Source organism: Chaetodon trifascialis, chromosome 16 (genome assembly GCF_039877785.1).
Source record: "Chaetodon trifascialis isolate fChaTrf1 chromosome 16, fChaTrf1.hap1, whole genome shotgun sequence".
NCBI lineage: Eukaryota > Metazoa > Chordata > Actinopteri > Chaetodontiformes > Chaetodontidae > Chaetodon > Chaetodon trifascialis.
The window spans coordinates 20,314,014-20,426,977 of record NC_092071.1 but is presented as its reverse complement, the minus strand read 5'-3'; the positions used below and the strand labels follow the sequence as shown (position 1 = coordinate 20,426,977).

Here is a 112,964-nt window from a genome sequence, read left to right as displayed (position 1 = left end):
TCCAGATTTCCCTTCCATCACTTTATCCTCAGTGTAAGGTTACTGCAGCACGATCTCCCCACAGTATGCAGACACTGAAATGGGTCCACTGTTGGAGATCACAGGCACTGGACTGGGACCTCGTTGGGCACAAAGTATAAAAGGAACAAGGTGCTCCAATTCTGTCCTCACTCACAGCTGGCCTCTTCTCTCACAGCGAAAAAAGTGTATTTATATCTGGAGCTTACGTAACTTCCAGAACTGCTGTCTGGAGGATGGTAGCAGGCTACATGAAGTTCTTGGATGCTAAGTGCCTACAAGTGCTCTCTCACTAGCTTTGGAGGTTCTGTCTTTGCCTCTGTGTCAATATTCAGATCCAAAGATTTCTATTTTCAAAACCAGACCTCACTACAGCTCTCCACAGATCCCCAGAAGACACACTGGCTACAACCACAGGCTCTATACTCTGCTCACTGCCCACTCACACGCAGTCAGTGAGATTAGTGTTAGTCATCATCAGTATTGACATCTGGTTTGAAGTTTTAACGTGTGTGCTTCTACTGTACGTACCTTTAAGTCAGCCCTCAAGGTGACATAAATGTGGAGAGAACCCCTTCAATGCCAGAGCTCTCATGAAAAGGAAATCCCCACCCCGGACCCCCTCTATGGCTCACTCCCTCTTTCCCTTCAGTGGCACACACTGGGGGACTGTGCTAGCCTCAGCACCAGTCACACAACATTTTCCACACAGCACTGTCAGCCTTCCAATAGCATTTGCCTTCCCCTGTTGCTTGCAGCTTTCATTTGCATGAGGGAAATGAGCTGTGCCCTCCCGAGCATATATAAAAAAAAAGATATTTCCCTCCACCTTGCACGTGATGCATCACAAATCTACTGTGCCTCCATCTAATACAAGGCAAGACATTCTCTGTGAACCTCTGGTTTTTGGATTTAATATGACAACAAGATTATTTTCAATTTGACTCTGAAACAGTTTTCCTTAGAGCTCAGTGCATTCGAAACCTCTCCACAGCCTGCACAAAAGGCCGGAGTGTTGGGGACAAACAGCTGCTCCTGCCATTGACTTTGAATCAAGGAGAGGTGATTCAAGTAACAAAAAAAAAACAGTCTGGAGCAGCTGTACCTGACAAGCAGCCCAAGTGGCAAGTCAAACCCACACAGCCCCCTCGCCATTAATAACCCTCTCCCTTCTTTTCTCCTCTCTCCCTCCCCTCTTCACCATTCAGGGGCTCTGCACATCTGTGAGAAAGTCATCATTTCACAGTCTGGCGCAGCAGGATGCCACACAGCCTGTCAGCCCCAGGAAGAGAAGGGAAATGTTTAATGTCAGGGGAGATCTGTCTGCTTTTATGCTGCCTTAATACCAACTCAATATTTTAAATACAGCTCTTGAGTGATGTTTGAAATAGCACTACAAACCATCAATATTCAACATTTAAGAGGCCGTCGGGTACCTTTTTGAGCATCAGAAGTAATTTGTGATATCCGATAAAGCTGTGTAATTTTCCCATTCGAGATAGATGGATCAGACTAGCCTGTTATTTGTTCTTCATACTATCTGCCCTTGCAGGAAACTGGAGAAATAGCACCCATCTCCTGTTTTGTGTTGTAAAGAAATCAAACATGTCTCCCAGAATCTGACCTTGTGACCATCAGTGTGCTGTAGAGGCTGACAAAGGGAGGCCGAGGAGTTGCTTTAATCCTCTTAATGTCACAGAGAAGCAAAGGTTTCGATGTGAAGGATTTTGATGCAATTTAACACCTTTAATTAGACGTAATTTAAAGAGACAAGTTTTCCTATTACTTCCAGTGGCGTCATTTTTGAAAAGAAATGTCAATAGCAGACAGAGGCTTTGGTCTTTTAGAAGTTCTAAAATACAGAGTTACAGTTTCTAACTTTTCCATTTTCTTTTGTGGGTGTCAGTTTTCCACTGTTATGAGTGCCAGTCAATAATTTTAAGGCTCCATTTTGAGGTTGGTTTCCTGTAGGGGTGGGTGCTTCCTATTTGCACTTTGTGTTGAAGATACTACAGCGTTACTGCTCCAGTCTTGACTTTGTGGTCTCCTACAACAAGAGTGGCAGGTAATGATTTTTCTATCTGGCTGGAACTAAAGTTTGTTTAAAGGGCAACTTCACTGATCTTCCACCTCAAATCTGTACCTCTGCATCTGTAAAAAAAAAGGTTACATAAAGCCTCTGTGGCTTTTAAGCAGCTAACAAGCTGTCCCAACTGTTGGTGGTCGAGTTGTATTGTGGGTAATTTAGGCACCATTAAACAAAGAAGAATGAAATGAATGAATGAATGAAAATCTCTAGTTCTGCTGCAACAATTTTGATCTGTCCATCGGGAGTCTGAAGTGTTACAGGTTGATATGAATTCATATCAAATCAAATCAAATCAAATCAAATCAAATCAAATCAAATCAAATCAAATCAAATCAAATCAAATCAAATCATTTCTCTTCATATCACAAGAAATGATTGTATGAGATTGTTTTGTACAAAGTCTCCCAGTATGCGATGGATCTAAACAGGCTTATTTTGCAAGTCAAACCAAAAGAAATCCAAAATTAAGATGTTGAAGTAGTTCAGAGGTTGCATCATTAAAGCCAGCTTTGCATTTTTCTGCTGGACAGTGGCCACTGTGGCTACAAGGGACAAATGACTAACACACAGTATCATAGCATCACACAATATGCATCTAAAGTTTGCAAGCAATAGCTAAGATTAGCCACCACCAATAAGACCAAGTGAGGCTGCAGCAGCACAACCCCTGATTGTGTGAACATACAGGATCGCGGGTGAGTTTTATTGCTTAAGCATTTCTTTTTGATAGATGTGTTATTTCTTATCTTTTAAAAGTACGCTATTCTTCCTGTAACTGCCCCTGCAATGGTAATGTGGACAACATCCCTCTTACAAACAGTTATATTATATCTTATATACAGCATATACTCTATATGTATTCCATTTGTTGGTGTAGGAAAACCAATGCAGTAACAGAGCGTTCAAGTCAACTAACGTCAGGGATTTAAAGAGAGCTGTTCAGACTGTTTAAGTGAACCTTTGATTAGTGTGTCTGTCATTCCTGCTCCCTCCAACACTGCTCACATAAACCATTTGAATTAATCAGAGCTATTCTATTGGTCTTGATTCATGTTGATATTTGTGTGTGATGTGATTAAACTGCACAACTTTTGACAGCCCACTTTTTACACTTGTCACTGTTAATTATCCATTATCCCCACAGACAACGTTTTCATTCTGAACACACATACATACACACACACAGTCATCTTTCCATCATATGTGTGGACATTGCATAGACTTACGTTCATTTCCAAAAAAAACCTAAAATGTAATAATTCACATCATTTTGTCCCCATAAGAAAGATGAGACCCCACAATGTGACCCCCCACACATACACACATTGTCATCATCACCACATCCAGGCACTCTGTTTGCCACTCAATCATTTTAGACAGGATGAGTCACTGTGCAATGACGCGGCTCACCCTGTCAATCAGTCTGTCTGTAATGGAATCAAACGCTGCGTATGAAGCAATTACCCAAGTCACTGATGATGTGTGTTTAATAGGCAGCACACACACACACACACACACACACACACACACACACACACACACACACACACACACACACACACACACACACACACACACATATAACCAGATCACATCCTGGAGGGAAAGGACAAGATGGAAGCTATGCTCATGACTTCTCATCAGTATCAATAGAACAGATTACATGTTTGTCCCACCTGGTGCCGGAAGACATTGTTGATTATTAAACAGCAGGTATTAGCTTCTCAAATGAGGTTTTGCTCATTTTGCGTTTGATATCATTGTTCATTGAAAATGTCTCAGTCCACTGACCACTTTCTTCATGAGTGGTTCTTTATTTATGATGAATCAGCCTCAGAGCAGCACAAAAGTGTGTTGAGTATTCATGTATTTACAAAACATCTCAATGTCTAGCAAGAGAATAGACTAAAAATAAAGTGGAATTTGTAGAGAAACTAAAAAAAAAAATCAAACGAAATAGTTATTAAATGAAAGGACAGACTGAAGGTTGTTATATTGGATTTTATCTTCACTGACACAATAACAACAATTCTCCTAATAGTTTTGAGCTGGGCAGCGAAGGCCACAACAGTTGGCTGGAGTCCAACCACAGCAGGAGAAATAGACAGAAAAAAGGCAAACCAGTGAGACCAGCAGAAATACAGCTTCATCCCATCACTGCATTAGCACTGCTGAACAGATAATCATGACAGTTAGCATTATTCTTAATTAGCAGAGCCTGGCGTGTGTTAGTGTTAGTGATATGTTATGTTAGTGATTCATTTGATCATTTGTAGGTTAATGCATCATTATTTTTAAAACATACAGCATACGCGTATTCACAGTCTTCTTTCATACCTGATAAAGCATGCTTTGCCTTTGCAGGCGTTTCAAAAATGCTTTAATGCCTTGGCAGCATTTTCATTTCTTATACCACTCCAAGTCGTGGGACAGACATCTATATCACATTGTCATAATTCCTGTATCTGTGCCTCAGATCTCAACCTACAGTCCAGTGAGCCCACAATCAAATCAGTGGTCTCTGAAGCACCCATGCTAAATCACTGGCAGCATTGTATCTTCTCACCTTAGTGGAAACCCTCACTGAGTACTTAAGACATTACAGAAATGATTAACTTGGACCAAACAGTTCAATCAATAACTATAAATCCAAGAAGTTTTTGCCCTTAGTAAGAAGCCCAAAATCACAAAAATCTGATTTTCATATGTCACAAAGACATAAAGCTTTGTACTGATCCTGATAGTGACAAATGGGAGAATGACTTTGTGCATGCAAAGTACATTAACATTGAAATGCACTTGATTTTTATGGCAATAATTACCTGTCTGGAACAGAAAGATATGTACCCATACTGTATCACCGCAAAATCTCCAAGTCACCCTTTCAGTCAGTTTTAATTCCTTGTCAGAATTATAGAGAGAGCTGTAAATCAACATTAGATGAAGAAGCAGGACAAATGGACTGCTGAAGACATGGTTCACAAATACAAAATGCTGTACTGTCCGAGGGCAAAGGAAAGACAACGCTGAATAATAAATGCTGGTGTTATTCCCCTGTCCAGGTGACGGATTGAATTTTGCTTTCAGAATTTGCTTTTCTAGCTTGTCTTAGGCTCCAGCCCGCTAATGCTATTAATAGCAGTGATGATCAACCTCTGAAGGCTCCTTCTATCTGCTCCTGTGCTCCTCAGTGCTGGTTTGACAGGTCATCCACACCAATTAACTCCAGCATGAAATGTACAAGAGCAGAGGTTTCAGAACTTTGGGCTCTGACATGACATTACAGCTGCTGGTATAGATACTCCGACAGAGCAGAGATGAACACGTTCACAAGTTGGCCTTTGTGCTTTAAAGGGTGTCATCATTTCTATATCAGGAATATTCAAAGACAAAAATGGAGAGGATTCCCACCTCTGATTTTGGCCATAAAAAGAGAGAAAGATTGCACTACAAATTGAAGAGGGGGTGGTCTAAAGTATTACACCCCTCTTCATGCAATAATAATTGTTTCTCAAATCACTCTCAATCTCAATCTCAGTCACTTCTCCTCTGGTGTGTGTCCCCCCCGCCCCTCCTAATCATGTCTCCACACTGATCATCACCAAGGACAGACTGGGCCACTAAAGAGGATCGAGTGCCGGGTCGCCCATTCCCCAAGGGCTTTTATGTAAATTACCATTGAACATGTTTCTCCACATCACAACAGACAGAGCACAACAACAACGGAGGCTGTCACTTTCTGTCAGACAGCTCCAATTACCAATCAGTGACCTGGGAAATAGACAGTGTGGCTGAGGGCGGGGGGAGACAGAGAGGAGCAGGTGATGAACAAAGCAATAACATTAGATCCAAATGAAGGAGAGGGCTGGGAGCTGCAGACAATATCTTCACATCAGATCCTCTGAAGGTGGGTAAGAAGAGTTTGGGTTGGTTTTGCTGTCCCCTTTGTGACACCCTGCACCCGAGTTAACCTTCTCCCACTGGTTAACTGTCATTCGTAATATTAGCTTCAACTGGCACTCACATTCAAGGTAATTGCGGCTAAAGCCTCCACCAGCTGGTTGCTAACATTTGTTGATTGGTGCTGAACAGGTGGCATGCAATGAGTTTCTTGAGCTCTCTTGCTGAAAATGATGTTACAAGAGCGGAGAGTGAATCAAAACGGTAAAGTTGAGGGCTAAAAAAGTAAAGTGATATGTCTCTGCAATCACATTAGACATAGTCTTTTGATCTATTTTATAGAAAATGTCATCAATAGGTGCTTTAAATACAGAAAAAATATTGCTTGATTTACTGTATCTGGCTGAGTTACTTTTAACCCCAGAATGTACAATAAAAGCAACTGGCATTAAAAAAGCCAGTCCAGATTCACCATACAGGTGATTTAATAAGGCTCAGACAAAGCCTGTAGCCAATGCAGAAAGCAAATCACACATACCCAATCTCACACTCCTGTAAGACAGAACGCAGGGCCTTTTCACACACTGCCTCACATGCACTATTCAAGCTCCTAACAAGGAGGCATCTCTTATTAGTCCTTGCGATCTCAAAGTTGCCATGGTAGACAGGGAAACATCCTTGAGCCGGCATCCCAGGGGAGATCTGTCTCTCATAGTCTGTGTGTGTGTGTGTGTGTGTGTGTGTGTGTGTGTGTGTGTGTGTGTGTGTGTGTGTGTGTGTGTGTGTGTGTGTGTGTGTGTGTGTGTGTGTGTGTGTGTGTGTGTGTGTGTGTGCCTGCATTTACGCCTGTCTGAATTAGGACTGCTGTGTCCAGCGGTGGCCTGGCTCTCCCTCCCTCCGATCGTTTTTAATGAGGGACAGATGGCTCCTCACTGTCAGCACGTCTGCTGCTCATCATCCCCTCATCAGTCTACAGTATAACAATGCAAAGCGGAGCCATGACGAAAGCTGCAAAGTACATGGCCATTCATATAGGGTCCCCTGTGAAAGTCCAGGGGTGTTGTTCAGTTTGCTGTCAGAGATGAGTCAGGCTTACAACATGACAAACACTGGAACAGATGGGCGAGGATAGTAACTGTTCAGTTTGAATATCAACACTTCCCCTTTTAGAATAAATGTGTGACCTTATTCAAACGAGCTGAGAGAGACACACTTCCTCTCTGTCAACAGAGTGGGGCTGCCGAAGCAGTGCCACTGTGGGACAGGTTTCATTCCAGTCGAACACCAGCAACACCACATTTCATGACTGAGTTCCCCTGGTCTGATTACATTTGTAACAGTGAGTTTCTCCTGTCAGTTTACCCCACTGACCTCCATGAAATGCCACACAGAGCATGTGCTGTGCACACACAGAGGAGGGAAAGTGAACATTTAGTTATTTCTTTAAAACCTTTGAAATTTGACTAATGACGTTAACTAATGGAGAAGTGAAGAGTATTCATTTGTTAGCAAAAAAAGGACTAATCATTGTATGGTTCAAAATTCTGAGGAAAAATCATGATGTACTATTGATAACAGATCATTTGATTTCAGTGATATAAAAAGATTAAAACAAATGGACAAAGACATAAATCATTAACCAACATCTTTTCTATTTGAGCCACACCTTTCAGCATGTCCTTTCCATTCTTCATTGTAAATAATAATTTATGTCACCCATTTAAAAATTCTTGAAATGACATCCATTCCTTTTCCCTCATTGAAAAATCCTAGACTCTATGAATGTGCAAAGGTTTTAACTATGACTTCAGTCAGTCCCCTCTCAGTGTATAACTAGTTGTGGTGTCACAAACTGATGCTTGCTCTTGCTCGTGTTAATTTGAGGGTGAGCACAGGGAAACTTTACTCCTCCAGCAGATGAACATGGCCTTTTACAGTCAGACTCTGCACATGTATCATTCTGCTGAATGTGGAACATCCAGGTCAAGTAACAATAAGCAAAAACATTTTTGAGTGAAGGGGGACTTAAAACCTGCAATAACTCATCAGTGGAAGGAAACTGTGAGAGCAACACTGACACAACCTTTTATGTTGATAAGACAAACCTGTTCACAAATCCAACAGGCTCGGAGCAACATTAGAATTCATCTGACGTCATGTGTTTGGCCTCCTGATGACTCGAAATCCTCTTTAGCTCTGTTTGTGCTCTCTACCAACTCCTGAGGGAGTCTGTCCATTTGGTGTGGAGCAGGTAGTGTACAGAGTTTTAGAGCTTTTTTGTTGAAAAGAGCTGCCTGCTGAGCAATTAGAGTGAACCAGAACAGTGAAGTTGTGGTCTGCAAAACTAAAACACTTCATAGAGGTGAGGGGAAGTGCAGATTCAGATGATCATTCTCCGTGGGTTCATCACCACAAGCTTCCCCTGTCACATCACAGTGTTATGCACAACAAAGACGGGAGGTCCTCACTAACAATTTAAGTAAACTGTGTAAAGTAATTTATTCAGGTAATCTATTAGCTCAATATAGCAAACTATGATGTGTGAGGTCAGCAGAATGTGTCTCCACATGCATCTCGAGTGACCGCTTGTGACTGGATCTCATTTCCCTGCTTCATATGCAAATAATCACGTACATCATTTCAGCTTGCAAAGACACTGAACTGACTCTTGACCCAAATGGAAATCAGACCATGTGCTCCATGTGTGCTCCATCCATGAGAATCCATTTTGCCTGTTGTTGTTCTTCGTGTTATTTTCACACTTTGGTGCACAAAAGAGTATGTAACCTACATAGCCAACCCTTCTACAGATGACATCAGTTAGACACAGTCAGCCCTCACAAAACCAAGCTGGGTGCCAGTCTATAAAAATATTGATTATGGGCACTTTAAATACAGACAAAGATACTCGTGTTAGTGTAAACTGTCGAGCTATCATTCAGCTCAGAATGTATTAAAAAGGAACACATGCAGACAAATCTGATATATACAGCAAATACGAGTGAATGCCCAAACTTCTCTAATGGACTGCGAGCAAATACAGCGATGCAAAGACACTGTTTAGGCCACTGCATTAACAACAGTTGTGAGTCTGAATCACATGCAAGGTTTGTGTGCTGCCAGTCAAGGCTGGAGAGTTTTACAGCAAAGGAAAGAATAACAGGAAGGGGAGGAGCGAGACTAGAAGGCAGGAGGGTCCACGATGCTGTCGAAACCTGTTGGTGCTCCTCTCACACAATGCAGATGAAAATAGCTCCACTGTGGACAGCACAGAGCAGTCTACTGTGCACAGGCACAGTATCTGGACTGTGGAGAAATGCTGTGAACTGAGGGCCCCCTCAGAACAGTCAGGAAAAAAAACAACTTATGACAAATTCAAAATACGATTTAGGCAACCAATACCAAGTTTAAATGGTGCCATATGTAAATGTAGTGTGCCTTTAATGCACATAAAGCAACCACATAAGCAAAAATAAGCCTTCCAATATGGATACTGGACAACCATGCAAATCAGACAGGCAACAGGCAGCACAACAACAACAACAACAACAACAACAACAACAACAACAACAACAACAACAACAACAGAGCACAAGTGAGATGAAATGATTTTTAACAAAACAGTAATATGAAGAGAGAAGTCTGAAGGTGTATATATGAGAGAACATTTTAATTAAATGTGATAGAGCTGAACCATAAGGGACATTGCAACCTTGAGACTGCTTATGAATAAATGCAAATTAACAGACTACAAGACAATATAATGGATTGCTGAAAAAAAAAAAAAAAACCTCCTTAATACTGAAAGTGTTCCTAAAAGTGTCATATTTTATCTAAGAACCCCAGTTTCCACTCGCCTCGGGGTGGAAAATGTTTTTTCTGCTTGTCATAGATACAGCTACTTACGAAAATCACTATGAGGATATTGATGGCGAAGCTCCACTGAATGATTGACAGACAGGAAACCTTGTTACTTAAGGCAAGTGTAAGCCGTGAGCCATTCATGCTGAAAATGATAGAATATGGAAAATGGATTTTAGGAGACATTCATATTTCAGTTAATATCCAGAGTGAATCACTTTGAGAATCGGCTGCTTCATGAAACTACGTGCTCCTTCCATTGTTGACACAAATTAAGTTTTGTCTCATTTCTTAAGCAGCATCTTGAATGCATTGTTCCTGCTTGCCTCAAACTTGTTTGGATGCTATTTTGCTCTCATTTGGATAATTTGTGCTCTTGTCCGTCTATCTAGTATAAATAAATGGCTTCCTCTGCAGATGTTTTTCTTTCCTATTAAGCTGCTTCTCTCATTGTTTCTTCTCTGAAACGGCAGTTTACTTCATCTGCAAAGTTCACGGTCCAAGCTCTTCTGTGGAAAGAAAGTTTTCATCACATTGATATGTCCCTTTGTTGCTGTTGTATATTACACACTGGTGTAGCACACTCTGGAGCTGCTCCATTCACAATGACAAAGTCATTAACTTTATAAACACTTTGCCAGAATAATTCAGCTGTAAATCAAAAAGTCATTATCTTACAGCTAAGTGAAATCACAGCTCAGTGGTGGAAAAAGCCTCCCTCTCTTGCCTTGCTTTGGCTATAGAGCCACCAGTGCATGCTCAGTCTTGAATGTGCGTTTGTACCTGCTCCACTTCTTGATGGTGCGTGTCTGGTCATGCTCGGCTCATCATGGCAGGGATGTTTCCCCTCATCAGAGGCCTCGCTACACAGTCTGAATTTCAACAGAGAAAAGGGGGACAGAGCAGATTATGCACCCTTGTAATGCTTTAATGAGCTGCCATGCCGTCAGACTCAGACAGATAATTAACCTTGATCATTTGTCATGTCATGATATCATTGGGAGGTTCTTTTGTGGGCCTCGCTGTGGGCTGTGGAGTAGTTGAGCTGCTCATGTGCCTCTCTCCAGCTGACATCCTCATGTAACCTGCATGTCTCCTGGCTGCAGGTACGAGGAGATGGAGGGGAGGAAAAAGAGGAAGAGAGGAGTGATTGTGATCGAGGTCAGAGATTAGGCCGGCGGATGTTGATTCCTCAGGGAGTAGTGCTGGTCCTCTGGGAAGTCTCATTCTTTTTATAGTCTCAGTGGTCAGGCTGGAGGAGCCACTGGGATCCCATGCAATCCAGCTGACACCTCATTTCTCTTATCATTTCATTTCTCTCTATCTGTCTTTCTCCATCTAAACAAAGGCCATAATTCATACTGTTTGTACTTGAAGGACTACACTTTCCCCATGATTTTGCCTTCTAGCAGCAGGACGGTTGCTCAAATAAACAATACACATGTACTGGCTCTCACTCACTGTTTGACTCCCTGGAGGAGGTAGCTTGGGAGAGTCACTGTTTATTTTACTGTTATCAGACATAAATGGCATTCATGACGCACCACTTGAGATTCATGCGGCAGAATATATCAAGAGAAAGTCTACAAGGGGAGGAAGACGCAGTCACTGGTTATGTAAAGAAATTCACAAAAGGAATGTGAGAAAAAGCAGCGAGCACACACAGAAGCACCCATGTGAACTGTGTGTGTGTGTGTGTGTGTGTGTGTGTGTGTGTGTGTGTGTGTGTGTGTGTGTGTGTGTGTGTGTGTGTGTCTGTGTGTCTGTGTGTGTGTGTGTGCATACTGTACAAACACACACAAGCATAGCACTGCACAAGCTACGAGAACAGTGAGAGGCTGCATCTTGTCTGTGGGTGGGACAAGATGAGCAGACAGTCCAGCTTAACAAGCTGTGAGCTGAGCTGGAGCTTCTAAACTCCGGACAGGCTCCGAGGAGGAGGAAGAGGAGGAGGAGGACAGCACAGAGACACACACAGCTCACCTCGTACCTCTCTATCTATCTCATTCTCTGTCACACACAAACATATCTATAAACACTGTAGTTTTCCATCAAATCCAATGACATCTTCCACTTATTTGTCCCAACACTTTGTTTAGCTACACCTCCCAAATTGGCAGTCCCAAGAGGCATGTACAGTATGAACTGCACAGACAACTGTTGGCAGCCTGTCATTCTTCTTTAGTTTCATGTCCTCCATTCTATGAGCTCCTCTAGTCTGCTCCTCCTGTCAGTGGTGGAAAGTAACTGAATACATTTCTAATATGTTTATCTGACAGCTATGTTACAAGCTAATTTTGCAGAAAAACCTGCGATGATCGTCTGAAATATGATGCACTGCTACATCAAACCACCCAAAAGTCAGGGCCCATTAACCCATTAGGGGCCTCTGGGAAAAAATTAACTGTGGGCTCCTAATGCAGCATGTATCATAGTATCAGCTGAAATATGATTAAAACTAGATCTAGACTCTTCAAGGTGGCCCTCAGTATTAAGCAATATACCAGAGCAACTTAAAAGCCCTTATTTTAGTTTCGATGCATTCGTGGTGTAGCGAGATGTAGAGCTGGTAGTCAGAACTAACAGCCTTAGGGGCTCAATGTATAATATAAGACTACATTGTGGTTTTGCTACTTTTAGTAATTAAAGGCTCTGAATAGGTCTTCCACCAGCTCTCCCTATTAAAGCCTTATTGGCTAGAGTAAGTGTCCACTGTGGATCGTATGACCACAATCTCTTTGGCCACCAAAGGTCACTCGACATCATCTGGTCATAAAATTGGTGGATGATGTTGACAAACTGGGTTAAGCAGCAGAATTTCAAAAAGATTCAATAAACACGTGATGCTTTCTGTGTGTTAACAGTGCTGACAGACAAAGGTCAGGAGGAGGACACCTCTGAACATTTCACACAGCTGGCCTTGAGTGTATTGTTCCTGTTAAATGTAAATTCTTTGTTTGTTAGTTTCCCAAAGATCCTCTTCAGACACTTTAATATAAAACGACTCATATGGCTTGTGCACTGGAGGTTCCATATTTCCACATCACGCCAGGTGTTAAACTCAGATTTGAAGAGAACACAGAGAAACTTTACTCCTTCAGTAGGAAAATGTGAAAACAGCCGTGTAATGTCAAACTGCACGGAGAAGCTCAAACATGTAAGTGAAGTAAGAACAAGCAAAACACTTTTTGGACTGGAGGGGAGACTTAAAATGGGAGACAACGTTTCCGGTCGTCTTTACTGGGGGAACTGAAGTTCTTGAGGCTCTGATACCAAGATAAAGCTTCTTGAGACTTGGCACACACACACACACACACACACACACACACACACACACACACACACACACACACACACACACACACACACACACACACACACACACACACACAGATGCACACTTGGAAAAGGTCTCCTGTGAGAAAAATGTAAGCGCTGTATTTTTGTTGATCTCCACTGGAACAATCCGACTGGACAGACAGAAAGAAAATAAGGAAATTGTCCAGATCAGCTTTCCTTAATGTGGTGCCTCCTTGCTTCAGTCGGTGATTTACCCGAGCACCCAGAAGTTTTGCATTTGTTTTTGTACCTTTTCTCTGTGAAGCAAGGTTTAAAGCAAAATGACTGCAGTGAAGGGGGAAATGTGCAAAACAAGGAAAGTTCAAGGAAGGTTCAGTTTACCAAACGTGAAAAGAAATGGCACCGAGGACGTCATGGAAAGAAATAAAGGCTTAATAGGCATGCTAATGATAAACTAACTAAAACCATGTCCAGCAGCACAAACAGGCAATCAAAATGGGAAGTGCACATTTCCTTCTATTGCTTTGTGGTGCACAGATGCATCAACAGCCCACTGAAGTCAAACCTTTTACAGTCATCAGAGGAGCCCAGCAACAAGAAAGGATCTCACAAATAAAACCGGACTGCAGAGGACTCTGATAATTGAAGTAATGATTATTGCCATGGGATCATTATTATATTTATTATCATCAACAGGTGAAGAACAATATTGTTTCAGACCCCTCTTTTATCAGACAAGCTACAAGCTTGTAGTGGTTGCCAAATAGTAATCTCAACTAGCAAATGCGGAGAGCAAACAAAATGCCACTTCAGCTTTTGGAACATCATATCAGCTACTCACACCAGAATGATGTCATATTGGCATGAAACCAGTTATTAGCTTGAGCAAAAGATGGAGAGAAAAATCCTTTTCTAATTCACCCAGAGGAGATGTGATGGATGCTGTTCTTCAGCTAACTGGAAAACCTCAGCTCCAAAAAATCAGTGCAGACATAGTGTGGAAGACAGCCTGGCACAGCACGGCCAGCGTGTCCCCATGACAGCGTCAATGTGCAGAACACCAGCAGGTTTATTCCTCCAGATGGGAAGTAGCTCAGGAAGCAGTGGTGTGTCTGAGTAGGGGAGAAATTACTCATCAGCGGACCTGACAGTCATCTGGTGTTGCAGGCAGGTTCAGTCCACTCCACTTGCTCTAGAATCGCTGAAAAGGCAAACCAATGAGCTGTGAGCAAGTTTACACTCCATCAGACAGAAAAATATTCTTTGGAAAATGTTGTATAATCCCATTGCAAAGGGGTTTTAAGAACTTCCTCATGTTCTTTCACAGGTGACCTTTCAACATCAATCTCTTACATCAAACTCTCCCGTTTTCCAAAAAGTCGGGACACTGTGTAAAATGTAAATTAGAAACAGAATGTGATGATTTACAAAACACTGGAACCTCATATTTAATTGAAAATAGCACGAAGACAACGTTACAAATGCTGGAATGCTGAGAAATTTCATTGTTTTTGAAAACAATATCTTCATTTCAAATTTGATGCCAGCAACTCGTTTCAAAGACAGTTGGGTCAGGATCACGTTCACCACTCCGATGCATCACCTCCGCTTTTAACGCTCTGTAAGAGCAACTGCTGTCCAGTCTTGATTCAGCTGCTCAACAGTTCAGGGTCTCCTTTGGTCTTTATGAAACGTAAAATACAACAAACATTTTCAATGTGTGACAAGTCATGCTGTTGGAATATGTGCAGAATGTGGTTTGGTATTGACTTGCTGAACTAATCAAAGCCTTCTGTAAAAAAGACATTGTCTACTTGGCAGCATGTGTTGCTTCAAAAAGTGTATACAGTCTGCTGGCTTTTGAACTGTGCACTGATAAGAAGCTAGATGGTCCTTCTCCTCTTCAGCCCAACAGTAGGCTAAGTGAGGCAGCGACGTCAGAGGACACGACGTCCATTATTTCCAAAAAGCATTATAAATTCTGACTCGTCAGACCACCGGACAGTTTTCCACTTCGCCTCAGTCCATCTTAAATGAGCTCAGGACCAGAGAAGGTGGCTCTGTTTCTGGATCTGGTTTTATATACAGTTTCCTCTCTGCATAGTAGAGTTTTAGCTTGCATTTTCAGATGCAGCGATGAACTGAGTTCACAGACTATGGTTTTTGAAAGTGTTCCTGAGCCCATACAGTGATGTCCAGGACAGAATAGTGTCCGTTGTCAATGCAGTGCCACCTGAGGGCCTAAAGATCACAGTCACCCAATACTGGTTTTCGGCCTTGTCCCTTGCGTATAAATATTTCTTCAGATTCTCTGAATCTTTTCATGACATTATGCACTGCAGACTATGAAATCCCCAATTTTTTTTTTTTTCAATTTTCCATTAGGAAACATTATTGTTAAATTGTTGCTCTATTTTCCGGCGCAGTCTGTCACAGAGTGACATCTTCACTTCAGAAAGACTTGAGATGTTCCACAAGCTGTTTTCTTTTAGCATTTCACGACTTTTCCAGTCTTTGTTGCCACTGTCTCAACTTATTTGAAACATGTTGCTGGCATCAAATTCTAAATGAGGATCATTCCCAAAAACAAGGACATTTCTCAGTTTCAACATTTGATATGTTTTCTTTGTGCTATTTTCAATTAAATACAGGGTTTCAGTGTTTTGCAAATCATCACATTCTGTTTCTACATTTTACACAGCATTCCAACCTTTGTTGGAAAAGGGTTTGTATAAACACTGTTGTGAATGCAGCTTTTCCATTTGTCATATAACATAATTTAGACCTCTCACCTTTCCCAGACTCCCTCTGTCTGCCCCTCTGTTTATATCTCTGTGGTCAACAGCTCTGTGCATGTGCGATGCTGCAAACTGGAGGCTCCGCAGAGTCTTCCAACACCTTTTCGAATATGGCACACAGGCAAGAGAGCTATTTGTGTATGTGTCTTCCATATATGAGGAACTGCACACCATATGGACACTTTAAAAGATCTGAAAACCTATTGTCTCAATCACCTTCTTACTCTGAGTGGTGTGATCCAACATCAACACAATATTTTCTTCTACAGTTAAATCAATCGGTCTCATGATGGTCTAATCCCAGTTTATCTTCCCTATTGGTAGATGAACAATCCAAAACTTTGTGAATTCATTAACTGCATAAAACATGGAAGTAGTCTCAGTGACAGTGGCTCCAGATGTCACCATCCTGGCAGTGATGACTCCATTAAACTCCCAGCTGATCCAAAAATAGGCAAAGAGATGGAGTGTGGGTGGAGCTGAGCTGAAGCCCAGTTGCTGAAACCTTGCAACTAGCTGTCACTCAAAGTAGCCATGCCCATAATTAGGCATAACTTCAAACCATATGAGTCAAAAATTCACTTTCCTGTACAGTTGTCATGAACATTAGCTTTTCTGTTCCAGGCTGCAAGCTAAGCCGAGTTGAGCATTTTAATATGGGGGTCTATGGGGATTGGCTCTCTTTTGGAGCCAGCCTTAAATGGTCATTTGAGGAACAGCAGTTTTTGGAACTTTGCGCTGGTTTCATTTGCCACCTGGGTCAATTCTACTTCTCCGTAACAGGGAGGGACTTCTATCTCTCTTTTTCTTGTGCTCTTCTATTTGGTTCTCACTTGATGTCATGTGCACCAATCAGGATTTAGCAATATTTGAGACAAAATCTGATGACAGTTGGTTCACTTTATGTTGTCAGTCAGATCTTTCAGATAAGTACTACTGCATATATTAAAAAGCTGTATAAAGCCTTTTGTGGCTCCAGAGGGAGCTGTGTGTAGTCTGATCAATTACCTCAAGTGATGTCACTTGAGTCAGCATCAGTTGGGTCTGAAGACTACAGTACAAGTCTGAAAATGAAAAAAAGTGGAGTGGAGTAAGAAAGAAGTGATTTTACCAGACCTCAGTTCATTCCTCATTACTGCTCAAGGTTTGTGGCTCAAGGCGGCATTAGCCACTACGAGGAATTTGTTAGTTTTCCAACTTTAACTTTAATCATTGCTTATTTCGCTCATGAATGTGAACATTTACAGAGAAATTTGAAACAGGTTTTCAGGGATCAGACTGACACATGAAAGTACACTGTTCACTGTTCCTACAGGTGCCTTTTGGAAGTGCTGTATCCATGAGCTACATTTTGCATCTAAGTCTTCAGTTCTGGGTCTTGTGCAAGTACAGAAGTCAACTTTCTTGCCTCTACACTAAAGATGAAGCCACTCGCCCTTACACACTTATCTTCCTCCATGAGCTTCCATGGCTGTTTGTTCTTTCTGGTGTTGCAGCTGTTGTGCTAATCCCAATATTGTGATAGGTGTTGTTATTGTTGTTGATGCTGGGCCCAGGGGCGGGGCTTGCAGACAGGCAAGCCAGGCAGTTGCTTGGAGCCCCCGGCCACTAGGGGGGCCCCGGCCACTTATTTACAACAACAATTATTGATAGGCCTGGGCTTTCAGGGCCCTCTGTTGGTCCTTGGGCCTCACTTTGAGAACCACTAATCTACTGTATTTTTTCAGTATTCATCTCAAATGTCCCAGAAATTGTGTATTTATGAGTGCAAAAAACAAATTTTTGCGGCATGCATGGGTGGGATGGGGGCCCCAAGAGTTCTTGCTAGGAGCTCCAAGAGCAACGCCACTGGCTGGGCCTCCATTACGTACTAAACACACAAACAGCTCGATGACAGACAGAACTCCATAAAGGGTAACACTCACAGAAAAAAGCTACTCGCACATGATAAACAAATCCTCTTGTCATGATTTCACAGACACATCAGCACATGACATACATTTGTCCACCCACATGTTTACAGTACTAATGAAACATACAAAGTCATTGACCTTGCACATACACACACGTGACAAATTGACAAAACAGATGTCCACCCTCTTTTGCTTGCCTATGTCAATCTCTTCCCTATCACTCATAATGGAAGCAATAGAATAAAGTAGAATAAAACATTAGGCACTCTGGAGAAAGCGGCTGTCCAGTTCCAGATTGCACCAGATTTGAAGTTGGGGGAGAAAAGGGCTGAGGTGTTAAAAGTTAGTAGGAGGTCTGATCACCTCTATGAGAGCTGTGCTGCGAAGCATCGAAGCCCCAGAGAAATGCTGCTGCCCACGTTACAGTCTTTAAATAAAACGCTGCCCTGATTATACTGCTCTCTTCCCAGCACAGAGCTCAGTTTCAGACACATGCAGCAGAAGGCAGCGTGCCTACATGGCCTAGATGCAAAGCCCAGCTCAGTGCAGTATGGTGCAGTACAACACGACGCAAACGCCAAAACTCAAACAAGAGTGAGAGTCGTCAGATTATGATATTGTGAGCTTGTGTTGTCGAAGGCAGCACCTACGCTACAAAAGTCTGGCAGTGCAGTGAGAGGATTTCACCTGTTTCCAACACAAATCCAAGGATAGACTGAAAAGATCGCGAATGAGGTAAATGATCCACTTCATTTGTTTTGGCTAAAGGAGGCAAATCTGCATTAAAATGAGGTAAAACCTTGATTATACACTTTACATTTTAACTCTTGAAGTTCAGTCTCCTCAGACTTGTGTCTACGAGTTTATATCTGAAAACAAAGACACTAACACATTATTCAGTGCACCAATGGGAAGCAAGAATATAGCTGTTTACTGTTGTGGGCCCTCTGACAGTCTGTAGGACATTAAGTGAGGGTTTGCCAACCTGAAGCATATTTGCCTAACAAATGATGGCAAGCAGGAATGGACACTGGATGCAAACGAGGCTGAGATAATAGAGACTGGGGCTGGTTTCCCTCCCTCACACACACACACACACACACACACACACACACACACACACACACACACACACACACACACACACACACACACACACACACACACACACACACACAAAGGGCAGACATTATCATTCAGGTTAAGTAAAAGATCTGCTAAGGACTAAATCTAAGCAGTATTTCAGATAATAAAACATAGAAGTTTTCTTGGAAAATAATAATGACACCTGTGGGCGATTTGGCCTTTTAGCCAAATTCTGATCCACTTACAGAAATGTGTGTGTAAGCTCCTTGTTTATGCAAAAATTTCCTCTGTTTCTCTGCTGTGCTTCTCTTTAACCAACTCTTGATGATGAGATAAGAAGAGTCTTATACAGAGAAGTAGAGAGACTTAGGGGCTCTTATTTAGCTTTATAGTTATCTAATATCTAATTTAGATGGTAATGAGCAAACGCAGTGGTTTCATGATATGATTAGTGCTCAGATGAGGCATAGCTATCGAAGTGAAGTTTTCTCAGAAGCAGCATTCTTGGCACAAGGCCACTTTTGCAATCAGGCATAAATTCTCCATCCCCTAATTCTCTGAAAACAGGCTGAGGCTCATTTGATGTGATCGTGATACATTACAGTATGTCTAGTGGAAATAGATCATTTGAAAGCTGTGTTAAAGGATGCTGTATATAAAGATGTGTTGAAAGGAAGTTCCCCATCTGCACTACTCATTCCTGGACTCCATTACAGCATGTGTAATGGAAAATTTTTCAGTTTATGTGCGGGCTTCCACACAGGTGGCTGAGGCACCCAACTCTTAAATGCAGTGACAAACCAGCTGCCTCTGACAGATCAGTCAGAAAGCTGCTTGCTACAGTGTGAACACATTTACTCCATGGCTGTCTCTCTTTGCACTCTCAGCAGTAAAAGGTGACACTCTGGAGGAGGGAAATCCCAACGAAATCATCGTCCGGCATTATTTTTCCTCTCAGTATTTTAAATGATTTATTTTCCAGAGTCGTTCCTGCTGACTTTAAAATTTCCAATCATTTTCAGCCATTAAAGTAGCAATAATTTAAGATCTTTTCCTTTGGTCACCTGTCAACAAAAGGTTTCCTTAAGCATACCATGTTTCTCTCTCTCTCTCTCTCTCTCTCTCTCTCTCTCACACACACACACACACACACACACATAACCTAGCTTAAAAAACATACATGCACACAGGCTCTGCTGCTCCCAAGTCCAAGTAATAATGGAGATGGCCATTAACTATTAACCAGCTGCTATTCATTTATGCTGAGGCTTCTTTGACTGTCAAGGTCACCTGGAGAGAAAGAATACCAGGCCAGGAGGGCTCTACAAAAATGAGGGAATTAAAATATCATCTTTCGTAGCCGTGACTCCACTGGACCGTCCACATTCTACCTGAATGAGTTCTAGTACAGTGAACACTTAAGAAGATCAAATTGTGCAGCAGGGCTGTGAGTTAATGATAGAGTTACAAGTAGACTGCTGCAGCACATTGCTGTGCATCAGCGTGTGACCTGAATCCAGGGCGAGTGGATATAGAACAAGTGAGGCACGGGTTGCAGCACCCTGTAACATTTTGTCAGGTTTCATGAGTTTAAATTCTATATAAATCTTTACATTCAATGTTAATCAGACACCATAGATGAACTGGATATGTATACAGATCGTAGGTCCATGTGTATGCACTTGCACGCATGTCTGACTTTTCCATTTAAACCAAGAGCACCTGAGCTAAAAGAAGTCGATGCAGGCAGAGAGTGACACACTTCTCACTCTGGCGTGGGCTCCGACTTGTGCACGTGTGGTACACAATGAAATGCACATTAAAGAAATTAAGGCAAGGTCACTAATGATGTGCAAAGCTTATTAACTTCTAATCAAGTCAAGTCAGTTTTATTTAAATAGCCCAGAATCACAAATCACAGTTTACCTCACGGGGCTTTACAATCTGTACTGAGCTGAGTGGGTTAAAGTTTTCCTTTTTATGTATGTGTGCATGAATGATGGTTTATCCTGATTAATCCTAGTGGTATAAAAGTGCAGAGCAGAGGCTGGCTCCTGGATTCTCTGCTGCATAATGCCCTCTCTGTTCTTTATTACCCACCATCCTTTCTTCTCCCTGTCTCTCTGTCTTATCTATCATCTTAATAGAGCCCAGTGTGTGTTGTGGGGAAAGGAGTATCCTGCCAATCCCCTGGGCTCAACTGAACAAGCTTTATCCCTGCAGGAGGCAGATCATTAAAAGAACACCCAATATTTTCCTAAAAGCAGCTGTTTTGGAGTCATGAAGTACACAGTGAGCATGTGTGCAGAGTCTGGTAAAGGCTGCTCTGCTGCAGTGGTGGAGGAACAGTAAAATGTACTAAAAGTATCAAAATTAAAGGCACTTGTTTTGCCAAATGACCCCTTTCATAGAGTCACTGTTATTATTACTGATGCTTGATTGTGTAGCTAGCTGAGGCAGAGCTGATTTTAAACTACTTTAGAGCCTGCGGAAACTTTGATTTGACCATATAAAGACAGAGTAGAAGTATCAAGTAGCATAAAATGGAAATGTAAAGTTCAAGTTCAACTGAACTTAAGTGCAGTTTTGAGGAAATATACTTCGTCACTTTTCACCTCGGTGTACTGTCACAGATGCCATGCCCCTTCTTAGCAGGGAAGCATGTTTTTAACCTAATAAGATTCTTTAGTCTATGAATGATTGAAGACAGTGTAGTAAGCTCAGTGCAGTAATAGCACCCAAGCAGTGAAATGTTCTTATTCACTCCAACAGCAACGTTATAGCATGAATGTTTCCCCATGGCTTAATGTATAAAACCCTGATGGTTGCAACCGGACTTGTTTGTCACAGAAGAGCTGGCGAGAAGGACAGAGTGATGATGAAAGAAGCGACGAGGAGGACAAAGAGAGAGAAAAGAGAGAGGGTGGCATGACAAAAAAAACAAAGAAGCAGAGGAGAGAGAGATGAGGGAGAGACACTGCCGTCCTCCAGGCGTACAGGTGGGTAGGTTCACCTGGCGTGGGCAGGCGGCTGTGAAGCGCCGAGACACACAACAGGGACTAATGGAGGGTTTATGATTCTCTACCAGCTTTCGGCTGTCTCTCAGCACCTGACAGCCTCCTACAAGAAATGGCATCATAACAAGCCGGCCTCCTGTGTCACAGATGAGCAGTGAAGAGAGAAGCAGGGAGAGACTGCGCAGCTGATGGCAATGCATCCTGAGGATATTTCACACTTGATCTTTGCTACGCTTGTTACAAGCCTTGAGATGTTTTCCACCAGAAAGGAGGAAGCATAATACACAAACTCAACTCTGACTGACATTTGTTTGGAAAACAAAAGGCGAGGCCAGTGACGGCCCACTTGAGGTTTAAGAGTCAGCGATTTCTTCTGGAACCATGTTTATCCTGTAGCTGGAGAAAGAATCAACACCCTGCAGGAGTGAAGCCGGCTAAGTAACATTTGGCCTGGCTCTTCAAATTTGAATTAAAAAAAAACATACAGATCCCTCACAAAGGTAAAGGAACAATTCAACATTTTTGGAAATAGGCAACTTTTCTGTCTTGCTTGAGTTAGATGAGAAGATGGATAACACTCTCACTTTCAAGAAGGCCATGGTTAGCTTAGCTTAGCTTAGCACAAAGACTGGAAACGGGGAAACAGCTAGCCTTGTGTCCAAAGGTAACTAAATCTGCCTCCCAGCATGCCTAAAGATCACTGCTTAACAGCTTATGTTAAGACTTATGTGGTTGAATAGTAGGTATTGTGCAGATCTCTTTGTGGCCGGACCATGTGTCTATTATAAGAAGCTCTCTTAATTCATCTGTGGTCCTGGTGCATTGACTTTCTGAAGCCTCTGCTGGTTGTCTGATGATCCTACAGTGATGACAAGCCTGCAGGGAGTCACTGCTCCTGGGCAAGACCAGGTCAACGCTAGCCCCGGCTAAAAACTTTGTTTTTATACTTTGGTTTTGTAAAGATTTAACGAGCAGGATAAAACGTTGTAATTAGTAAGCTTTGTAAGTAGTGGCTGGTGGATTTTACTCAATTTATTTTTTTGGACAGTCAGGCTTCCCCTGGTTGCCGGTCTTTATGATAAGCTAATGAAATTTCAATTCAAAATTGTTTCAAGAGACATGATGAATATCAGGTTATTGGGACATAAACAGATAACAGAAGCAGCACAGTTTGTGTGTGTGTGTGTGTGTGTGTGTGTGTGTGTGTCCATGTATTACTCATGTTGTGGGGACATAAATCTGTTTACACAGTCACACTGTGTGGACTTGCCTTTCCTGTGGGGACACAACGCAAGTCTCCATAATGTAAGTCATTAAATTTTAGAGTGAAGACTTGGGTTAAGGTTCGGGTTAGTCAAGTAGTGGTTCTGGTTCTGGTTCTGGTTAGGATAAGGCTCCAGGAAATGAACGAAAGTCTATGTAATGTCCCTAAAAATTATGAAAACATGACTATCTGTGTGTGTGTGTGTGTGTGTGTGTGTGTGTGTGTGTGTGTGTGTGTGTGTGTGTGTGTGTGTGTGTGTGTGTACGTGTCTGAATCTTTCAGTCATACCAGCTGCTCTACTGAGGCAATCATATTCCTCCTCCAGGGACAAAATGCCAAAAGGATTTGAGGACATCTTGTGTAACTCTTGAAAGGCCTCGTCATGTTTACCTGTGACATCCTCTCCCATAAGACAGCTTATTCAGAGGAGGACTGCTGGTCCACAGACAATGGATTTTATTAGCATTTGCTTTGTTATTGGTCAATCAATCAATCAATCAATCAATCAATCAATCAATCAATCAATCAATCAATCAATCAATCAATCAATCAATCAATCAATCAATCAATCAATCAATCAGTGCACTATTTGAGTTTGGAGAGCATTATGGATCATTGCCTTCTACAGGTTTTCAGCACATGTATGAAGAAATCTTTAATGCTGAATCGTCAAACTTCAAACATTGTCACCAACCGAAACAGTGGAGCTCCCCTCCCTGGTGACTGAGAGCACCATTGTTAGCTCAGCCTTGATAAATGCTACTTCCTGTCTGAAAGATTATCAAAAGAATATGTCAGCCACATGAACAGTAATGATGTTATAACTGTGCACTGGAACATGCGATAGCTTGGCATAGAAAAAAACAAAGACACAGAAACTACAAGTCTTTGAACTGAACTAAATTAAACAACTCAAATCAGCAATCAGTCATTCGGATTGAGCATGCATTAGCTGATTGGCATCAGCTGTTTCATTCATGATTCACAGTCACTGGCTCATTCACAGCTGTGCGGCTGTCAGCTGACTCGTAACATCCAGTCATATTCATACGACCATTACAACCTGACCCCTCTGACTATTTTTGTGCTGAGACGTTTGTGCCAACGCTGTTTGCTGCTGCAGCTCCCTCCACCTCCCCCACCTCCTCCTTGTGTGATATATTTCAGTTTCGTTGCTTTAACTAAGGTTTAACGGTCGTGTATGTTTACTAAAGGGACCTAAATCTCCAACAGCAGCCAAATCTGCCTGAAAAATATTTGCTAAAAATGGCCAATTCCATGACATACAGTGCTGTCTGACTGAACTGTGCCTGCCAGCTGGCTTATAACAATGACTGGGTAAAGATGAAGCAACTGAACTCTGTTTTGGCATTGTTGTAAGCAAAATAGGTTCCTTTAAAGATGTCTCATAAGGAGTCAAAGCTGGGGTTTGGTGAGTTAGGCAACCATCCAAAGTCTCAACTGTTCTATCTCTTACACACTGGCCCTGAACCAGAGTCAGTCTGTCTGTCCTTAAGCTAATTTGGCTGTCAGTGACCAGTTGTTGGTCAAGGTCAGGAATAAACATACAAGCTTCCATTTGACACAGGTCCAGGGCACAGCGGGACAGTCCATCTCCTCTCATCTCCATCACATTAGAGCCACTATCTCCTTTTAGTCATACACAGCCCTCATCCTAATGATCCAGATTAGTTAACAGCCTTGGCACTGCGGCTGTCATGTTGGAACCCCCAGCTATCCATTATAGTCCACCGTCTCCTGGTGCCACAGGTGGTCGTTCCAATAACAGCCCACCTCTAACCCAAATAGGAGACAGGTGAGAAATTAGATCAAAAACAGCACGCTTCTCTCTCCCAGTGCAATCAGACAATAGCATGTGCAGAGCTGCTAAATATGGCTGTCAGCCTTTGGTGTGCCTTATTCTCACTGGATTGTTTAAACTACCCAATTATCCCCGAGCCTCATGAGAGGTGACCCACACTGGCCCCCCTGTCCCAGGAGGGCGAGAGGAAGTAGGTCTCATTATGACAAGGTGGAGTTCCCTCCAGCGTGGCAGCAGTTTTCATCAGCAGGGTTGTGGGTTCAGATGCGGTCAAAGGTGCATAAGGAATCAACCAGGAAACATTGGTAATGGACCAGAGAGGAGCATGGCACACTGAGAACACTCCAACACTTCTAAGGCCTATAGCATGGACTGATAAATTGACGGTGATACAAAGTGTAAAATCTTTCTTTTTTCATATTGTTTGTGAAATGTATTGTCCATATGCATAAATTCCACTTAATTTTAACAGATTGCAAGTTTGAAACTGCTTTTTTAATTTTTTTTGGATGATTTTTTAATGTAAATGCAAGCAAGTATTCTATATTAATGTGTTTTATGTTTGCAGTGAATTTAGATCATCTTGGGGAAATCACTTTGATATTAAACAGTCTTTTTCTGTTGACCAGTGTCAGAAAATCTTCTTTGACTCAATGATGTAAAACAATAAAACATGAAAAACTGTTGAAAGCGTGCATTATTTAAAAAAAAAAAAAGAAAAGAAAAGTTAAAGTGACAGCAGACATGAACGCACACAGAACAGAGAACACTGCCACCCCAGAGTGGAGCTCTGAGGACACGTTTCCGCACTGACAGCATCACCACAGACACAATCTGCAATCAAGACAAGTGACCACACGTGAGGAGGCATTTGTGCCTCCGAAATGACGCAAATGACATACTTAGCATATGTCTGGCGACAGCAAAGATCCCCTGATGGAAGGAAGCAGGGAAGATCCACAGCAGGAGACAGAAAAGATGTAGAAGATTCAAATGGGCAACTTGTCCCTGAGCTGACCTCAATAAGTGGAGTCATACTGTAGTTTCCTAATTTATCTGACTGATCTAACAGGGAGATAATGTGAGATGAGGGGGGCTGCATAGAAATGCATGGATACGGGCAGGAGGGTGCTGAGTTTCAGCTACAGGCAACATACTGGAAAACATTAAGAATCTGATTCATTTCATGCTCGTTGGTGGTTTGTGATTCATAAGTGTCAACAGCTGAGGGAGCTGATCATGAAAAGCAAATGAGGTCTGAGACAAAATGTTGCTGTCCTGCTCAGTGCATATGATAATTTCCTCTTTTTGTTTTGTAACTTCACTTCAGCACTGGGAGGCATGTTAACACTGTAGGACTGTGTGTGTGTGTATACAATATAGAGGTAAACGCGTTCGACGTAACGCTGAAGCTGCTGTTGTTAACAGTGTCAAGATAAATAAATAAAAGGTGTATTGTGTGTATTCACAGCAGTGGCCAGAAAGTTGAGTCAGAACGACTTCGACATTGTTGTTGCTCAGGCTAACAGGAGCTAACTGGCTAAATGTGGTAGCATTGTGGAGCGGGCAGGGTGCATGTGATTGGCTGAAAGGTGAGAGGATGATGACAACAGCACCATGAAAGATGTTACTCCCCCCCCCGTGTCTGCCTTCATGGCTGCTTCCTCTCACCTTGGGTAACTGAGAGCTCGGGGACTATGGGTGAAAAAGCAGAAAGAGCAGGAGGAGACAAGATGGAGGGGGGGAGGCAGAACTGACTCACTCCGTGTGCAGGCTTTGGTGGCACAGAGGGGCACTGAATCATCTGGAATCTTATTGAATATTTCCTCCATTTGATGTCATTATCGCCCCAGTGATCATCACTCCCATCATCAGCGCTGTCCCTGTGACTCCAGATTACAGGCAGGGGAGAGATAGAGGAGGCAGGCAGGCAGACCAGGGGCTGGAGGGGCTTTGAGGTGAAACCCAGCATGTTAGAAGAGACTGAATAAACTGAAGGAATAGCAATGCTCTCGCTTGGACAAATACCAGCTATTTGGCTGAGATGTCTGTAATAAAGTGCAAGAAGATGTACTTGTTTTCTTAGAGGTAAAGGGAATAGCAGCAGTGAGAAAGAGAACTATTGATGGTGCTGAATCACTGAGTACAGTATCTGCTGGGAGTGAGTGTGTGGGCTCTAATCAATGACAAAATGATCAATACGTTATTTGTTGCTGCACAGAAATTCTCTGTTGAGGCTAAACGTAAAAAACGATGACAGCAGAAGTGGCATAAGTCATTTCTATTTTTATTAGAAATGGATCACATTTCAACCCAAGCAGTTTTTTTTTTTTTTGAACCATCGATGTGCCATGCATACAAAATCAGAATCAAACTGTCCCTCTGTTAGTGCCCAATAAAGTTTAGAATTGTAAGGGGCTGATATCAAAGTCTTTCTCCTGTGCAATTAATATTCACAGATATGTACATTCAAATTAGTCAGCCTCAAGCATCCTTGCAAAAAGAAACCAACATTAAAAGTAAAAAGTTACAAAAAACCTTCAAATTAAACAATATATTTCTCTTTTAAAATAGAATTAATAACTATTCGGCTAACATGAGTTAAATTATGATTGCTTCATTTTTAACCATAGGCACGTCGTAGATAGGTGAGGCGTCGTAGAAGCCAAATGGAGGCCATGTATCTCTTCCTCTCTCCTCACTGCAGCTGATGTTTGTGTAAACAAAACCACCGAGCTATTCTGCGGTCCTCGTAGGGACCACTTCAAAAAATAAGAGTAAAAAAAAACAATAAAATAAAATAAAAACAAAAAACGGAACAATGTCTAAAGGTTTCCTCTGCTCCGGCGCCTCACAGGGTAGCTATCTGATATGTGATACACAGAGAAGGAGCTCTACCAGGAGCTCTTTCAGAGATGTTTCATGGCTCACAATGATTGGTTTCTTTGGTATAAACCACCATGACTTCCTCCAACTAAAAGAATCTTCTACGTCTCACATGAGTACAGTAATGATTGGAAACCAATCCGCATCTGATGTTTCGATTCGTCAACGTACAAAAGTCTCTGTGGATGTGGCTGCACGTGGATGTCAGCTTTAATAAAATGTGGGGTTAGCGTGATGTGATTGAAAGCCACATAAAACATTTAAGGAAGAGTGACACCAGTTACCTGTTTAATTACAAAGGATGAGGTAATTAAGTATCAAAGAATCCAACTTTCTCATGTTCCTAGTGAATAAGGTGGACAATGTGCCTATTTTACAGTATGTTTATCAGTGTATCCACTTCAACACTTACAATGAGAGTCAATTAAGACTATAAATGATGTGACGGACACACGGCCCATCTGTGTGTTAGTGGGAATCATCAGCCTTCGCTCAGTTCTAGATATTTGTGTAACAGCCCTGTTCTCACATTCGTTACGGCACACGGGTATGGGGGTATGATAGTGTGATTAATTGTGATTCAGCTTTTCTTTCACTGTTCTGAAAAATGAACCAGGTGCCTTGTAAAGTGTTGAACTTAATCATACATTAGATTATAAAAAAACAGTTAATAATAAATAAATCGGTGGATAAAACTGAAGGCCTTTAAGAGATTCGTCGTTTCTCAGTGACATTTTTTTTTTGCTGTTATTCATTTTCATGAACATCGTTTGACATCATAATGGTCTTTCATTCATTCACTAGTAATGGAGTGAAAGTTCTTCAACATCTCGATAGAATAACGTGGAGGAATGCATTGCAATAGTATATTATCACAGTTTTCCCTCTGCTGTAAAGTTAATTCTCATCCTATGCAAAGACTATGGCTATTGTATGTGTCATCTTCATCCCGTTCAGCACGATCAAACTGTCATCAGTTCTTAAGTGGGTCTTAGTGTGTGTCATTATGACAAGCTGCAGATCAGATACATGTTTATGATGTCTGATGATATATTGATCCTTCCCTTCAATGAGAGCCCTAAAAAATACTGTCATCCACTTCTATTGTCTGAAAAAGAGAGAAGTAAACAGGAAGGGAAGAATGGGAGAAGGGGAGCAGGCAGGAAGGAAGTGCAGATAAAACAAAGGAAGGAAGGAAGGAAGGAAGGAAGGAAGGAAGGAAGGAAGGAAGGAAGGAAGGAAGGAAGGAAGGAAGGAGCTAGTAGGTCAGTACTTTCTCCCCATGGTGACTAATGAGACTCCACTGTCCTGGACAGTATTTTTAGGATGCTCTACATGTCCACTGAGACATGCAAGTCGCCAAGGTGACCTGTTTTCACCATGATCAACTATGTAACCCAGAGTGGCTGCTGTTTAGGAGGAAGAAAGGCAGGACAAAAAGGAATCTATTTCCCCTTGAAAGTTGTGAATTTGGCACACTTCATGTCCTTTAGCACAGCATCTTCAAGTAAAAACTTAATTAAAAAAAGAAAACAAACAAAAAAAAAAACAACAGACCCCGCAACTGTTCCTGTTCAAGTGAATGCACATGCTGATATAATTGATTCACCTAAGGCAAAAAGGATTGTGAGTAAGTGTGGAAAGTGCTCTTTGAGTACCCCTCCACCGCCCGTGTCCACAGTGCTGCGGAGAGTTACCGGGGTGGGGGGGATCCTGTTGGAGGTTTTTCTCCCTCACATCTCTGATCCTCGTTCAAAGCAAACCAGCTGAGTCAGGCTGTGTCCCCCTCAGGTTGCCTCCTCCTTCCTCTCTGTGGATCTCTCAAGGGGACATGTTGAGGAGCTTGGTAGATTTATTGGGGTAATTGATGGCCAGGCTGATGGCAGCGATGTTCTTCAGAGCCTGCACAATAAAAGAAAGTATGTGAGTGAAATACAGAAGAAAAGCTCCAGGGAGAGAAAATTGAGCAGAGTGAACTGAGTGAATGAGACGTGAAAAGCCTTGTTTTTCACCTGTGCTGTGCACTGCATGTTCAGCGATGATTAACAGGCGAACTGAGGGTGACTAAACTGATGATGGAAGGACCTCTGTACAGTTTAAATCACCTCACTTCATAACCAACGTGCTTAACAGACTGAACTGCTTTCAATCCTGCTGCATCTGTTGCATTATGATCCTCATGCTAGATTCACATTTTCTTTCTCAGTCAATGTATTTGTAATTTAACCAATAAATCCACGTCACAGTGACACTTCAGTACATTTTGTGCAAAAGATGCTCATACTGTTCTTACAACGTAATAAATCACATCTTGACAGCACCAATATGACATGTGAGTCAAACTATATGACAAACTATATGACAGCCATAGAAGAAGAAATCAAGTTAAGTACAATGACAGCACAGCCTCGTCACTCATGACAAGACCACACAGTCTGAAGTGCTGCTGCTGCTGCTGCTGCTGCTGCTGCTGCTGCTGCTGCTGCTGCTGCTGCTGCTGCTGGAAAGCTGCATTTCAACTATATTTTGTCCATGCTGGAGAGGCTGTCTGAATCTGATCCAAGCCTGAACAGGCCTGCAGACAAATGACGACAGGACACTATACAAAACATCATAGAAAACCACATGGAAAGGCTGCACTGCCAACAATAATTAAAACAAAAGATATCACGGGTGAGCGGGACCTGGACGGCTCCTTGTGAGGGCCACGTGTCTGTGTGGAATCTCCCCAGGACCAGCAGAGTCTGACATGAGTGGCATCAATCAGCCGCGGTCAGTGAAAACCTTCCTCAACACTCATAACTCATTTTAGTCTCATTTTTCCCTTTTTACTGGAAAATATATTTGTGGAGGTGGAGGGTGCGACACATCCCAATGGCCGCCCATGGTGATGGGCCCACCCAAGAAAGCTAATCCTTGTGTCTTTACTGATCACCTAATTTTCGCAGTAGTGTCACTGTCAGACCAAAATTACCACTTCAACACAATTTGGAAATTTTGTGAGCATATGCAAACTCCCACAAGAGTTTTGTGTGTGAGTTTTGAACCAAAATGTCAACTTTGCACAAATTATCTGTTTACCTGGCAGCCATGAAATTTGTACATGATGTACACACACGTCACTGACATATGACATAACACATTTTAAAGCAAACATTTGTCTCTTTTCACATTCAGCAGTCATGGAACAACATTAGCATTCACCTGAAGTCACATTTCTGGCCACCTGATGAATGTTACTTGACTTGCTAATCTTTCTAATTAGCAAGTCATTAGCTAGCTGTTAATTCTGTCCGCTGTTTGGTGAAGGTAGCTCACAGTAGTTTTATCTGCAGCTGTGGCTCGAAAGGAGGACGATAAGAGCAGTGAGACCGAACCAAAACAATGAAGCTGAAGGTTATAAAACCACAACATAAAGATACTCGAAAGCTAGAAAGCTCAGTAGAGCTGAGGGGGGGCTGCAGAAGCAGATGAGGATTCTTACTTCAAGTGATCCCTTTCACAATACACAAAGTCATCTGATCTGCGGCTCCTATAAAAATAATGATCAGTGCAGCTGCCTCCTGGTCTCACTGGCACTTAAAATAATTTGTTATTTTCAATAAAAGACCAAATTTATTTATTTTTGGGTCTTTTTATGCTCCCTTCTGCGCTTTTGCTCTTGTGGCCAAATTTCCTACTCCCTAAAAAGAACCCTTCACCCAGTGATTTCCTTGGCGCTGACAAGTCCAATACAGCCCCGGGTAAAGCCCCCACACACACTGGTACTTGCTGATCTGGCTGTTAACATGCTCAGGTGGTTTGGTGGGCAATTCCCGTGCATCGAAAACACGGGTATCTTACACTGTTATCAGTGTTTAATTGAGTGAACAACTGGATGAATAAAAGCTGGGGAGCAGTGGAGTGAACATGATTCTCTGAACACTGTCCAACTTGTGTAGTGGTGTAATAAACCCATCAGAAAATAACGGGCCACTAGAGGAGATAAAGCCTTCAACAGGCCTTGGAGAAAATGTAGACCCCAGTAAGTGCACCTGTTTTTTTAATGGCTTTGGAGCATTTTTTCCAGCCCTTTAAAATCTTTTATTTTGGACTTTCATCACTGCTATCATAACAGTCATAACTATCGCCAAGTCACCTATGGTTTTGTTTTCCAGCTGACAGGTATTAGGTAACTGCTCAACAGAACCACCCACAATGTTTTTTTTCACCACCCCGCATCCTCTGCTGCTCTTAACTGCCTTCAGGCTCCTCTGTTGTATTACGGGGTCCACAGTACAGAGAATGCTGTGGCTCGCTCTGCCGCAAATGCTAATGGACAGTAATTACCAAATACATTAGTCCTGAGTGAGGCCCACACATATTCAAAACAAGGAGAGGGGGGTGCTGAGGGATCTGCTGGGTGTCAACAGCTTGGTGATTCATTAGCAAAAGAGACTGTAGCCGCAAGCTGACTCACAGCGGCTGAAGACCGTTCAGTCAACGGAACTGCGTGTTTAAGAAAAAGAGTTGCATAATATTACAACACTTGAGGGTGCATGGACAACTTCTTCGAGCCACTAGCATCCATGTCAGGCAGCAATTCACTACTGGAAACATCAAAGATGACCTGAGAGAGCTTGGCAGAATGCAAGACTTTGAATTTAGAAAGGCAGAGATGTGATTCACAAGTGCAAACATCAAAGATGACCTGAGAGAGCTTGGCTGAAGGCAAGACTTTGAATTTAGAAAGGCAGAGATGTAAAAAGTCATCAATGGTTATATGCAAAAACAGAGAAGGGGTTTAAGTCTTACCATCGCAGTGTGATTGAGGAGCTGCTCGTCAGTGGTCATGGCTAACAAGTACTCCTGGAGGATGCCCTGTGCCTGGGAAACACATCAAAGGCTGGTAAGAAGGGTGCACTCTGCCACATTTCCAAGTGCAGCGAAGAAACACAGATTGCCTCACAGGCCAGATAAGTGTCACGAATAAAAGGAACTTCCCGAGACAGACTACCCTTAAGAGGTTGCATTAGGGATGAATTCAGTTATAAATGAGGCTTGGTTCCCTGAAAACTCTTCACCTCCATTTCAGCATCAAACTGAACGGTGGAATGTTGGAACTGCCATTCAAAATTATAAACAAACCAAAGAGCCCTTCCACAAAAAGCCCAATGGGAGAGACATACCTCGTGTTACGTAAGCACGAGGAGTTGGGGAACACAGATAAGACTACATAGCAGCTAAATGGGCTGAGACTGGCCAAATGGCATCTTTACAGTGCTGGAGACGCAGTCCAGAGCTCCGGTCTGCCATTCATCTCGCAGCACCCTGAATGTTTATGCTGGGGAACATCCTAGGACGATTTGTACAGTCAGTAGTGCATGACATACCATTTTTATTCCTAATATAACTTTCACTTCCTGCAGTGGAGAGTTCATTGAATCTCTGTGGACCTGTCTGTGAACTCCATGTGCACACAAAGAACAAGGACTGACACTGGAATGTGAACAGCACCAGCCACTAAACCTTTAAAAACAAGCTGCTTCGAGGCTCGGACCTAATATGGGCACAGAGCACTCCACGATGTGACCAGCCACTCATTAGCTTCCCATGATTTTACTGTAGAGTCGACATGGAGCTGTTGAAGTCAGCTGTATGTCGTCACTGCAGTGAAGCTCATGTGTCAACATGACACGAGGGCTGCCAACCTCAGTCCACACTAATCCTTACTTTTTAGGAGGGTAGGGACAGATGGTGCAGTGTGTTGGAGGTAGCGCACTAATCCTTACAGCTGATGAAGGTTTTCCAATATTTACATCCTTATCAGGTTAATAGTGTCTTTGCCCCTCTGTGAACAAATGCAGATGTGAAGAAGTTCTGGAACAGTGTAGCACTTGAATCCAGTCTTGATGGTGTATAGCCGAGTTGTTGCCTGTGTAACCCAGTTTACAACCACATTCACTGGCTTTTATTCAGGTTCACCTGGCTGAAATTTCTTGTAATACTTTGCACCACATTCTGAACCAACACTAACCACCAGTCACTGTGGTGGCTGCCACAAGAGGTGGCAGGTGTGTGGTTTAAAAAAAAAAAAAAAAAACCCCAAGGTGTTTCACAGTTTTATCCGGATATTGCTGAAAAGGCTGCGGGAACTGAAGTGTATCTCTTTCGGACCAACCGTGCACCTCTGCAATCCACTCCTTACCACAAACAATACCATCCATTCATCTCTCATTTACCTCTGTTAATGCCTTCATCTCATACTACTTCAAACTGTGGATAAAGAGCTGGAGGTGATGAACCACTGCAGCACACACATTTGTGTTTTGTCGATAAAAGACAGGTCATGCTCTGTGATGATGCTCTGCTGGGGAGAGGAAAGATACGTGCTGTACACCTAAATGTGTCTATCATAGCTAACGCAACACTGGAGTCTCCATGAGGGGCATCCCAGGCAAAACTGCTGAGTACTGCTACTGCCCCCTGGTGTTTGTCATTGGGTACTGCTCCACCTGAGCATCCCGTTCTCCTTCACGGGGAACAACATTCAGTTGGTGCAGATGGGAGCACACAATCCTGAACGACAATTCAACTGATGTAATTGTATTTATAGATCAGCAGACTCGGGCCTCACAAACCAGACCTGAGGGGAACAGGAGAGGTAGTGCTTTCTGGGACTGTCAGGTTCAATTGCATCTACAGATGGGAAACTCCTGGCTAACGGCATGCTTATAATCCTTGAGACTTCTCTTAATCAATAATTCAAAACAACTGAGAGAGAGAGAGAGAGAGAGAGAGAGAGAGAGAGAGAGAGAGAGAGAGAGAGAGAGAGAGAGAGAGAGAGAGACCATACACATCACAAAATGGATAGCATCTTTTCCTCTCCCAAGCAGTCTGCAGGGAGCCAGTGTGGCACTGTGCAGTCTGGCAGATGGCGAGGCCGGCTTTGGCCCCGAGCCCAGCAGAGAACAGGTGGGTGGAGGAAAAACATGCTCATCTCACAGAGAGACAGATATATCCAGAGAGAGGCGAGGAAAGACCAAGGTGAAGAATGAAATATTAATTTAGTTAATTTTGCTCATAATTTCATTGAAAAGGCAAAAAAGACAAAGGCTTTCAACATGATCAGCCTTGTTGAATCTATTCTATATTTAACCTGCAAAGTCAATCGTGCTGTCATTACAGCAAAAACAACCAACTCACCTAAACAAACACCTCAAACGCCACACCTCCAGCTTTAACAGCAACACCTGTATAATACTAGAAGTGGTCTGTTTCTTTTTTTCTTTTTTGTGGCCTGCATATGTGTGTGTGTGTGTTTCACTCACAATGGCACGGGCCTCTGCAATGAAGAAGAGTTCAGTGAGGGCTCTGTGAAGAGGCAGCAGCACAGTAACACTGGTGGGATCCTGGCTCAGGTTGTTTTCCATGGACATAAAGAGCTGCCACAGAGGTCGCAGCAGAGTCAGCTCACAGGCCCTGGAGTGCAAACAAATCCATAGTTAGACGAACAAACACAAGCACACAGGCAGGACAGAACAATGAACAGTTACATTCTGAAAGAAGCTAAATTGTGGCTGAAAAACAACCAGCAAGAGCCACTTCAATGAGTCCAGCTTCGTGCATTCATCATGGCTTAATGGCATGTTTTGTAACCTCCTACAGCCGTAAACGGAGCAAAACTTGATTGTTCAAATGTGGGGATGGCCTTTCACTGTAACTAGATGGGTCCAAAAGAAAGAAAAATTGAAAAAAGAAAAAGCAATGCTTGTGGGATGTTATGAATACTGATGAATCTGAAATGTTTTTATTAACAACAAATCACTTCTGTATCTATCTGCATGGTGAAGCAACATAACACACATACTGATATACACTAACAATGCTCAGATAATCACATTCATTTTTCCCACAGACAACGCTATGTGACTCACAGCTGGAGCAGTTCTATACAGCTTGAATCAGCATGAAATTCATCAGGTTTAATCATCAGCTGTAACTGCGTTACATTGAAAATATCTGGTAAAAAGTTGAAGATACGAGCTTGTATAGCTAAAAATATTGTTGTGAACATGAACTACAACTCCCCCACGAATAAATATCCAATCACTGTGTTTAAAATTGTGATGTGAACTGCTGACGGCAGGTGGAAACTAAAGATAAGATAATGGCGTTGAGAAAACTGAAAACAAAGTTTGCAGCTTAAATCAAATCGGTTTTAAATTCTGGTTCAACTGTGGGTGAACTCTGCAACTACTGCACTGTATTTCTTTCTCACGTGACTACTCAGACACAGTGAAACAGTGAAACATCAAGGTGAAGTAACGATAAGCGAAACACATGTTTAAGCTGAGGGGACTTCAACATTTGGTGAAAGGAAATCTTAATGCCTAGAATTCAGCTTTTACAATGTGTATTCTGTCTGTGTGAGCAGTCCTTTGCATAAGTTGTGTGATGTTGTCAATACGACCTGAGTCTGTCTGCACATATGCAAATTTCTGAACACATCCTTTACCTCATTTCCGTGGTGGTGACATGAGGTATTTATGAGGGCTTGTAGGCAAACTGTGTGTGGAGGTGCAATACTGCATCTCAAGGGGAAATACACAGCTGAGGTTAAAATGAGCACTGGATCTACAAATTAGCATTACATAGGTCCAGGTGGATGGGCCATATGCTCAAGTGACAATGTTTGTACATGTTTTACTTTAGGTGTCTATACATGCAAGACAAGCCAAGCATTTTACTGGCACTGAATTGTGAGAAGCATTGAAGAGAACTGAAAGGAAAGAGACAGACACATAGAAGGAGGCTGGACTCTTACGTCTGGGACTGGCACTGCAGCAGGCGGAGCAACAGGTGAATGGCTTTGAGTCGCTGGCTCCCAGTCTGGCGACAGGCCACACCCACCTGCCACTCCCAGATGTCAGCCAGTGGCAGGTGACAGAGCACTTGGTCATCTGCTAACATTTGCTTCAGTATCTCAAAACCTGATTAGAGACAAAATGGCAGAGAGGGTGACAACCTGCATTTTACTGAGGAGTCTGCAGAGTTACTCTCTAACAAATAGCAGATTTGCACAAATTTTAAAGGAGTGTGTATCTGCTGTATGTAAAATACCTGTCTGGAAACGTCCTCTGTGGCCTCCTGTAATGGTGAACTTGTAGCCCCACTCCGTGTTGCTCATGTCTGACATAAATCTGTAGTACAGGGTATCACCTGAGAGAAACCCACATAGATGACACATGATGATAAACCTGATTTCAATGAAATAGTCAAACTACAGAAATGTGCATAAATAGACACAGAGAGCAGAAAAGAAATGAGCACAATTTTAAAATATTCCTCACCAGGAATCTCAAAGTCGGACCATTTCTGAGGAGAGCCACTGAAGTTGTGGACGTCCTGGAGGAAATCACTGCTGCTGGACATGATGAGCTCATCACAGCCTTCCTCTGTGCAGCAGCGGGAGTCAAATTTCACTGACAGGTAGATGGCCCCTGGAATGTGCACCTTGTCCTTAAAGGAGAAAAGAGGGACACAGTAAAGATAGACAGATGTCGGACAGTCTTATAGTCTCAGACTGAATTGAAAAAAGCATGACACTGCTAGGATGGCACCACATATGAGGAAATACTAAACCTCTTTAAAACAGTTACGGCTGCTCATTAAGTAATTCATGATAAAAAGAAAGAAAGGCAGTGTACCCACCTCAAAGTTGGTGTTGTTGTCATACGGGTGTTTGGACTCTCTGACCTGTACGGCCATACCTGGCTCTTCCATGAACTGGCAAGCAGTGAGAGACAGACTACACAGCATGCTCTGGCTGCAACCCTTCAGCACCCTCTGGAGAATCTGATCATTAATGGATGAACACAATCGCATTAATCCACAAAACACACATTTTGTTCTCTTCATACACAATACAAACTCCATAGTCTCCTCCCTTCTGCCCACCTTCTCCCAGAGAGGCTTCTCCTCCAGCTGCATTAACATATCCAGGATGTAGGCCATGTGCGAGGCACCGTTCAGTTCCAGCGCCTCCTCGCTCAACGCCGTCTCTGCAGGCCAGTCAGCCAGCAGTGAGGCCAGCACATGGCGGGCGTACAGTGTGGCGATGGCCTGGTTGACCTTCACTAGATATTGACGAACTGCCCGGTTGCTGCGCACATCCAGTTCCTTGTGCAAGAGAGCCGAACTTTTGGTGCGCCTCTGTTTGGCATAGCTGAGCTGTAATTCACTCTCTGAATTTGTAATCAGCTTCTGGGCCACTACGTTGATCTCCTCTGTGGCTTTTTCACAGTGACTGGGTTTAGACTGTGGGAGGAAAGCAGTGGTGGGGATATATCAGAATTCTGACATATGAAAAATAGCACGTCCTAACATTTTCTCCAAGTAGCTTCGCTGTTCTTGTCATAGCGAGTGATGTTAATATTGGTAATGTGCAAACAGCCATTTCTAAGCAGTGCTTTTGAATCTCAAACTCACCATGCATGACACCACAATCATATCAGTGTCCACAGCCTTGGTGTTCCTCTCCTCAGAGCGAGGCCGCCGGGTAGGTTGCCATTTCTGAGCCAGCGTACGGATTGTCTCATCTGTTTTTATCTCTTCTCCATCAAATCTGAAAATAACACAACAGAGAGAGGGGATATTAGATTGTGACCTTTTCCACGGTGGACCATATAAGGAATAGTCTATTTGGAAGTTAATGCTGACCTCTTCTGCACCTCCAGGAAGAAGGAATCTGTTCTCTTCATCTGCAACTCATACATGGCTCTCAGGATGGGCAGAGGGGCGTTTAAGGCATCGTGGGTGATCTGCATTTAAAAAAAAAAAAGGGACTTCAGATGATTAGATCATACTGCATTTTGCTGCATGTATTATACGAACAGTATCTTTCATCACCTGGAAGCAAATCTTGGTCTCCTCATCGAGACCCTCTAAGGGGTCGGCCTTGTTGACATCAGTGTCATCAGTGCAACAGCTGGAGTGGTCAGAGTCGTGCTCCTTGTCCTGCTCTCTTTGGTCTCGCTCTGGGTCCTGGGCCATGGAGTGGATCTCCCTCTTGGAGGAGTAGAGCATGATGGAGAGAATCTCCAGATCTCGCAACAACCACAGCTTGCTGAAGCCTGTCCCTTTGCTGCATTTCCTCACCAGCAACTGGGTCAGTCCTGACTCCTGGATGTCCTCCTGAGCTTGCTCGACTCCATGCTTCTGCACAAGAGAAACAGAATAATTTCAGATCATAGAAGCCAGTTGTATCAAGCATGTCCCAGATACTGCTAACCATGTCCCAAATTATGGAATGTAATGAATAAAATTACTAGTGCACCACTGCAGATTCCTAGATCATGGCAGGTACCTTTAGTGTATTGTAGAGGCCTTTGAGGGCCAAGGACAGAACCCAGGATGCCTCCACAGCATCAGGAGAGCCATTGTCCTGGCTAGTCTGCAGCAGGTGGCTGATGATAGAGATGAAATTACTCAGGTAGCGGCTGAGCAGGGTCTCTGGGCAGCCCTGGCCCTCTGACTGCCCTGGGAGACTGGCAGCCGTGGAATCCTGAGACTGGATGAGTTGGTAGTCCTTCACTAGAAAGAGCAGAAAGCGGGTTAATTCCATGTTTATTTCTGCACACAGGCAAAGCTGTCTGTAGTGCTACCACTGCATGAACCTGTTTTCCTCTTGCGTGTCTTAACATCCACCACTGCAGCATGGTTCTTTTCTGTGAAGTGTTTGAGCAAGATCATGTTGTGCTGTTCATTGGCGTTGTCGATAAACACCGTCTGGGTGCCCACACACAGCACCTGACAGACACAGAGGAGTCACGACTGAGCTTGGAAAGTCAGGGAGCACAGTGTACAACAGTACAGAGCTGTATGTGTTCTACCAACCTCAGGGAAGCCCACCAGCACCAGCAGGGTGAAGAGGTTGGTGCGTTTGAGAGTTTGTGGCAGCTGATGAATACAATGGTCAGTGAAGGCAGCGATGACTGTGCTCCACTCAGGACAACCATTCAGACTGTGTAAGATGTCTGCCACTGTGCACGCCCAATCCAGACCAATACGACTGCCAAACACAGGAGAAAGAGCAGAAAAGACAATTCACATCTCAAAATATCAATAACAGCTGATGGGTGGCAAATATTATAACACAATATACAGTATCTCAACCGTGTGACGAAGAGATACCACCAATATCTCCAACAGTTATTACACTGTGGTAAAGGGCCCATTTGTATAACATTTTAGTATTATTAAATGTTAGAAATATCTGAGAAGATGACCATTCAGCCTATGATCACATTGCTGACTTTAATTTTGTGTCTGCGCATAGTAAAAAACACACATTAGCTTCAATAATGTTGAGTGATGTTAATAATGATAACACTGAAAATAACTGGAGCAACTTACTACTGAATAGGTCAGCACATATAAGTAATTTTATTTTCATCTTTAAATTTGTCTTGATCACAGTAGGAGAATATTTCACATGGTTGTTCTGGATTGGCTAAAATCCATGTAGATGCAGATTGGTCCTCGTATTAATATCTACAAGCTGTGTCATCAAGAATATGGATCTATAAAGTACAATAATAGCACATTGGCATCATCAGGTTTTCCTTCTTTTACCTGTCTAAACAGACAGCGCCAAGGCTGAAAAGCAGCTGGGTGGTCTTCCAGCCATGGGTGTCTGAACTTGCTGCCTCTCCTTGTGTTAGCAACTCAAATTTGTCAGCCAGGGCCTCTGTGACGGCAGTGTCAGCCTCCATCGGAGGGATTCGGAGCAGCAGCTGACCCAGTAGTCCCAGGGTGAGGTGGAAGGTCTCGTTGAGAGAGCCGGCATTGGAAATGACTGCCCTGAATAGCTGGGGCAGGATGGAGCTCAGACTGGGCAGGGACAGAGTGCTGCCCTGAGGAAACAAGGAAGATCATGTAAATGTTATCTGTAGATAAACGGAACATGTCAATATATCGATACTGTAAATAGTCAAGTGAGTCTTCCCTGGTTGCCTGGCAACCTTGAGGTGATGACAAGAATATGTAGGAAATCACTGTATCCATCCAAGATACAGTCCAGCACTTAACCCCCCACAGATTAATGGTATAACGTAAGAATTGGCCGTTTGACGACTTGGAATAGAGTGCAAAGGTGATTTACAGCAGCTCCAACCAGGACTGTGACCCCAAGGACAATGAAGACACATCAGAGGAGCAGGAGGAGGAATATTTTCATATCGAACTCGGAGAACCAGAATAGTATGTTTATTTGCGTCAGTCGAGTTTGAATGAAGTGTGTTTACGATGAGTTAACTGGGCAGTTAAGCTTGTCTGAGTTCAGTAAAAGAGAAACTTGAATTCAAAAGGTGTACAGTTGTATTTTCTGTACAGTAATGAAAATATAAGCAAGAAGTTTAGTTATTTTTGGACATTGTGTGACTTTATTTTGTTTATTCATTAGACTATAAAAACATAAAAAGAGATTTTGTGAAATGTAGCAAAGTTGCTGTTTGTATAACATCTCCCAGCTGAAACTACAGGGAGAAAGCCCGAGGTATATCTCCTCGAGGTACAGAGTGGTATTAAAAAACAGGATGGGCCTGTTTCTACAGAACTTCAGTACATCTCTCTGCAACACAATACATTGATGCCTTTGACATGATGTCAGAACCATTACTTCTTCACATACTGTTGTTGACGTTAGTTCATTTTTTGAACATTTTAAACTAAAATGCTGTCCATATCTTACACATTGCACCTTCAAATAAAGGAGATATATTATGCTAGGCAGTGAGCTTTAGAGTGATGGTATGCAGTTTGTTGCCTTTGAACAGAGTCAAACTAGCTGTTTTCAAGCCTTCATGCTGAGCGACGCTAACTTGCAGCTGGCTAAGGCTTCATACTCAACACACAGCCATGAGAGTAATTTCAATCTAAGTCATGTAGTACTCGGAAAGACAGTGAATCAGCATATTTCCCCAAATATTGAGCAAATCCTTTAAAACCTTCAGTATTACATAGAATCTAACCCCTAAAAAGGTCTCTGGTCTCACATACTGGTTTGGCTGGAGGCAACATGGCTGCTAGTAGTCCCAGGATCCTCTCTCTGGAGCACTCTGAAAACACATGCTCCTGAAGGGGAACCTGGGGGAGCCTCTCATCTGTCTCCTTGACAACGTCAGATGCTGGAGAGTTGACTGTTCCTGGTCCAGACTCTGAAGCTGAGAATGGTAAAAAACATACAAGGTTGACAGCTAAGGGACAGTGACCAAAACCAGAGTTGTCAACACCCTGGTGGAGGTAATCTCAATACTTACTTCGGACCACAGGAGAGAGGGGGTCCTCACTGGACACAGAAGGCGTCTGGCTGAGGCTGGGGGAGTCCAGGGTGTCTTGGGTTACCAGCTTCCTTTTCTCCCCCTCGACAGTGCTTGGGGGAGATGACACCTCTGAAGGAACAAGGGGAGGAGAGCCCACCTCCTTCACCTTTTTCTCCTTACCTGATGGTTTACTCTAATAGTGAGAGGATAACAACAGTTCAGTAGGTTCACAGCCCAACAGTATGTTCCTAAAAAATGTATTATCGACATTACTGACGTAACAAGTACATGTATGTATCTCTACATATTTCCAGTTTTATTGTGAATCTATTTGCTCTTTCAATCCACTCCCCCAACAGAAATCATTCAACCTTCCTATTATCTTATAACATGACTTCTGTTGCTCACCTTGTCCTTGGGAGAGGACGGGGAGCAGATTGCTGCAGTGCTGCCAGGGATGGAGGAGGTGTCAGTGGCTGTACTGAGCTCCTGAGATGACTCTGGAGACACTGGACACAGCTCACTATCAGAAGCTGATTCATTGGACGACAGCAGAGCGAGTAAGGCTGAGGAGCGTAGACCTACGTGGATGACGGCATAGAGAGGTTTGCCATGAAAGGATAAAGCATAAAAACACAGGTTAGAAGGATCTGAGATCCCAGACAGTAAAAACAAATGGATAGAGGACGCATGGAGGTATTGTTTAAAGGAAGCATTCTACAATTTGGGAAATACACTTATTTGTTGATACACTTATTTGTTTTCTTGATGAGAGTTATATGAGATGATGGTCTTATTATCTCTATGCTAAACATGAAGCTAGAGGTAACAGAGGATTCTTAGTTTAGAATAAAGACTGAAGGTAGGGGGAAATGTGAGAGAGGCTCTAAAGAGCCAGGTTAGTTAAGATAAGCTAAGATGAGCTGCTGAGTCTCAAGAAGAAAGCACATAAGCATTTTTGCCAAAATATCAAACTATTCCAAAAGAAAAAAAAAATCTGGTTTGGATTTACCTTTGCCAGTCTGCCCCTTGAGCAAGCAGTCAGTGATGAGCTGGGAGCAGTGTGTCTGCAGGGCGGAGGCCTGGCTCAAGGTGTTGCTGTCCAAAGCTTCTCCCTCCATCTGCTTCTCACTGCTCAGCTCTGACGTGTAGAGGGCCAAAGCAGCAAACAGTAGCCAGGAGTAGTTGTGAATGTAGGGCTGGATTAAGCGGTGACGATCGCTGATGCGTATGGTCACCATGGGGTACACTGTGATCCGATGGGTGGGCAGGTGGCTAGAGATGGGATAGAAAATAATTAGAACCACAACAAAGTCGGTGTGTTTAAACAGAGCATGATCAAACTTTAAATTTGTCACCTGTCGGGATACTTCTTTGCATGGTAACAACCGAAGCACAGGTCAAAGTCTTCACAGACGTTGCAGTTGATCCTGCTGCCGACAATGAGCCCCTGGCAATGGTCACAAGCATATTCCATGTTCACCATCTCATGGTCATCCTCGTGGCCCTCAGGTTTGGCACCACCTGGTTGAAAAAACACACATTCACATTTAGGTATGCTCTGATGCTCTTATCCAACTTACAGTTCGTGCAGTCACCCTGTTTCTCTTTCATGTGACTGTATGTGTAGTGTCATGAAGTGCATGAGCTCACTGAGGAAGCACGTCTTGCAGAGGTCCATATCCATGCACTGCAGGCATCGGTAGCGGTGCCAAGGTGCCATCCTCTCACAGCCGTCACAGGAGATCACAACATTGAGCAGGTCACAATAGCGTGCAATGAACATGTGCATCTGTGGACAAAACCAGGTAAATTGATTAAGGTACACAGTATTATTATAATGATCAAACTTTCCTATCTGTGCTAAGCAAACCTAGATCCTAACTCAATCATCTACTTAATGTTTACTTACTTACAGCTTGATAAAATTCATCAGACACAAACACTGTGGAAGTCAGAGGGGTGTTCTGGCTTTTGGATTGGATGATATTATTATAGGAAATAAACATAGTATTTACGCCAGTCTTAACCATTACTGTGTATGTGTTTTACTGTGATGCTTTCAAACACTTCACACAAAATATTTGAATATAATGCTTTGTGTGATGTGATGGTAACACGCTTCACTAAGATAGTGAGTGATAAACATCATACTTCATCAGCATCAGTATATTAGTAATGTCATGGTAAGGATGTTGGTAAGTTAATGTTAGCATGTAGGTCAAAGAGCAGCTGTGCAGTACGGTTTCACAGAGCCGCTAACATGGCTGCACTCTTCGTTTTATTATAACCTTGTTGACAGATGTTGGACATATTCAGCGGTATTACACCAACATCTTTTCTGACAATTTTCATTGTTTGCTGATGACTGTACTTTCACATTATGTCTTTTATGCACTGTGATGTACCTTTCTCCTGTCCTCCATGGACTCCTCTTCGTCGATTTTGTCGTACCACTTCTCGAACATCCCATCCATACACTCATCCATCCACTCCTGGTTCTTCTTGTAGTCTGCGATTTCATCCTCCTCTGTCCATTGACTGAATGAATCAATTTAAACCACAGACATAATCGATTATCTCTGCAAATTTAAGTAGCTGGGACACTATTTAACATATTGTAAGAGGTCTGAGATAGACTCATGAAGCACAAGGCAGTTTTTAGACTGCTGATTTGTATAAATGCAGAAATGAAAGCTGTGTCTCTTGCTAGCCTTAGGTTATCGGTAAGAAAAACATTTTATTTCCACTGCGCCATGCCTTTTTTTTCTAAGATGGGTCTGATATTACCTGATGGCAATGTCATGAACACTGATGTTCTCCTGGGCCATGCTGAGCAGGAGGTCAGGAAGCTTGATATTCAAGAAGAGAGGAAGGTCATGTACCTCCCAGCTCATGTCTAGAAGGTGCAACAAGCAGGTCTGTACACATGAGAGGGCTGGTAGCAGGGCTCTGGAGAGCAGAGATGAAGGTCAGTTTACACCACTGCATGCGCACACATACTCACAGACACGCGCACACACATACACACTTGGAATTACACTTATCATTGCTGCAAGCGTTTTGTAATTTCAGTAAACCTTACACAGATAAAAGCTTACTTCTCATTGAGGTTGCTGAAGCCTTGAACTGCCTCCACCAGCATGAGCACCAGCTGATGGTAGGAACGCCTCACCTCCTCTCCCAGCTTCTGTCCACTGTCTGATAGCTGAGAGAAATAACTGAAAAAGACAAAGCAAAAGAAAATCGTGGCTCAAATACTGCTCTACCGTTGTACCGTTGTCAGCGTACAGGTTTTTTTTTTTAAAAAAAACAAAAAACAAACTTAATTTCCTTCTCTGTTGAACTGTTTAATCAATATTGGTGAATACTAACAACAGTCTCTATTGGCACATCTAATATTGTCGTCCAGGACAGAAGTCAAGGCAATCATTTTTAGTACAACTACAACCCGCCTCATTTTACCATCTAAGAAACAAATCTATTGTCATACAGCCTATAAAAATGTGCTGTTGTTCTACTAGAAACATTTTCTACTGATGTACCTGGTGAAGTCTTTCTGACATGCCAGCAGCTCCTGTAGGAACAGGATACATGGTGCTTGGAAGAGGTGTGGCTTTCCCAGGGAATGTAAACATTGCTGCACCATCTCCAGGACCTTGCACACACTCAGAGCCTGGGCTTTGCTCAGGGACAGGGCCTGCAGAATGCTACAGGAGGAAGAATGGGATGACTCAACCCTGTTTGATGCCATTACACAAAGGAACAATGCAAAATAGAGGACTTGGGCTCAGTCACCTTGCCGTTGTGAGAGCCTGGTCCCTTATGAAGTTCAGGATGTGTTTAACCATTGGGTAGCGATCCTTGACAGAGGCGGTTGTGCGGGGCTCTTCTACAGATCGACAGGACAGGAGGCGCAGGCGTGCCCGACTGAATGGGGCTTTACGGGGGAAGGCGGAGGGTGAGGCTGGTTCTCCTGGCTGTGAGGAGAGGCTCTCTGTGGAGCCTCTGTGGCCTTGCCTGCTGTGCACACAAGAAGATGTGCTGTGGGCTTGAGTGTTGGAGGGCGACCTCGGTCCTGCCCTAGCCTCACCTCCCTCCTCAGTCCCTGCAGTCTGAGGTCCCAGAGAGGAGCTAGCCTGGAAGTCCCCTTCTGAGATTGAGTTTGAGCGGATGAGAGGAGCACTGTTTCCCTCTGCTGCTTTGGAAGAGTCACTGTCCTGACAAGGTACTCCACAAGGAGAAAATCTGAAGAGCAAGAGGCTCTTCTCAATGCACGCATCAGCTAGAGAGAGAAAATAACACAAGTCAGCAAATCAGAAAAAGACATAACAGAGATGGTGGAAAAAGCGTGGAATTCAGCTTTACATTTGTCAGAATCTTACCTAGTGTCTCCATGGTAACCTCATCATGAACCCCTTCTTTCTCATTAGGAACATTAATTTTGCTAACTAAGTATCTCTGCTTCATCTCCAACTGACAGGAAACAAAGAAACCATCAGCATAAGAGTTAAATAACACCATCATATATAAACTCAGCAGCAGACAGTCAGCAGAGACACGAAGCCTGTCAGCCACACTCACCATCCACGTTCTGATGTTGTCTGCGAATGAATACACCTGCACAAAGTCTTCGCTTAAGCAAGACTTGCAGTCCTGATTAACTATTCATACAAAGACAAAAGACAGAAATCAGTTGAGTGACTCAATCATATGGAATTATCATGTTAAAACACAGCAAGAAACTTAATACATAAAGCAGCTTTTGCTTTGTGACCATTGATTATATCCAAGCATTACCATAGGTCCTCAGGGCATGGTTGAGGGCTGGTGTGTGGTAAACCATGGCTGCCCAAATGGCATTCACAGCTTGGTCTGTCTTTGACCCTGTGGCAATCTCGTTCCTCATTGGCTGTTTTTTGCAGGACTGCATGAGGGTCTTCATCAGCTCTGTTCTACTGTCTGCCGGCTCCTGGGAAGGGTTCCAACGGGCATAGTCCTCCAGGAAGCTCATTAACTCATCAAGAGTCCACGCGTTTGTCTACCACATGGAAGAAGTAGTGTTAGAGCACCATCTAGCTGCTGAGGTCAATAAGCAGTAGAATAACGTAAAGATGAGAATGAAGTTAAACATAACTGGATTACATAGATTTGAAAATACCTGGTCTGTGGGTGTTTTAGTCCGATTCGCCTCTCTGGTTTCCCACAAACCGTGTCGCAGAATGGGTTTCCATAAAGGAGAAGACTGAACATGGGACATTTTCCCTGCTGGAAGCTCCTTTACAGTGCGAATCTCTGGAATAGACAGCAACCCACAAATGTCAGCATTTCAATCTATCAAGGGTCTGAAAAATGCTCCAGTATGATATAGCCCTGAAGCAGTCTGAAATGACTTTCTGTCAAACTCAAATTAAGCATGTTTCACAAATCCCTAATTTTGCAAAATCTGTTTATGTAAGTCTCAAATGTACAAGATTAGAAAGAGTCTACAGTAACTATGGGCCGACAGAGTCACACAGAGACTCACTTTAGATCACAGGTGTTGATTTGATAAAGGTTTTGGAAAACAGTCTGACCGTGAGGGGATTTCAGGGCGAGGGTTCTGGAAGCAAGACGACCCATCAGGCGAGCCACCAGCAGCTGCAGGTCTGACATCCAAGAAATAGTGATATCTGGGAGGCCCAGGGCCGTCACAGTGAACTTGTAACCCCACTCATTATTACTGCTATCGGAGTGGAAAAGGAACTGAAGTTGAGGGCCCGCGTCAAATGTCACCTTCTGCAGGAGTCAGGAGAAGCAAAAGACGTGTAAGGGCATTAAGAAATAACAGTTTTTCATTTGGAGACAACTGAGTGCTTTCTCATGTCCTACCTTTGGCCACTTCTCAGTTCCAACCTTCATGTCATAGCGGACTTTCCCACCTCTAGAATCTGTAAATTCTAGGTAGTCGTACCTGTGAATATCAAGAGCCATTGAGGATGGGTTCTATAAATTCTTGCAAGAAAACATCTGAATATCTGATATATTTCATCAGTCACCTCTTCTCTGTCTCACAGCGTTCGTCAAACTCCACCTCAAAGGAGGTGGCACCAGGGCAGGCATAGATAGAGGTCTCATGGCGGCTGTTTTCATAGTTGTGAGGGGACTCCATGTTCCAGGTCCTCAGCACCACTGGCTGCTGGGGCTGGTGCCAGCTGTCCTGATCCACCTAACAGTGACATGGTATACAATCAATACAATCAATCAATACATTCAACAGTGGAATGTAACTAAATACATTTACTCAAGTACTTTGCTTAAGTGCAAATTTGAGATACTTATATTTTAGTTGAAGATCAAAATGAACCTAAAGTCAGAGCAGACTGACCTTAGAAAAGATGTCTCCAGTATCACTGGCTAGGCTTTTGAGCAGCTCGACCAGAGAAGAGAAACTCTTCAGCAGCACACTGTGAGGGATGTCCAGAGAGCACAGCTCCAGGAGTAAAATCATCTGCCAGGACCACAACAAATATTACAGTCAATGAAAACACTCAACTCTATAATTGTGCAGGAAGGCAACTGAAAATCAAAGAGCGTATTACCAGTTGTCTGAAGACTGTGGCCAGGATGGAGGTGCCTAGTTTGTCTGTAATTTCAGCACCAGTGTACCTCTCCAGCAGGGAACTAAGGGTAGCTTTGATACTTCCCAGGAACTGAACTGCATCTATTGAAATAAATAATTTAGTCAGACTGTACATCCTCTTGTCCACTCAACAATGAATTCTACTCAGTGTCAGTACACAAACACACAAAAAACACAGAATCTAAACCTGGAACGTGTAATTAGGTCATTTGTGTCCTGCAACATTGTCGCTGTGTCTCACATTTCAGCAGGATGTCTCTAGCCAGGTCAACAGCAACACCAGCGGAGGCTCCTCCTTTGAGCTGCAGGTAGCACCAGGACAGCAGGCTATCCTGCAGAGCCCAGAACAAGGACAGCAACACTGTCCTGCTGGCTCCACCGCTGCCATCCACCATCATAACCTCACACTGAGAGACGAACATCAGAAAAGTACATAAAAACACAAGATTTCACATCGAAACATGAAGGGACAAAGAGGGCTGTTGATAAATAACACAATGAAACAGCTGAGACATTGTGTGTGTGGCAGAGGTCTCACCTCTCTTGTTGCCACCAGCAGCAGTGTCTCCATGACGGACAGAATGGGGCTGATGTCAAAGTCTGAGGGAGCTCCTTTGGGTGGGAGCAGGAGAAGGCCACTTGGATCCTGGTCACTGTGTAGAGAAAAGCCAGCTGTTGTTGATCCACTGTGATCTGGATGTGTACCAGCACAAGTGTTTGTATATTTTCAGTATGCTTACCTGAAGTAATTACAAAGCGATTCAAAAGTCACCTTCACTGACTCTGGCTGATCCTCTTCCGTAATATTCTTCTGCAAAAAGGTATATTATTATATCACATCATCATTATTTGATCTGAATTGATTAACTTTTTCAGTCAACTCACCATCATGTGGAAGAGCTTGTCCCGCCTGACGTGTTTATCAGGGAAGAAAACAGCTGCTCCATTAAGAATGGCCTTGACTGCTTCCTTGTGCAAGGCTTTTTCCACTAATGTCTCACCCTCTGGACCATCCACAACTGAAACACAAACATTACAAACATTACTGCTGCTGCTTCCGAGAAATCAATCATGGCCTGCTGTTACTGTCCAAAACATCTCAACAGAGAATGTTAATCATTTGGCTAAATTTAACCATCCCAGCTGAACGAAAGCCGGTTCTTACTGTGGCAGAGGTGAGTGTAGAGTTCCCAGACAGCCCTGACAGAGTTGGACAGAGGCTCTGCACTGCTGGAGGTGGATGGACAAGCTGCTGCTGTGGCTCCCTCGTGTGGCCCTCTGCTCTCCCCTGAGCCCTTGGCCTCCAGTGGGTTGGGCAGCATGGGGAAACAGTTCTGCATCAACTGAAGTAGCAGAACTCTGCTCTTCAACACCTCCTCTCCCTCACTAAGACAAAGACATATGCTCCATTACAGGTGAGACCTTAGTATGTCTGGACATGTCCCACGTACTGACCAATGAGCCTGAACATGCCAGATGGTAATTATTGTTGTACTAATGACTGTAGGGAGCGTGTGGATACATTAAAACAGCAGTGACACCCCTCCTACTCACATCTCCCTGAGTTTACTGTAGAAGGTCCAGAAGAGGTTCAGACTGAGGCCACTGAAGTCCAGAAGATACTTCTGCTTGAAGTGAGAGGCATCCTGTAGGAATGGAGAGAGAGGGGGAAACTGACTGACAGTATTCAACAACAATAAAAAGAAAACACAGGACACAGAGGCCATAAATATGAAGTATCTGATCACTCTCAACAGTTTAGCAATAAATGAGATGTTGCAATATCACCTATTGAGCCACCATAAATAAATTAAAGAGAGTAGTGAAAGAAGGAGAGCAAAGAAAAAGCACAGATAAATAAGTTTATTTAACATATGAAATGAGTCCTTGTCTAAGTCTTAATACAAGACCACAGTTAAGTCTCTATCTTGGGCCAGTGGTATGTTAACTGGTAATATTCCTCATGAACCTCATTGTTTCCTGCCACAAAGAGGATGTTTCTACCTACGCAGTACAGCTCCATAAAACACGTGGGAAGTCTTCCTACAAACTGCACATGCTGGCACATGATGCAGTGTTTTGAGGAGCTCACAATGTTATGGTTATGGTATTTCAAGGCAGCCATCCTGCAGTAGTGATTAGTAGTTCCTTTTGCCCTGTAAAGGTTTTTTCGGGTGAATTTTTCCATGTCTGAGTCCAGGGTCTGAAGATCCTTATACTGTACAGACTGTGAAGCCCTTTGAGGCAAATTTGTCATGTTGGGCTATATAAATAAAATCTGACTTGACTAGTTACCATGTCTCTTGTAAGCTGTTGTATGAAGAAAAGTGTCTTGTTAAGTAGACAAAGGCCAGACACCGCATCACGGTCGAAGCTCTCTGGCTCTGGACTGAGGTTGTCCAGGTCTCCAAGCCTCTCTGCCCCAGGGCACAGGTAGCCGCTGAAGCTGAGGGACTGCACACCAAGGCGCTCGGCTATCCAGTCCTGCCTGGTGCAGAGGAATTTTACCATCAGGAACTGGGAAGACAGGGAAACAGAGGAATAAGAGGTGTGGTGACTTGATAATGACAACACATGTCTGGCAGCATGAAAACATAATTAAAATCAGACATCACACTGTTCAGGAAGAACTGCTCGAGGGCTCAAATAATGAGGTTTAAATGTGCAGAGAGAATATAAGAAAGTCTTAGTTTTAAATGGATGCAATATCTACCTTTGCAACACGACACTGCTGCAGCTTGATCTCCACGTCGTTCCAGTCATTCTCGAGCTCAAACCAGCCAATCGGCTCATCCTCTGACTGTGCTGAAGCCTTCCCACTGCAGGTCAGGTGACAGCATGGTGTGTCAGCCATTCACACAAACTGCTGAGGCAGACCCCAACACTGCTGAGGGGTTCCATAACTCAGAAAAAACTAACAATACTCTATCAGTATTGTAGTATTAGATTTAATGGTTCATTGTGTTAATGTGCGCTCCTCAACACCAGTGCACCCCACTACTTTCATTAAACGACTGCCAAGTTGTAAATCAATAAACACAAAGGCGCATTAAACTAAAACATCAGTAATGACGATATTCAGACAGCTATAAAATGCTCCTTACCTGTCTTGTACAAACTCTTTGTAGTCCTTGTAGTCCCATGTGTCATACTTCTTGAACCTCTTGAAATGCTTCTCTGCATCAAAAGGATCTTCCTCCTTGTATGCAAACACCAAGCCGCATTTTGCTCCAATCGCTCCTTTTCGCACCTTAAATCACACGAACCAGAGAGCGAGTGTTACAGTAATCCTCTGTCACTGTCTGTGTTCTCACACTTGGTGAAAATCAAACAGAGCCTCACTTTGATCCTCATCTGAGTGACCTGGAAGTTACTCTGGTCCTCTGTCGACAGGATCACACTGGCTTTCTTCTTGCCACTTTCTGTAAGAAAACCTTCAGAGCAACAAAAACCTTCAGTTACTCTTGAGGGCATGTTCAAAGTGAAGCTGAAGGCATCTCAAGCTTGAGCGTGAACTAGATGTTATTGTTATTTTCTCAGTGAATAAGAAAGGTCTCGGTTGTACCATCTCCGGTGGAGGATTCTGTGAGCATGTTCTCTGGCCCCGATTTCTCCTCTTTACTCTTCACATCACAGGCCTGTAGGTGCAACTGGAGAGGCTTCCCTGTGATGGAGCATAAATCATTGTAAATGCATTTTCTGTGGTACCACAGTTACTCATTTGATCATATTCCACAGCACAGTCCACTAATGCGTCTCCTCCTTGTAGGCCATGCACTTTCTCTCCTAGGTTTATGGTTTCAAATGTTTCCATGTGAATGAGAGTAAAGAAGGGCTGGCCACATTACCATTGCGATTAAGCAGCCGCAGTCGGACAGAAGCCATAGACACAATGAGGGAGGTGGCCTTGTACTTGGTCTCTAAATGATCACTGATGCAGGACAGGGCCTGGAGCACCTTGGCCACACTGCCTCTGGCCAGGGCAAAGGCCAGGAGGGTTAATTCTGCATCAGGACTCACACAGCAGCTACACAGGAGCAGATAAACAAACACAAGTTAGATTTGGGGTGCTTTCAGTTATATTAAATGATCTTTTGTGTCACTATTTCTGAGTGTCAAAGGTATTTTTGCCAAATAAGTAGTATTTTCATGCATGTTTGTGATTTTCAAATGTTCCCTCACATCCTAAAGGACAGGTTTATAATTCTTCAAGTCAATCTTAATATTACACTCAAGTCCATATCTACATTAACAGCATTATTGGTCCTGATCATTGCTCCTACTGTCCATGCTGTCTGCAGAGCATAATATTTATCGACCTCAGTCTGTTGAAGCCAGATTTTACCGTCAACTGAACTTAAGAAAGCATTTTTCCATGAAACAAGGACACGTTTTGCTGTTGCTTATATTGAAATTGCTTTAAGAAGGGATCCCTTTGCAGACAGAGGGAACAATTATAGCAGCCAATAAGCCTTTCAATGTACAAATGGACATGACTTGTGAAATGTGAGCCGATCCATTGAAGCTGCATTTGGCTAAAATATTAATCAGACACAATATAGATTACATTAATTTTGCGAATGTGAAAAATGAAAAAAGGTTATGAGTTATCAATTTGGCTTAGAAGGTTTTAATTCCTGCTGAGCTCCAAGACTGGCATGGACCACCATAGACTGTGCTCCTCTATCAATTCTCTATTAAGAAATAGATGGGAGGTGAAACGTGTAATCCATATTTTATAATACAGTAGCAAGATGTCACAATTTAACACTGGGCTAATAATGATTAGTGGCAATTACTATTTCCATGAATATTCAGTTCAACACGGTCATAATCCATAATCTGCTCTTGAAGAGTCTCGTTTAAACAGACAACCACACAGGTCTGGGGTCTCACCTAAACACTGTAGCTTAAAGTCCATCCATCCATCCATTATCTATACCGCCTATCCCTTTCGGGGTTGCGGGGGGCTGGAGCCTATCCCAGTTACAATGGGCGAGAGGCGGGGTACACCCTGAACCGGTCGCCAGCCGATTGCAGGGCTGTAGCTTAAAGTCTCACAAGCTAAATGTTTTTTGACTGAGGGTTTGCTAAAAAACAAAAAGACCAAAATACCTGGCCATACTGTATCTGTCACATCGAATGTATGCGTGAATAGACATAGTCTACAGAAATATTTTTTGATATTCAACTGATAATAACTGATGAGATTATTCCAGCCATGTTGTTGTTGTTCTTGCTGACCCTGAGCACATCTGAAGGATTTAAAGTACATTAAATGGAATGGAAATGGTGTGTCATCTCCCACTGAATCAATACTTTGGTTTTAGTCTGTTTTCACTGTGATGATGTCAGCATTATGAGCTCAGTGTGGTAGTGATGGGTGAGTATGCTGATGTAATCCCAGCAGGTCATTACTCTGCTATCCTGAGGAGAAATCCATCCACCTCCTCCAAGATATTCAAAGAGAAGAACTTGGGGAACTCTGTGGATGACGGCGTTAGGGACAACGGTGGCATGTGTCGTAAGGCTTTTCTAGGAGAAAAACAACACAAAAAGACCCCTCAGAACCCAAACACTAAACAAATGACTAAACTTAAAACAATGCAATGCAATGAGATCGGAAACATTGTACTCCTTTTTTCACATACATATGCAACAGAATGAGTAGTGTGTCTTACTGTGTGCTCTGAAGGACAGTCTGAGCCAGTGCAGGGTTAGTCTCCATGGATGCGGTGACCAAGGAGGTGAGGAGAGACAGGTACCAGATGGCTGAAGCATCCGAAACAGACACCTCTTTACTCTTGGTAATCTGATAACCCAGTGTCTTCAAGCCATGAATCCGTGTGTCACATCCATCACTCAGGCACCGCTTAATGTTGATTTGGATGTCTGGGGTTTGGTGAAGACATGATGTAGTCAGCACACTGATAGAATACATGATGCAAAAATGCCATAATCGTTCCAAACAAGTGTTTTTAGAGCATTCCACGACTTTCCCAGTCTTTTGCTAACCCTGTCCCATCTTGTCTAAAATGTGCTGCTGGTATTGAATACATGTGTTAAAAGGATTAGCAAATTATCACATTTTGTTTTATTTATGCTTTATGTTTGTCACATTTACCAACACCCCTCTGTGGCCATGGGCTCAGCCTCCTGCAGGCCTCCTCAATTAAATAATACCAAAAAAAACAGAACTGCATGTCTGTCTACTACTAGCAAATCCTCAGACTACTACCACATTTCAGTTGTTCTAGCAAAATTAAGGGCCAAGAAAGCAAAAATACATAAAGAAAATGTAGTTGCTGTTACTGTATGTCCAAAGTAAGAATGGTCAGACAATGACAGTTTTAACATCTGAATGTTAGAGCACTTGATATCATCTCTGAGCTCACATCCTGATTTTGTGTTTGGAAGTGAAACATAGCTAGGAGCTGATAGTGCAGCTGTGATGAATGAAACACGTCCTCTTCAGTTCAGTTATTTGTACTCCATCAGGGAAGGAAAGAAAGGGAGCTTCTAATTATGCAAAAAACATTAGATGCAAAAGTATAGACGTTGGAAAACTTACTGCATGTGAATATCTTGTGATTGAAATATTGTGCAAGACAGCAATCGTGCTGCTGAACATTTATCGCCCACCTAAACATAATACACGTTTTATCCTTGAACTGCTTCCAATCTGTAGCAGCAAACATATTCTTACAGCTGGGGACGTCAACATTCATCTTACCAAAATGACAGACACCAGAGCAGGAGACTTTCTGAAAATGCTGCTTTCTTTTAACTTAGCTCGGCACATTACAGTGCCCAAACTAGTGATTTCTAGTGAAGGCCTTAACATAGCCATAAGTCAAGTTGCTAAAATTGCTAACAGGTTTACTTTTCCAAGCATTAAATTTGAAATGTGAGGATTTTGCCCAGTTGTTTGATCAGAAAAATTGAAAAATCAGAGTGGATATACCACACATTGGAATGTCAAACTGTTCATGATGCATGCTGCCAAAGGGCTGCTATGGAAACTTTGAATATTTTGGATGATGCAGAACTGAAGAAAATTGCTACTCCGCTAAAAACAGCCACATGCTCTTTAAATCCTCTCCCCACTTTCTTCTTCGAGGACTCTCCACCAGCAAATTATGAATACTGAACCTATCACTGCAAGCTGGTATCTTTCCTGACCTTATCAAAACTGCAATTCAATTGTCAGACCATCACAGAAGAAGCGTAACCTGGACCCTGCCAGCTAAAGACATTTTAGAACAATTTCAAACCTACCTTTTTTGAGCATAATTCTTGAAAAAGCAGTCTTCACACAGATCAATCAATTTCTCTGTGGGAACTACATTTCTGGGTCGTATCAGTCTGGTTTTAAACAAAGACAGAGCATTGAAACTGCTCTAACCAGAACTTTAAGTGATTTGTGCTGAACTGCTGATGACATTGTTTCCATTCTTGAGCTGCTTGATTTGGTGCAGCTTCCGATACCATAGACAACAACATCCTTGCCAGTCGCCTTGATATTATGTTGGTCTCTCATGCCAAATTGGTTGGTTTAAAACATATTCAACTGGTAGACAGTTCTTTGTTAGCACAGGATAGCATACATATATGTAAGGTGTGCCACAAGGCTCCTTTGCTTTTCTCACTGTACATGCTGCCACTTAGTGAAGTAATCAGAAAACATCAATCAGATGACACCTACTTTTACATTTCCCTTAAGCCAGACAACCCTCATTGCCTGCAACTACTCACCAGCTGTCTGACCAATGTTATAACATGAATGACTGAAAATTATTTGAACAGGATCGAATGAGAAAAGAAAGAAAATCAGCAGTTAAAAGTCATGGGGCTACTCGAGACTCAGACCTTAGTTTCAAAAACCACACTGACAATATTACAAAAACTGCCTCTTTCCATCTTAGAAATATTTCAAGACTTAGACCCTATTTGTCATTTCTAATGCAACTAAACTGACCCATGCCTTTGACTTCTAATGACGAGATTATTGTAACGCCCTGTTCACTGACGTGCCAAAGGAAGTAATTTGCAAACTTCAATTGTACAAAATGCAGCCACAATAGCACTAACAAAAACAAGAAGAGAACATATCACTCCATTGCTCACCTCTCCGCAGTTGTTGCTATTAGGATCGATATTAACGTTCTTTTATTGGTTTTAAAGCTGTCAATGATAAGGCGCCCCATACACAGCAGAATGTATCACACTACACTACAGATCAGCCACTATGATCAGCAGACTCTAGACTATCTTTTATTCCTTTATTTATTTTTTACTCTGAGAACTCTTGTGCATGTTTTATTGCTTTGTGTGCCTCTACATGCTTTCATGCATTTTGTTTCATTGTTGTTTTTGTGTTTGTGAAGTCCTATTATTGTTATTATTTCTTTATATAGTGATTCCAAACATTTTTGGAATCAGGGTCGTATAAAACACAGAGCAGAGACTGGTTCAGTCTGTAGCGAGAGCTGCAAAACAGCATGACTGCTCTCAAAATACATATGAATCTGAATTTGTCACCATTATTTGAGCCAATGCTAATATTTGACTGTGGCTCTTGCTCTTAGCTACCTGGCACAATCGATTCTCACTTGATGCTGTCCTCATTTATATACACACACACACACACACACACACACACACACACACACACACACACACACACACACACACACACACACACACACACACACATACGTGTATATATACTGTGTGACTTGGTGACTTTTAATGAAGGTAGATGTGTGGCCTATAGGTTGTTTGCAGAAGACGTCACGTCACTCTTTTGTTCTGGCACGAACTGCAGTTGGAGGCCTGAAGTGAGTTTTCTGCATATCAAGTACTATAACACACACTCAAAATGCCTATTTTTTGCACCATTTACGGTTGCTCAGATTGAACAAACCAAGAAACCAGGGGGAGCTTTTATTGAGCATCAAATGCTGTTTTTCATAAGGGTGAAAAATGCAGGAGTTGACCGAAAAACATCGGAAAAAATAGCTTAACTGTCTGCAGTCGGGAGGAGCTGAATCGGCTACTGGTGGAAATGATGCAACATTAGCTGTTGTTTTAAACCTATGGTGGATTTAAAGCAATGGCTACAAGCAACGGTTTCATATAAGACAGCTGAACATAAATAATGTACCCTGTCTTCGCGACGATCCACATTTTCAGTAGTGTTTCAGTGGACCTTTGCGAGTGGTTAACCTTGCAAACAACCGTAATGTAAACATCAACATTCAGCACTGCAGCGCTGAAAGTTTGCTGCTCGGTTAATCAACAGGAAAGCAAAAGATACGCACCCTTGAAAGAAACAACAGTCATCCTGGAGCACTTTGGTACTGAGGCTGTGGGCCCAACTGCTAACAAGAAAGTTGTTCGCCTCCAAACTTTTGTCTGCTTTAACTTACGTACAACGACATCTGAATGAGCAGCTAGTTGGCTATATCCACTGCCTCAGTAGCAAACTTTCAGTTCAATTGAAAAATCGCTCCTCTTCATGACATAAGGGTCACATTCAAAGTATGTTCTGATTTTCTGTTTACGCCTTGCTCTCATAGTTTCACATAAACTTGCCCAGTAAGAACTCATCCATTGCAGTTTTCACTTCCTCCGTTTGAATTTAATGTCACTTGACAACAAATAACCTATTAGCTACTGTATACAGAAGCCTTTAAGACCTGAGGTAGAAGAAGTTGGAAATTCTAGCAACATGCAATCCTAGGCTCGTGGAAGCTTACATGTGGATTCAAAGGTGAGGCACTTAACCATTCAACTATCTATGAGCCTACTGGTGCTCCTCTGTAGCTGACACCATGCCCTATCTTCACAGAAGCGGGAGGAAATGAGAAAGTTTCTCCTTATGCACCAATGAAGAAACACACAAGGTCATGGACAAACAAACCAAAAAGCAGAAAGTCCAACAGGTGGTGACTCACAGGGGTGTGTGATGTTGGCATTCTCCAAGAGAGCTACGTAGCCTGTGACATTGCTGGGGATGCGGATATCTCTGATCTCCTGCAGGGAACGCCGGTTTTTCCCAACAGCAACTGAAACAAGCTGCGGCATATAGCTGTGGTCGTTAGAAGCCACGGCAATGGCCAGACGTCTCAAAACCACATCTGGCTTCATTTTCAATCTGGAAACAGAAAAGACACAAGTTTGCACCTTAAAACTGATCACATACATATAAACAAAAAAAACTCCTCAATCCAAGCATTAGGCACACATGACAATCAGTTGCAAAGCCTCGGTTCACATTTTACAGAGTGGGTGCCCTTGCCTTATCCAGTGTGAGCGTGCGCTGCCGTCCGACTGCCAGAAAGATGCAGTTTCCCCATTTGTCATTTTGTAAATGTCTGCAGCGTTGGATGAAGCTTCTATTGTGCTGTAACATTGTGTGACCACTTTGACCTTGTCCACCTCTGGATCGTGGTCCAGCTCTGCTCTGTACTGGATATCCAAATCTTAAACAAATACGGATTACAGTGACAATCTGAATGGTGTGCAGCAATGAGAGACAGATATAATTCTGAATATGTCTTTAGTGTTACTGTATTCTTTGAAATACACAGGAGAACATTCAGAAATGTACAGGTAAACCTCTTATTCAGCACTACATGGCCATTTTATTCTTCAGAAGCTCTGGTGTTCACCTTTCTCTTTCTGCAAGAGGAATTCCAAGTAGTCCTGGACCACACTGGACCTCATGGTGCAGATGCTGTTGTAGCCCTCTAAGACAGGGAAAGTGATGGCACTGCTGGGAATGCGATTCCTGTGTAAGAATTTAAGGATCTTAGAGGCATGTGCCCCTAACCGGTCTTTGGTCTTGGAGAATATGTCAACAAAACCTGTGGAGAAAAAATACAAGTCAAATCTTCTACATCCTGCTGACAATACCTATCCAAATAAGGCTGACCTTGTTGATCCTGAGAAACAAATCACATCTCCTACCTGGAGTTAGGGAGCACGCCTGTAGCTGTCTGATCACATGACTCAGCTCTCCCTTTAGATTAGCTCCATTGGAGTTCTTCAGAGCAATCAGCATGCTCTCTACATCCACCACCCCATCCCCCTCCGCATCGAACTGTCCAAAGGCCTGAAACAGGGCAAAGACAGTTCACATTGTGACACTTAAGATACTGATACAATCACTCCCATTTGTGAACACCATCACAAACCCATACAGATATAACTTAAAACACAAATGGGTAACAACTGGTATCCCTTATTTATGGGGCACACAATATGATCCAGCTCTGATTCTCATTATTGAGTTATGCACTTTTTATATCTGTTGAACAAGTCATGTTTGTCATCTCTGGGTCTCATGGGGGCTGGATTATTACATGACCAAATGCACCCTGCCGTGTTTACAGTATAGCTGTGGCATTCCATGTACCACCACAAAGCCAAATGCAGACTAAAGTACACATTCATTAGTTAACCCATTCATCTGCCACAACACATGTCAGCCAACAAAGCAGCGTGTTATGCTACAAGAGGCCAAAGCTGAATACCCAGTGACAATAGACCTGAGCAAAGGTGGCATCAGGATAGCTCATTCGTTTTGATTCACTGCACACCCTTAAGAGTATGGAACAATCAATGGTTTATCCCAACTCCTGACCTCACTGGGCAATCATATTTTCTAATCTCTCATTATGACTGGGCATGGCCACAGCTATAAACCTTTCTGATCTCGTTCAAGAGCAGGCATGACATTCCACATACTGACATTTACGAAGACTTGTGAGGGGTACGTTTGCTTTCCTATGTTTTTATACCTCTTCACACTCATCTCTCGGGGCATCTCTGCTCTCCAACATCTCACAGAATTGTTCCACATTGACAGACTCTTCTCCTCGGTTTAACCGGTCCTCCAACCACCGCACCAACACACTCTCATTCCCAGCCAGCACAGACTCCCGAATGGCGATCCCTGAGTCGCTAATGCGAGCCGCTGCTTCTCTCAGTTTGACTTGTTCTAGGAGGACCCCGGGGGTAGGTGGTCCACCTGTGGGCACGGACACGTTATTCGATCCTCTTCCGCTTCTACCAGAACCGGAGCCTCCACCGCCTCCGACGCCAGTGGCCGCAGAGGCCGGACTGTCTTCCGCGAAGCCCGGGCTCTCAGTTTCTATATCTTCCTCGTCGCCGCTTCCTCCACCGCAGCCGCTCTCGGCGTTCCCCATGTTTGTTTCACCGACCTAGGACTCCCCCTGCAAATCTCTGCGGCCCACCGAGTGTCAGTTTTGAAACGGTTATACCGGTCTGTATACAGACCTCTAACCTACAGCTCGAGCTCTGCCGTTCACTACTACCGCATTGACGTCCTGTACGTGAGCTTCCTTGGAACGAACGTCCTTTGCGTCAATGGTTTACGCACGCGCCGTAGAGTTGCTGTACTCGGAAGCACCTGCGTCGTTGTCAGAGGGAGTGTTGATGTAATGTATATGTAACAAGCCAAACCGGTGGAGGGACACCATGCTCAGTTATGTATTTTTCGCCTTTTTATCTGTGGCTGTGTTGTTCCTTTCTCGCGAGTGGGTCGTTAAATTTGGAAAAGAAGCAACTCTGGGGCAGTCTGTGCGCCTCCTGAGCAGCCGTGAATTATCTCTGTACGACGGGGAGGAAGGCAGCAAGGGCCTCTACCTGGCCATCCTGGGCCAGGTTTTTGATGTACACAAAGGACACAAGCACTATGGACCTGGTGGTGCTTATCACTTTATGGCAGGTGATTGCCCTCTTGTCTGCAGTCCCCACAATGTGTCAACTTAACCAGAGATCTTTTTATGTGTAATTGTAAGACACTGGTTAAACATTGCTTGATGGTGTGTAACACCCCAATCCCTCAACAAACCGAAATCAGGAACATGAACTCCAGTCTAATAATAGCACATAAGCAGCTATAGCGCTGTACTATCCTGGACACTGTACTGTACATATGTGTCTGCATTTTCAGGCAAAGATGCCTCACTGGCTTTCATCACTGGGGACTTCACAGAAAGTGGTCTGACAGATGATGTGTCCAGTCTGTCCCCACTGCAGGTGCTGGCTCTTTATGACTGGCTAGCCTTCTATCAGAGGGACTACCAAGCTGTAGGTATGTAATGGAATATTTGGTACAGTGCTTTCATTTCTTCATGAGCAAGATTCAGTCAGTAGTTACTGTTTGAGCATCTTGTAAGATCACTTTCAGTTCAGCTTTATTCATATGAACTGTTTTTGTATGTCCTTTATCCTCCCTTACATTTGTTTGTGACTCGTTACTTTTTTCATAAAAAATAACATTTATGATACAATGCAGAACTATACTACTGATTTACCCAGCTGTAACACTGAAATGCTCTTAGATGCAGTTGTTAGGTATAAAAACAGAATAATATGATATCCTATAATTACATTGTGAAAGGAGCCATTCTGCATAATGAGTACTTTTACTTTTGATTCTTGAGGTACTTTTTCCTGGTACCTCTGTCCTTTTCCATAGTAACATTTTGAATTAAGGACTTGTAATGGAGTACCTTTATAGCATGGTATCTCTACTTCTACTTGACGTGACTTTTTCTATGCCATTTAAAAAAAATAAATAAATAAATCCTCCTCTTCCTGTGGAGATCACTTGATTACATTAGGGGCCTTAATACCAGAGATATGAAAACTAGAGCTATGAAGGGGTCCTTCAAAAATGAAAAAATAAGCCAGTACTACCGATGTTGGTATAACTCCACAAAGTGCAGTGTGAGGTACTGAAACTCCTGTTTCTCCATATTTTTCACAAGCTGGCTCCACATATTGAAATATCCTGAAGAGCTACAGCTTGTGCAGTTGTTTGAACTGCAAAAGCTTTTGACTGAGGTGTAGTGCTGCCCACTTAGGTGCTTCACCTCATTTCTCCTCATCGATCGACATCCATCATCATCTTAAGTGAAGTACCAGCCTCTCCTGTGTTGAATTTCAGGTCTGGTAATAGGCCAGTTCTACAGCGAGACCGGGCAGCCCACAGAGGCCCTGCTGCGGGCAGAAGCATCGTTAGCAGAGGGCCAGCAAATCAAGGCCCAGTCTGCGGCTGAGATGCTACGCTTTCCATCCTGCAACTCACAGTGGAGTGCTGCCAGTGGAGGACAAGTCTGGTGCTCCACAAAGAGGTATGGAAATAGTTCTGGCCTAATCAAATATTAAGAAGCTTACAGAGCACATCATGCAATGTTGATGTACTGCTTATTTGTAATGGATCAGGTCTTATGCCAGCAGGTTTTACTGGTATTCATAAGGATTTGCAGGACTGATTTAGATTTTTTTCTCTCCAGTGGTGGAGTGGAAAGAGGCTGGACTGGTGTTCCACGGAAACTCTTCTCTCCAGGATCCAGCGGTGTTCGTTGTGTCTGTGTTGAAGACCCATCCACAGCAGAGGAAGACCCAAACCTGCAGAAGTACGACGGCTGCCCTCCACATGCCGACTCATGCTCTGTTGAAGAGTACTAGTCTCTGGGCCAGCCCAGAACAAGGACCTATCCATGGCCTGCTTTTTAGCAACACAAATCTCAGGAAAACACAGGGACTTTTGCCAGTAAATCACACTGATGAACGTAATAAAAAGGTAGAATGAAGAAAACTCAATCGACTGGTTTTCCATAACCTTTATGTAAAGTTGTCCTCCCTTTCTCTAAAAGGATACACCAGGAAGAGACAGGCTAGATATCTGAGCATACAGATACAATATAATGTGCATAAAAGATTAAACAATGTGCATAAAAGATTAACAGAGGCAAGATTTAGGTTTGTCACAATGACAAGCACAAACTGCATTAAAGTACAAAACAGTTGTAGTGGTCAAAAATATCACACATTTATCTGTACAATTTAACAATACTTAAAGAGGCCCCACTACCAGGCCGTCCCTCTACTCCACATTCTCCCCAATGATCGGAAATGCCATGTGATCTTGATAAAGTGCACCTGTTAGGCTTAAATCAAGAAGTTAAATGTGATGGGTCAAGACAACAACTTGACTTGAGGCAACATTGTGGGGACTACGATAACATCTTCCAAAGCGGACCTCATGGAAGATCAAAAATGGAATGTAATCATTTGGTGACTGATTTTGAAATATGACATGATTAAGACAATGACACATACAGGCTACAAATTAAATGACATGCATAGGCATATTAGGCATTTCTGTAACTTAGGAGGAAGATTGTTAACAGAATTTTGTTTTGGGGACCACGTTTCTATTCCTTTTGGGTTAAAACAGGCGTTCTCAGGTCACATTTTCCCAACTTGCCATGTTAACAAGTAAACATCCCATTTAATTTGGCTGATGCCCACACATGATAGACTATGTCGCAATCAGGGAGAAAAACAATCCCATTTCATGATGAATTTCGTCTCTGTCCAGTTGTGCCATCTTTCACCTCGAACAGTAAAGTAATACAATGTCGATGTTACAACTCTGAAACTGACTAAATTAGATCTCATTTGAAAATGATGCGGATCTAAAAAATAAGTTGAGTTGCTTTCCTTTCCTCTTCATCCGTCCCACTTCACCCAGTCAACACAGAGTTGGGGTGACAAAAGAGTGGAACATAAAAGATTACAGAGAACATGCTGATAGTTCAGTCATTGTAGATCGAGTGATCAAGGGGCATTTTACAGTTTCACTCTGCTCTTGGTTGACAGCAGCCTCATTGCTCATTTACATGTAAATATTTATGTTGTAGCATTGATGTTTCTTTTCTTTGGGCAGGTAGCGTAGCATGAAGGCTGCTGATGGTGAAATATCCCAACAGAGAGCAGGAAAAACCCCCCCAAATGTGACTTGATCATTCAAATGCTCGTCACTGAATCGAAATGTCTACTTGCAGAAGCTACCTGCTTGTGATAATAAGAGCTACTCATTACAAACATCACTGAACATGGGAAATTGATAAACAAGGTCAGTCCAGCCATGACCAAGCTGGAGAGCCGCTTATATCCACTTTAAGATACTTTGATCAAAACAGAAACAAAAAGACAATGTCTCACATTCTATTTGAAACACCCCTCTAGAACATTAATAGTTTTCATAGACTGGAATAGTATAAAAGTGACGGTCCACCATAACTGTCCGGGAATCTCTTGTTAGTATGTCCTGCTACTGATGTCCCTTCTCCTGGTGTGCCTGAATAATTGTGCCAAGTTGGGCCTGGCATGGCCAGTGTCACAGGGTGGAGGATGTCCAGGCCGCTGCATTACGATACCCCACCCAGAGTTAGTACATCAAAGCAGATGTCACACACCCTCACCGGCTTGTTCAAGTCAAACTTGATGATGGGTATCTCCTTTATAGAGCACTTGTGGCACAACAGGCGCCCACAGTGGCGGCTAGAGGAGAGTCAAGGAGGAGACACGGGGTTAATCATACAGTCTGACGCAAAATCTAAGTATCAGTCAAATTAATAAAAAGATTATTTATTGTGCATTTCTATAAAAAGCCCCACTAACCAGTGATGTTTCCGTGTTGTAACACCAAACTTGGCGACACATTCATAGCAGTTAGACCCATCACACCAAGGGGGCTCTTTGGACAGCATATCTAAACAAATACAGGGAAGCAAAAAAGAAAAAGTGAACCCAGAGGTCACCATGGGGGTCAAATAAATTGTATCAGAGCATATCACTGTAACACAGTGCTATCATTTTAATATATGCTGAATGACATAATGAAATGTAAAACGTTACCTAGAAGGCGGAAGAGCAACTGCTTTGTTGCAACTTGGTAGTTGAAAATGTTGATGCCCTGATTATTATTGATGCCCAGTCGAGCCCCAGCCCTTACAATGGCACGGCACAGGTTTGCATTTCCTTTCATGTAGGCCAGGAGCAGAACTGGAATGAAATACAGGTCACAGTCATTCCACCACAAGTGTACCACTGGTCGTAATGTGCTGTTGGTATGCTGTAAACAGCAGCAATAATTAAGCCGGCTGTCATACCTGTGTTCCCTTCATTATCTGGTTTGTCCAAAGGGTATTCAGGCATACACTCCAGGAACAACTCAAAAATGGCAGCAGCATTCTCTTTTCCATAATGGCCAAGCACATGCATTGGTGACTGACCCCTGAGCAGACATATACAATGAAAGGGAGACAGGCAAGTCCACATTATAGATTACAGAGGGTTGTAAGTTATGTTTAAAAAACTGACAGTTTCTACATTGTTAACATTCAGTTTCTATCCAATTTTCTACAGTCTATTATATTAATGTACTGCTGCAGTGACCTAAAGGTGGGACCCTATTGATCTCAAGGTAACATCTGACTGTGAAAGAGTGTACCTGAGATTGAAGGCCTCGGCATCAATGTTGGACTCTGTGAGAAGGGTTCTGACATTGTTAAGGCGGCCCTGCATCACAGCCAGATGCAGAGCTGGAGAGACAACGAGAAGGACGGACAAAAGAATAAAATGTCACTCACAAGGATTATGGGATTATGGGTGGAGGGATGATAATGAATAATACAACACACAAAAAACACAGCAACTGGAACTGGAATTTTTAAAGCTGAAAGCAATGACTCCTTTGAACAATTCTGTGGGGACAACTCTCTATTGTAACTAACCCCTTATCTTGACGAACGTTCTAGTGAAATAATCTGGATATCAATACATCTGAACAAAGAACGACTTTGTGCAAATTACTGATATTTGATTAACACAGCAGTGGGTCCCTTGTTGAGTCACTGCACCAGAATATGACAGCTAACAGACAGGGTTTTCTGTTATTCTGGTCACTGCTGATAAAGTTTCCTAAGCATAAAAACGTACAGTTGATGCTTTTACTGAGCTTGTAAAATTGTTGGAGACACACTCTGCACTGCCTATCAGGCAATACTGAATACTGGTATTTAATAACGGCAGGGAATAATAACTCAACTGTTCTGAGATGAATGACAGACTGGCTGGACTCCCAAGTTAATCAGTAATCTGAACATTGTGTACATTGGAAATTTGACAAGTTGGGTGCCATGTATTTCATAGAGGCCTCCCAGATTACAAAGAAACAAAAGCAGAACAATAAGAACAGTGTACAGGTACCATTATTGCCATTTTCATCCTCAGCAGCAAAGTCTACACCATTCTCCAGCAACACAGAACAAATAGTGGCGAGGTCCTGCTGGGCAGCCAAGTGTAGTGCTGTCTGCCTGTGTTTGGTCAACTCGTTTACTTTGGCTCCGGCAAGCAGCTGGAAGTAGAAAAATGCAAAATTAAAACTGCACCCACTTCACCACTCTTTCAATATCACTTAAAGTAAATGCAGGAGACCAAGAAAATCTGAGGTGTCTACCAGGTTGCGGACAATGATCTCAGATCCGGCTTGGACAGCCAGGTGAAGAGGAGTGAGTTTGGCTGCATCCTGAACCCTGGAGTTGACGTTAGCTTGGACGCTGATGAGGAACAGGACACTTTCAATGTCTGAATTTTGCACAGCCACGTGGAGAAAATTACGCCCTTTGTTGTCCACCTGGACAGAAATGGAGAGGCAGCGATCAGGAGAGATTAACACTGTAACCATGCGTCATGTTTGTGGTGCAACAGTGACACAAACTGGTGCATTCATGTCAGTGTTACCTGTTCAGCAGCACCTGGCTCCCTCTTGAGGATAGCCTCTGCTGCCTTATTGTTCTTGTGCGTCATGGCACAGGCAAAGGGGGTCATGCCTTGACGGTCACGAATGTTGAGACGAATGTCTGGATGGGAAATGAGGAGCTGTATGATGACGTTGTGCTGGCTGCTAATGGCAGCGTGGATGGGAGCTCTGCCCTCTGCATCCTAACAGAAAAGGACAGACACATGACTGAACACTGCTGAAAAGAGCATGTTGACAAGTCTCTTAGTAATTGCTCATTAGCTGTAATGGCAGGAAAAAAGTGCAAGTAGACTGACCTGTGCATTAACATTAGCTCCAAACTCTAGAAGGCACTGCACCACCTCCTCCAATCCCCAGCTGCTTGCCAGGTGGAGGGGCGTTTGTCCATCTCGGGCTTCTTCGTCTCCTTCCCCGTTAGGGCCTGGCCTTCTGCAGCTGTTCACGTCGCAACCACTTTACACACACATTAGGCAGACAGTAAGTTAATACAGCAAGCTACGTGCATCTAAATGACACCAAGTAATATCTTCATCTGTTCCATCATTCTAATTGGCAAACTTTGGTAAAAGCTGTGATGTTTCTTAGCATAATGTTTTGTCCACAGGACAGATTCACAGTTACACAGGCTAATATGTGCATCCCAGGCTGGGATTAGGTTTCCCAAACCCTAATGATGAGGAGATTGGCTGACCTGCGGATGAGGAAGCAAGCAGAGATCTCATTATTCTCATCAACAGCTCTGTGGAGGAGGGTCTGCTGGCAGCCAGAGGGCCCTGTGCTCCAACAGGTTGCATCACAGCCATGACGGACCTTGGCGGGACAGACAGAACCCAAACAGTCAGAATGCAAGAAAACATTATTGGTTCCCAGCCAGAGATCTAAAAAACATATACAGTATACAGCCTATAAGAAGGCTTTGATGCAGACTAAGTGCTCCAGGTGTGAATAATAGTAATAACAATATGAAGAATAATAATAATAGTAATAATAATAATAAATGGAATTTATAATGCACTTTACATCAAATAAATGACCTCAAAGTGCTACATTGCAAAAAGGGTAAAAAATTTCAGAATAAAAACAAGTCAAATTAGCGCAGAGCGAGGCTGCATATAGGTCTACGGAATTAAAACAAAACAAACAAACAAACAAAAATGACTTTTCGAAAAAGAATCCACAGTCTGTGATGCCCTTAGGTGGCCAATTTTGACAGCTCCAGTCGCTATGAGGTTTGTGCAGCTGTTTGCCTTCATAACTTCAGTGATTCAAAGTCAGGCTGACATAAACCTGTGCAAAGTGTTGCGTGTTATATGGACATACAAACATCAACACTGTTTCAATTTTCCCATTTTGGACAAAGTTTTCCTATAAGTCAAATTCCTTTTTTATCCAAATATAATCGGGAAATTGTTCTCTATCAATAAAGTACTCAAAGAATATAAAAGCACTTCTAAGTGCAGATAATCAAACAGGAAAAACAAGACTGTGGATGCATCTATCCCTGAGGCACTGTCTCATTCAGGTTTCATCTTGAATTAATAGCTGACAGTGTCTCAATGTGCAACTAAGATGTTACCATCATCTCCAAATTGGTTGCATATGCATTTCTCTCACCAGCGTGGATGCAATATCTTCCAGGCCGTTCTCCAGAGCCAGCCACAATGGAGGGTCTCCTTTGTCATTCACCACCGACATATCAGCTCCTCTTGTGCAAATGGCATCCACTACCAGTGGCAGCTGGTTACTGATGGCCAACTGTAGTGCTGTTTGTCCCTCCTGGGTCCTGATAGTAAAGATGAAAAATACAGACGTGAGACATTCAACATGAACAATTTACACACAAACTATTTAAAAAAACTCCCCTCACAGGGGATTAAGGCAGTGACCATTAACAGCAATGAGCCCAGTTCACATCTGTGTCACCCCTGTCATCTCGACTGTCAGATAACTAATAAAAGACATAAAATGCTCAAAACAATTACAAATGCTTTCCAAGTGCAGCATAACCCAGGCGTTACCTAACATTGATGTCTGCCTGATGCTCAAGAAGGAAGAGGGCACTCTTGCTGTCCTGTCTTTGGATGGCCATGTGAAGCAGGGTTTGTCCATTGGACATAGTGTCATTGATAGAAGCCCCTGAGCCCAGCAGCTGAGCTGCTATGGTGTGCATACCTGACAGGGACAAATTTTACATGTTCACACATCACATACACAGATCATTGTGCAGTTTTGCAACAAGGTCATGCACTGGAGGAGGTGGAGGTGTAGTGCTGTGTACCTGTCCAGAGGGCCAAGCCCAGTACCGTCTGGTCCACAGAGTCTTTGAGGCTGAAGTCTGGAATGATCTGGAAGTTGTTGGTGGCATGAAGCGCATTGGCTGCAACAGAGCCATCAAGGTAGAAATAAGTGGATCCATTTCAGGAAGTTTGAGGACATTAATGATGATGTGCAGTGACGTAAATCACTTAACACACGTGACAATTGCAGTCAGATGTAATAAAACTCTGAAACACATCCTGACCTTTTTGCTCGAGGATGACAGACACCACGTCTGGGTGGTTGTGAGCTATGGCCATGTGGAGGGGGGTCTGCAAAGCCACACCAAGGGTGTCATCAGGCTGAGCCTTCTGGGTCTGCAGGTTGGGGTTGGCCCCCTGCTGGAGCAGCTCTGCTGTCAGGCTTGCCAAACCACAGCGACACGCTGTATGAAGTGGGCTCTCACCCTGAAGGAGGTAAAGGGATTAATAATGTCTTCATTAGTAAAAATATACGTGTTATCAGTGATCAGTGACTGCACACTGTATGTAACACAGCATGTAACTGGTGCACAGGTGCCACACCTGTGATGCATTACATGAACTAAGAGACCTCCTCAGCAGCACGAGGAGTATAGTATTACGTATTTTACATTCTTTTTTACCCATGAATAAATTATGGAATGAGAACAAAGCAACATCTGTCATTTTCTCTAGCTATCTGTAAAATACTATACTGAGTTAACAAAAACTTTGGCAGCATGTTCAGACCTTGCACTGATTGGCCTAGAGACTCTGTAATAAATGCAAGTTTGAAACTGTTAAAAGGACATGCAGGACTACTAGCCCACCAGGTCTGATTATCTTATTATATAAAACTATGTAATCGTGTGGCTGTTCTGTGGCCTAATGTTCATACACACCCATTTGTTGACATGGTTGACCTTTGCTCCATGAGTGGCGAGGAAAAGAGCAGCTGGCTCGTTGCCTGTCCGAGCTGCTCTCTGCATGAGACAGTTTCCTACAAGGGATAAAACACAGGCAGGTTAAGATGAAAATGTGTTCAAAGGCTTAAGCATCACTCAATGCAAGATATTACTGTGGAGTGAGGTTATGAAATAGCACCTGTGGTAGTGTCAGGCGCATCAGGGTTGCTTCCTCTCTGGATAAGCAGGGCTGCAAAGCTGTTCTCATCAAACGAAGTGCCGTTCAATACTGGTGCATCATCCTCAAATGGGTTTACCGAGGTGTCTGAAGACACCGTGATATACTGCAGGGCCAGCCACAGAGCTGTGCTGCCCTCGTGGTCCTTGAGTTCCAGGTCAAGTCTGACGAGATGAACAGATTACATCAAGTTCAATGCAGGATTATTATTAAGTTAAATGATGACCACGGGCACACGGTCTTCAATTCTTTTCAAAAATTCATGAGCTGTAATGTGCAGTGGTGTTTTTAAAGATAACAGCTCATGAAAGGTAGATTAGATTTGCTGTCTGATCTTCTAATTTGTCAGCATGGCCCATAACAAGAAAAAGACTCCAAAAGGAAATAAAAAGAATTGTATGATATCCATTTCAGTCAATTAGCTTGCTATGGTGATCTCATGATTCAACTTACTTAACGCTATGCTGTGTGTGGGACTTCCCATGTCAGAAACAAGCTCAGTAATTCAATTTGAAGGCAGAATGTAACTCACTGTTTGCACTGTAGTAGCTGGTTGAACACTGGCTCGTTCCCTGACGCCACAGCTTCATGCAGTGGAGTTCTAAAAACAGCAGAATACAAAACAGAAGCACCATCACACTCCGCAGGGACACTGGCCACCTTTGCAATCCAATAACGTTCAGAAACCAAGAGCCGCATGACTTACCGGCCCTTGCTGTTCTGCATATTAGGGTTGGCTCCGGTCTTGAGCAGAGCCTCTGCGATCCGTGCCATGCCGCTCATCACTTCCACAGAGTGTTTCTTGGGGCTGAAAGAGCAGACCAGGTGAAGTGGGGTTTCCACCGCCCCCACTGTGGCTGCATTCACCTGAGCCGAGTGGCGTATCAGGAAGATGGAGGCAAATTCATCACCTGGAAGAGGAAAGAAGATGAACAGTCTGGACGAAAAAAACGTTCTGTTTTAACTTGGACATCTAGTGCTCACACCACAACCCAGTCTGTGCAAGAAAAAAACTGATAGTGGGTGAGTGACATTTCACTTTAAGTGTGTATTGAATAATTTGATTAAGTGGCAGGTATATTTCTAACCCTATGAAAACAGAGTGGGTGGCCCCAAACTGGCTGCAGTAAACTGTTGTTTGCACAATCCTGTTTACATTGTTCATTCTTTTTGCAGCTGAAAGCTAAGCCTTCTGTCAGTGACATCGAGTGGTGCCAGAGGAGCAGAGAAGCACCTCGACAGCAACGCTAAATGTTTATTTTGGACACCACTTCTATGAGAAACACACAAAAGTGAGACAACTGACAAAAATTTAGTGACAATTACACCTCCACACCTCTTTGGATGGCCTTATGCAGGAGGCTCCAGCCACTCTGGTCCACCATGTCCACATCAGCTTTGTTGTTAACCAGAGTGGTAGCAATACTTTCCAATTTACGAGAGAGCGCCAGGTCTAGTGCCAGATCACCGTTGTTGTCCAGTTCATTCAGCTTGCCAGGTAGCTGAGAGCAAGAGATAACAACATGAACAACAAAACACACATCCTGTTTAGGGCATCATGGGAAAAGCAGTAGTTCACAATGGGTATCTGTGGGGTGCTGACCTGTGAGTCCATCTCGATGAGATAGAGAAAGACGACGTCTTCTCGCTCAACTTTGATGGCTTTGTGGAGAGGGTACTCTGTTTTAGATTTGATCATCTTGTACAGAAGTTGGGCACTCATGGTGCTGAAATCTTCTTTCCTCAGATCATCCTAATAGAAGGCAATCCATAAAACACAACGTAGAGTCATTGCCGAATATTGAAAGACATAAACCTCAAAATAATATTAACAGGCTCTTAAGTAGGCACTTCATGAAAACCACTTATCAGAGCTGGAGCCAATAAAAACACAAAAAAAGGTGACAGAGGTGTGAGGAAATGGTGACAGTCAGTCATTTTCTACAGCAAAGTCATAAAGATAGTCTTGAAAACTGCCGAGCTGTGACCTCTCTGAATTTATTGCATCGTAAATGAGAAGATACACACCAGTGACCACATAACTCTGATCTGTCAAACAGGAATAAATGTGAGGGTTGCAGAGTTTGACGCCTAAGACTGATGAGAGCTATAAAGTATGTAAATGATCACATAATGCAGACAGCTAATAACGGATAGTAAACTAATATGATTTGATAATGCATTATTTTCAGTGCCAACATCCATACATACATCATACAACACACATCCATTCCACACATGTATGCCAACACATGTACACAGGAACACCCCCCAAATTGCCTGGTTGGCCTTGTGCAAACACTGAAGGTACTCACCCAGTGACTGGCTATGATCTCCCCACAGTAATTCATCAGGGTGCTGGCATTTAGCTCCTCAGCTGTTTGGTAGAAGCGAATGCAGTTCCGGACATTCACTGAGGACATCACGCCTTTTTCACACCTGTCCCACCACAGAAACATGTGCTTTCAGGCCGTTCGGCCACACATGTGGCTCTACAAGATGTTACGCAACAGTAACGCTGCCACTTACAACAATTAAAGTTTAATTGTAGGCTGCAAAGCAAAAGCGGATATTGAGCTGACCTCTCTCTGAGCAGCTGAAGCTGGAAGCGATTGGCCAGCTTCATCAAGTCAATAAGAAAGGCATCATCCTCACTGAGTTCCAACTCATCGGTGTATGCCCAGCGCAACATTGCCATGGCAACCTCAGGTTTGCAATCTGGAAATTAAAAATGGACACACAGCTCTAATCGCTAATCTGCTGTAATTCTAACATGGTAATCAGTTTGGACAAACAATGAAAATAAAAGAAATAATATCAATTGGATGCCCTCTACAAAAACATTCACCTTTCTCAGGCAGTCATCTGCTGACATTCATATGAATTCAAACATGATTGATTAGCTCACTGACAAACAGGCATAAGGGCCAAAACCTAGCCACAGCTAATCTGTGTCAAATATTGGACTTTGACAGTCTGCATAATCTACTCCAAAATAAATAGTAAGTCAACATCTATTGACCCATACGAATGCTGACTGACAGAGGGGTAAGTAGGTAACAACAACATGTTCATTATGATTTAAGTTACTCCTTTAAGATGGTGACATCACATCAGGGTTGCTCACCGGATAGGTCCAGTTCAGAGGTGGAGGCCAGGTTGGCCAAACTCCAGACATCACTGCGAGCAGCCAACACAAACTTATGGGCACTGAGCTTCTCCCCTGCGACTTTCACTTTCAGATCACTGCAAAACCAACACATTCACTTCTGAGAAAGCAAGTACACATCGCAAATATTCTAGGCCTTCATGATGCTGAAACTAACAAAAAAAAAAGAAAGAAATCAAAACACACACAAGGGGAGGCACATAAATACTGTGCATAATAGACAGCATTTGCAGGACTGCAAGATTAGCAAAATGTCAAACAAAACTTGATCCCCTCCATTCCAACCCTGATCCTCACCTGTACTGGTCCTGCTGATAGAGGTCAGCCACAATGTCCAGCAGACGGCTAATGAAGGTGTCTGCTGCTGCCGGGCTGGAGGAACCCTGGCCAGAGGTCTGAGCGGCGAGCACGGCACACTGTCTCTCCGTGTCAGCCAGCTTCTGCTGCATCTTCACATACTCCTGCCTGAGCAGGGCCAGGTGCTTCTGCAGCTTGGCCACCTCCTCTGTGGCACATCAAGGTGAAGGAGACAGACAGAGGACAAAGCAAGGGATACAGAGAGCAGGTTAGAAAGACCCATTTCTGGACTCAGCTTGGAAGTGGACCCTTTGAAGCATCTTACCCCTTTGGCCCAAAGTACAATGGTTCCAATATACAGTAGCTAGTATTTGTGATTTATTTATGCAATTTGTTTTCCATATTTTTTACATATCTGTTTAACGCTTATTCTTTTGGTGGTGACAATGTGGCAGGAAAGAAGCATACCATAAAGGTTGAGCTTGATAAATATGATTTTTACTTTTCATAATATTTTTCTTGTGAAGCACACTTTCCTGTGTCTCCAAAGTTGCACAGAAAAACATTTTCAGCATTCTGCATTTCAGAAAAATCTTAAAAACGACTAAGGCAGAATCTGAAAACGTGAATGAGCATTTTTGTTATCCTTCTTCCTCTTAAGTATTTCTACAGATCATTGTGTTACAACACAAACTCATGTCTCAGCGGAGATTCCACAGAGTTTCACTGAGGCCCATTTCCTTCCTTTAAACCAGTAAAGTTTTAGTGAGGGCAGAATGCTGAGACGGCACGTTACTCTGGCCCCCCTTGTAAACCGTTACTGGCACAGCTTCTGGTCATGAGGAGCCGAACGGGGGCGTTTCTGAAAACCACCTGATCAGCTCAACACAGGAAGGGTGGTGTGGTGGAGCAGCAGCTTAGGACCAAACTACCAGCTACTGGACAAATTCTTCGAATATACTCAAATCCATCTTGATTTTGCAGGATTCAGCAGGCATTACTAATGCATTTACTAAAGCAAACGCACGCCCTGTAACGACTGTACATGCAACAAACCTTCAGCATTTAAAAACAGTGCAGGTGAAAGAAAACTTGTGTGAAATGCACTCCACTGTCAGGGCAGAAACATGGTCTTGTCTTTCCAAACTTTGTAATAAATACAATTAAAGTGCTATCAAGCTAGAACACCAGAAGTCAGGCATTGGAAAGGTCATTTTAAAGAAAAAAAAAAGTCTTTTTCCTGTAACTGTTTTTTCATTAAGCCTCAAGGCTCAATCTCTTAACATGTTCAGAAAGACAAAGATCATTTGTGGTCAGCAGTGCTGAGGCAGCTTCATATACAACCCTAAAACCACAGACTGGAGAGTTAAGCAGATTTCTCTTAAGGAGGCGCACACAGCAGACGTTCCCTTATGTCCAGGCCAAATATAGGTGGTGCTCTTGGCTATGCCACTTCTGCCAGGTGGTGCAGACGATACCTTACAGGGAGTGACACCTGCCCTGTCCTGTGAAGTCTCCTCCTTCGTATTTACCATTCATTTAACAGACCATACCGAAATAGGTTAAAATAAGAGTATACACTCATGAACAAAGCGGAGCGTTGACTGTTATTAAAATCATAGCTAGTGTCGTTAATGTAGACAGTCTGACGCGATGCACGTCGTTGACATTTAGCTACACATTAATACCAACATTACATGCTAATTCCGTGAGTTAACATAAGGGTTTTTTTTCCCTAAGTAGCAAACCTGCAATCTGCCAAAATAAAAATGTTCTCCGCAGTCCAACCCACCAACATCTCTTGCCCGGTTCGGCTAACTCGTAGCTGTAAAATTCTGCTAGCAACATCAACGAGCGCTAACGACACAGCTTGCTCACTCGCAAGCCGAGTGTGACAAGACAAGTGTCGCAGTTCTTCGTGTTTTGAACCACAGACAATGTACGGTTAAACAAAATGCCAAGACACTAGTTGATTCAGTCGAGCGGATCAACAAGCTCACAAGGAAAACAGGGAGTGTACCAAATAGTCAAAAACCCAATCTCATACCTTCCGCCATGTTGCTCAGCGTTAGCTCCGTGGCCCGATGGTCTCTATCGCGATATGACGAAGAGGCAGATAGTAGCCAGTGGTGCTGCGTTTAGGCGCTTATTCAAAACACGTTAATTGAACAATTATCACATGACCAGTACTATTATTATTGCACTGAATTAGTCATTAAAGTTTTAATCTTACACACGTGGCTTAATTCAATAGATGAATATCAGGGCTGAAGCTGGTGGTTTTCTGTGCTAGAGGGTAAAACGTATTAACTTTAGACATTTGTTGCACAAAAACAGAAGTCCTCGGTGATAACTGGTACAGTTATTATTTCATTGTGAGCGTGAAATTTCGAGGAGTTTCTGACCCGAAGCGGTAGTCTACGGCAGCTCATTAACCATTGTCAAACTCGTGGTGCCTTCAGGTGCTCATGTAGAATCGGACTCATGTACCAGGCGGGTTGAATTCATGTCCACCTAACCATGATACTGTGATTACAACAGCAACAAGAGGCCCGACCAATTTTTGACAAGAATAGCATTTTACTTATCTTACACCACTATTAGGATCCATGATAAATGAATATCGTCATGGTCTGCTCTGGCGGGGCCATGTATGGTGCATCTCTTCCCTTGAAATAAATCAAATGGAAGGTCTACTGCTCATACATTTGGTGTCAAACCAAGATAACAGGCGATCAAGTTCATAGTGTGCTCACTGAATTCTTTAAAAGGTTGCATATTTTGAGGATACAGTATATGGAATATGATACATGATGCTGTATATGAATGAAAACCTCAGAACGAGTGCTAGTTTTCACTGCTGATAAATCTGTCACTGAGGATCCTGTTTACTAAATCACTGAAGACGCAATTAGTTTATCAAAGCACAGTGTGGTGAAATAAGACTCCTGTTGTACTTGCTGTGTGATGTTGACAGTCTTGCTTTACCAGTGTCATGGGTGAAGCTCATTTTGTATTAGTTTACTTTGGGGCACAAAATATAATTTTCTTGATCAGTTAGTGAATGAAAAAAAAAAAAAAAAACAGGACAATCAAAGGGGATTCAATTTGTGTGGCAATTTCAATTCCACAACTTTCTAAGCTGAGAGTCGTGTGCTTGTGTAGAGGCAAGCCTGAACAAGAGAAATTGCTTGCACACCTACAGGTGTCTGTGAACCTCAACTAAAAATACATTTTCTATACAGTGAACATGGCGTTAAAGTTTTAACTCATGAAATGCTTTCATAGTGGCCGTCTACATATCAGTGACATTTAGTGGACATTTCCTTTGAAATACAGGGAAATAAAAAAGCCATTCTATAAATGTTCATCCGAACAATGGAAAGATTTTGTGTACATGAAAGTTTCCCGTTGTCTTTGTCGTGAGAAACATGTAATTAATGTTGTATCCAAAACACGGCTGAATTAAATACACAAGTAAATATTGAAAAAAAGTCATATTTTAGAAGAACTCACTACAGGTGACAGGTTTCATAACATGAAAAATATACATCAGTATTTTGTCTTTGTACATTAGGCAAAACTGCACAGTTCAGTGAGCAGAATAATGATGAGATTGTGGATCGGGGAAAGAACGGCAAACAAAAAGGGCACACATACTGTATCACAAACACTCAAACATTCGCAAACAAAATCCCAGAAACATTCAGCAGAAAACAAACAAAACAAAGAATACGATAAAGCATGCATAACAATTCCTACTGAGGACAACACAGACAAGGAAAAGAGAGGCTGCTGAAATGATGAAATGTTGGAGAAGAGGGCCTCAACCTGTATCAGGATATCAAAAACTGACGAGTACACTTCATATAATGGGAGTTATTGCTACACCAAATTGTTTCCAATACCCTACTTATACAGATGCCCTGTGTAGTGGACATTTAACAAATTCATACATAGGTGGTACACAATTTTTCCGTATTTTTTCAACATTTTTAACACTTGTTCAATGTGGGGTGAAGTGGCCAAGCATTTTATTAGGAGGCACTTTTGAAAAAAGATAGACAAAACTTAGCATGCACAAAAATTAAGGGGTATGTTGCCTTTCTTAAGTCAACTGAGCAGGATGGTAAGACTTTGAACAAGATAAAGAAAACAGAATCATTCAGGTGCACATATGCTGCTGAGTTCTGAGAGTGTCAAAGCACCCTCAAGAACAAATGTGTGTTCTAATATGGCGGTATTCCTCGAAAAAAAAAACCCTTTATCAGTCACATCATTCATGCCTCGTTTGAATCAATCGAGTTCTTCACAGGTGACATTCCTCCAACGGCATCACAATCCTCTTTCTATTTACGATCTCCTGTTAAAACAATCTAAAGAGAACTAATGCATGCTGGATTTGAGAAAGGGAAAATGGAAAGAAAATAAATCTATCTGAACCAGCGCTACTCATTTGGTCTAAGTGTCTTGGTGGATGGAAAGGGAGCTTATATATTATCCGGTTTAGTCTGTGCTATATACATGTCTTTACAATATCTTCCTGAATGTTGAAGCAGTTCATAGACTTGAAAAATGCATTATCATCTTCTGGGTTTTTTGTTTTTCGAGTTGGCACTTGCTTGGCGGTTTTCTGTCAGCCTTGGTAGTCACTGTTATGTTCTATTGCAGCCTACAGTAGCCAGTCTCTTCCTGCCAAAATAAAGGAGGAGAAGCCTGACGACAGGGTGGAAGAGTGCAGGAAACAGTGCCATGTTGATTTTCAATTGGAGACCTGTGAGAAAGCACACACAAAATAACAGGAAAATATTGTTAGGAAGCAGCCGGGGCTATCACACAAGTCAGACCTGCTGGATGTGTCTGCAAGTAAAGGTTCAGGTGTAAAGTCTACAGTCCTTGTTGCTCTTAAGCTAGTCAGTTTGACACTTGTGGAGTTGCATCACTGGGTCAGATGACAGTGTGGAAGGACTGCCTCAACAGACCCTTTCAAACAAAAACTGAACCTTCGAACCTTCATGAAAGGAATTATTCCAGGATTAAGGTATCAGACTGCATTAGTTTTAGCTAAGTGTACCAAATAAAACCAGCAACTCAGTGCGGATACCTTTGAACAACTAGACAAATTAAATGAACTGACAGCTGTTTCTGAACAGATGAACCTGGTTTTGATTAATGAATCAAAGGCCTTAAAAAGTGAAAAATACTTGCCCTGAAAACATGAAGCTAGATCCTTGCTAAACATCACTCAAACGCAGTTTCTTGGCTTTTTCGTACACAACGGGCAACTTTCCTTTTGAATGCGCCGTGTCTGTCCTCCCTCCACTCTTTCTGTAGAGGGGAAAAAAGGTAAAGAAGTTCAGTTGTACATGTTTCTAGTGTATTGCATATCTCAAAATCATTTATAGTTTTGTTTATACATCACAATTAACAATGAATTGATTAATTGATTCTGATTTTATATCTCATTTAATATCTACTGCCAAAACAGAAACCTGCAAATTCTTGGATTTTTTGGAAAATTGTGATTTAAAAAGGACAAACATTTATGCATCCAGTGTTGTTGTGAATAAAAAAGCACATCCACATTATTCATCATAGCATTTGTCATCAACTTTTGTGAAGAAGTACACTTACTGCAGCATCCACATTTGCTGGTGAGTCACCATTTGGATCTGCCAGCATAGAGATAACACTAATCATGATGGTTTCCACTGTGTGGATAGGCAGCCAGCGCTCCTCTGGTTTCTCATAGCCATACTTGTCCTCCCCGGGCTCGTGCAAAATAGAAATACATACATCTCCATTCTTGTCAACTGGGGGGAAAAAAAACTTATGAAGCAGAAAATACTTTCTCTATTTCTACATAATATCTGTGAATGTTTGCTTATAACACTTATTTACATGACATTTAGCCAATCAGCTACCAAACTAATTAATGACTTCATATTTTATAATGTTTATAGACAGTGGCTAAAAATATCTGCCTCCACTTTAAGTCAATATTTAGCAGAGACCTTTGCTAGCAGTTACAGCCTTGAGTTCACAGGATGTGGAAAGGTGTATCAACTTTGCACATGGAGAAAATTCAGTTCCTCCTCATTCTTCCTTGCCAAGCTATTCAAGTTCTATTAGATAGCATGGAAAAACTGAGTGAACAGCAATTATCCTGACCTACCGCATACAGTGCACTGGGATTGACATATTGATTGTGACGTGGCCACTCCAGGAAATTAACAATCTTATTTTAAATTCATTCCTGCCTCGTGTTGCCTTATTACTAATTCATAGAATTATTGATCATTCTGTTCAATTGTGTTACTACTATTTTTAAAAACAGTATAACAATACGAAACAAACTCAAGATACTTCTATAATTAATTCATTATGGGCAAAAACTCAAAGAGTGTACTTCTGTTTCCAGAGCACTGTTAATACTGCTTTAAAAAAACATTAACATACTATAGCACAGAACTTGTAACACATTAGCATGTCATAAGGAATAGTGACTAAAATATCATTCATATCCAGTCTAAAGCTACTCAATTTTGTCCAACTTAACTTAAAAAAAATGGCCGCTGAAGTTGATGAACTAATGAAGTGAAGCACATAAAATGAGCTTTAAGTTATACTCTTACTTAATGAATTACATGGAAATTTTCCATGTATTAACACATATCACAAAAGGTCAAATCCTCAACATTTCTAAAATGGAACACTTAGGCTGTATGTATTTAAATCTTTGAGAGAAACATATCACCTACAAATATCATTCACAGTGTGCTGCACCTGTACCTACCATTAGGGTGCCAAATATCTGTGATAAATTTCATTTTAGGTGGCCTGAGAGGGTAGTCTTTGGGAAATGTCAGATGAGCTTTAAACACGCCACCTTCACTGTGAACAAAAAAAACAAAAACAAAGAGAAAGATCAATATAATGAGGAAACATTATACAAATATCCAAAAAAAACCCAGAGCAATGGAGTCAACACATCACATCTCACAAAACATCTCTCCTTCTATATCCATCATTTAGCCACGTTTCCATCAAACATTTACAGTCCCCTCAAAAACCATACCTAACCCAGACCTGCAAGTACTTGAACTGTAGATCTGTTTTACATTTCCACAACAGACAGTATTCTTCAATGTAGGTGGTGTTGGGGCTAACACCTTTCACTTTTCCACCACGTGGGAACAACAGATGATGGTTTCTTTGTCGTGAAAAGCTGCAGCATGTATTAAATGACACACTGTAACCTATATTGTACATTCACTGCCAGAATGACAACCTTTTCCTCGGCTCCACTCGCATTCATCGTCACTTTTCTGCCACTCGCTCTCTCTCACTCCCTCAACCACACACTCACTATACACACACATTACACACTGAGCTATGCTACTCTCATGACAACAAGAACACAATGGAGGGCATTGAATGCTTTGTGTTCTTTCTTCTCAGTATGTGGCTGTTTATTACAAGGAGGCAAGCTTTGTTAAAAAAAGACTGTAAGCAACAAGACAAAACAAAAAATAGGAGTGTGGGAAATCTACATCAGAGTGCATAAGATGACTCTGGTTGCTCCATTTCTCCCTGACCAATCAAGTGTTTCTAGCTCCACCTGTAAGTATCAGATCAGAGGGACATAGTGGAATGGTTCTAATGGTACGATCCACAACTTTTGATGATGGAAACACAAAAATAATCATTCTAATGTCAGAACCAAAATCAGACTCCTTTATTGATCCCGGAGGGGAAATTGGGTCAGTTTCAGTTGCTCCCATTGTGAGTTCCTTAATGTGTAAGGAACGAAACTGAACCAGACTGCCGGAAACGTGGCTTATGAGACAGTGACAGACTTACTACAGTGTGTCTGGAGGCCCGATGATAAGGACTTCCCATCTGTAGAGATCATTATCGTCGATCAGGCCTGCCGAGAATCCCTCCACTGGGTTTTTGTTCAGCTCTAGAAATGCCAAAGTCAAATGGTTATTAGCTCATATCATAGTACCTCCATATTGTTAACTAGACTGATGTTGTGCTTTTCTGAAGACTGCTGAGGAAAACTACACAACGGACACCAAGGAGGCGTAGTTTTTACACGATATGTCTTGCACTATGCAACTCCTAACTTTAAACACAATTTCATTTTGTATTATTCATAATAAAACAATTATATACTGAAAAAACAAAATGACTTATTAACTGTAGGTAGTATCTGATTTCTTTTTCATTTCTGATTCTGATATCAACTGATTCTGATCAGAAATTAGGTATCTTGCAGTCTGTGATGTTTTTAGGCAACATACTGAGGGAGGAAGTGTGCCAGCCCGATTTGTCTGTTAGTGACCATGAAATCTCAAATACTATGACTTAATTTCTTTGTTATACAATGGGTCATGGATGAACTCATTAATTATGGTGCAGGTAATGCAGATATGTGGCCACTGATGAAATCAGAAAGTTACTTTTGAGAAAAGTATGTTTTATCATTTGTTTAGCCTAGGCAGAAGTACAGTAGGTGGTCTTTGAGTGCTGTCTAGATATGTCTTATTTCTTAGGACAAACTAACCGGTATTCTACCTTTCTGTACATTCATTTACAGTCCTGTTTCAAAATTGATGCTTCTGTTAAACAGGTGAAGTCTAACACTTTGATGCAATTACTTGATGTCTTCCAATCGCCACTGCACCTGATAAAAACATAAGTGGGTTTAAATGGCGCTTTAGATTCAAGATTCTATTAAAAGTGTCGGTCTACAACAAAAGACATTTTTTTCCCCCCAACAGCCTCTATAACAAATTCAAGTATGTTTAAAAAAGAAATGAAATACAAACGGTAGGTTACATTTCTGACATAAAGTTAGTTACCTCATTTCAATCAACCCCCCCCCCCAAAAAAAATAAAAAAATAATAATAATAAATAAAATAAAAAAATAAAAATAAAAAAATTATCAAGTCCAGGTCAATTGCTCATGACTATGGAGATTAAAGCTGGAAAACTACGGAGGAGCGCAGTATGGCAGTATGTCCGTAACAACTTGCATATGGAATTTATAATCCAAACCTGGATTGTAACATTAATACTACAAACCCAAACCATTATACGATGTCTGTTCGGCTTTGGGGAAGTGGCTAATGTATATGTAGCTGCATTTAATTCGCAGCTGACTCTGCTAAAATGACGAATACCGATAACGATAATGTTTGATTCAACATCGGTTAGCCTGTTAGCTCGGGGTATTTAAGCTAACAACAGTGACAGCGGCTAACATTAGCCAACAGATGTAGCGAGTTGGCTAAATATGTCCACAGCTCAATATGGTTAGCCACGGAAACTGGGTCAACTAGTGCAACGTTGCTTGGAGTAATGCATAAATATAGTAAATAGCACCATGGCAAACACATAACCAGCAAACACAATGTCTAAAAAAGGAAAACACCACTTGTTATGTCGGTTAAAATATATGTAAACACATCCGAGTCAGTCGAGCAAGCTGGATGCTAACGTTAGGCTAGCCGCTTTTGGCTAGCCCGACAGTAGAAAGTCGCTGGGACTTATGACAGCGGCTTTCCACTGAAATCACTTGCAACGTCGAAACACATCTCTAAATGAGTTGGTCCTCCAACACACCAAAGACGTTTATTTTTCAAGAGAGAAATGGGTCTGTCGACTTCCACTGCTCTAATCTCCATGCAATTTATTTGTCATGGGACATTCACGTTAGTGAGGAAGGTTCAAGAAAACAGTTTGCGCCAGCACCATCGTTTGAATCACAGCTAACGGTGCTATTCGCGTTAGTGCCACCGTTAGCTAGCCATCCAGCATCAGTTATCGCTAAGGTTTCATTACCTGCAAGCTGTCTCCTGAGTAACAGCGCTGACTGAGGCTCTGTCATAGTTTAGCGAATGTAATGCAGCTATGTTCAATGGCAATATGTTGAGGTAACGGCGTTAATTTAACGTTCAACAAACAGTACTCCGTCCCCTCTATTTTCCGTTTAGCATTGTCGTCATTCTTCTTCGTCGCCTTAGCCTGCTCCTGCTGATGCTCTTCTTCGTGGAAATTGTACCGCAGCCGGCATCCTACCTGATGCCTCTCTGCCATCTTCTGGACAATCCCTCGATCGCAATATTCTTTGCTGCAACAACCCAGTCCTTCACATAGAAAGAAATAAAAATAAATAGATTTGGTATCTTTAATCGAGTCAAAATCACTTCCACTTTCAATTTCTTGCCTTGTATTTGATATTATTTAACCCTATTCTTAATTGAAAATAGATCAATGGCTGTTTAGTGCAAAGTGATTACCAGTAGGTTATACTGTTCTCATATATGAGATTAATTTGTAGCAAAATTATGCACATGCACATTGTCTAATTCGACTTAACATTTGACAAAACATATTCAGGTCTTTTCAACTTTGAAATGTACTTCAGTTGTGACAAACAGCAATGGGTAATGTAATGATTAAACAGTATATGTGACTGCATTTGACTGAATTTGTTATGGCAAATTATGTGTTAACAATATAGCCTTAAACAGAACTGCTTGGGGTACAAGCAGGTTGCGATTTGGACACTGGACATTTGGATGCTTGTTTCTTCTTTAAAATTTGTTGTTTCTCACTTAATTGACAAGATGCACTTAAAAATACACCACATGCACATAAATGGTCATTCAAAGCATGGACCTGTTATCCCAGAAGAAGCAGGTTTTTGTCTACACCACTGGGGAGCCTTTTGGCGAGTTAATGCTGACAATAGTCAAAAATGTTTGTGATAAAATTCTGGAAGAAATCACACATAATTCTGCTAGTTTTGAGTTTATTGTCAAATACTTAGTGAATAGTGAATAGTGAAGTTGAATCAACCATTTGGCAAAATAGAAAAACATCAGGCCCAGCTTTCTAGGACACACACACACATTTTGGGTATAGGTTTGGTAGCTAAGGAGCTGAAAACCTCATTCAGAAGGAGAATTTGTGGAGTGCCTTGTTGCTGCTGTCGACATGCTAACACCAGACAAAGTAAAACTGTCAGTTTATCTGGAATAATTCACAGAGATGAAGGGAAACCTGTTGTGGTGATAGCAAGTGTCTGTGTGATCTGACCTTCATGGTGAACGTGAGCCAAACCTAAAGCTCCAGCAGCTTCTCAGCTCTCTGCTTTCAAATGTGAAATCATCTGAAGTGAAATTAAAGCTGTGGTAAGTGCAACTGGAAAGAGGAGACACTGTACATTTTCCTACTCTGTAACTTTGACATCTGAATATGGTGCTGAGTGTGAAAACTCCTTCGGGTATTTGGCGAGAGGTTTCAGGACATGAAAAGTAAACAAAACCATCTGAACATATTTGCTGACCGTTTAACATGGAACCAGCTGATGTTCCTGACAATCTTAGATCTGAAAAGCAACGACTGACTACTGTGAGCAACTCTTTTCAGAACTGACTCTTACAAAGACTCAGATCTGTTAAAGACTGGCTGACCCAAACCTGGAAAACCAGCTGGAAGTATCATCATCATCATCATCATCATCATCATCATCATCATCATCATCATCATCATCATCATCATCACTACCATCTGACATTGGATGCTTCACCAAAGAGCCTTCAGCTTCAGACATAGCAGAGGTTAGTGTCATACATGTGTTCAACAATTCAGTGTGTCCAGGGGTGCTGCCAAGGCAGGGGCCAAGGCCATGCTGATACAATTGCTGGCCCTGGCTGGTTGAATGATTCTCCAATGCATGATTATGATTTTTGTGAAGAATTGGGCCAGTGGCAATCTTGGACAAAAGATAAAGTTTAAGTATGGTGTTGCCTACATGATTTGCTGTACTACACCTATAACTTAGCAATCAAATCACTTAGTCCACAGGATTACAGACTCACTGCAAAAGTTTCTAGTCTCTTCAAGACTGTCACTTCAGTCACATGGACAGTGAAAATTTTCAGCTTTGTCAAACTGCTTTGATATTGGACGTGAGTGTTGACTGTGATACTCACAATAGACATTAGATGGCTGTAACTGACCTGGTCTTAACAGCCCTTAACAGTTGGCAAGGAAAATTTACTTTGGTTGAACTTACTATTACCAGCACTAATTCTACTATTAACACCGACAATTGGGGGGGGGGGGGGGGGGATCATCACAGTACTTATGAAAACATGCAGTTCCAAGAAGACAAATGCATAATGTCATGTAACGTACATGAACAGTTTAGGCAATTTTAGCTTTTTAGGCTCACACATTAGTCTCCTCATCTCTTATGGTTTTGTTACACCCCACCCTTAGGCGGTCTTATGGGTGAACAACACTCCACCTCTGACCCAAAACAACCACAAAAAAACACATTTCGGCCCACGAAATCCATGAGATGTATGAATAGAAAAACATACAAACAACCAAGACACTAAATCAAGGCTTAAGAAAAGACACAAAGATGAAAATGCAACACAGAGTTGCAGGCTGAGAGCCAACCAGCAGTCCACACACCAGAAGACTCTCCTCTGATGCTGGCTCAGGAGCTTTTAAGGCCTTTAATCCCAGGAGCTAGAAAGGACAGGAGAGGAAAAGGGATAAACAGCATAAGGAACACATGCAGCCATTACAGGTGTTAACTGCTAAATTTTCTTTTTCCACTACTACAATCGTCATCTTAAGGTGAGAAATGATTTCAGACCCTTACAAGAGGGGTTCTCACTTGTGTAGTAGAGTAGATTGTAAGTAGATTGAATAAAGAATTCGTGCAGGGGGCACATATGCAGCTGCAATGGTGGCTGATGAGTCTGTACCTGTGTGTCTCTGTTTTTTCCTTTATATTTATCTATTAAGGCTGGAAAGCAACAGAACTAGCTGACACATTTGACTCTGTCAGGGTCAGTTCTTGGATCAGAGGTCACTTTGTAGGAATGTAAGCTTACTGTAAAATCTTCATGCCCAACATGAATTTGCAAGCTAAATAGTAATCTTACCATGGCTCTGAATGAAGACTTTTACTGTAATTAGCTTGGTGTTCAGAGAGCCAGCAAGATACATCTGTGGTCTTGTAGTGATTCTCCAAACCTGCTGACAAAAACATCAATTTGTGGGGTCAGTTCTTGAGACAGAGGCATTTATTTCACAATGTGCTGTTAAGGATTTGAAGCTTTCCTATCGCACATGTAACAGTTCTACAGATCACGTTAGAGAGCTGAAAATAATGCAGGACATTTCTGCTCAGTTTTTTTTTTTAATTGGTCACATGAATAGTGGAAGCGATTCCCATCACCTTGTCATGTGTACAGAACATTCACACTGAATACAAATTATTGGATGAGAAGGCAGATACCCAGCTTTTTACAGCCACAAGCTCACCTGACTGCTATGAAGCAAAGGCTCGACAGAACTGAATATGCGTATACTGTATTATCATGTATGCCAATGAAACAGTTGTGTGGGTTTCAAACCACAGTTTTACTGAAACGATGACAGAACTCCAACCACCGATGAAAGTCTGGCATAAAAATGCTCAGTGGGTAGAAAGAGTTGCTTATTGTCCTGTGATGTAATCAGACTTTATTTTAAAGCTGAAAGCAAGAGGAGCTGTAATTCATATCCTCTTTGAAATTCCCAGAGACAGTATAAATCTGTCCTTTCGCTGAGCTTTATTGAGTTGTCTAATTACACTTATTGGCAAACTTCTGTGCACACACTGCGACGCAGAGGGTGAATCCATCCATCCAGGCGGTGTACCGCCTATCCCTTTTGGGGTTCCAGGGTGGCTGGAGCCTATCCCAGCTTCAATGGGCGAGAGGCGGGGTACACCCTGAACCGGTCGCCAGCCGATTGCAGGGCAACATGCAAAGAACATTCACACTCACACTCACACCTAGGGGCAATTTAGAGTCACCAATCAACCTAATGAGCATGTTTTTGGTCTGTGGGAGGAAGCTGGAGTGCCCAAGGAGAACCCATGCATGCATGGGAAGAACATGCAAACTTCACACAGAAAGGCTCGACCCAGGGATTGAACCAGCAACGTTCTTGCTGTGAGGCACGCGCACTACCTGCTTGCAGGGTAAATGATTTCTCTAAAACTAGGTCACACATTCTGCATTTCCAGGTGAAGGAAAAGCTGATCGCTATGGAGCCAAATGGAGCAGTGACATCCCCCCAAGACAGGCCGATGCCTCGACGGAGTCTGAGCTCCAGCTCTGGTCTACGTTATGGGTCTTTTGTAAACAGCCTTTCATCACTCACACCACAGGCTGTGGAGACATCAGCCATACCTCCTAGACGCACCTATATAGCTGTAGCTGTGCTTTGCTACGTCAACTTGATCAACTACATGGAACGTTACACAATAGCGGGTAAGATGATCCCTCATGTACACATGACAACACCACCTATCAGCAAACACCACTCACTGCTTCTCTTTGGTGGACTTACACAGGAACTCTTGTCAATGTCATGTAGGTGTCCTCCTCAACATTCAGAAGTTCTTTGCTATAAGTGACAGCACAGCTGCACTTCTACAAACAGGTATGATGATGCAGCTCCATGTCAGACACACTCACACACAATCTCTGTGAGAGAGTATGCTTTAAAATACTCAACACACACACACACACACACACACACACACACACACACACACACACACACACACACACACACACACAGGCACTTTTTGTTTCTGAATTAGTCAGAGATCTAAGCTTTGATGTCCTTGCAGGTGTTTTATTGTGAAAAGTGGGTTTACTTCAAGTCAAGTCAAGTCAAACTTGTCAAATTGTAAAGAAGGAATTAATTCTTGTTACTTCCAGTCTTCATCTGCAGTTTCTTACTTATGGCACCTCTCTTTGGTTACCTTGGCGACCGCTACAACCGGAAATACATCATGATCGGTGGTTTGAGTGTGTGGATTGTGACTGCAGCCGGCAGCTCTTTGGTTACTGAGTCGGTAAGTGAGAAATAGATCACATACAAGTAATAAGAAAGGAGAGGCAACAAGTGCTCACCTCTCACTTCCTGTTGCTTGTAATTAGTTTTATTTCCTTCCCTTATTCACTCCTCAAAAGGAAATGCACTCTGAATTTCAGTACAATGAGTATTACATGGGAGGTCTGTGGTTCACAACACTTTAGGGCTACAAACAAAAAGCGATGTAAATAGATGTTTAAGTAAATATTACGAGTCAACAAAATAACTGTCCGTGTATTTTATTTTGTTTGATGGATAACATGAACCTCAATATAAAGAAAAATAGAGTTCCATTGCATTCTGCAGTTTGTTTTGGAAATAAATATGTATTTTTGATTAATTGTGCTGATGATGACTGGAAGCATGACCTGTTAAACTGTGAGAGGATCCTTGTGCAATTTGGGTCTGAATCTTGTGGAACTGCTTTGATGTTGTTGTCTTGATGCCTTCAGTGCTTCTGGCTTCTAATGCTGCTGCGAGGCCTGGTGGGGATAGGAGAGGCCAGCTACTCCACCATTGCTCCCACCATCATCAGTGACCTCTTTGCTGGGCCTCAACGGAGCGCTATGATCTGCATCTTCTACATTTGCATCCCCGTGGGAAGGTTAGAAACCAACTCAGTCTAAAGTTCTTTTTTTTTTTTTTTTTTTGCATATTTTAATCATCTAATAATTAACTGAACATGAAATTGAAAGCATGGGTGAATGCTGCAGGGGCGGCATGGTGCACGTGCCTCACAGCAAGAAGGTCGATTCAATCCCCGGGTCGGGCAGGGGATCTTCTGTGTGAAGTTTGCACGTTCTTCCCATGCATGCGTAGGTTCTCTCAGGGCACTCTGGCTAAATTGCCCTTAGGTATGAGTGTGAGTGTGAATGGTTGTCTGTCTATATATTGTAACGGACTGGGTGCTGTCAATTACATGTTATTCTGTTACTGTTAAGAATGTGTTATGGTCAGCTACAGTCAGAAGTTCATTAGGGCAGTTACTGAGTTTCCTTAATATCAGTGAATGTGTTACTCCAGCTACGTCTTCATGCTTTTAGACACTGTGAAGCCTGTCAATCAATACCAGCACCTATGGCAATGATTTGTGTGAGATACCCACCTGTGATTGGAGAGGATCAAGGAGGGAGGGTTTTGTTATTCGAGAGAGTTTGTGTGTAGATGGGGGGATAGCGTGAGTTGTTGAAGTAGCCACTAATGGCATTTTAAGACAGGTGTCTTTTATTTTGGCGTTGGCTACGGCCCACAGTAGCCTGTTTTAAAGTTCAGGAATAAAAAGCCAGTAAACCGAGTTCACGTCTCGTAGCCTCATTGTTAAGGGACGCTACAATATATTGCCCTGCAATCGACTGTTGCCCGGTTCAGGGTGTACCCCGCCTCTTGCCTGTTGACAGCTCCCTTGCCAAGTTGTGAAATAGGTTGAAAAATGGTGCACAGTAGTGTGAGGTGATAATTTTATTTAGCAAATCATCAACCATCCAAATCACTGATCATCAAACTGTTCAATGGTTGTTTTTTTTGGTTTTTTTTTTGAACTACCACAAGACATTGGGCTCTATTTTCGCTGGCGGCGTTGTACTTTCGTGCACTGCTGCCGGCGCAACTCCTCCCCCTTCTCATCTTATCCTATGTTTACAAGTAGCAGGCCAGATATTTTGGAAAACGGATATTTTGGCCCGTCCATTTTCAAAAATAACATCAAAATAACACACAACATCGTTTTCAAAAATGTTGTCTTTTACAAGAACCCGGATAAATACGCCGTCGAGCGCATCATAACTATGCCAAACCTATGGGTGCGAGTGTAAACATAGGTCGCTCACATGACGTTAAGTATTCAGTCACATGTTGTGATGTTTCGGAACCTAAAACGCTGTTTAACCCTGTTTACACGCTGACAATTAACCAGCATTTTCAGAAATCTCCACTTTGGCCGAAGTTTTTAAAAATGATCGTTTTCCATGAAAAAAATAACTCCGGGGCTGCACGGTGGCGCAGCAGGTAGTGCGCGTGCCTCACAGCACGAAGGTTGCCGGTTCGATCCCCGGGTCAGGCGGGGCCTTTCTGTGTGAAGTTTGCATGTTCTTCCCGTGCATGCGTGGGTTCTCTCCGGGTACTCCGGCTTCCTCCCACAGACCAAAAACATGCTCATTAGGTTAATTGATGACTCTAAATTGTCCGTAGGTGTGAGTGTGAGTGTGAATGGTTGTTTGTCCTTGAATGTGGCCCTGCAATCGGCTGGCGACCGGTTCAGGGTGTACCCCGCCTCTCGCCCATTGTAGCTGGGATAGGCTCCAGCCCCCCGCAACCCCGAAAGGGATAGGCGGTATAGATAATGGATGGATGGAAATAACTCCGTTTGCGCGTGAACGAGAGGCCAGAGCGCATGAAAACATGCGCTTTCCCTTAGTGTAAACGGGGTCTCAGTCCCACCCAGTGGTGCAACTCATAAGGAGGGAGGGGAGAAGGCGTGAAGTGGGTTTGACACAGCAGTCCTGTCCTCACCAATGACACCAGCTCCTCGCCTCACCTTTAAAAACGCCGCTGGCGAGGCGCATGGCAAGTTTCGAAGATGACTGAGCCCGCGCAGGAAAGCGTCCAATGCCCAAACTTCTCCCAGGAGGAGACTGACGATCTGGTCCGGGAGGTCCAGGCTTGCAGTGGCCGTATCAACGGCCTCGGGAAATTCATTTCATTACTGTCTATCTGTTTAGTGTGGAAAGTTATTGATCGTCAGATGTTTTTTGAACTGATGTAACCGCAAATACTCACTTAATGACAAAGCTGGGCGGCAAGGCGCTCCCTCCTCTCCGCTCTGCTGCTCTCCCAGTTGACACGGCACATGCAGTTCGGCCTCTCTCTGTCTTAAGTCCCTTAATGTGTCCTCCGTGAGTTCATAGTGACATCCACGTTGTACAGCCACATTGTGTAAAACGCAACACGCCATGAAGAATGCAGCGACACTCTGAGGGCTAAAACGCATTTTGAGAACCCCAAATGTGCGTTCGATGACTGACCGAGCACTGCTGAAAACACCGTTAACCACGCTGTCGTCTTGTTGGCGACAGCGTTGTGATATATGGCATCATCAACCGCGTTTTCAGTGGATAGCCGTTATCACCTAGCATCATGTGCCGACCCGGGGAAAGTGGCATACACGTTTGTCACCAGGCAATTGGAGTCACAGATCACCAGACATCCTTGTGTCACCTGTGTACATTCGGTCAGGTTGAGTGACCATTACGTGTGCCGAACGCGCTTTCGATGTGGTCAGATGAGATACTGATCAAAATATATTGTAGCGTCCGCCCGGACGTATGCAAAAACGAGAGCGTTGGATACAAAGCTTTTCTTTAATAGGGAACAGTTGTTGTTGGGGAATAATGTGGGGAATTGGTGGGGGAAACAGTCTCTGAAGCTGGGGGTGTGGCTATTTCATCCCTCCAGGCAGGCGCCAAGGATCCAGGGTGCCGATGTGGACGTGCATCGCCCCTGTATGGGGCCAACCTGTCCCTGTGTAGAACCACCCGTCTCCCCCTAGGAGGCAGCTGGACCCTGTACACCACCTCACCCAGCTTCTCTAACACCGCACAAGGTCCCACCCAGTGACTGTCCAGCTTAGGGCTCCGGCCCTTCTTCCTCTTTGGACTGTACACCCACACCAGGTGCCCAGCCATAAAGTCTCTTTCTCTGGCCTTCACGTCATAGTTCCTTTTCTGTCTCATGCCCGTTTTCTGCAGCTGGTCACAAGCAAAGGCGTGAGCTGACTCCATTCGATCCTGAAGCCTCCTGGCATATTCAGGTCCAGGTGGCACCTCTGGGCGTCTGCCAAAAGCAATTTCCGCTGGTGTCCGCAACTCTCGCCCCAACATGAGCAGGGTGGGCATGCATGAGGTGGAATCCTGCACAGCCGACCTGTAGGCCAGCAGGATCCAATCCAATCCAATCCATCTTTATTTATAAAGCACAGTTTAAATAAACTCAAGGTTTCCAAAGTGCTGTACATTAAAAAAAAAAACAAAAAAAACAATAACATAAACAATAAAATAGACATTAAAACAGAAAACATAATAAATAAAGGGTAAAAAACCTGTGCACATAAAATAAACAATGTAGGTGGTGTTAAAAGCCAAGGAAAAGAGGTGCGTTTTAAGAGGAGATTTAAAAGTGGCCACGGAAGAGGACTGCCTGATGTGCAGCGGCAGTTCATTCCAAAGCTTAGGGGCGGCAGTAGCAAACGCTCGGTCCCCTCTGAGCTTCCGCCTTGTTTTGGGAACCCTCAGGAGCAGCTGGTCAGCTGACCTGAGGGATCGAGTAGGTGCGTAAGGGTGCAGAGGCTCAGAGAGGTACACTGGGGCAAGGCCATTTTGGGCTTTAAAAGCAAATAAAAGAATTTTAAAATGAATTCTAAAATGGACGGGTAGCCAGTGAAGTGAAGCTAAAATCGGTGTAATGTGCTCAGACTTTCGAGTGCCAGTTAAGAGACGTGCAGCTGCATTCTGCACTAGTTGCAGACGTACAATGGAGGACCCGCTGACCCCCATGTAAAGTGCATTGCAGTAATCAAGCCAAGTGGTTACAAAGGCATGTATTACTTTCAAAGTGCTGTCTGTGCAGAAAGGGTTTAATTTTAGCAAGTTGTCTTAGCTGGAAGAAGCTGGTTTTTACCACAGCTTTAATCTGGCTGTCGAACTTTAGTTCCGCGTCCACTTTTACCCCCAGATTATTAACAGTGGGTTTGGCAAACTGCGCCAGGGAACCCAGGTCGACTGGGGAGGTCACGGAAGTGCCACCAAAGACAATCACTTCCGTCTTGTTCTCATTAAAATTTAAAAAGTTTCGAGCCATCCAAGCTTTGACGTCATCCAGACAATTTAGAAGTGGCTTAAGTGCAGAAGAGTCAGCCTTTTTAAGGGGGACATAAATCTGGCTGTCATCCGCATAACAATGAAATAAAATGCCATGCTTCCTGAGAATGGACCCAAGTGGAAGAGGGTATAAAGAAAATAAAAGTGGGCCCAACACTGAGCCTTGTGGAACCCCGCAAGAGAGAGGAGCAGTGGAGGACACAGAGTCACCAAGGCCGACACAGAATGACCGGTGTGATAGGTAGGACCTGAACCAAGCCAGCGCCTGACCCCTGATGCCCACCCACTGCTCCAGGCGAGCAATTAGGATATCATGGTCCACTGTGTCGAAAGCAGCAGTTAAATCTGAAAGGACAAGAATTACCGAGTGACCAGAATCAGTAGCTAAAAAGATGTCATTAAAAACCCTTAAGAGTGCTGATTCTGTGCTGTGCAATGTTTTAAAACCAGAAATTTCAAGAATGTTGTGGTCATTAAAAAAGTCAAAAAGCTGAGAATAGACAATCTTCTCTAAGATCTTTGATACGAAAGGCAGTTTGGAAATGGGCCTAAAGTTAGCCATAACAGTGGGATCCAGTCCAGGTTTTTTAATCAGTGGCTGCACAACTGCATGTTTAAACTGAACAGGAACCACCCCTGATGACAGACTGCTGTTAATAATACTGAGTAAGTAAGGCCCGAGAGTGGGGAAAACCTCTTTAAAAAGTTGAGGAGGAACAGGATCATTAGGCGAACCAGATGGTTTTAAACCCCCCACAATCTCTTGCATAAACGCCAGGGTCACAGGCTCAAATGAGTCAAAGACAGCAGAACAGGGGAGAAACACTGAGGGGTCAGAGGCTGAAGGTGAAATAAATGCTTTGGTAGAAGAAACTTTATCAATAAAAAATCGCAGAAAGTTTTCACACACGGGGAGAGGGCTAAGCTCCCACAGTCTGTGATGCATTCAGGGTAGAGTTGATCACTTTGAACAACACACGAGGTTTGTGACAGTTAGAGACAATAATGTCAGAGAAATATTTCCGTTTTGCCTCTTTCACAGAGGATTGATAACGACGCCAACAATCCCTCAATATTTGAAAAGACACCTCTAGTTTATCTTTTTTCCATTTACGCTCAGCTCTGCGACACTCCTGTCTGACACTGTGGGTTGTTTCATTCAACCACAGCTCAGGTTTAACTTTACGCTGCCTGCTCTTTAATGGGGCGGCAGAGTCGATGGCAGACTGGCAAGAGTGAAAAAACTGAGAGCAAAGAGCCTCTGTGTCAAGGTGTGCAGGATCAGTAGTGGCACAGATCTGACTGAAAGCAGACAAGAAGTGAGCGGCAGTGGAAGGGTTAATAACCCGGCAGCTGCGAACAGCAGCGGGAGGTTTAACAGAGTTAAAACACACTGCGGCTTCAAAAAGTACAGGCATATGATCAGAGCAATACGCTTCACAGACTTCCAGATTATAGACAGGCAAACCAAATGACAAAACAAGATCAGGTGTGTGTCCCTGTATATGTGTAGGGCCCAATACAGATTGTTCGAGATTAAAAGAGTCAATGAGATTTAAGAAATCCCTCACCAGGGGGTTTTCCGGGCAGCACACATGAATATTGCAGACACCAGCGATCAAAACTCAGTCATATTTCGGCATGATATCAGCCAGGAACGCAGAAAAGTCAGTTATAAAATCCCTGTTGTATTTTGGAGGTTGATAGACGACAGCACACAGCACCGTGTGAGGACATCCCAGCTCAAACAGGCTTAATTCAAAGTTGGCGGGAGCCGATGACAGCGATATTTGTTTACATTTGAAGTGGCTTTTAAAGACACTTGCAATTCCTCCTCCTCGACCAGATGTCCGTGGAGAATTAAAATAACAATGGATGAGGGGAAGGTGCATGTCCCAGTCACATTGGTGTTCTGCCGTGAGGATGGCTAGCTGTTTTGCAAGGGATCTGTTAAACTGTTCGACTAGCCCATCACTCTGCGGGTGTAAAGGGGTAGTTCGCGTCTTGTGCATGCCCAGACGCTCACACATAGCAGAAAACACACCTGACTCAAAGTTTCTTCCTTGGTCACTGTGGATGACCTCGGGTGCCGCAAACCTGGCAAACATGCCTTCCACCAGAGTGTCTGCAACAGTCCCTGCTTCCTGATCTGGTATGGCATATGCCTCTGGCCACTTCGTGAAGTAATCCATGGCAGCCAGAACATAACGGTTGCCCTTGTCTGTGCGAGGAAACGGGCCCATTATGTCCACCGCCACCCTCTCCATCGGGGCCCCCACCGCCAGCTGCTGTAGCTGGGCCCAAGACTGCTCTGGGGGACCTTTGTGTGCTGTGCAGAGGTCACAGCGGTGACAAAAATCCTCAACATCTCTCCTGAGCTGACCCCAGTAGAAACCTTGCTGGATGCGACGTAGAGTTTTTGAGACCCCAGAGTGTCCTGCCCCAGTGGTACAATGAGAGGCCTTTAACACCATCCCTCTCAGCGCCCTGGGGACCACCACCTGCCACCTCTCCTCCCCTGTAGCTGGCTCCTTCCAGGCTCTCTGGGGCACTCCATCCTTCACCCGCAGAGCCTCAAACTTTGCAAACAGTCCTTTTGTTGCAGACGAACAACCAGTGACCTTATTCCACTCTGGTTTTTGTCCTGACTCCACCCACTGCAGCACCGGTTGCAGCTCAGTATCCTGTTCCTGCTGTGCTCTCCAGTCAGGTGAGTCAACAGCCTGCACCTCTCTGCAGACAGGCCCCCCTCCATTCTGCCCGGGGTTCTGCTCTCCCACACGGAGCTCCTTCTTGTGGGCCTCTCTTTTTTCACAGTATCGACAGCCATTGAGAGCACAGGGGTGCCGAGACATGGCGTCCGCATTGGCATGTTGTGTTCCAGCCCTGTATTCAACTTTGAAGATGTACGGCACCAGCTCTTCCGCACCAGTCTCTCACTGCCTGCACCTTCTCCTCCAACGTGCTGATGCCTTCTCCCCCAACTCTGTGCCCCAGAACCTCCAGCTCCTTTCTCATGAAGCAGCACTTGTCGGGGTGAAGCTTCAGACCAACCGCTGATATCCTCTGCATAACCCGCCGCAGGGCCGCCAAGGCTGTATGGAAGGAGCCCCCATGGACCAGTATGTCATCCAAGTAGACCAGACATTCCTGTCGGGGGACACCAGCCAGCACCTTCTCCATCAGCCGTTCGAACGTGGCCGGGGCGTTGCACAGACCAAAAGGGAGGACTCGAAACTGCCATAATCCTCTGCCGGTACAGAAAGCGGTCTTTGGTCTGGCTGAGGGGCTGAGGGGTACCTGCCAATACCCGCTGCATAGATCCAGTGAGGAGAACCAGGATGAGCCAGACACCAAGTCAAGAGACTCATCGATGCCGGGCAGAGGATATGAGTCTTTCTTAGTCACGCTGTTCAGTGGCCTGAAGTCGACACAAAACCTCATCTTCGGGCTCTTCTTTTTGTTGACCATCACAACACCTGAGGCCCATAGACTGTCAGATGGCTCAATGATGCCAGCCTTCAGCATTTCCTCAATAGCACTATCAGCAGCTGTCTGGTGCGCCAGGGGAAGGCGGCGGGGGCGTGCCTTGATGGGCCGTGAATCACCAGTGTCAATGTCGTGCTGCACCATGTGTGTCAGACCCACGTCATCCTCTGACAGGGCAAAAATGTCCTTAAATTCCAGCAGCAACCACCACAGCTCATCTTGCTGCCCTGGTTCCAAGTTGCCACTGTTGCGCTTCCACACCTCTCTTATTGCTGCCAGTGTGTCTGCCCCACAGGCCGCCGGTTGCTGGTCCAGGCTGGGGGGCTGCACATCAACCGGGGCCTGGGGTGGGGGGTCTGACCCATGATGTGCCTCCGCAGCTCGCAAGGTTGGCAGGAGTGGTCTTGGGGTCGGAGTGGGGTGCACCATTTTCACTTTGGGTCCTCCCGGAAAGGCCAGTGTGTTCTTACCCAGGTCTAACACACAGCGGGCAGCCCACATGAAGTCCAACCCCAATATGCAGGGGTCCTGTACTGCTGCGACCCACACTCTAAAGGTCACCGACCGCCCCCCTACAGCTGGGCTCCGTCCTGTGGGGATGAGATACTGTGGGACAGGGGGCAGGGGTCTGCGTCGTCCCTCCTACACAGACCTGGGATGTTTCCCTGAACACCAGCCCACTTGGGGCACCGCACACTGATATGGCCAGGCTGGCCACACACCCAACACACAGGAGGGCCCTGGCGAGGGCTGGTCCTGCTGCGGTGTGGTTGTGTTGACACAGCACGGATCAGTTCAGTCAGCTCATCCACCCAAGCCGGCTTCACCTTGTCTGGGCACTCCTGTGCTGCGGCCCTCACCGCAGGGCTGGCCTCGACGTGGTCACTCTGAGTGGTCCCCCCACGATCTCTCTCTCCAAGGCCAGCTCCAGTGCCTCCTGCAGAGTACGGGGGTGAGCCAGCTGTGTCTCTCTGGGAGTTATGGCCCGGATGAACTGGTCCCTGGCCAGCTCGCTCTGCACTTTAGTGGGCATGTAGATGTATGCCCTCCTCGCCAGGGTTTCAATGTCATTAGCCAGTACACGGAGCGGCTCCCCGGGCTGTCTCTGCCTGCTTGACAGCTCTGAATGCAGAACACCAGGTTAGTTGGATTGTCCAAAACGCCACTGTAGCGCACCGACTAAAGCCATAGTCATCTCTTTCATCTGGGCTAAGCAACAGCAAGCATGTTGATGCTTCATCAGTGAGACACATGGCCAGTTGTAGTGCTTTAATGTCATCTGACCAGCCTGTAGCCCTTGCCAATAGTTCAAATTGGGCATGGACGGCCTCCCAGTTCGCCTTACCAGAGTACTTGGGCGTCTTCACTTGGATTTGGTTACAGTGGGCGCCGCCATCTCTGTTTACTTCCGGCCCCGCGCCGCTCATGGCAGGTATACCCCCGCCGGCGCGCTTTACTCCACTTGGTGAGCTAAAGCCAGTATCAGTAGCTAGCTTCCTGGTTGCTTGTTGTAGGTGGGCAACATGCTGCAACATGACCAGACTCTGTACCACGCCCCGATGCACCAGCATAAGCATCATACATCATCTCCTCTTTGACTCTCTGGCGAGTGTCGGTATTTCCCCGCTGCACAGCCATACCTCCGGTTGAAGAAACAGAGTTAGCCAGGTCAGCACGCTAGCGTAGCTCAACAGTTCGCTGCCGGTGTTTTACTTCTGACACCAATGTAGCGTCCGCCCGGACGTATGCAAAAACGAGAGCGTTGGATACAAAGCTTTTCTTTAATAGGAAACAGTTGTTGTCGGCCACAACTACGCCAAAAGAACAACATCTGCAACAACAGTCTGTAATTAACTCCACACTCTCCTTCCGCCTCGTATCTCTGCATCCATCAACCCGTACACACGGCACACACCCACCCCCTCACTCTCTCAACTAACCCTATTGAACACGTTCACAGACAGTCGGACATCACAGAACTCGATAATGCATGACACAATAAAACATGACTGACTGTGTCACTGCAGGCTTGCTACAATATAAATTTAGGTCTGACTGTATGTGCTGACTCAGATAGTTGCATTGAGTCGCGGATGTTGCTAATAATTGATCGCAGTGAAATGCCAGACACTGTGGAAACCTGACTGTGAGGTTGTGGTGACGTGAGCACATGACTCCGCCAGTTTACCACAGAGTTTACCAGGTCTGAGGTGGCGAGCTTTCAGTGCACTTTTACGCTGCCGGCGCAGAACGAAATGGTCGAAAATTCCAATGCTTGGCTCATTATGCCGACACCTCCCCCCTACTGCACCGCAACACCCATCCTGGCGCACCTCTGTACGCCCCAGTTTACCAAAATACCAAGTGCGCCGTGTGCCTGCCTGCGCTGCTCGAAAATACTACTGCGCCGGTGGCGCAGTGTGCGCTGCGCTGGCGGCGGAGTCGAAAATAGAGCCCAAAGTGCGCAGCACGTAAATACCACCCCAGTAAACAAAGCTCAGAAATGAGAGTTTTTTTGTTTTTGTTTTTTTTTTTAAGCAAACTCAAGGAGGCAAAATACCTGTGCCATGGTCTGGTTAACTTTTAGCCAGGAGCAACAGAAAGCAGCCTGATTGGACAGGACGGCTGTGCATCATAAAGAGACTACAGCATTTTGTTGTATAACGACGTGCTGTAGAAGGATAAAGAAATTAACGTTGTGCCTTGTACAGGATAACCATATTGTTCAACTTAACTGTCATTTATGTCGCTCAAATGGTTTTACCATTGCTTTTGTTTTCAGTGGTCTTGGATACATAACAGGGGCAGGGATTGCGACTGTCACAGGGGACTGGCGCTGGGCTCTCAGGGTGAGAACATTTTCACTATCAGTGAATGGAAGTGTCAGCTGAGCACTGACAGACACAGAGTGACAGATATCTTAATATCATTCTGCCCCATCAGATCACTCCGATCATGGGAGTATTGGGACTTGTCTTGCTGGTTCTCTTATGTCCTAATCCACCCAGGGGTGCCGCTGAAACCCAAGGTGGGGGAGTCACTAAGCAGAGTTCTTACCTGGAAGATGTCAAGTATCTCCTGAAAAAGTGAGACATGGGAACTAATACTATATTAATACAATATACTAGAATTCTGTATTTTTTTAGTCCAATACATATTGATATACTGAACTGTGACCAGGATATAAAAAATGCATGTCACTGCACTCTGGTGGACATATTATGTAAGTCATTGCTTCTAAATGATCTCAGATATATATTTCTGGAATGTCTGTACTGCAATTTTTCATCTAACATATACCAATATATTTGCAACAAGCTAACACCAGTTGAAATTGGTCCAGCAGATTTCTTGGTCAAGCTATATTGTACTGTCACTCTGATCCTAGTAAAAGCTATGTGTGGTCATCACTGGGAGTGACGGCTACTGCCTTCCTCATTGGAGCTGTGGGTTTCTGGATGCCTACTTTTCTGTCCAGAGCTCAGGTCTTTCAGGGACTCCGACCTCCATGCAGAACAGAGCCCTGCAACAACTCTGACAGGTGCAGCATGACCTTTGACCTGCATCATCCTTCATATGCTTCATTTCCTTCAAAATCAAAGCAGAGTTTTAACAATGCTGTCTGCCTCTGCTTCCTGTACAGTTACATCTTTGGAGCTGTGACAGTGGTAACAGGTATTCTGGGAGGGTGTTTTGGCACTCTTTTATCAAGACGGTTCAGGAGCAAGATGCCAAATGTGGATCCACTCATCTGTGCAGTAGGCCTGCTGGGATCAGGCCCCTGCCTCTTAATCACCATCTTCGCAGCTTCAGCAAGCATTCCCACCACTTATGTAAGAGACAAATCTCTGTCTTTGCTGGTGGCCTCCAGCTAAATGATCATTTTTATATATGGCTCCAGAGATGGCAATGTCCCCTATGCCATGACATTCTCTCTCTCTCTCTCTCTCTCTCTCTCTCTCTCTCTCTCTCTCTCTCTCTCTCTCTCTCTCTCTCTCTCTCTCACACACACACACACACACACACACACACACACACACACACACACACAAACAACAAAAAAACAAAACATGACTTGATCAACCAATCAGTTGCTTAAATGTCTCATTTCAGGTAGCTAGCTAGCTAGCGTTCAATGCCTCTGCCCACATCTGGGAACAGACAGGTCTGTAGGATCATAACAAAATGATAATTTTTGTAAATGGTTCCAGAGATGGCAATGTCAGGTATACCATGACACACACACACACACACACACACACACACACACACACACACACACACACACACACACACACACACACACACACACACACACACAAATACATGAATTGATCAACTGATCAGTTGCTTAAATGTCTCATTTCAGGTATTCATTTTCGTAGGTGAAATATTGATATCACTGAACTGGGCAGTCATGGCTGATATATTGCTGGTGAGTTTGAAGAGTGAGTGGGAATATAAATATGAAACAGTTTCCTGAAACTTGAAGCCAATGGGTTGTTTTGTGTTTTCTGACTTTTGACTGCAGTACGTTGTTATACCAACCAGACGGTCCACAGGTGAGGCTCTCCAGATTACAGTCGCTCATCTCCTGGGTGATGCTGGCAGTCCTTACCTAGTTGGAGTGGTGAGATACAGTTCCACATTGCCACTGTCAGCTCCCTTTAAACTGTACTGTTTCATCAATACCTCTGCAAGCTTTCTCTGTGTATCTTTGAGGAGTAATGCTGTCTTCACACCTGTACCAGTAGATTTCTGATGCTATACGCAAATCTAAACCCGAGACTGATGCTTGGAACTTCCTCAGTCTGAAGTACAGCCTCATGGTCTGCGTAGTTGTTGGGATCCTGGGTGGAGTGTTTTTCCTCATGGCTGCACTCTACATTGCTGAAGACAAGAAAGCAGTTCTGCAATTCATTGAAGGTACATGTACTGCTGTAATGACTACATTTCCCTGGTGTGGGATCGATAAAGTCCTATCTATCTATCTATCTATCTATCTATCTATCTATCTATCTATCTATCTATCTATCTATCTATCTATCTATCTATCTATCTATCTATCTATCTATCTTTATTTTCTTGTGAACAACAAAATGTCAAAACTAAATGATGACAGTACAACCATGACAGTGACATTTCACAGATTCTGTGAATGTTTAATTTTGTGCAGGTTGTATGTGTGAACAACACACTGGCACACTACTGAGTCCTCACCACTGTGCCTGTTTGTTAAAGTCTGCAGCCCTTCCTGAACAATAGCACTCTATTACACTCACTTGCTACAAGCTAGCACCCATCTTATCCAGTTAAGAACAAATTCTCCTTATCTGAACGTATGCCCCAATAGCACTCTGGCAGTCTAGTCTTTCTGGCAACTCAGAGGCACAGATGGGCCAAACTTGATAAAGACAACATTGTCTCCCTACTTAGGAACTGAGCTGACCTCATTCTCTCCATGCTGTCAATTGTTGCGTTGTGTGTGCTCCCAACTTTGATTTAAAATCTTTCAAATGTGTGTGTGTGTGTGTGTGTGTGTGTGTGTGTGTGTGTGTGTGTGTGTGTGTGTGTGTGTGTGTGTGTGTGTGTGTGTGTGTGTGTGTGTGTGTGTGTGTGTGTGTGTGTGTGTGTGTGTGTGTGTTACCTGAAGATCTTCCACCACAGCAGGGGCCTGCATCTGAGCCCTCCATGGAATTCAGCAACCAGGAGAAATAAGAAATGCTGGACAAAAGCAGTCATCCAATTGACTTATCTGTAAATATTTGAAGCCAAGTTAACATATACTGGTGTGGATATTTTTTTTATTTTTTATTTTTTTTCTGTTAATTCACACTGTCAGAGCATCAAATACCCTTTAACAAATTGTTTGACTGTTCACTCAGGCTTAAATGATATTTTCTACAGATGAAGTCAAGTCCATTTTATTGGCAGCCTATAACCCAAAATCACTAATTTGCCTCAAAAGGCTTCACAGTCTGTCAACCTCTACCATGGAACCCTCAGCTCGGATAAAGAAGTCCAGCGGGGGAACAAGGGAAGAAATGTGAGCTCGGACACATACTTAAAAAAAATGGACTTGTTGTAACTATACCTCTCATTCAGGTGTACTGTCCAGTGTAGCTGAAAAGTAAATGATTATGTTTTCTGAATGAAATGTTGTTTTCAACTTTCAATAAATTCTAGTACAACAATCACTGAGCATTCTGCATCCTTGGCTAAAGCTATGTAGACATTTTTTTTAATATAGAAAAATACAATGACAGAACTCCAACCACCGATGAAAGTCATAACACATTCATCTATAGCTTACCACCTGACCTGCTTATTATAAGAAAGAATGAAACAACAAAAAAAAGTGATATTTGGCTTGTTTACAGCATTGCATCACAGTGGAAGTCTGTGTGAAAGCATATGACCAACCCACAGTGGGCTGGTCCCTTCACTAACTTAATATGTCTTGAGGCATGTTAGAGCCTTGGCCTCTGTATCTTCTCCAAGCCTCAGAGACACACTGCCAGCCACAGCGTCCTCTGACAACTGCAAACATGGAATGAGCACATGAGAACATTACAAAGACAAGACAACATCAACAAGTACGTGAGTCTATTTTTTTATTAACATTTTAATCTGTAGAGACAGTTTTAACAAATGGAAACCGAAAGTGTGTTCATGTATGACATAAATATATCGGCAACTGTTGAAAGAGGCAGCTCTTAGGTTCTTGCAGCCAAAGTTTTAACAGTGGAAATGTTTTCCACAATGCTGTTTAGAGAAAATATTCGATGCACAATAGCGTTATTGTTGTCATGGAGTCAGTATTGTTGCATTGACTCTCTAACCAGAGCAGAACGGGGCCCCTTCACAGGAATTTAGCCACTAAAATGCTTTTAATTAATAATGACCATAATGACCCAAAAATATCTACTGTTTGGTTGTTGTGGTGTTGTAAGAACTGTAAAATAGCAGAAAATGTTCCTTCTCCTTTCTGTCTGTATTTTGACATAGTGAGTGAGCAACAGTTTGCTCTTACACACTAGTTGTGTAAATGCCTTTTCTGTCATAAGGACTATTTCTCAAGTGTTTCCACAAACCACATTAACTTATTTCCCCAAAATTAGGTCACCTGTGGGGCACACAGCTTCAAAAGCAACACATCAGAAATGTTGCACAATCCTCACTATGTGCCATTACGCTGAAAAATGCTCAGTGGGTAGAAACAGTTGCTTATTGTCCTTTGATGTAATCAGACTTTATTTTAAAGCTGAAAGCAAGAGGAGCTGTAATTCATATCCTCTTTGAAATTCCCAGAGACAGTATAAATCTGTCCTTTCGCTGAGCTTTATTGAGTTGTCTAATTATACTTATTGGCAAAACTTCTGTGCACACACTGCGACACAGAGGGTAAATGATCTCTCTAAAACTAGGTCACACATTCTGCATTTCCAGGTGAAGGAAAAGCTGATCGCTATGGAGCCAAATGGAGCAGTGACATCCCCCCAAGACAGGCCGATGCCTCGATGGAGTCTGAGCTCCAGCTCTGGTCTACGTTATGGGTCTTTTGTAAACAGCCTTTCATCACTCACACCACAGGCTGTGGAGACATCAGCCATACCTCCTAGACGCACCTATATAGCTGTAGCTGTGCTTTGCTACGTCAACTTGATCAACTACATGGAACGTTACACAATAGCGGGTAAGATGATCCCTCATGTACACATGACAACACCACCTATCAGCAAACACCACTCACTGCTTCTCTTTGGTGGACTTACACAGGAACTCTTGTCAATGTCATGTAGGTGTCCTCCTCAACATTCAGAAGTTCTTTGCTATAAGTGACAGCACAGCTGCACTTCTACAAACAGGTATGATGATGCAGCTCCATGTCAGACACACTCACACACCATCTCTGTGAGAGAGTACGCTTTAAAATACTCAGAAAACACCCGCACATATTTTGAAGGTCCACATTTTACCTTGCATTACTTAAGATGAACTTGTGCAACATGTGCTGCAAGTAAATTGCAGAGCACTGTTGGTACAGAGGTTGACAGAAATATAAAGTTGGACTCTCTCTCTCTCTCTCTCTGTCTCTCTCACACACACACACACACACACACACACACACACACACACACACACACACACACACACACACACACACAGGCACTTTTTGGTTCTGAATTAGTCAGAGATCTAAGCTTTGATGTCCTTGCAGGTGTTTTATTGTGAAAAGTTTCACAAGTGGGTTTACTTCAAGTCAAGTCAAACTTGTCAAATTGTAAAGAAGGAATTAATTCTTGTTACTTCCAGTCTTCATCTGCAGTTTCTTACTTGTGGCACCTCTCTTTGGTTACCTTGGCGACCGCTACAACCGGAAATACATCATGATCGGTGGTTTGAGTGTGTGGATTGTGACTGCAGCCGGCAGCTCTTTGGTTACTGAGTCGGTAAGTGAGAAATAGATCACATACAAGTAATAAGAAAGGAGAAGCAACAAGTGCTCACCTCTCACTTCCTGTTGCTTGTAATTAGTTTTATTTCCTTCCCTTATTCACTCCTCAAAAGGAAATGCACTCTGAATTTCAGTACAATGAGTATTACATGGGAGGTCTGTGGTTCACAGCACTTTAGGGCTACAAACAAAAAGCGATGTAAATAGATGTTTAAGTAAATATTACGAGTCAACAAAATAACTGTCCGTGTATTTTATTTTGTTTGATGGATAACATGAACCTCAATATAAAGAAAAATAGAGTTCCATTGCATTCTGCAGTTTGTTTTGGAAATAAATATGTATTTTTGATTAATTGTGCTGATGATGACTGGAAGCATGACCTGTTAAACTGTGAGAGGATCCTTGTGCGATTTGGGTCTGAATCTTGTGGAACTGCTTTGATGTTGTTGTCTTGATGCCTTCAGTACTTCTGGCTTCTAATGCTGCTGCGAGGCCTGGTGGGGATAGGAGAGGCCAGCTACTCCACCATTGCTCCCACCATCATCGGTGACCTCTTTGCTGGGCCTCAACGGAGTACTATGATCTGCATCTTCTACATTTTCATCCCTGTGGGAAGGTTAGAAACCAACTCAGTCTAAAGTTCTTTTTTTTTTTTTTTAAATTTTGCATATTTTAATTATCTAATAATTAACTGAATGTGATTTTCTGTTGTGTATGACTCAAATTGAAAGCATGGGTGAATGCTGCATTCACTGCTGGTGGAACTCTCCATATTTAAAGTTTGAGGGTATCCTGAACAGTATTTCATTTACAAACATGCTGCCAGAAAATCAATTGACAATTTGTAACAACCACACATGCTGTGAAAAGGAGGATGTGATTGTTGTGGCGTTGTCCTCAATGCATTTGTCTCAAAAGTCTCAGATTTTGGAGCATCCAGGTTACCAACAGCAGCATTAAGTCTCACTCTGCAAGTTAATGTTCAGAATGTGCTGAAATTAACTGAAAGTTTTCCCTTGCCAAGTTATGAAATAGGTTGAAAAATGGCAACAAGGAAAGTTTTTTTTTTTTTTCTTGAACTACCACAAGACATTGTCCCCACCCTGGTAAACAAAGCTCAGAAATGACTGGGTTTTTTGTTGTTGTTGTTGTTGTTTTTTAAAGCAAACTTGAGGAGGCAAAATACCTGTGCCATGGTCTGGTTAACTTTTAGCCAGGAGCAACAGAAAGCAGCCTGATTGGACAGGACGGCTGTGCATCATAAAGAGACTACAGCATTTTGTTGTATAACGACGTGCTGTAGAAGGATAAAGAAATTAACGTTGTGCCTTGTACAGGATAACCATATTGTTCAACTTAACTGTCATTTATGTCGCTCAAATGGTTTTACCATTGCTTTTGTTTTCAGTGGTCTTGGATACATAACAGGGGCAGGGATTGCGACTGTGACAGGGGACTGGCGCTGGGCTCTCAGGGTGAGAACATTTTCACTATCAGTGAATGGAAGTGTCAGCTGAGCACTGACAGACACAGAGTGACAGATATCTTAATATCATTCTGCCCCATCAGATCACTCCGATCATGGGAGTATTGGGACTTGTCTTGCTGGTTCTCTTATGTCCTAATCCACCCAGGGGTGCTGCTGAAACCCAAGGTGGGGGAGTCACTAAGCAGAGTTCTTACCTGGAAGATGTCAAGTATCTCCTGAAAAAGTAAGACATGGGAACTAATACTATATTAATACAATATACTAGAATTCTGTATTTTTTTAGTCCAATACATATTGATATACTGAACTGTGACCAGGATATAAAAAATGCATGTCACTGCACTCTGGTGGACATATTATGTAAGTCATTGCTTCTAAATGATCTCAGATATATATTTCTGGAATGTCTGTACTGCAATTTTTCATCTAACATATACCAATATATTTGCAACAAGCTAACACCAGTTGAAATTGGTCCAGCAGATTTCTTGGTCAAGCTATATTGTACTGTCACTCTGATCCTAGTAAAAGCTATGTGTGGTCATCACTGGGAGTGACGGCTACTGCCTTCCTCGTCGGTGCTCTGGCTTTCTGGACGCCTACTTTTCTGTCCAGAGCTCAGGTCTTTCAGGGACTCCGACCTCCATGCAGAACAGAGCCCTGCAATGCTTCTGACAGGTGCAGCATGACCTTTGACCTGCATCATCCTTCATATGCTTAATTTCCTTCAAAATCAAAGCAGAGTTTTAACACTGCTGTCTGCCTCTGCTTCCTGTACAGTTACATCTTTGGAGCTGTGACAGTGGTAACAGGTATTCTGGGAGGGTGTTTTGGCACTCTTTTATCAAGACGGTTTAGGAGCAAGATGCCAAATGTGGATCCACTCATCTGTGCAGTAGGCCTGCTGGGATCAGGCCCCTGCCTCTTCATCGCCATCTTTGCAGCTTCAGCAAGCATTCCCACCACTTATGTAAGAGACAAATCTCTGTCTTTACATTAATTTACATGAATTGATCAACTGATCAGTTGCTTAAATGTCTCATTTCAGGTATTCATTTTCGTAGGTGAAATATTGATATCACTGAACTGGGCAGTCATGGCTGATATATTGCTGGTGAGTTTGAAGAGTGAGTGGGAATATAAATATGAAACAGTTTCCTGAAACTTGAAGCCAATGGGTTGTTTTGTGTTTTCTGACTTTTGACTGCAGTACGTTGTTATACCAACCAGACGGTCCACAGGTGAGGCTCTCCAGATTACAGTCGCTCATCTCCTGGGTGATGCTGGCAGTCCTTACCTAGTTGGAGTGGTGAGATACAGTTCCACATTGCCACTGTCAGCTCCCTTTAAACTGTACTGTTTCATCAATACCTCTGCAAGCTTTCTCTGTGTATCTTTGAGGAGTAATGCTGTCTTCACACCTGTACCGGTAGATCTCTGATGCTATACGCAAATCTAAACCCGAGACTGATGCTTGGAACTTCCGCAGTCTGAAGTACAGCCTCATGGTCTGCGTAGTTGTTGGGATCCTGGGTGGAGTGTTTTTCCTCATGGCTGCACTCTACATTGCTGAAGACAAGAAAGCAGTTCTGCAATTCGTTGAAGGTACATGCATTGCTGTAATGACTACATTTCCCTGGTGTGGGATCGATAAAGTCCTATCTATCTATCTATCTATCTATCTATCTATCTATCTATCTATCTATCTATCTATCTATCTATCTATCTATCTATCTATCTATCTATCTATCTATCTATCGTAAATAAATCTTTACTGCCTTTTTATTTTCTTGTGACAACAAAATGTCAAAACTAAATGATGACAGTACAACCATGACAGTGACATTTCACAGATTCTGTGAATGTTTAAGTTTGGACTTTTGTGCAGGTTGTATGTGTGAACAACACACTGGCACACTACTGAGTCCTCACCACTGTGCCTGTTTGTTAAAGTCTGAAGCCCTTCCTGAACAATAGCACTCTATTACACTCACTTGCTACAAGCTAGCACCCATCTTATCCAGTTAAGAACAAATTCTCCTTATCTGAACGTATGCCCCAATAGCACTCTGGCAGTCTAGTCTTTCTGGCAACTCAGAGGCACAGATGGGCCAAACTTGATAAAGACAACATTGTCTCCCTACTTAGGAACTGAGCTGACCTCATTCTCTCCATGCTGTTGGACTGTCAGTTGTTACGTGAGGCAGCTGCACCAATGGGGGACGACTTAGTTAACATCAATGTAGCAGATAAGAGCAGGTTTCCTCCCAACGTCATCAGACTTCTCTGATCCTGCACCAACTGGTGTGTGTGTGTAGTGGTTTGATCACTTAGTTTATGTGTGTGCTCCCTACTTTGATTTAAAATGTTTCAAATGTGTGTGTGTGTGTGTGTGTGTGTGTGTGTGTGTGTGTGTGTGTGTGTGTGTGTGTGTGTGTGTGTGTGTGTGTGTGTGTGTGTGTGTGTGTGTGTGTGTTACCTGAAGATCTTCCACCACAGCAGGGGCCTGCATCTGAGCCCTCCATGGAATTCAGCAACCAGGAGAAATAAGAAATGCTGGACAAAAGCAGTCATCCAATTGACTTATCTGTAAATATTTGAAGCCAAGTTAACATATACTGGTGTGGATATTTTTTTTATTTTTTTTTTTTTTCTGTTAATTCACACTGTCAGAGCATCAAATGCCCTTTAAGAAATTGTTTGACTGTTCACTCAGGCTTAAATTATATTTTCTACAGATGAAGTCAAGTCCATTTTATTGGCAGCCTATAACCCAAAATCACTAATTTGCCTCAAAAGGCTTCACAGTCTGTCAACCTCTACCATGGAACCCTCAGCTCGGATAAAGAAGTCCAGCGGGGGAACAAGGGAAGAAATGTGAGCTCAGACACATACTTAAAAAAAATGGACTTGTTGTAACTATACCTCTCATTCAGGTGTACTGTCCAGTGTAGCTGAAAAGTAAATGATTATGTTTTCTGAATTAAATGTTGTTTTCAACTTTCAATAAACGCTAGTAAAACAGTCACTGAGCATTCTGTTCTTTCCAACCTTGGAGACGTACCATTCGCCTGCTCATACCAGTGGTTTTCAAAGTGGGGGCCACCAGGGGGTGCTAGGGGGGGCCTCAGAAAATTGGAGGGAAGTTCAGAAAAAAAAAACGCAAAAAAGCAAAACATGTTAGTTAATAATGTTCTTATGCTAAACAAATGTAATAATTATTGAATAGTGAACACACACAATTGAGAGAGGTTTGATTACTTCTGTACTGTTCCTGTCTGTCACGAGTTTGTTGAAAAGTTCATTATTCAGTGGGAATATGTTGTGTTGAAATCCATCCATCCATCTTCTATACCGCTTATCCCTTTGAGGGCCGGAGCCTATCTCGGCTGTCAACGGGCGAGAGGCTGGGTACACCCTGGACCGGTCGCCAGCCGATCGCAGGGCACATACACACACCATTCACACTCACACCTAGGGGCAATTTAGAGTCACCAATCAACCTAATGAGCATGTTTTTGGTCTGTTGGAGGAAGCCGGAGTGCCTGGAGAGAACCCACGCATGCACGGGAAGAACATGCAAACTACAAACAGAAAGGCTCGTCCCGGCAATCGAACCTGCGACCTTCTTGCTGTGAGGCACACGCACTACCTGCTGCGCCACCGTGCAGCCCTGTGTTGAAATCATGTTCGTTAATATTCTTATGCTAAACAAATGTAATAATTGTTGAATCGTGAATAAAAGTAAGAAAATCATTCTAAAAGTTGATACTTTACATATTTTGTAGCATTGTCGGTGGGTTTGCAAAGGGGCTCCCCGGCCAGAAGCTAATGTTGTTTGGGGGGCCATGGCATGGAAAAGTTTGGGAACCCCTGATGTAGACTATGTAACTTTTTGCTGAACACATTGTACAAACAGGCAACAAGAGCTCTTCTAAAAGAACTAGTACATGAGCCGATGCTCCATCAACCCAAAAGTAATAGAATTATAGGGATAGTTGCCCGTTGCATTCTAAAATACTCAGAAGAAGAAACCTTCAGCTTCCTGTAAGTGATGATCGAGGCCCACGAGAATTGTGTTGCTGACACAAGGATTTCAAAATGGCCAGGTTCAGTTGTATGTAATTATCATCCCTTGTTTTTCTTTTCTTAATGATTTGCCTCAATTTTGCTGACGACCATCTCCACTCATGTGACCAGTTTAGTTCAGACGAGTTCACAAACCTGAGGCAGAATATGATGAATTTGCCCAAGAATCCATATTGAGGATCATCAGTTTAACCTCTCCATCAATGAATGTCCCTGCCAGCATGCAGCTGCTGTCTCCTAATGAGGACCAGAGGGGCCTCAGGCTGAACCACAACATATGCACATAATGGAGTTAAAGATGGAGGATTTCTATTCTCCACTCGCTGTATTCACTGTATCAGATGCTGGAAATGCAAATCATCATTGCATTATTATTACTTATTTCAGTGGATCTGACCTGGAAGTGTCTCAAAACTCTGATGATATATTGTCCAAGCATTCATAAGGAAATGTAAGGGGTGTTTCTATGTAAAAATGAACAGCTAGTCTATTGTCTATTTTCTCAAGTATTTTGAGTGTGTCCACTAGATGGCGTAGCTGCATTGCTGAAAAAATACTTTCATGAGGCTCCCAGTTGTCCTCCATTACTGAGGTACAATGGATTTGCCAGATGTTCACTGAGACCTCCAGTAGAATTCCCCATAAATATAATAATTTTTGCAGCAGAGGCAGAGCATACATAATGTGTAGATTGACTGTAATGGTCTTTAATGTTCCTGTGTGTCTCGGGCACCACTCTTACAAGTCATGAGCTTACTGTAATGATATGACTGAAGTAATTAGCATTCCTGTTATGGAGCAGTTTGCAAGATAATATCACACCCAGCCTGGCAAACACATGTCATTTTTTTATGACTACAATGTTATTGATTTGCCTTTTATAAGGGAAACATGCCTTCAAAGAAAAGGGAATAAAATACACACACACACACACACACACACACACACACACACACACACACACACACACACACACACACACACACACACAGAGGTTATATATAGTTTATGCTTTTTTTAAAAAAAAGATGTTTTCATTATCTATGTTGTTATCTTCTGTATGGGCACCCATTTCAGACTTCCACACCTCAACCACACAAACACCTGAGTGTTACAACACTGCAACATAAACCCACAGAGTACATATCTGTATGTGTATATGCACCTGGGTAGCATGA

At 43.1% G+C, this 112,964-nt stretch overlaps 6 protein-coding genes across 7 annotated transcripts; 3 read left to right on the top strand and 3 right to left on the bottom strand.

Moving 5' to 3' along the window:
- Positions 1 to 27,335: 27,335 nt before the first annotated feature.
- zzef1 (zinc finger, ZZ-type with EF hand domain 1) lies at positions 27,336 to 61,209 on the bottom strand. The gene is made up of 54 exons (XM_070982745.1): positions 60,687 to 61,209; positions 59,854 to 59,998; positions 59,556 to 59,750; positions 59,183 to 59,366; positions 58,839 to 59,038; positions 54,561 to 54,771; positions 54,298 to 54,414; positions 52,728 to 52,906; positions 52,445 to 52,543; positions 52,222 to 52,313; positions 51,984 to 52,129; positions 51,593 to 51,698; positions 51,175 to 51,396; positions 50,434 to 50,525; positions 50,045 to 50,265; positions 49,765 to 49,898; positions 49,620 to 49,690; positions 49,418 to 49,532; positions 49,121 to 49,286; positions 48,839 to 48,960; positions 48,625 to 48,747; positions 48,296 to 48,465; positions 48,129 to 48,210; positions 47,834 to 48,035; positions 47,419 to 47,552; positions 47,058 to 47,298; positions 46,842 to 46,921; positions 46,643 to 46,733; positions 46,056 to 46,542; positions 45,803 to 45,967; positions 45,359 to 45,478; positions 45,048 to 45,209; positions 44,666 to 44,798; positions 43,911 to 44,049; positions 43,616 to 43,781; positions 43,270 to 43,532; positions 42,666 to 42,838; positions 42,255 to 42,450; positions 41,995 to 42,158; positions 40,570 to 40,850; positions 39,832 to 40,006; positions 39,612 to 39,744; positions 39,302 to 39,528; positions 38,845 to 39,153; positions 38,656 to 38,756; positions 38,425 to 38,560; positions 37,894 to 38,253; positions 37,648 to 37,791; positions 37,287 to 37,455; positions 37,057 to 37,155; positions 36,761 to 36,926; positions 35,265 to 35,415; positions 32,749 to 32,820; positions 27,336 to 29,856 (listed from the first exon to the last, which is right to left on the bottom strand). The coding sequence occupies exons 1-54, from the start codon at positions 61,092 to 61,094 to the stop codon at positions 29,776 to 29,778; spliced, it is 9,120 nt and encodes a 3,039-aa protein (XP_070838846.1). The 5' UTR covers positions 61,095 to 61,209; the 3' UTR covers positions 27,336 to 29,775.
- A 95-nt stretch (positions 61,210 to 61,304) lies between these two features.
- On the top strand, positions 61,305 to 63,520 carry cyb5d2 (cytochrome b5 domain containing 2). The gene is made up of 4 exons (XM_070982784.1): positions 61,305 to 61,636; positions 61,865 to 62,005; positions 62,864 to 63,050; positions 63,213 to 63,520. The coding sequence occupies exons 1-4, from the start codon at positions 61,387 to 61,389 to the stop codon at positions 63,385 to 63,387; spliced, it is 753 nt and encodes a 250-aa protein (XP_070838885.1). The 5' UTR covers positions 61,305 to 61,386; the 3' UTR covers positions 63,388 to 63,520.
- Positions 63,521 to 64,633: 1,113 nt separating this feature from the next.
- ankfy1 (ankyrin repeat and FYVE domain containing 1) lies at positions 64,634 to 76,509 on the bottom strand. Its single transcript, XM_070982783.1, has 25 exons — positions 76,464 to 76,509; positions 74,417 to 74,624; positions 74,078 to 74,196; positions 73,533 to 73,668; positions 73,266 to 73,389; positions 72,554 to 72,703; positions 72,287 to 72,452; positions 71,657 to 71,861; positions 71,483 to 71,551; positions 70,912 to 71,114; positions 70,710 to 70,807; positions 70,053 to 70,254; positions 69,810 to 69,908; positions 69,550 to 69,703; positions 69,146 to 69,314; positions 68,223 to 68,341; positions 67,828 to 67,984; positions 67,513 to 67,713; positions 67,229 to 67,405; positions 66,979 to 67,126; positions 66,221 to 66,311; positions 65,880 to 66,004; positions 65,626 to 65,772; positions 65,389 to 65,479; positions 64,634 to 65,268 (listed from the first exon to the last, which is right to left on the bottom strand). The coding sequence occupies exons 1-25, from the start codon at positions 76,471 to 76,473 to the stop codon at positions 65,136 to 65,138; spliced, it is 3,501 nt and encodes a 1,166-aa protein (XP_070838884.1). The 5' UTR covers positions 76,474 to 76,509; the 3' UTR covers positions 64,634 to 65,135.
- Positions 76,510 to 77,898: 1,389 nt separating this feature from the next.
- Positions 77,899 to 84,487, bottom strand: ube2g1a (ubiquitin-conjugating enzyme E2G 1a (UBC7 homolog, yeast)). The gene is made up of 6 exons (XM_070983522.1): positions 84,270 to 84,487; positions 82,280 to 82,382; positions 81,213 to 81,310; positions 80,051 to 80,229; positions 79,625 to 79,744; positions 77,899 to 79,190 (listed from the first exon to the last, which is right to left on the bottom strand). The coding sequence occupies exons 1-5, from the start codon at positions 84,313 to 84,315 to the stop codon at positions 79,658 to 79,660; spliced, it is 513 nt and encodes a 170-aa protein (XP_070839623.1). The 5' UTR covers positions 84,316 to 84,487; the 3' UTR covers positions 77,899 to 79,190; positions 79,625 to 79,657.
- Positions 84,488 to 88,548: 4,061 nt separating this feature from the next.
- On the top strand, positions 88,549 to 103,767 carry LOC139344620 (protein spinster homolog 3-like). Its single transcript, XM_070982932.1, has 13 exons — positions 88,549 to 88,774; positions 88,881 to 88,946; positions 89,231 to 89,367; positions 89,840 to 89,991; positions 100,530 to 100,596; positions 100,691 to 100,833; positions 101,136 to 101,288; positions 101,391 to 101,580; positions 102,117 to 102,182; positions 102,279 to 102,377; positions 102,502 to 102,673; positions 103,401 to 103,504; positions 103,716 to 103,767. Exons 1-12 carry the CDS (start codon positions 88,549 to 88,551, stop codon positions 103,463 to 103,465), a joined length of 1,536 nt encoding a protein of 511 aa, XP_070839033.1. The 3' UTR covers positions 103,466 to 103,504; positions 103,716 to 103,767.
- Positions 103,768 to 104,241: 474 nt separating this feature from the next.
- On the top strand, positions 104,242 to 110,548 carry LOC139344617 (protein spinster homolog 3-like). Of its 2 annotated transcripts, none has more exons than XM_070982927.1 (14): positions 104,242 to 104,347; positions 105,197 to 105,443; positions 105,550 to 105,615; positions 106,064 to 106,200; positions 106,673 to 106,824; positions 107,617 to 107,683; positions 107,778 to 107,920; positions 108,223 to 108,375; positions 108,478 to 108,667; positions 108,746 to 108,811; positions 108,908 to 109,006; positions 109,131 to 109,302; positions 110,183 to 110,286; positions 110,497 to 110,548. In XM_070982927.1, exons 1-13 carry the CDS (start codon positions 104,309 to 104,311, stop codon positions 110,245 to 110,247), a joined length of 1,596 nt encoding a protein of 531 aa, XP_070839028.1. In that variant the 5' UTR covers positions 104,242 to 104,308; the 3' UTR covers positions 110,248 to 110,286; positions 110,497 to 110,548. The 2 variants fall into 2 exon arrangements, with proteins under 2 accessions (XP_070839028.1, XP_070839029.1); XM_070982928.1 differs by having other exon boundaries at positions 104,259 to 104,343.
- Positions 110,549 to 112,964: the final 2,416 nt, after the last annotated feature.

Bases quoted from the DNA above. Each gene is read 5' to 3' on its own strand.
- zzef1 (XM_070982745.1), bottom strand. From the start codon at position 61,094: ATGGGGAACGCCGAGAGCGGCTGCGGTGGAGGAAGCGGCGACGAGGAA. The intron at 45,479-45,802 runs GTACATCAGTAG...TGTCTTTTTCAG, and splicing joins TGTCAGAAAGACTTCACCAG to TTATTTCTCTCAGCTATCAG. The intron at 40,851-41,994 runs GTATGTGAGACC...TTGTTTCCTCAG, and splicing joins TGTTGCCTCCAGCCAAACCA to GGCAGCACTCTGTCCCTGCC.
- cyb5d2 (XM_070982784.1), top strand. From the start codon at position 61,387: ATGCTCAGTTATGTATTTTTCGCCTTTTTATCTGTGGCTGTGTTGTTC. The intron at 61,637-61,864 runs GTGATTGCCCTC...CTGCATTTTCAG, and splicing joins TGCTTATCACTTTATGGCAG to GCAAAGATGCCTCACTGGCT. The intron at 62,006-62,863 runs GTATGTAATGGA...GTTGAATTTCAG, and splicing joins GAGGGACTACCAAGCTGTAG to GTCTGGTAATAGGCCAGTTC.
- ankfy1 (XM_070982783.1), bottom strand. The intron at 67,127-67,228 runs GTAGACACCTCA...TTCTACTTCCAG, and splicing joins AGATCATTGTCCGCAACCTG to CTGCTTGCCGGAGCCAAAGT. The intron at 65,269-65,388 runs GTTAGTGGGGCT...ACTCTCCTCTAG, and splicing joins ACAACACGGAAACATCACTG to CCGCCACTGTGGGCGCCTGT.
- ube2g1a (XM_070983522.1), bottom strand. From the start codon at position 84,315: ATGACAGAGCCTCAGTCAGCGCTGTTACTCAGGAGACAGCTTGCAG. The intron at 81,311-82,279 runs GTAAGTCTGTCA...TTTTGTTCACAG, and splicing joins GGGCCTCCAGACACACTGTA to TGAAGGTGGCGTGTTTAAAG. The intron at 80,230-81,212 runs GTAGGTACAGGT...TTTTCCCCCCAG, and splicing joins AGATATTTGGCACCCTAATG to TTGACAAGAATGGAGATGTA.
- LOC139344620 (XM_070982932.1), top strand. From the start codon at position 88,549: ATGGAGCCAAATGGAGCAGTGACATCCCCCCAAGACAGGCCGATGCCT. The intron at 88,775-88,880 runs GTAAGATGATCC...AATGTCATGTAG, and splicing joins GGAACGTTACACAATAGCGG to GTGTCCTCCTCAACATTCAG. The intron at 100,597-100,690 runs GTGAGAACATTT...CTGCCCCATCAG, and splicing joins ACTGGCGCTGGGCTCTCAGG to ATCACTCCGATCATGGGAGT.
- LOC139344617 (XM_070982927.1), top strand. From the start codon at position 104,309: ATGAGAACATTACAAAGACAAGACAACATCAACAAGTAC. The intron at 104,348-105,196 runs GTGAGTCTATTT...CTGCATTTCCAG, and splicing joins AAGACAACATCAACAAGTAC to GTGAAGGAAAAGCTGATCGC. The intron at 107,921-108,222 runs GTAAGACATGGG...CTCTGATCCTAG, and splicing joins GTCAAGTATCTCCTGAAAAA to TAAAAGCTATGTGTGGTCAT.